General features: G+C 45.1%; 3 protein-coding genes and 1 non-coding gene across 4 annotated transcripts; 1 reads left to right on the top strand and 3 right to left on the bottom strand.

Moving 5' to 3' along the window:
* Positions 1-405: 405 nt before the first annotated feature.
* Positions 406-29,371, bottom strand: LOC138645111 (transmembrane protein 180-like). The gene is made up of 7 exons (XM_069734178.1): positions 29,251-29,371; positions 24,103-24,268; positions 18,612-19,340; positions 15,737-15,891; positions 12,050-12,133; positions 4,449-4,592; positions 406-3,870 (listed from the first exon to the last, which is right to left on the bottom strand). The coding sequence occupies exons 2-7, from the start codon at positions 24,253-24,255 to the stop codon at positions 3,741-3,743; spliced, it is 1,395 nt and encodes a 464-aa protein (XP_069590279.1). The 5' UTR covers positions 24,256-24,268; positions 29,251-29,371; the 3' UTR covers positions 406-3,740.
* Positions 29,372-29,605: 234 nt separating this feature from the next.
* Positions 29,606-50,796, top strand: CDR2 (cerebellar degeneration related protein 2). Its single transcript, XM_069734176.1, has 5 exons — positions 29,606-29,815; positions 38,502-38,614; positions 41,293-41,441; positions 44,599-44,751; positions 46,081-50,796. The coding sequence occupies exons 1-5, from the start codon at positions 29,737-29,739 to the stop codon at positions 46,913-46,915; spliced, it is 1,329 nt and encodes a 442-aa protein (XP_069590277.1). The 5' UTR covers positions 29,606-29,736; the 3' UTR covers positions 46,916-50,796.
* A 2,566-nt stretch (positions 50,797-53,362) lies between these two features.
* Positions 53,363-85,406, bottom strand: POLR3E (RNA polymerase III subunit E). The gene is made up of 21 exons (XM_069734175.1): positions 85,321-85,406; positions 75,482-75,570; positions 74,764-74,814; positions 73,788-73,865; positions 73,588-73,703; positions 72,873-72,955; positions 72,152-72,259; positions 72,011-72,063; positions 71,500-71,619; positions 71,310-71,395; positions 70,524-70,568; positions 69,686-69,777; positions 69,380-69,500; positions 68,990-69,071; positions 68,107-68,166; positions 66,574-66,731; positions 65,984-66,048; positions 63,362-63,840; positions 58,043-58,120; positions 57,297-57,422; positions 53,363-54,847 (listed from the first exon to the last, which is right to left on the bottom strand). Exons 2-21 carry the CDS (start codon positions 75,515-75,517, stop codon positions 54,791-54,793), a joined length of 2,094 nt encoding a protein of 697 aa, XP_069590276.1. The 5' UTR covers positions 75,518-75,570; positions 85,321-85,406; the 3' UTR covers positions 53,363-54,790.
* Positions 85,407-85,526: 120 nt separating this feature from the next.
* TRNAL-AAG (transfer RNA leucine (anticodon AAG)) lies at positions 85,527-85,608 on the bottom strand. Its single transcript has one exon. It is a non-coding gene; the product is annotated as a tRNA-Leu (tRNA).
* Between the last annotated feature and the right edge of the window lie 20,655 nt (positions 85,609-106,263).

The raw sequence follows: 106,263 nt of genomic DNA, 5'->3' as shown, positions 1-106,263 counted from the left end.
TGCCTTCAATGTGTCCCAGAATAAGTTGATATAAAACATTCTAGTTTGGGCCAATTAATTTAAATTTCCACAATGGTCTGCGAGTGATACAGCCATACTCAAGAGTTAGTCCTATTCACTTTAGCATGGCAGCACGGTGGCTCAGTGGTTAGCACTACAGCCTCGCAGCGCTGGACGACAAGGAAAACATCTGAAAATAATTTGTATGCGGTAGTGTTTGCGTGGGGGATTCTTCTCACACTCCATACATACTGGTGGGGAATCTAGATTGTAAGCTTCAATGGGGACAGCGAGGATGATGTCTGCAAAGTGATACAGAATATGTTGGCGCTAGATCAGTAAGTATAATAAATACTTCTTTGCCTGCTACAAACTGAAACCCCGAAAAACAAACGATGCACAAAGTTTGATTTAGAACAATGTTTTAATTTAAAAACCTTACTGGTAGACAGAACAATACAAAATATTTGATGTTTCCATACTTAAAAACATAAAAATACATAGTCACCCATCACAAAAAAAACTAAGTAAACAAAAGCTAAAAAAAATTATTTAAAGGGTTGGTCCCCACTACAAGACTAGCGGCCCCAGGATGCTGAAATAAAGCCTCAATACATCCCTCCCGAAGCAGCCATGTTCTGAGCCGTGTGTCCCCCGCTGGTTTCATGATAAAGCTGTGTCATACGACTGACGTACACAGTAGGTGGCCACTGATTGCCTGCAGCGCTCACAGCTTTGTCTGAGCAGAACAGACTTTTTAGCAGCCGATCAGCTCCCGCCTATTGACTTCAGCCGTCATTTGACATCACTTAGGTGATGAGACCGGCGGGGGACACAGGGCTAAGAACAGAGCTGGTCCAGGAGGTCAGTATAAAAGGCACCATAGGGCCACTGATAATACAACCACTTAATTCAGTAAGTAATATGGTTACAACCCCATGTGATAGTTTATAGGTGTGAATACTTTTCTGCCCAATGATGACAGAAGTATTCTAGGAGTGATACCTTTATTGGCTAACCAGAAAATAATATGTTTGCAAACTTTCAGACCACAGTGGCTCCTTCTTCAGGCAAGATTACCTTGCCTTCTTGCCTGAAGAAGGAGCCACTGTGCTTTGAAAGCTTGCAAACATATTATCACTCCTAGAATACTTCTGTCATCATTGGGCAGAAAAGTATTCACATCGATTTTTCTGGCTAACACGGTACCACAACACAATTTGTTATTGTACATCATAGTTTATAGGTAGAACACATCATTTACACCTCGACACTTGGATATCGTGATACGTGTCACTGAGGACACTGGCTTACTACTACTGTCACAATAATGCCTCAAAATCTTCCCTCCCGACGCTATAATTCTACACTTACCAGAAAACGTTTACATTCTTGTGTGCAAATATGATATATATATATATATATATATATATATATATATATATATATATATATACACACACACACATATATATATATATATATATATATATATATATATATATATATATATATATATAGTAGGTGTTGTATCTGTTACTGCAAATTTATAATGTTTCTGACATCGACATCGGAAGATTATGTAATGGAAACTGTAAAGGGCTCACAGTGAAAATGGCAAGTATCGGTAATTAAAATACTCGCTTAATATGGATTCAGCCTGATCCCCATATGATAAGATTATATATATTTTTTCCATTTTAAAGGCAATTGGCCTGCACCGTATGGTGTTTGTGCCCTTAGTGTCAGGGCTAGGACTCGCTAAAACTTGTGATCGTCTCTATTTTTGAGCATATTTTCTTAGGGCTCTGAATTGTGCGGTTCCACTTTTGTTCTTATAAATTTAATGGAGTTTCCCCTTTCAGAAACGTTTTTTCCTATCCGCTTCATTAGCAGAAAAAAAAAAGAACAAATTTTGCTTTAGTCACCCCCCCCCAGGTTCAACGCTGGATCTCCGTAGCTGCTCTTGGTGGTAATATGGCAGACATAGTTTCCATAATGTAGGCTATATTTCCCGTGATTATTTCTATATTTCCCGTGATGTCACGTACTTTGCAGAGGGGCAGGGTCTCACATCATTCTTGCTTCTAGGATATTGTAATCCTGGTGGGTGTGGACCACGGGCCGGGCATTGCCAGGAGGGGCAGAACTAAGTATTTTCCGGCTATTCACGAGAGCCTCTGGTGGTGAGGATAGGCTTTGCCACCGGTAGTCACCAGGTACCACTCCAGAACAGTCCCCGGTTCGGCAGCAGCTGACTGGAGGGTCAGAGGCACAGGTACAAGGGGCAAAACAGAAGTATAGTCAAAAGGTCTGAGGTCGGGGAAGGCAGCACAGGATCAGTTTAAGTAGTCGACGGCAGGATCAGTGAGGTTAGATAGGACATGTAAACAAGCCGGGTCGTTAACGGAAAACGGAATATGGACAAATGCATAGATGGGTGCTATCAGGATAGGAACTAACGTTTGAGCAAGAAGTGGTAGGAGGAGCTGTCTAAAAAAGGCCCTGCTAGCAAGGGATTGGCCGAGGAAGCTAATCTCTACAGGACCCAGCAGGGTTAAGTTCCTGCATAGACCGGCCATGCCCCTTAAGGCTATATGAAGGCCATATGTAGATGCTGCAGAAGCAGACTCAGCGGGACGACCTGAACGTGGGCAGAAACCAAACAGTGAGTAGAGGCGTGCTGAGGAGGGATGCAGGTTACCGCCGTGACAGATATCACTAGCTGTGTGGGCCGACATACAGAGGCACAGGGAGAGTGGCGCTAGAAGGTCAGGAGAGGGGTCCGAGAGATGCCAGGAAGGATTTGATTGGTGGCGATGTCATCCTGTAGTTCACAGGAAGTCAGAGACTGACATCCTGTCTCCACATGAGTGCATGTAGTGGGCTGGTAGTCACAGTACTAAGCGCTTCACATTTATTACAGGACATCCATGTACGACTAAGGCAGTAACCATTTATATTACTCATTATGTACAATACGAAGAAATGCCGAGACTCCACGGAGAACCATATTATACATACATATACATATAAATATATATATATATATATATATATATATATAAAAAGATTATATTTCTCTTTCCTTGGTGATCTGTCAGTTACTCACAGGACAAAAGTCGGGTATTATCTAGTCTGATAAACCCAGTAATGCAGATTTATACTGGGCATACTATGACTATTGTCTATAGTGCTTCTAATTTCAACATGGAGCCATACCAGAAAAAGCTGCCTGTGAATATTAGCAGATGGATAGGTCATTTACAGTATATGTCAGTCATCCATTCATGGCGGAGAATGATACAGCAAGTGAGCCGCCTCTTCATGGACAAGCCCTTGCATGGGAGCGCTGTCATTGTTCTCACCGAGGGTCTGGCACATGGATGGCCCCCGTCAGACTGATAGGGGTTCCCCAATGATGTCTATATGCTCTAGTAAGGCCTAAAGACAAAGACTGGCCTGATAGGGAAACCCCTTCAATGTCTAAGCTTCCTATTAGCACTATACAAAAGAGGCGAGAATTCTAGCTCTGATCTATGTACACAAGGAGCGACGTCATCCGCAGCTAAAGAGACTCAACTTGTCCCAAATTCACCATAAAACAGAAAAGTGAAAAGTTCTCCCAAGTCGGTAAAAAAAAAAAGTCCTTTCTGGGATTTTTCTTACCGTACAGATATTAAAACAAAATGTAAAAGGCACCGGTGAGATAATCAGAAAGTTATTGTATATTTAGCGGCTCAATGTGTATTGGTCACATGACTGTTCCGAATGGAGTATGGCGTCCAGATGGTGATCTGTATGGCGGCTATACAGAGAGGAATGATGCACGTCAGGTAGAACATGGCGTCATGGAGGCCTAGAAATAAACTGAATATTAAAGTTAATTTTATTAATGGCCAGAATAAATGATCCAAAATCATTTCACACCAGCAGCAGGGAATAATTTATATTATACACATAGGGTGGGTATGTATCTCTCTCTCTCTCTCTCTATATATATATATATATATAAAATTTCTGCTGGTGTGAAATATATGTACACACCAATATATGTACACTACACATTCATACATATGCACACATATAAAGTTATTTGCTGCTATAGAAAAAGCTAGGCCTTCTACCATCTCACCAGTGGATGGCGCCAAATGGCCTTTTTAGTGATGGATCTTCACAGCAGTCATAAAGCAAATATTACATATGCCCCAATGAAGCCTTTGATCATATATATTTATTTTCGGAGATGACCAGAATTAATGAATATAAATTAAATAAGGGAGCTATGACTGCAAGACAAAAAACCCCCAACGTATTCTTCTTCATTTCAGCATGCTGTTACTATGCGATCTAATAACTTCCCCGGGAATGCATGTGTGTAGGAGGGGCGTTACAGTGGCTAGCTAATATAGGGCAGCGTAGAGACATATCACCGGGGTGCGACTCACCTGGGATCTGGCTGATCCACTTTGTTGGTCAGGTTTTCATATCCATACTGATTGAGAATAGTAACGACCAACATAGGTGCCAGGGACTGGGCAGGTTTTGTGAAGAGGGCATTTGTCCCAAAAACCATTGATGACAGTGGAGACCTAACGAAAAAAGAATATTCATTTATCTTGATGCAAGAACATTTTGTTAAAGCTAGTGGCAAATGTTGCTTTTCAAGGTTTAAATGAAATTATAGCTGCTGTGCAGGATTAGAAAAACATGAGTGCTTCCTTTCAGAAACAGCGCCACCCCTGACCATGGGTTGTGTGTGGTATTGCAACTCCGCTCTATAGAAGTGAATGGAGCCACAAATAACCCATGACCGCCGGCACAGTTTCTATAAGAAGGCAGCCATGTTTATTATAATCCTTGACATCCACTAAGTGCCTGGAACAAAACCAATAAAACATAAGCAGAACATTTGTAAAAGGGCTTGGCTTAGGAAGATCACCAGCGATACACAGGATAGGTAATAAATGTACGATCGCTGGGGGTCCTGCAGCCGATACACCTACTGATCACAAGAAAAGCTTCCCCTTAGAGGAGGTCACACGTGCACTGACACTCCATTCATCCTACTGTATATGTCCCCCATCCTGGTATACATATCCCTTACCTGGTATACACGTCCCCCATCCTGGGAACATCCTGGTATATACAGTGCCTACAAGTAGTATTCAACCCCCTGCAGATTTAGCAGGTTTACACATTTGGAATTAGCTTGGCATTGTGACATTTGGATTGTAGATCAGCCTGGAAGTGTGAAATGCACTGCAGCAAAAAAGAATGTTATTTCTTTATTTTTTTTTTTAAATTGTGAAAAATCTTTTCAGAGGGTCATTTATTATTCAACCCACCAGAATTCTGTTTGGTTCCCCTAAAGTATTAAGAAGTAGTTCAGGCACAAAGAACAGTGAGCTTCACATGTTTGGATTAATTATCTCTTTTTCCAGCCTTTTCTGACTATTTAAGACCCTCCCCAAACTTGTGAACAGCACTCATACATGGTCAACATGGGAAAGACAAAGGAGCATTCCAAGGCCACCAGAGACAAGATCGTGGAGGGTCACAAGGCTGGCAAGGGGTACAAAACCCTTTCCAAGGAGTTGGGCCTACCTGTCTCCACTGTTGGGAGCATCATCCGGAAGTGGAAGGCTTATGGAACTACTGTTAGCCTTCCACGGCCTGGACAGCCTTTGAAAGTTTCCTCCCGTGCCGAGGCCAGGCTTGTCCGAAGAGTCAAGGCTAACCCAAGGACAACAAGGAAGGAGCTCCGGGAAGATCTCATGGCAGTGGAGACATTGGTTTCAGTCAATACCATAAGTAACGTACTCCACCGCAATGGTCTCCGTTCCAGACGAGCCCGTAAGGTACCTTTACTTTCAAAGCGTCATGTCAAGGCTCGTCTACAGTTTGCTCATGATCACTTGGAGGACTCTGAGACTGACTGGTTCAAGGTTCTCTGGTCTGATGAGACCAAGATCGAGATCTTTGGTGCCAACCACACACGTGACGTTTGGAGACTGGATGGCACTGCATACGACCCCAAGAATACCATCCCTACAGTCAAGCATGGTGGTGGCAGCATCATGCTGTGGGGCTGTTTCTCAGCCAAGGAGCCTGGCCATCTGGTCCGCATCCATGGGAAGATGGATAGCACGGCCTACCTGGAGATTTTGGCCAAGAACCTCCGCTCCTCCATCAAGGATCTTAAGATGGGTCGTCATTTCATCTTCCAACAAGACAACGACCCAAAGCACACAGCCAAGAAAACCAAGGCCTGGTTCAAGAGGCAAAAAATCAAGGTGTTGCAGTGGCCTAGTCAGTCTCCTGACCTTAACCCAATTGAAAACTTGTGGAAGGAGCTCAAGATTAAAGTCCACATGAGACACCCAAAGAACCTAGACAACTTGGAGAAGATCTGCATGGAGGAGTGGGCCAAGATAACTCCAGAGACCTGTGCTGGCCTGATCAGGTCTTATAAAAGATGATTATTAGCTGTAATTGCAAACAAAGGTTATTCCACAAAATATTAAACCTAGGGGTTGAATAAAAATTGACCCACACTTTTATGTTTAAAATTTATAAAAATTTAACTGAGCAACAAAACTTTTTGGTTTGTAAGATTTATGCATCTGTTACTAAATCCTGCTCTTGTTTGAAGTTTGAAGGCTCTAACTTATTTGCATCTTATTAAACCTGCTAAATCTGCAGGGGGTTGAATACTACTTGTAGGCATTGTATATTCCCCATTATGGTATATATGTCCCTTATCCTGGGTCTCATTCTGGTATTTATATCCCAATCCTGGCAACATGTCCCTTATCCTGGCAACATGTCCCTTATCCTGAGCCCCATCCTGGCAACATGTCCCTTATCCTTATGGGCAGCACGGTGGCGCAGTGGTTAGCACTGCAGACTTGCAGCGCTGGGGTCCTGGGTTCTAATCCCACCCAGGACAACATCTGCAAAGAGTTTGTATGTTCTCTCCGTGTTTGTGTGGGTTTCCTCCGGGCACTCCGGTTTCCTCCCACATTCCAAAGACATACTGATCGGGATTCTAGATTGTGAGCCCCATCGGGGACAGTGATGATAATGTGTGCAAAACTGTAAAGCGCTGCGGAATATGTTAGCGCTATATAAAAATAAAAGATTATCCTGGCAATATGTCCCTTATGCTGGGCCCCATCCTGGGCTCCATCCTGGTAAGTTGTTCCTTATTCTGGGCCCCATCCTGGTATATATATATCCCATCCTGGGATGTCCCTTATGCTGGGCCCCATCCTGGGCTCCATCCTGGTAAGTTGTTCCTTATTCTGGGCCCCATCCTGGGATATATATATCCCATCCTGGTACATATGTCCCTTATCCTGGGCCACCCCCTGGTATATATGTCCCCCATTCTGCGGCTGTTATTTAATGCACAGAAAAAAGAAATTATACTTCCTCCTCTGCCCTCTTCTGAAAACGTCAGCTGACTTCAGTGTGCAGTGACAGGAGACCATGATGTCACTGCCATGCGCCACCAGTCAAGTGCACGACAACGTCAAACTGCTGGCCTCTGATTGGCCAACAGTGTGTATTGCAGCGCACAGACCTGACAAGTCTCTGCGGCGTAATACACGAGTTCAATATGTGTCCGAGAACGCACATCCAGTTGAAGTTTGAGCTGGCGTCGACGGACCCCTCAACCGGACGGGCCTGGTCACAACCGTAATCGTTACTTCCTTGTCTGTCACTCTTATCTAGCTTCTTCTGAGCCAAGTCAATTTGATTCATTACAGTCACAGCTAAGAAACAAGGCTCAGTTTTTATTCACATTTGAACTATGAAAATTTGCAAATTTGGCCCCTTGACGCTCCACACGATTACATCGCAGATGAAGAATAACAAAACAGGTCTTGGAGGAAAGATGGGGAGTGCTGCTACTAGAATTCTCCACATACTTTATAGAATTCTTACAAGAAGGACGGAATTTAGGGAGCAGAGCAGAACATTGTAGAACACCCATCTCCGTGCGTCTTGTTGCCAAAAAAGCATTGTCTGCAAAATTTCCTATATGTCATGTGACTCCCCTTATACTAAATGCCCCTATTTTGCCAAAAGAGGTGGTTCCTGAGCAAGAGATCAGTACCTAGAGCAGGTGTTTGGCACCGGCCGAGATAACGGGGTCGGGTTCTCTTGTGGCAGCTCACATGCATGAAGGAGAAGATGCCCCAATACTGTCACATTCCGGTCTCCAAGGCCAACATTGAAGGGATGTGTAGTACGTTGGGCAAAACAATAGTGAAGTAAATGTTTCTTACATAATAAAGCTTATAGAATTTATTTAAAAAGGACATTAAAGGGGCGATTCAGTCAATAAAATAAGGCTTTGTTAACATGTCAGGTTTTCATCTGTAATTGATGAATTACGGTAACTAATTTTGACAGCATATTATAGATGTGTTCCCATTTTTTTTTTTTTTGTGCCGGTTGCCAGACTTATTGATAAACCATGTAAGTCTCATATAGCCTTTTTATAATGGTCTGGTCTAAAAACTTCAAGATAATATTAGATCAGACCTGGGCAAGATGCGGCCCGCGGGCCGCATCCGGCCCGCCTGACGGTTGTAAACGGCCCGCCGCCCCAGGCACCGCACGGCTCCCCTTCCCTTGCCGCCCGCCGCCCCAGGCACCGCTCGGCTCCCCTTCCCTTGCCGCCCGCCGCCCCAGGCACCGCTCGGCTCCCCTTCCCTTGCCGCCCGCCGCCCCAGGCACCGCTCGGCTCCCCTTCCCTTCAGCCACGCCTGCGCCTGTGCGCCCTGCATTCAAACTCCTGTCCGCTGAGAGGCGCTGACCGCCGCTGGCACTTCCGCATCAGGGAAGCGCCAGCAGCAGGTGACGTCCCTCAGCGTGACACATGCTGCTGCTCTGCTCCGTTGCGCCGGTGTTCTGTGTGGCACTGCAGCGCTGTACTGAGGTCACTTGTGGAGTCGGACGGTGCCGGTGGTCGGTGGTAAGGGCTCTGGGTTATCTGCTCCTCAGTACTTGCGCACTGGGTCATCTGCTCCGCTGTACTTGGGCTCTGGGTTATCTGCTCCTCAGTACTTGTGCTCTGGGTTATCTGCTCCTCTGTACTTGTGCTCTGGGTTATCTGCTCCTCTGTACTTGTGCTCTGGGTTATCTGCTCCTCTGTACTTGTGCTCTGGGTTATCTGCTCCTCTGTACTTGTGCTCTGGGTTATCTGCTCCTCTGTACTTGTGCTCTGGGTTATCTGCTCCTCTGTACTTGTGCTCTGGGTTATCTGCTCCTCTGTACTTGTGCTCTGAGTTATCTGCTCCTCTGTACTTGTGCTCTGGGTTATCTGCTCCTCTGTACTTGTGCTCTGGGTTATCTGCTCCTCTGTACTTGTGCTCTGGGTTATCTGCTCCTCTGTACTTGTGCTCTGGGTTATCTGCTCCTCTGTACTTGTGCTCTGAGTTATCTGCTCCTCTGTACTTGTGCTCTGAGTTATCTGCTCCTCTGTACTTGTGCTCTGGGTTATCTGCTCCTCTGTACTTGTGCTCTGAGTTATCTGCTCCTCTGTACTTGTGCTCTGGGTTATTATCTGCTCCTCTATACTTGTGCACTGGGTTATTACCTGCACTAATGAAATCTGGACATTATGGGGGCACTAATGAATGAAATCTGGACGTTATGGGGGCACTAATGAAATCTAGACATTATGGGGGCACTAATGAAATCTGGACATTATGGGGCCTGGATAATCTCTGCATTGTTTAACATACTGTTTGTTCATGAAAATATAGTATATGTATACTACAGTATTGGGTAAAAATTAGTTAATTATATTAGTCCGGCCCTCTAAAACCATCCAAATTTCTCATGCGGCCCCATGGCAAAATTAATTGCCCACCCCTGTATTAGATGGTGGACTCTCGTTTAGGACCCTTATCTATTGTCCAAGTTATGGCTTATACACATGTCCATGAAACTCAGCCCAAGCACAGACTGCAATGCACAGACTGTCCGCTTATCTTCAGACCCAAACTTGACGGCCTCATAGGCATGTTTTGAGCATCTACAAAAGAGTGTTTCTAGCTTTGGAGGACTTATGCTTTGACAGCCTGTTGATTTTAATGATGACCATGTAATACTTTATTTGTCCTGTGGTGGCGCTGTAAGAGAAATTACACTTCCTGATAGGTTTTCACACTGATTGCAGTAGATCGCTGGGAAATCCAGGTGAGGGACACCCCAATATCACTTTCTCATCAGTGGACCCTTCAAGCAAACAACTAAAAAGATACTGTGAGAGAGTATTTTTCGTGCCCTTTAAACTCTGCATGAAAATAGTAATAAATGTAAGGTTTGAAATAAGGGAGTCTGAACAATTTTTATAATTCCAAATTGCTGATAGAAGGGAGGCTCTCAGCTGTGCACTGTTAGTCACTCCCATCTCCTACATACTCTGGGTCCTGGCTAGCACTCATTGTCAGAGCTAGTTTTTGCTGCATGGCTGGAGGTTGTTGGTGGTTATTACTGGAGAAGGCGTTTGGTGGATTTATCTGTGACCGTTGCAAGGTTTTGAGTGTGTGACAATTCCCTTTGTTCTCCTACTTTGGTTTAACTCCATCTCTCCATTCCCCAGTGCATTCCTCTGTTGTCTCTGTGAGTATACTTGTATGTTTGGTATTTTTTCGTAACCCCTGTTTGTATTACCTTGTTTTTCAGGTTGGTGTACTACAGTACACTACTCCCCTCTTCCCTGGGCGGGGGAAGGGTACAGAGAGAGCGGATTCAGGAGCTAAGGCAAGGAATGTGGCCCCGGCGTCTTCACCATCAGAAGTAATCTGGGGAACAGGCCGAGCTAGGACGCCCCTAGCGTTAAGGACAGGGAAGGAGAACCTGGTCCCGGGACACCCAACAACAGAGTCGTGACACCGATCTGTCCATTGTTTAATTCCATCATAGAATGTTAGATTTGGAAGAGATCAAGGGTCATTGTGTCCATCCCTCTGCTCAATACAGCACCATGAGCTATGAGCACGTTTGAAAAAAAGTCATAAAAGTTTCCCAACTCAATGTGTTGTAGAACGACGTCCCTGTGACATCTCCTCTCCTCTGATAATAATCTAACTTATGGTCTATTATCGTAAACCAGGTTGGCATGAATTTGTATAACCAGCCTCCCTGCAGACCGAAATAATGGATCCCATTCATAGTGAGGAAAGGAATAATAGGTCAGATATTACAAGTAAGGTGTAGACAGGTTTTACAAGAAGTGCAAAGCATCAACAGCAAATCAGGTCAGGCATCATAAAACATGGTAAATTATTGGATAGACATCCTGTCACCGGGCTACCGCGACAGAGAGGTTCCAGAGAACTGCAGCGCTCTGGGCCTCATTCACACACAGTGAACAGAAGCTCTTCTGCTGTATTTTGACCTGGCTGCTTTGTGCCAGCAGTGCAGGAGTTAACCTTATTTGCTAAGTTGCTGTGAGCTGTGTCTCTGCTGAAGTGGATTTTTGTAATCTCCTCCTCTATATAGAGCCAGCCTTGACTACAGCTAGTGTCAGTGATCAGTTCTGCTGCCTGGCTTGGAGGTTGAAGGAGTGTGATATTTGGAGCTTGGAGGTTTATTACAGAGATTGGTGTCTGTTGTTTTGGTTGCTTGTTAAACCTGTTTTCCTTCCTAGTTTTCTCCTTCTCTTCCCTTCTCTGTGTTTCCTCTGTGGTTGTGTGAGCATTTGGTGAGTTTGAGACTTTTAGTTACCTTGTCTGTATACCCTGTTTATTGTTGTGTTTATACACTGGTGTAGTCCTCTTCCCTGGGGGGGGAGAGGGGGCCACTTATAGGGCCTGCACCCGAGACAGGGAGACGCTGGCGGCTCGGGCCCCTTACCATCATAGGTACCCCCGAGATAAGGGAAAGCCAGGGCCCCATTAGAGTGGTAGGGACAGGTGCGGGTCCCAGTACGCCCTCCTGCCCCTTTAACGCCGCTTACGGCGTGACACATCCTCTGTGCGTAAAGGGGTTGCACATAACACGTGAAGCCATGTGTGTTACTTACTTGCGTTTGTAGTTGGCAAAATCTGCATCTACAATATCGGCCAGAGGCAGATTAAATACGCTGAACGAGGCATGTACTAATACCCTGGAGAGAAAACATATAACACAAGTTACAAATAAATATAAACCTCTAGTTTGTCAGTAATTATACAGTAATCTCCAGTGCAATGTGAATCGGAATAAAATGGCTGTGACACAAAATACAGGTTATTGGTCATATGTCTATTAGGATAGACAGAAGTGAATAGAACATGTGTCACTATGGTAACAGACTACAATCCAACCCCGTGTAGTCAGGTCCTGCAGTCATAGCCTACGCCTCCTGCACACTGATGGTAAAGACAAGCTGTCGGCTTCATTTTACAGCGTTATCCAGAGGTAGAGCTCTGTATGTCAGGGGGACGCAATTCCAATGATGCCTCTTTGGTCTGGATCTGTTGTGCCAATCCTGTTTTTATTTAGCTTTATGCAAATTAGACTGCAATTGCACTATGGACGTATTGGGGCACTTGCAGTCCATGCCTCGTCTTCCTTTTTTCCCACCATCAGGTGCTTGATTGACAGTGGAGACAGACGCACCGATGTGAGGTCACCTGAGCCCCATGCTAAAAACGTTACATATACGTAGTATAGAGCACAATGAGAACAGAGTTATTTAACCACTCTTCTCACCCGAGTGCCACCGAGGCATGAACCAGGGAGCTTAGCATGAACAGTGTTAGCTCATATTGCTTAATAACAAAAAAATAACATTGACAGCAAAAATAGTCATTGCACCCAGTGCCAGAGGCAGCAAAACAACCAGAACACATCTTTGAACCTCCACCATATTTGACGGTAGGGTTGTTGTTTGAAATTATTTCCAATTTTCTTTTTTTTCAGTTTTTTTTTTGTGTTGTTCCAATACACACAAAGGAAATAAACATGTGTATAACAAAACATCTGTAATTGCGATACATAATTTTCTGGGAGAAATAATTCATTTTCTGGAACAAGTTCAAGGGTGGCAACACTTTCGCTAGGACTGTAATACATACTAATAAAGGGAATCTTTCAGCATGTTTCTGCTACTCCATCTGAGAGCAGGATGATGCAGGGGCAGAGACCCCGATTACAGTGATGTATCACTTACTGGGATGATTATCAAAACTGAAACAAAGTCCCTGTTTTATCTGCTGCAAATTTATCAGTTCTCTGAATGCGGAGCTCTGTATAACTCCGGCCATGCTACTGATTTACAGCTTTCTGTGTACACTATGCATAGGCAGAAAGCTGTCAATCGGTGGTGGCAGGTTAATATAGCTTAGGTCTATGTAATGCTGATCTATCACCATATTCATCAATACAATCTGCATACTGTAATAAGCAGAAACTGTCTCACCTGATGAGGGGGTGTACTTACTTTGAAACTCCCTGTCAGAATGGTTTTGTAATCCTCTTTGAAAATATCCCTACTGAATATTATAATGCTCTTTCATGTGAGGATTATACAGGCTTTCTGATGTGCCGATATCAGCCTGATCAGCTCGAAGAGATCCATTTATTAATACTTTCTACAAACTGTATTGTGAAATCAAATGACTGATCCGCTTTATTGATCCGTGACGGAAAGTATGAACAGCAACACAGATTTCCATTGAAAAATAATAAGAGGCAGTGTTTGGGCAGAAGGTTTTGGAACGGAATAGGTGCCAAAATTCACGTGGAATGCGGACGACTAGTCACAGAGGTATGTCCGCTCCGGCATCTCCCCCAACCAGCTCTGCATGATTGACAGGTTTTTTTCTACCTATTTGTGTATAGGGATGTTTCACGTAAAACCTACGTCTGCAATAACATATCCAGTCTCCGATTCATCCCGTCCATGCTTTGAGCAGCATGAATCATTTCCCAGGTTCCCACAAATGCTGGAATATCAGATTTTCTAGACCATCAGATGAACGACTCTCCCACTAAAGATGTCAAGGTTCCCTTGCTGTAATTTATCAGGAGGTCGAGCAGCAAATAACATAATATTCGGTAGAGCCAGAAAAGCAAGTAAGAGAAAATGACAGGGCGGATACATGACACAAGCCAACAAGAGCAACATGCCTTCTCTAAAACAGTCTAAGTACTGTACATATTTGGTGACCTTTCACCAAATTTTTCATTTTGACCTAATTTTTCCTCTCTGTTGCGGAGATATTAGCAACAAAAGTATATGACACCTAACAAGTTTATTTTTGTTAAGTCCAAGTGGACATTATCAGAGAGTTTTCACTGTGGGCGTGTACTTCTTCCCCCTATATGATGTTGCCCAATCATGAGCAGGAATCAACATAAAGGAGAAAAAGAACACGCCCCCAAAATAGCTTACAGCAGGTTTCTCAGTGTGTGAGACGTAATGACAGATGGCCTTAATCACCTACTCTCCTGGTCTAACCTCCTGCATGATTAGAAAGTGCTGGGAGTAAAGAATAGATCACTCACACCTTTCAGGTGAGGTACCTGTGCAGGGGAAGGACATCATCACAGTCAACTTTAGCTGTGTCATATTAAAAACCCTTCCATCAGCTCTCCTCCTCTCGTAACACTGTCACCTCTGTTGTACTGCCCCCACCACCCACTTTGCCTGTCCGGAGGCGAGTCACACAACATGTAATGAATCTGCAGTAAGATCAGATCACATCCAACACAGGAGAAGTCTGTTCTGAGCTATAGAGGGACATGCACTTCTTCTCCTCTGTGTTGCTACCTGCTTATGATTGGGCAGTGTCATACAGTGAGAAGAAGTACACGCCCCCAGTGAAAACTCTCCGATAAAGTCCACTTGGACTTAACAAAAATTAACTCATTAGGCGTGGAATACTTTGATTGCAAATATCTCTACAACAGAGAGGAGACACAAAAACCCCACGCATTGTATTCCACTCTGCAGCCACTATTATATCATGTGTCCAGTGCAACATGAAGCAATTTGGTGAGAAGTCCTCTTTAACACTTCACGTGTTCAGTCAGCAATACCAGAAATGCCTACATTCCCCATGCTTTAAAGACTATGAACACCTTTAACATGGAAAGAGTTAATTTTTCCATGTTAGGGATTACTTCATTAATTGTCAGACTCTTGATGTGCAGTTTGCAGACTAAGCTAAGTGTCAGATTTTTTTTTTCTGTCATGGGAGTGTCTCTCTCAGTAATATAGGTTGCATGTGAGCTCTTTCCAGGGTGCTGCTTTCTCCATTAGCTCATTTTTCTGTACAGCTTCTATCCTGCACTAACTTCCTCTTCATGAGCTTTCCTCTTTATGTTAGGCCAGGGTTCTACAAAGTTTCAGAACGATATCCCTGGCACTTTTATCCACAAAATGTCTGACATTTGGGCCTGCAGTCATTGAGACTGGCGTTTTGCATGATAGTCTTAATAATCAGTGTACTGGCGCACGATAAGACAAATTCAAGTAAAGTTGCTGTGCACCACCACCAAATATGTTCATCAATCAGCCCCTTGTCAAAAAATTAGCAGAACTGGTCGCTGCTGGTGTAAAAACACCAAAAGTCGCTAAATTTTTGTGCAAGGCTGATTGTATATGTAAAGATTGGCGCCATGTAGAAGCCTGCCAGACAAAATACAATTGAGGAAAAACAGAAGGAAATAAAAGACCGTGTTATACCGGACATGGACAGAAAGCAGGAGATGTTGTACTTACATGTTGGTGACTAGGAATGTCGCAAGGATATAGTAATGCTGCGGTCCTATGAACACCATCAACACCGCTGAAATGGCTTCTACATAGAATCCATACAAGATGACCTTATAATACCCGATACGTGATAATAACGAGTGACTGATCAGCACGAGAAACTGAAAATATAAGTGAAAAGTGATCAACTGTGACCAAATTCAGAATATGTGACTAATAATTACATGTTAAGCCAGGCTACGATAAGAAGGATTAAATATCACGTAATATAACTGTGGAACTGTCTCTCATACCATTGATATGGAAAAAATATATATATGTTCGTAGTTACATTTAGAAAATAAAATTGCAATAAGTATCAGTCTACAATCTTCATTCCTTCGTATCATTTTCAGACTGACCCAAGTTTCAAATTTTTCTCTTTTGGGAGTTTCTCTTTCAGTAATACATGCTGGATTTGAAGTCTGAAATTATCCAATCTTTATTAGCTGATATAACAGCACAGCTTCTATGCTGCACTTCTTTCATCTTCATGTACTTTCCTCCTTATTTGTAGTCTGTTTTCTTTCCCTTCCCCGAGACTATACATACTTTCTCACCTCTTCACATTAAGGAGATCTGTGTACAACTACCTCTCTACTACTGTCTCTAACACCAAAATAAAGGAGAGGGAGATACTGGGTCTAAGTGGTTCAGTTCCTACATCACTGCATGGGAATGCCCATCACAAATGACTCCAAGACGTCTACTATTGAGTGACCCTGGACAATACTAACTGACTGTAAATAGATTATTATTTGTGTACAAACTATGCCACTCGTTCCTGGTAATGATTTATTGGACATCAAAACTTTTGTACCCAGGTTGTTTCAGAAAAAAATATATAATTTATAAATCCAGTTGGGGACCATAGCCGAAATTAGTCTGGCTCCGCTCTTAATCTCTGACAGGTCTCTTTCTACGGAAGAGACCTGTCAATCACCCGTAGCAGTCCTGGGAAAAAAACGGACTTGTGTCGCATCTGGTAATGGTCCCCTGCCAGAACTTAAGGTAGAGCATCTCTGAAATGCCAGAGCATACCCGGCTGTAATACCCGGCTGTAATCGTGGACCAGGCTGCGATTCATGCTGCTCATGGTTCCGGCAGCACACATTAAGTGACAGGTTCACACTGAAAAAAAAAAATATATATATCTGACCCTATTGGTACAGATCAGACAAGTCCCTTTGAAAAGAGTGGCGCCACAGTTGTCAAATTTTCCATAAAAAGATAACAGAGGAGGAAATGGTACAATATTATTTTGTTTTGTTAAAAACAGACATGTCAGGAAATTTACCGGGTGTTTGTTTCACTCAAACTCCAAACATTTTATTTCTCAGAATGGGTGGGCGATTTGACGAAAATGGGACCAGATTCCAGGTGCAATGACATTCCATAATGTTGTCATCGGATGCGTATACAATGGGCCGGACATGTATTTCTGTATTTTGTCATAAGATTTTTTAGCGATTTCGCATATAAACAGTTAAAAGATAACAATGATACAACCCCGATCACATCCCAATTCACCGCCACCTCCTGTCATCACAAAATCCTTTCTGGGTATCAGAGTTAATACACCAAAGAAAGTAGGAGAGGGAGAGAGACAATTGTGAGATCCCAACATGACCACGACTCTGACTCCTCAATTTCCAAGACACCGAATCAGACTCCACCAAAATGGGCTCCGACTCCACAGCCCTGAAACCAGTGCTGTGGAGTCGGTAAGCCAAACCTCCGACTCCTCAATTTCCATGACACCGACTCCACCAAAATGGGCTCCGACTACGACTCCGCAGCCCGGTCACAAGCTGGCCATACACATTAGACTTATATTGGCCGAAACCGCCGTTATCGAAGGGTTCGACCGATGGTCTAATGTGTATGGGGGCGCCGGCCGATTGATGGTCTGGAGAAGTGTTGGTCGCATTGTTCTCCCCGAGCTAACCCACAAGACGATGCGTCAGTCGGCGGCATTCTTATAGAGAGGAGCACAGGATTGTTCGGGCTGAATGAGCGTTCCCGTTTACGGGAGAGGTGGCTGCGATGGCCGAGAGCCATCTAATGTGTATGGCTAGCTTTACGACCTCTAAATATTGTTATGTCCAAGACACAATCCAGCACCTCCTTCCAATACCCGTGAAGTTGTGAGCATCCACAAAGCATATGAATTAGGTCTACTGGTTCTATAGAGCACCAAGGACATTTGGCATCTGACCAACAGCCTGATTTTCAGAAAAATTCTGATGTCCTACGGCCAATCTATCAGGCTTTGTTCACACATCAGTATTTGTATGGCCACATCAGGAGTGTCTCCAAAACACAGAACAGGTGTGAATCTTTAAATTATAGTTTTTCTCTGTAAGTGCCACTCCTGGTTTTGGCATGCAAAAGACTGATGTGTGAATGAGACCTAAATTCTTGTGTATTGACTTGAGGAAGAACACTGTATCGTTTCGAAACACGTTGGTGGATTTTATAATAACTAATTATTATAATACCTTGCTACACACTAGCGATGCATTGATTCAACAAGGCGCCCATGTTCCCCATGTTTTCATGTGCCTGGAATCTGTAGTTGGGATTGATTTTATTTTTTATTGCCGGACAGATAGGGGAGAAGCAGCCTTGTACTTGGAGCCATCCCATATTATATAACTTCCAAGGAAGCAATTTTACCCTCTTCTTCCAATCTCCCTTACAGGAGAGCCGCTATTCTCAATTCCCTTTATAGCAAAACCCATTTTCGACAAAAGATTTTCAGTTGAGTATTTTTTATTTTTTTAATTTTATGATGGATCTTAAACCATATTACAGAAATGTAGCAGGTTTTACTACTTACTGGAGGAAAAATGAAGCCAGCTCCATACATGAGACTTCTGATGGCAGAGGGGAGGGCATCTTTAGGAATGAGGTTATCAGCAAATATTATCATGAAGTTGCTGCAAAACGTACCGTGAAAAACTTGGAAAAAGTTCATAGACACAAACAACAGAAAATTCTTTTGGCTAAGGATCTGTTTGGTGAGAGTCAGCACAGCGGCCCAGGATAGAGAGGTGTCTGTCTTGGCGCCGCTCTCCACCGATTTTTCCCGCTGTTCGTACTGGCTTATGCCAAACACCCCGGTGTAACACATGCACGCCGCGGCCAGGACGGCCACAAAGACTGTGAATGTCTGAAAGCGGGGGATGTTCTCCATGTTATCAGATGCAAGTCCGCAGAAGAGAATGCTCGATGATGCCAGAAGTGAAGCTACTTGGTTGTATTTAATGAGCTGAAGACGATTTTCGTGCTTGGATGAAATCTCGGCAAAGAGGGCGCATTGGGCAAGCAAGACAAAGGTAAGCATGCCATCAAAAATGCAGAGGGCTACCATGAGATGGATACCACTGAGCCATTCACCTTCTGCGTAATCCTTCCAAGGAAACCAAGGAACCAGAAAAGCGAGGGCATAAAATGGAGCACCGTATAATATGGAGCGGCGTCGTATAGAGCAGAAGCCGGTTTTGGAATTATCTTGGATATAACCAAATAGCGGGTCGTTTATGGCATTCCAGACCATAAAAATTACCTGTAAAAATCAAAATAGCATGTGAAAGAATATAAAGAACAACTACACCCAAGTGTACTAGCAGCTTAGTAGTATCAATAGTACAAATGCCCGTCCCCCATAACCTCCCTCTCCAACATCACTGACGGGGAGCTTAATTGTCTCCTCTCCAAATCACACCTCACCACTTGTGCACTAGACCCCATCCCATTCCACCTCCTCCCCAACCTCACCACCACACTTATCCCATCCCTAACCCACCTCTTCAACCTATCACTAACTTCTGGCACCTTCCCTTCTGCTTTCAAACATGCCACAATCACGCCTATCCTTAAAAAGCTAACCCTCGACCCAACCGCTGTGTCCAGCTATGGCCCAATATTGCTGCTCTCATTCGCTTCCAAACTCCTGGAGCATCACGTCCACTCTGAACTTTCCTCCCAACTCTCATCTAACTTGCTCTTTGACAATCTGCAATCTGGTTTCCATCCTCATCACTCCACTGAAACAGCCCTGACCAAAATTACTAACGACCTACTTACCGCCAAAGCTAACGGACAATACTCTGTACTCCTCCTCCTAGACCTGTCCTCTGCCTTCGACACAGTTGACCACTGCCTCCTACTACAGATCCTCTCTTTCTTTGGCATCAAAGACCTCGCCCTATCCTGGATCGCCTCGTACCTTTCCAACCGCACATTCAGCGTCTCCCACTCCCACACTACCTCCTCATCCCACCCTCTCTCTGTTGGAGTCCCCCAAGGCTCTGTTCTAGAACCCCTACTCTTCTTAATCTATACACTCGGCCTGGGACAACTCATAAAGTCCAATGTATTTCAGTACCACCTTTATGTTCATGACACTCAGATCTACTTTTCTGGCCCAGAGGTTACCTCCCTGCTGTCCAGGATCCCAGAGGGTCCATCAGCCATATCCTCCTTCTTCTCTTCTCGCTTCCTCAAACTCAATGTGGACAAATCTTAACTCATCATCTTTCCTCCATCCCATAGATCTTCCTTACTTGACCTATCTATCTTTATTAACGACATCACGCTTTCCCCTGTAACGGAAGTCCGCTGCCTCGGAGTAACCCTTGACTCTGCCCTGTCCTTCAAACCGCACATCCAAGCTCTTTTCACCTCCTGTCGCCTCCAGCTCAAAAATATCTCCAGAATCCGTCCTTTCCTCAATCGTTAATCTACTAAAATGCTTGTGCATGCCCTCATCATCTCCCGCCTTCACTACTGCAACATCCTTTTTCTGCGGCCTCCCTGCTAACACTCTCGCACCTCTCCAGTCCATCCTTAACTCTGCTGCCTGACTAATTCATCTCTCTCCTTGCTAATCTTCTGCTTCTCTCCACTGCAAATCTCTTCACTGGCTCCCATTCCCTCAGCTTATCCAGTTCAGATTACTAATACTGACCTACAAAGCCATCCATAACCTGTCTCCTCCATATATCTCTGAACTAATCTCTCGATATCTTCCCTCACGTGATCTCTGGTCCTCCCAAGACCTCCTTCTCTCCTCCACACTTATTCGCTCCTCATCCATCCGCCTCCAAGACTTCTCCCGAATATCCCCATCCTCTGGAATTCTTTGCCCCAACACGTCCAACTATCAACCACATTTGGATCCTTCAGACGAAACCTGAAAACCCATCTCTTCACGAAAGCCTACAGCACTGACCCCGCTGCCTCCTCATCATTACCGAAGCTACCGCCTCACCAACACCGGAGCTACCGCCTCACCAACACCGGAGCTACCGCCTCACCAACACCGGAGCTACCGCCTCACCAACACCGGAGCTCCTGTAACCGCCAACCTATTGTCTCCTTCCCCACCATCATGTAGAATGTAAGCCCGCAAGGGCAGGGTCCTCGCCCCTCTGTATCAGTCTGTCATTGTTAGTCTGTTTACTGTAAGTGATATATGCAACTTGTATGTAACCCCTTCTCATGTGCAGCACCATGGAATAAATGGTGCTATATAAATAATAATAATAGTAATCATGTAAGATTTTTCCCACATTATTGATCCACAAGCTGGAGGTCTGACTATTGGCTCCTTATCAATCACAAGATGGTCCCAACATCCCATGTTTAAATTCAGTGGTCGCAGCCATGGTCTACCAAAGCTACCTTCACACATGGAACTATGGGACCCTGTTCTTGGGATTGGATGGGGTCCCTGTGAACATTCATCACCTAATATATAAAAATTACAAGATTATCAATACAAATGAATAGAGAGGGACGTGCACTGGTTGGTGGTCTCAAGATGGGTGGTGGGATTCACATTTGTCATACCATTAAGGCATATTGTGTGAATAGGCCATGAATGTTTAAAATGGGACCAATCCTAAACCTTTACCTTATGTGTATCACTGCATCGAGGTGGAAATTTAGATCTTGCTAAAAAGCTACAAAATAACAAGTCGATATATATATACACACACAGTGGCATGTAAAAGTTTGGGCACCCTTTGAAGATATGAGCGATCAGATAACTTTGACCAAGGTTTCAGACCTTAATTAGCCTGTTAGGGTTATGGCTTGTTCACTCTCATTGTTAGGAAAGGCCAGGTGATGCAAATTTCCTAGCCATATAAAAACCCAGACTCTAACCTTGTGCCAAAAACAGCAGCCATCAGTTCTTCTAAGCAGCTGCCTAACACTCTGAAAATGGTAGAGGTCCATAAAGCAGGAGAAGGCTATAAGAAGATAGGAAAGTGTTTTCAAGTTGCCTTTTCCTCAGTTTGAAATGTAATTAAGAAATGGCAGTTACCAGGAACAGTGAAGGTCAATATAAGGTCTGGAAGACCAAGCAAAATTTCAGTGAGCGCTGCTCATAGGATTGCTATCGGTAAATCAGAACCCCCGCTTCACTGCAAAAGACCTTCAGAAAGATTTAGCAAACTCTGGAGTTGTCATACATTGATCTACTGTTCAGAGACACCTGAACAAATATGGCCTTCATGGAAGAGTCATCAGAAGAAAACTTCTCCTGCGTCCTCACCATAAAATTCAGCATCAGAAGTATGCAAAATAACATCTAAACAAGCCTGATGCATTTTGGAAACAAGTCCCGTGGACCAATGAGGTTAAAATAGATCTATTTGGCCACAATGATCAAGTTATGTGTGGAGAAAAAGGGGACGCAGAATTTCAGGAAAAGAACATCTCACCAGCCATTAAACATGGCTTGGGGTTGTATTGCAGCCATTGGCAGGGAGAACATTTCATGGGTAGAGAAAAAAAAAAAGGATTCAATGAAATTTCAACTAATTCTTGATGTAAACATAACACCATCTATAAAAAATCTGAAATTGGAAAGAGGATGGCTTCTACAAATGGATAATGATCCTAAACACACGTCAAAATCCACAACAGAAAACCTCAAAAGGTGCACGCTGAAGATTTTACAATGGCCCTCACAGTCCTATAATCTGAATATCATTGAAAATTTGTGACTAGACCTCAAAATAGCAGTGCATGCAAGACGCCCCAGGAATGTACAGAACTGGAAGAATTTGCCAACAAAGAATGGATGAAAATCCCTCAAACAAGAATTGAAATTGTTTTTTTTGTCTAAAATAGAAAGGAAATGTTTCATCTTTAACTTTAGGCCTTTTAGAGATTATTTCATCTTCAACTTGCTTAAAGGGAACCTGTCACCCCGTTTTTTGAGATTGAGCTATAAATACTGTTAAATAGGGCCTGCGCTGTGTGTTCCTATAGTGTATGTAGTGTACCCCGATTCCCTATGTATGCTGAGAAATAACTTACCAAAGTCGCCGTTTTCGCCTGTCAATCAGGCTGGTCAGGTCGGGAGGGCGTGGTGACATCGCTGGTTCTTCCTCAGCTTTACGTTGGTGGCGTAGTGGCGTAGTGGTGAACAAGCAGCGCGCGATCTGCGCTGTAATCCCTTGCATCGGTGGGGGCGGCCATCTTCCTGGGGCCGCGCGTGCGCAGATCGAGTGCTCTGCTGCACGGGGCTTCAGGAAAATGGCCGCGGGATGCCGCGCGTGCGCATTAGAGATCGCGGCGGCCATTTTCCCAAAGCCGAGTTTGCATCTCGGCTTTGGGAAAATGGCCGCCGCGATCTCTAATGCGCACGCGCGGCATCCCGCGGCCATTTTCCTGAAGCCCCGTGCAGCAGAGCACTCGATCTGCGCACGCGCGGCCCCAGGAAGATGGCCGCCCCCACCGATGCAAGGGATTACAGCGCAGATCGCGCGCTGCTTGTTCACCACTACGCCACCAACGTAAAGCTGAGGAAGAACCACCGATGTCACCACGCCCTCCCGACCTGACCAGCCTGATTGACAGGCGAAAACGGCGACTTTGGTAAGTTATTTCTCAGCATACATGGGGAATTGGGGTACACTACATACACTATAGGAACACACAGCGCAGGCCCTATTTAACAGTATTTATAGCTCAATCTCAAAAAACGGGGTGACAGGTTCCCTTTAAATGTTCACAATAACAGTAAGTTTGACCGGGGGTGCCCAAACTTTTACATGCCACTAAATATATACCCCTTCCAGTCTTTCCACTGCCTTAAAATGGCGACACCAGATTTCTGCTGGGGTTCTGACGTTTTTGACATACAGATGAACGGTGTAGACTGCACTATTCTCAGCATAAAAAACACCAGAACCACTGACGGAAAGCGTAGTGTGACCAGAGCAAATGGGAAATGCTTATTTAACAAAGAAGACGAAACATTGTGTTAATTTGATTTCCAAAAGGAGACTGATCCTGAATCTCCATGTTACCTGCGCTTGGTGAAAGGCTCCTTCTGATATTTTGTAATGGTTAAGAAACAGCTTCACGTAATAGAAATGGAATATGCTGTTCATCATTCCAGCCCCTAATGTGGTCATGGAGTAGGCCAGGGCCGGCCCGTGGATTCCTAAGGATAACTTCATGTTTACAGTTCACCTACGGAAACATACAGCGACAGAACTACATAAAAAGTCATAATAATAATACATAAAAAACCATAACACAAAGACATAAAAACCCATAACACAAATACATAAAAGTATAATAGTAATACATAAGTATAACACTTTTATGTATTTGTATTATACTTATGTATTACTATTATACTTTTATGAATTAATATTATACTTTTATTTATTTGTATTATGCTTTTGATGTATTTGTATTATACTTTTATATATTTGTATTATTTTTTTATGTATTTGTAGTATACTTTTATATATTTGTATTATGACTTTTTATGTATTTGTATTATACTTATGTATTACTATTATACTTTTATGAATTAATATTATACTTTTATTTATTTGTATTATGCTTTTGATGTATTTGTATTATACTTTTATATATTTGTATTATTTTTTTATGTATTTGTAGTATACTTTTATATATTTGTATTATGACTTTTTATGTATTTGTATTATACTTGTGTATTTGAATAACACAAATACATAAAAGTATAATACAAATACATAAAATGCCATAGTACAAATACATAAAGTATAATAGCAATACATAAAAGTATAATAGTAATACATAAGTATAATACAAATACATAAAGTATAATACAAATACATAAAGTATAATACAAATACATAAAATGCCACAGTACAAATACATAAAGTATAATAGCAATACATAAAAGTATAATACTAATACATAAAAAGTCATAACACAAAAGCATAAAATAAATGAAAATCACAGAAATAAATGAGGTGCGCCCTTCAACTGTGTTGGGTCCTGTTTGGCTGATCCTCTGAACAGCGGCAGAGTGATGTTCGGGCTCGTAGACTTTTTATTAGAGTTGAGCAGAATGGTTTGCAGGAGCCTCGTCCAGCAGTCACGTCAGTAGTCCATGGCCACCAGACCAGAGCCCTGTGACTTTCCTCCTACCTGCCAGCATCTCAGGACCACTTCTGATTAGTTGGCCCAACACCATGTCCTGAGTGCGTCAGACTGCAATGAGGACATCGTGCTGGTCCTGCTAATCAGAAGAGGTGACGAGTATGATGGCAAGTAGTAGTAGAAGTAGTAGTAGAGGGTTCACAGGGCTCTGATGTGGTGGCCGTGGACTAACAACATGGTTGCTGCCACCACAGTCCTGAAAATGTTTTTGCTCAACTCTACCATCTATAGATCAACACATCACTTAGCTTCTTTCTGAGGATCAGCTGAGCAGAACCAAGCACATAACTAAGGGTCTCCACCTCTTCATTACACTGATCGTGGGAGTGTCAGGACCAGGATCTGCATCTATTCAAACTTGTGCATGTTGCTATGACAAGTCAAAAACGATTCCGAAGCTCGGTTCCCCCTTCAGTCCTATTGCACACCTACCAAATGTATTGTTGTGGACAAGCACTTGAGCTTATGGAAGTATCTTGGTATTCTTAGCATCTCATGCCTGCATCTATAGTCTCTGAAGGGCCCTCAAACCCTTATAGACTGTACACGCAAAAGTTCTAGGCATGTGTGGGGAAAAATGCTAGCTTTTAAAACTAGAAGTGTGAATAATTTATTTTTATCAAGTTACAAAATGCTAAATTAATTATTTTGTGTGATTTGCCTTCAAAACACAATCAGTTCTTCTAGTTACATTTTCACTGTTTTTGAAAGAACTCGGTAGGGAGATTGTCCCAAACATCTTGGAGAACTGACCACAGATCTTCTGTGGATGTGGCTTCTGCAAATCATTCTTCATATCAGATTCAATGATGTTTGAAAATCATGGCTCTTTCATACCATCACTTCCAGGATTTTTTTTCTTGTCTTCTTTACACCAAAGATAGTTCTTAATGACTTTGGCTGTATGTTTGGGGTCATTGTCCTTCTGCAGAATACCGTATATACTTGAGTATAAGCCGAGATTTTCAGCCCACTTTTTTGGGCTGAAAGTCCCCCTCTCGACTTATACTCGAGTCATACCCAGGCGCCGGCAGGGGAGGGGGACTGTCTAATTATGCTCACCTGCTCCTGGCGCGGTCCCTGGTTCCCCAGCTTGTTCCTGTAGTGAGCGGTCACATGGTACCGCTCATTACAGTAATGAATATGGTCCTCCATGTTATTTTTTTTATTTTTATTGCAGCAACAGCAAATGGGACAAGTGTCTGTATGGAGCATCTTATGGGGTCATAACGTTTGTGCAGCATTATATGGGGCAAGTGTCTGTATGGGGCATCTATGGGGCCATAATGTTTGTGCAGCACTATATGGGGCAAGTGTCTGTATGGGGCATCTATGGGGCCATAATGTTTGTGCAGCACTATATGGGGCAAGTGTCTGTATGGAGCATCTTATGGGGCCATAATCAAGGTTTGTGCTGCACTATATTGGGCAAATGTGTCTATGGAGCATCTTATGGGGCCATTATTAACCTTTGTGCAGGATTATATGGGGCATATTTTAATATGGAGCATCTTATAGGGCCCATCATAAACTTTATGGATTATGCATTATATGGGGCTCCTAATTCAATACGGATATTCAAAAACACTTAACCTACTGATGTCTCAATTAATTTTACTTTTATTGGAACCTATTTTTATTTTTGACATTTACTGGTAGCTGCTGCATTTCCCACCCTAGGCTTATACTCGAGTCATTAAGTTTTCCCAGTTTTTTGTGGCAAAATTAGGGGGTCGGCTTATACTCGAGTATATACAGTAATTCAGACACCGCATGATGGTATTACATGATGGATAAGTGTCAGCCTCTATGTCTCAGCATTGAGGACACCATTAATCCTGACCAAATGCACAACTCCATTTGCTAAAATGCAGCCCCCAAACTTGCAGGAGCCTCCACCATGCTTCACCGTTACCTGCAGACCCTCATTATCGCACCTCTCTCCGGCCTTTCGGCAAACAAACTTCCTTCTACTGCCAAATATTTCCCATTCCTCACATCACTTGAGAGCATCATCACGTCTGTCTGGGATTATGTAAAGAGACAGAAAGATCTGCACAAGTGACATCCACAGATCTGTGGTCAGTTCTCCAAGATGTTTGGACCATCCTTCCCGTGTAATTTCTTCACAAACTGTGTGCAAGTATCTAGAATTGATGCCGTTTTGAAGTCAACGTGTGATCACACCAAACATTCATATGACTTAGATTTCTCTTTTGTTTATTCACTTCAAATTTTTTAATTATAATAAACTATTAAACACATTTATTAGAAAAAACATATACCAGGATCATATGCAATCACAAAACCACATGCCCCATTGAATTTGATAATTACCTATTGTGTTCCCTTTTTTAGAACCCCACATGATCTGTATTCACATTGGTAAGAATATTTATAACCATTTGTTTGAAAATGAATATTTTAATAAAAATATTTAATCAATATCTCATAAAGCTTCCACCAGTACCTAGACCAACACCATTGTGCCATCATGGTGTATTTGTTTTGATAAAATATTACCCATACTAACTAAATGGACTCAGCTTCTGGTTCTGAAACTCGGGCTGTACTAGAATATCCAACAGTTGGCGCATTTGAAAAAAAAAAAAAGACGCTAAAGAGACCTCTGTGCCCAATAGATGCCGGCATCCAGTGATCTGACCCCGACTGTATCTCTAACCTGTAAGGCCACAATGTCTATAGCTGGCACGCTATGAAACGCATGACTTATCAAACACAATTGCAGCTTTGTGCTAAAAGGTACAAGTTGGCGACATAAACCTGTGAATACCGGGCACGGGATCCTCACATTATTCACTCTCCGCGTCCTGATGATTTATCACTTTCCGTGTCCTGATGATTTATCACTTTCCGTGTCCTGATGATTTATCACTTTCTGCCTGTGTACTGAAAAGATCAAAACTCTAAGCAAATGCTACAGAATCCATAAGTCTCATCAGTGTCTCCCTGTTTTCCTTAAATCCGAACCAGGTTGGGGACCGGGTAAAGTTGGCACCATATGTATGTGATCTAGGTCATGTAGTACTACAAAGATCAGAAAGTAGTCAACTGTCAGTCCTGGGTTACACAATAAAAGTGGCGGTGCTCACTGCACAATGTCACCTTGAAAGTCGCCCACGGCAATTTAAAGGGGCCTGTCATGTTGGAAATGGCCTCAGATTTGCAGGCAGGAGCTGATCACAAAAAGTTGTTGACGTCCTCGATACTTGTATGCACAGGAGTCCAGTGGGCGGTCCTATTCAGTGACCCAGTCTTCCTTGTATGACTTTATAGCTGTCAATCACCGAATAGGACCGCCCACTGGACTCCTATACATACAAACCCCAGGGATTGTAATAAATAATATACAAGTTTTACTGAATCTCCCCCCCCAAAAAAAAAAATACAAAAAACTATATATCATTTTGCTCAGCTTCTGAATCTTTTCCTTCCCTAAAAAAATATCTATATATCATTCTGCTCAGCTTCTCCATGTCTATCCCGCGCTGTCCACAGCTCGGACTGGATCCCTTTAATATGGCATGGTGACAATTGAAGGGATATTCTGATTTCATGTAACCGTAGCCTAATCATATTTTAGTGACACTGCCACAAACTAATAGGGAGGTCCGGTGACGAAACCTGCAATGGGAAGTGGGAGATCAGGGGTCAAATAGATCAATCCGGTCACATCCACCGAATGTCCAGACGCTGCGCGGATTTATAAAGGGTTTTTAATGACTTTAGATGCGGGAGGATCTACCCCAGGGACAGCACAGCCTGTGATCGGGGTCACACCCTCAGCATTTGCCAGCTCTGCTTACAGCCAGTGAATGCAGACAGCATGAGTGTATCTGGGCCTGAGGAACATAGGTTTCATTCATTAACAGCAAGCAGAGATCTTGATAGTGGGGAGGAACTGAATATGTGGTAAAGCAGCACGAGAAATGCAGCTAGATACATCTATAGCTAGCACCGTCACCAAGCAAGCACCCATAGGGAACACATACCACCAGGCAGAGGACATGGATGCTAAGGACGCGTTCACACGGGGCGCCAGGACGCGCAGGGTATCCCACCGGCAACCCGCAAGCTTCTGAGCGTCTAGCAGCAAAACACGGAAGTGTCACACTCACAACAGAAATCTGGGCGTGTTCGTGTGCTTAACCAATCACAGCAGGGAAGTGTGCCTTTACTAAAAAGTGATTGGTCCAAATGTAACCGCCCTCCCTTTATCCCGAGAATTGATTGGTTAGTTTGTAAACAGTCCTTCCTAACTGGAAATTTGACGTCACACACTCCGGATGCCACGTTGCGGCGCTGTTCGGAGGAGTTCGGCTGTTTCCGGCAGTGGCTCGGGGGATGGAGGAGGCGGGAGGGGCAGGTCGGAGGAGAGAGCAGAAGAAGCTGCTGCCTGAGCCGTCAGCATCAGTGCCCGCCGCCGCCTGCCGCAGCCGGGAGTCCCGGGAGAGCGGAGCTCCGGCCGAGCCGCCGTCATGTTAACCGACAGCAATGTGGAGGAGTTTGACATCAAGGAGGACGAGCCGTGGTACGACCAGCAGGACCTGCAGCAAGGTGAGGACGTAGCCCGTGTGCAGCCTGCACCCTCCATGCTGGGATGGCAGGAAACGCCTCGTCTGAATACTGGCGGATACTATATACACACACCGGGCAATGGCTCCGAGGCGATCAGTAAGGATCCACTGGGATCCTTCACATAAAACCCCGGCAGCCGCCAGCGATCCGGTTACATGACGGTTTACGGCTCAGGTGCGACTTTTTCGTTAAAGGGCGCATCGTAATCAGTGCGTGCACCGTACATATGAGCGATCACAATGGAGGAGACACAAGTTCTTCCTCTGCAGTAAAATTATTCTAAAATATATATATATAATTTTTTTTTTGAGTATTTTTGCCCTCCCTGTTATATTGAGCTTGGGTGAGGTTTTAATGGCAGAGGATAGGACCAGTCCCGATGGGTAACACCTTGTCGCGTTCAGATGGCCTTTATAGTCTTTTTTATTAATTAATTAATTTTTACGAAGTAGCCTTTATTTATTTGCGTAATATTTACCTACTCCGGGATATTTGCACATTTTGTTTCTGTCTTAGGTTTTGTTAAATGGCCGCAGTGTGAACGTGCCTCTATATGTTGCACGAGGCCCATCTTGCGCTCCAGCTCGTTTCTTTGGCTTTCTCGTTGTTCCTGTGTCTGGCGCACTACAATCGCCCTGTTCTATCTGGTCGGCGGTTGCAGCCTGTGTGGTGCCCGTGCCTTGCAGTGTGGCGGATGTGGGGTGCTGGCCGCCATCCCGGACACTGTCCCTTTACCAGTCGTGTCCTTCAGCGCTGTAGAGTGAGTCACAGTAACAGATTCGTATCCCACACATCGCACTTATTAGATATTTTCGGAGAAAATCTGAAATCTGATCTAAAATCCTTCTGTAAACACATTTTTTTTTAGGATGATTTCAAGGAGTTTTTATAGCAGAAATTCTCAATCTGAAAACTCCTATTAAAAAATAACTGAGTGTATGCGCACACTGTGTTTTTTTTTTTTTTCCTGGCGGATTCCACTCGGAATATGCCTGGAAAAAGCGCAACAAAAAAGTGACATAATGCACAGGAATGTGAAAACAACATTGCTGTGCACGTGTTCAGTATTTTGTTACTTCTTCTTTTAAGTGCTTGACACATTAATTCTTGGGAAGCGCTGTATAATAAGAGCAGGAGCAAATTGCTGTAGAGACTCAGATGCCATCTGAGTGCAGTTTTTTTTTTTTGTGTGTGTTTTTCTTCCTTCCATGTGTTTAATGGCCGATTGCAATCCAAATAGCGGATCGAGCGTGGTCATGCAGCGTCTGACAGTATGAGACTGTCCGAGGGAAAATATCAGACACGTGCTCGCCCCCATTGGTCCGAGTTTGATCCGATGTTTTGTTGGAGCGAAATCTGCTCGTTTGCACCTTCTGTAATAGAAGATACAAAACGCATCAAAATGGGCCCGGTCCAGTGAAAAGGCTTCAAAAATGTCTTCTTAATCTTCACCAGCAAAGTTCAAGAAAAGAAAAACTTCGGCCAAAAACTCCGAAGACTCTGGGCGTATTTCTCAAGCAATCGCATTTTTTGTAGAGGAAACACTTTTACTGATCCCCTGGAGTTGGCACCTAATAAACAGTTCCCGATTTAAAAAAAAAATAAATTAAATAAATGTTTTTCTTAGGTTGACTGAAGGTTTAATACAGAGAACATATACGGTAATTTCAGTGCTGTTTTTGCTAATAAAATGGCAAGATTTTTTTAATTTATTTTTTTGCTACCTTAAGTCACCACTAGAGGGAGCACACTAGGTATGGGTTAAAGGGTTTGTCCATCATTATTATTTTTTTGTTTTGCACGGATTGATTAAAAATGTGAAATTGCGACAAACTCTCCTTCCACCACTCCCCCCCGTGTACACGGTGAAGGCTGCTGCGGAGGTTTGCTCCGGAGTGCTGCAGAGGTTTGTGCTAGATCCATGTAGCTTCTGTAGGGCAAGTATGTTTCCATTTCTTATATTCAATGAATCTGTGTGATTAAATGATTTTTTTACGGTCGGGACAACCCCTTTAATAGGCAGACACGAGCACTGTTTGGCCTGACTCTGATGGCCGTACCTCCTGTACAGTCAAGTTGTTGGGCACTAGGTAGCACAGTCCCTAAAATAGGAGTCTGGTAAACCCTCTGCAATGACGATATGTGCTGTGCCGTCATCTTTTGCCCAAGTATAAACTGCAGGAACCGCAGTGAATTTTGCTGAGATCAGTGATCAGCACCGGGGGCGATGGCTTATGCAATAGGAATGCTAATCTACGGCGTGGACTCTAGAGCGGACTGCGTCCACGCTGTGCACCTGGCGAGGGAAGGCTGTCGGGGTAATCGATTGATCATTAACTGTTAATGTCTTGTATTGCTCATCACAAGGCCTCCTGTCCCAGTGTCGTGCGGCGACCTGAAAGCATCGTTCCTAGAAGAGAATACTTCTGCCATCCTGTACTATATGGCGGCATATGGCGTCTGTACTGTGGAGCCCCAGGCGGACTGCGTGCTGCGCCGTGTACACAGGCCTCACACCTGTACGTTGTAGATCTGTTCCAGAACCAGGAATGTGTCCTTAAGCTACAGTCACGCTTTCTTGTCAGGTGTCGGTGTGCAGTCCTATGTAAGCCCTATTCTTATCCTCAAAATCAGGGTCTTAGGGGTCTCGCATGTGGGTCTGATTTCCACCGATGGGACTCTGTGAATTTGTGTGTTTGCTAAAAAAAAAAAAAAATCGAGCCGCGCATGTCCAACTCACATGATTGGTGCCGTTCTCCTGATCACAGCGCTGTTCGCGCACTAGTCACATGCCATTGGCTGCAGGGGGTCATGTGACAATTGGCGTCAGCTAATCAGCTGCAGCCTTTACTATTCCATCAGAGCGGACGTCTTCTCTGGCAGAATAGTAAAGGCTGCTGCCAATCGTTGGCTGCTGATTAGCTGACAGTCACGTGACCAGTTGAGGGGGCAGCAGTCCATAAAGCGTTTTGGATAACCCCTTTATATGTGGCCATGCTGCACTTAGTCTGAATCCTACACACCACTATAGTCTATAACTTAATGGATGCTGTTAGATGCAGTCAGTTTGTGCTGCCGAGAGCGTTGATCTTTTCTGCAGCACGAAAGATCCTTTCACCCGACGAATGTTTTGCTCGTTCGTCAGGTGACTGGCAGCCTGTCATACGGACTAGTGATCACACAAGGAGGTGGTGTAATCGCCATCGGTGACTCTGAAGTCTCCTTTGGGTTTATACTCCTCCTCCTTTTTGCCTCATTGCGGCAGGATGTTACATAATCTGCTGTGTAACGTCTCCTTGTGTTACGCTAGATACTAATTTTTATTTTTTTTATTTTTTCTGTTCTTTGCTTCTCTCCATTGTGTTTGTACATTCCTTTAGTTCAGCAGTTTCCTCAAATGCCTCCAAGAAATCCTGAGCATGTGAGCCGGAGATCCTGATTCCTGTCCATGAGCGATATTCCCTCCCGGACAAAGAGCAGAACTCTCATCATTTTATATTCATCCTGTTAATATTCCTCCAGCAAAACGGCCAACATATATCTCTGCGGGAAAAGGTGTATTCTGTCTGATGGGGATATCTGCTGCCCTTGTGCATATTGGATGGGTTACTAGCTACGCTTAAAGGGATCCTCTGGAATTAAAGACATTTTTATTTTTATTACCGAAACGACGCCATCCTTGTCCTGTCTGGCATTAAAGCTCAGCCCCATTTATGTTAAATGGGATACGTTAATGTCATAACTGCGCTTTTCTTAAAATGAGTGGAAAACGCTAAAAGAATTTACATGCTGCAGATGTAAGTGCTTCAAGTCTGCCACGATAAGATAAGCGTGTACGTGAGATTTCAGAAATCTCATCGGACTTGTGGCAAAAAACACACTGAAGGAAAAAAGTCATGTGTGCGCATACCCCAAGTCTGTGGTAAGCTAGTTTAGTAGCTTCTCGGACTTATTTAACGAGGATCTGGCTGAGCAAGCGGCCTACAAAGGGTTAAATAGGCCATAAACAATAGCGTCTATTCTTATTGACCTCCCATGGTTCAATATTCGGGCCTGTAAATAGGTCACAAGATGGCCGCTGCCCTCCCTGTTTTACTGAATCCTTTATTCGCACTACAACAATGTTGTCTTCCTTGATGCATCCAGTGTCTGACAAGAAAGAGGGTCAAAATTGTCTAAAAGAAACCATCTTTATTGTCCATCCCAGCCAATCACCGCGCAGCTTTCACTTTACCTGAGTGTTGTAAAAAATCAAAGCAGATCCCTGGTTGCTATTGACAACTGACTTTTTTTTTTCCCCTTCTCCTTTAATAAAGAGGCTTTTTTAAGTTTTCTTAACTAAGAAATGTATGTAATAAAGGGTCTGGCTGTGTCCACACATCACGTTTGTGTAGGTTTTGAATGATGTTTGTATATATCAGTGAGAAGTCATTTTCTGAGGCCTAATAATTTGCATAGCTCGTCTTCTCGTTGTCCTGTGTGTGAATGACCCCTCTGTGTCCCGTGCAGCTGTGCTCGCCTCCATCTATTTAGTCATGGATGTTGCTGTAATTCTCACTATGTGGAAGCCTAGCGCTGGTTACCAAATGATATCCTGGAGTGTGGGCTACGGGTTCATATTCTTTATTAAGGGGCACTTAGCAGTTTACACTAATCTATAGACATGGCTGCGGCGTGACCTTAGCAAGTGTATGCTGTTTTCTTAGTTACGGGCTCTGAATTATTTCCTCACGGTGATTTAACCTGCACCAGGCCTGAGTATATACGGTGATCACCAGATCTACTGTAGCATTGGTGTATAGGTAGAACAGGTGCGCAACATAGTTGGGGAAGTGTGAGGGCTGGCGGGTGCGCGACATAGTTGGGGAAGTGTAAGGACTGGCGAGTGCACGACTCTGTTGGGGAAGTGTGAGGACTGGCGCGTGTGCGACTGTTGGGGAAGTGTGAGGACTGGCGCGTGTGCGACTGTTGGGGAAGTGTGAGGACTGGCTGGTGCGTGACTCTGTTGGGGAAGTGTGAGGACTGGCTGGTGCGTGACTCTGTTGGGGAAGTGTGAGGACTGGCGCGTGTGCGACTCTGTTGGGGAAGTGTGAGGACTGGCGCGTGTGCGACTCTGTTGGGGAAGTGTGAGGACTGGCGCGTGTGCGACTGTTGGGGAAGTGTGAGGACTGGCGCGTGTGCGACTGTTGGGGAAGTGTGAGGACTGGCTGGTGCGTGACTCTGTTGGGGAAGTGTGAGGACTGGCTGGTGCGTGACTCTGTTGGGGAAGTGTGAGGACTGGCGCGTGTGCGACTCTGTTGGGGAAGTGTGAGGACTGGCGCGTGTGCGACTCTGTTGGGGAAGTGTGAGGAATGGCGGGTGCACTACATGCAGCACTACCTCTTCCCACGTACCAGAACATCAAAACAGGAGGAAAAAAACAATTGGTATCCATGGTTCCAGACAGACTACAGAACACTTTTGGACCTAATAGGGGCCGCTTAGCGTTTACTCAGCACCCCCTATTGCGTCTGGAATATTATTCCGTGGTCTACTCGGAAACCACTGACACTAGCATATGGCGTCCAGAAGAAGGATTTTTTTTTATTGACATATTTGAGATGTAGACGTATATGTTGAACGCCATAATGTGAGCGCCTCACAGTATATGTGTATTCATGTAATAGCAGTAAAACAGGGCAAAACTAGAGATAAAGGAATTGATTCCGGTTTTGCTTCCATATCGGACCATTACTGATAAGATAATGTCCCGTCTAATGATTAACGAGACTTCACTTTCTAGTGAACTGAATAGAACTAGACGAGTTACAGAATATGTAGAGACTTTGTAACCTACATACACTTCTTTTATCTTGCCTATTCCATGCTCCCTTTCTGCGTGGCAGCTGACATGCGGCCCAATAATGATCCTGGTATGGTTACTCGGCATCCGGTACAGAACAGGAAGTTTGATTCTAGTGTTAGGCCTACTAGTCTGTTATGAAAATTGGAAGACATTTTTTCTTTAATTTAATTTTTTTTCATATAGACCATAACCTAGAAAGTTTTAAAAAAATAAAAATAAAATATCAACAATAATAAAAAATAAATAAATAAAATTATGAACCATCTGAAATGTATGTGGTACTCCTCTGTACTAAACACTGTATGTTGGGATCCCATGAACAGATAACAATTGGCTCCAGTGTTTACATTTCATTCAAGTGGGGGAAAAAGCATCATAGTTTTTCGATTGAATCGTTCCAATTCATTTGGATCATCTCGTCTTGTGAATGATACACGTTACTTTTTTTTGACCAGTTTTGCCGTACAAACTAATGTAACAATAGCGTTGGCTGTCATTTGTCTTTTTTTTTTTTCTATAAATTGTGATCAGATAAAGCGCAGGAAGAACTAACCTGATGCCAAGAGTACCGTAAATGGAAAGCCAGACATGGTAGTTAGTGATAAGCAAACGTGCTGGTATAAGGTGTTATCTGAGCATGCTCTGGTGTTGTTTTTTTTATTTTTCTCTAAAATTGGGTTGCTTTTTTTTTTTTTTGTTTGTTTTCTGCCTTCCCAATAACTAGAAAATGGTTACACATAACTACAATGTGGGTTACAGAATATGGTGGCACCTGGAGATGTGATTCCATAGAATGTAAATGTATGGATGCTGACATTGCACACAACTCTCCGTAATCCTATTCCTTAGTCTATTTGCTGTTTCCAGTTTCGTAATTGTTGTTTGAACTGGTCCCAGCACCTCCCAGATTAAGGTAACAATACGTCTTCAGCTTTTACAGGGCATTTTCTTTTCTCATAATTGTGTGTTGGCTTTTGCAAGCAAACATCAAACCTATTATACAGATGCACCTAAAGAACGTGTTGCTAACCACCTAGTGCCTGAGCCCAATGGTCACTTTATATGGCAGTAACGCTGGAATGTTTGAACATTTCCCAGTGATTATGACCTTTATATAATTTTTTCCGGGGCACAATGTACTTTATTACGTGGGTGGAAATAAAGGTAAAGGAGCCGCTTCCACTTCACTGCAGCCAGCGGCTTCTGTCCCAGACATGTTATTGGTACAGGGGCCATCTTCTGTGTCGGTGCTAAACTCAGAGCGCCATGGTTTGCATTTAATTGTGAAAATATTACAAATTGGTTGCAAATTTGTAAAAATTAGCATTTTTTTTTATACTGTCTGTTTATACTTTTAAATCAAAAACAGGAAAAAAGTTACCGTAATTAATATTCCCCATAGTTCTCCTTTACATCAGTATCATTTTTCAAAAGTCCTTTATTTCTTTAATGGTTAAATTCTTAGGGGGGAAAAACATTTCAGTGACATTTACCGTACAGTACTTCTTTAATTGTTTTTTTTTTTTTTTTTTGTGGGGGGGGGGGGAGGGTGTTAGGGACTTTTTCCAATTTGGAAGTGACTTTTAGAGACATATATTGGCTTCCCCCCCCCCCCCCCCAAAAAAAAAAAAACAAAACAAAAAAACAAACAAAAACAAACTCACTCTAATAGCACAACCATTCAAGTTATTAAATGCAGTCAGGAATTTAGTTGCTTCACAGTAATTGGCATAAAGTGGAATAAAACCAGAATGAACGAACTTGCTGTGTTTTTTTTTTTTGTTTTTTTTGTGTGTTTTGTCTTTTTCCCACGACCGTCCATTAAAATGTTGCAAATCTAATGCCACCACACTGGCGTTTTTTGCCAGACGTCGCAATGCGTAGTTTATGGCAAAAAACGCATCCTGCAAAGCTGTTTGCAGGATGCATTTTTGCCCCATAGATTAACATTAGCGACGCATTGCGACGCTTTGCCACACGTCGCAACCGTCATGCCACGGTTGCGCTGTGTTGTGGCGGACCGCCGGGAGCAAAAAACGTTACATGTAACGTTTTTTTGCTAATGACGGACCGCTTTTTCCGACCGCGCATGCGCGGCCGGAACTCCGCCCCCACCTCCCCGCACCTTACAATGGGGCAGCGGATGCGCCGGAGAAATGCATCCGCTGCACCCGTTGTGCAGTGCGTCAAACGCTAGCGTCGGAATCTCTGCCCGACGCATTGCGACGGGGAGATTCCGACGCTAGTGTGAAAGTAGCCTTAGCTGGCAGACTGGGACCAGTTCTCTACATACATGATCGGCAGCAGCATCTAGGGGGTTAAACGGCCGGGCTAGGCGGTAACACTGATGGTGGCCAATGCAGCAGGCTGTCAAGTCTAGTAATACAACTGATCAGCATTCTGAGCTCTGCTAGATCTGCAGCACAGAAAAGCGTCACAACTGCAGCACCCAGTAAAGAAAGTGATACATCGCTGGAATCAGGGTCTCTGTCCCCACAACATGTTACTCTCAGATTACATAGAGAAACTTGCTGACAGATTCCCTTTAAACACTCCATATGCCCAGGCCTATAAGTGACAGACAGATCCATCCAAACACTGATGTAGAACTAAAGCCAAAGTTTCCCCTTTTGTATCAGCTTCCATCTATTTATTTATTTTCTTTAGTTTTGTTTTTCTCTCATCTGGATCCTTTACAAACCGGTCGCACAAATGTCATATAGATGCTGTTAATTATTTGGAAATATGATCTATTATCTTCATATTTTCTAGCCCGCACATCTCCCTCATTTATACCATCTATATTGTGATTATTTCCAGATCTGCAACTTGCTGCCGAGCTTGGCAAGACATTACTGGACCGCAACACGGAGCTTGAGGAGTCTCTGCAGCAGATGTACGCCACCAACCAGGAGCAGATCCAGGAAATTGAGGTACAAAGCTTTTCCTGCCGCTCACCATTATCTGCTCCTACTTCTGTGCAGAGATGGAGATCACCTGCTTTTGATGTCTTCAGGCTACATGTCATGGTCTAATTGTCTCCTATGTTATACCCAGAGCTGCACTCAAAATTCTGCTGCCTTTCTTCTGGCTCTCAGTAGCCCGCGTCCCGGGATTCCTGCCCATCCTATAGACAGGTGCTTGTCCGGAATGGGTCATATTGAAGCACTTCAGGTTAATCCATACTCTCCAACAAATCCGCATACATAAAGCAGCTCTAGAGTTCCAGAGACCTCTCTATGCAATGACATTCAGACATGAAGAGGTTAAGAAATGGTTTGTCTAATAATTGGGTCCAGATTATAAAGTTGGAAATGATAAAGCTGTAGGTTATAGGGAGTGGAGTACAGTAAAAGCTGTGAATGTTGACTTCTGCTCCTGTGGCCTAGTGCACATCCTGTGTTATATAATCTACTTACTTTGCCATATGGAGATTTTCTTCCTTAAATCGAATATCCTTTTGTAACTTTTTAGTTAAAGGGGTTGTTCACTGCTAGGACAACCCCTTCTGAATTACTATGTTTCCCCCCAGTAAAATAGTAGCACTTCCAGTGACTGTCCCGTTCCAGCGGTGTGATCACTGGCTGTCCCAGGGCTTGTGTGACGTTTGTGTTATGTGAGCCCTGCAGCCACCAGCACTGGAATCACTCTCCTCTCTTTCAGACAAATCCTGACATTTGGGAGGAGTGAGAACTGAGACTGCTCTGTTCCTCCAAATCTCAATTATGTCACTAGGAGAGTGAAGCCAGCTCTGATTGTCTGCAGGGATTGCGTGACATTGTGCCCCTGGAGAGTCAATGGCGCTCACTGCTGGAATTATTTTACAGGGAGGGGAAACGTGGGGATTAAAATGGGTTGTCCGAGTAGTGGACAATTCTCTTAGAGTGAGGGTGTTCAGGGTACAGTTGGGCACTATCCTATTTCGGAGGACATTAATTTATGTTGCGATGCTGATGATGGAATAGAGGAAAGAAGAGAACTTTTTTTTTTTTTTGTATTTTTTAACATTTGTATCCTCCCAAGTTGTCATGTTTTGTGTTTACTACATACATTAGTTTATCGTATGTATGCAAAAGTGAGTACCACCTCCGTGGTTTTTTTTTTTTTTTTTTTTTATACATATATATTTTATATCTTCTCATGGGAAAACACTGAACATATGACACAATGTAAAGTAGACGGTGTCCAGCTTGTAGAACAGTGTAAATTTGGTGTGCCCTCTATCTCTCACAGCCATTGAGGTCTACACCGCTGGCAACAAAATTGAGTACACCCCTAAAGTGAAAATAACCAAAGTGTGAATATTTTATGTTGCCGCTATGCTTTTCAAGCACTGCATTAACTCTCTTGGCCATGGTGTTCACTAGAGCTTCACAGGAGACCACTGGAATCCTCTTCCACTCCTCCATGACGAAATCATGGAGCTGGTGGATGTTGGAGACCTTGTGTTCCTCCACCTTCTGTGTGATGTCCCAGAGATGCTCAGTAGGGTTTACGTCTGGAGACATAGACATGCTCGGCCAGTCCAGCACCTTCACCCTCAGCTTCTTTAGCAAGGCAGTGGTCATCTTGTAGGTTTGTTTGCGGTCGTCATGTTGGAATACAGCCCTGCAGCCCAGTTTCTGTAGGGAGGGGATCATGCTGTGGTTCAGTGTGTCACAGTACATGTTAGCATTCATAGTTCCCTCAATGAACTGTAGCTCCCCACAGCTGGCAGCACTTGGGCAGCCCCAAACCATGACACTCCTACCACCATGCTTGACTGTATTATGTGCATAATAAAGTATGTGCTATAATGTAACTAACTGGGGTTTCCCACTGAACTAGGCTTGTAAATGAACAACTCCCGCCCAGGTTACTAGGACCTGCAATGGAAATGTAAAACTTCCTACAGCTTCTCCTGAGTATCGACTGATTGCTTGGCCGACTTAATTTTCATGATGGTTGAACACCCCCATTTTTTAAATGGCATTTGTCAGCACAACTCTGCACCCTCTCCAACCATCTTCCCAAAACTGTTATATAGTCATGAGACTTTCTGAAGGATGTGGTCCACACCTTTACTGATGCAATCTGCTCCTTGACTAAAAGCATTTCAGTATTAATTCATATCCAAATGAGGCTTTAGCGCTTCATCTACTTGACTGGCCGCGACCTGGCGACCGCTCGTGGCCGCGACCTGGCGACCGCCCGTGGCCGCGACCTGGCGACTGCTCGTGGCCGCGACCCGGCGACCGCTCGTGGCCGCGACCCGGCGACCGCTCGTGGCCGCGACCCGGCGACCGCTCGTGGCCGCGACCCGGCGACCGCTCGTGGCCGCGACCCGGCGACCGCTCGTGGCCGCGACCCGGCGACCGCTCGTGGCCGCGACCCGGCGACCGCTCGTGGCCGCGACCCGGCGACCGCTCGTGGCCGCGACCCGGCGACCGCTCGTGGCCGCGACCCGGCGACCGCTCGTGGCCGCGACCCGGCGACCGCTCGTGGCCGCGACCCGGTGGCCGCGACCCGGCGACCACTCGTTTCATGTTGCCGATCTGTCTGGTCTGTGTATAGATTCTCTGTCCATTAATGCTTGTTTTTTTTCACTCTCATGATGTTCTTTTCCTGCCAGTACCTCACAAAACAGGTGGATCTACTGAGGCGGATGAACGAGCAGCACGCCAAGGTGTACGAGCAGCTTGATGTCACAGCCAGAGAGTTAGAAGATGCCAATCAGAAGCTGGTCCTGGAGAGTCGCTCATCACAGCAGAAGATTACAAGGTGGGTGGCCCGGTGGAGGGGGAAACCTTGTTAACAATTTCTCGATTTTTGTCTGGGGGCTTTTTTGGCAGGAAAACTGCAAGAAAAAGCTGTTCCTGCTTGGGGCAAGATCTAAATATCCTAATTTTTTTTATGTTCGGTAACTATATTATGTGTGTACCGGTTTTCTGTAGCTAGTGAGTGGGAAGCTGGGGATTAGGGTACGATTCCTTCTAAAATGTAAAAATCTAAATAAAATGTCCCAAATAATTAGCTATAATTAGATCGGGTAGTTAAAGGGGCTGTCCACCTTCCGGGGACTATATATTTAATGTATTTATAGCTTAAAATCAGTTTTGTACATGCACCCTTTGCATTCTATACATTTTGTTACACTGCCTATTGCTGGCTGCAAAAAATGTGTTAAATTGAACCTGTGCCCCTTCCCAACATGGCCCTTGTTTGTTTTATGAAAGTGCCCATATTAAAGTAAAATTGACGTATACATAGCATCTCTGTCCGCTAATGACCCAGGACTAGTCTGGTGAGGCGTTTACTTGCTGACACTAGTCCGTGTTCAGTTTGCGATCTTCCTGGCATCTATCTTCCCCTATTATATCAATCATAGCATAAATAACATTTGTCAAGTGCAATAAACTTCCAAAAGTGCTCACTGCTTTGGCTATTGCCCCCTGAAAACCAAGTCGGAGCCCTTATACCTACATGGTTACCCATGGTTACGTCCTATAGATCTTTCATGACAGGTCGCACATGCTCAGTAGGGAGTAGTGCAGTAATTCTCCTCTACCTGGATCTGCTATAACATCATTGACTAATGTTATTTTTTTTTTCCACTATTCGTGTTATTTGGTTGCTCCTACTTTAGTTAATGGCCTATTTCTTATTATTGCATAGCCCGTTTGTATCTTGATCTGCATTTGTAGTATCTATGTTCTGTCCTTCTACCTAGTTCTGTATTTCATTTCTGATGCCGGGTTTTGTGTTTGGACATGTCAGCTTGATTTATTAATGAACGTCTATACCTTTTGTGATAAATTGGTTTTGGACTTGTGTGTTCTTGGTTCCCAGGGAATAAGTGTGGACTGCTATTTTGTGCTTTATTGTGGAGCGTCCCTGTTCTTGTAGGTTGTAATTGGCCTACAAGGAATACACTTTGTGCTTTATCGCCCCTCTTTTTTGTTTTACGCTGGAGTTTCTGTAATGATTCCCCCCCCCCATACATTTTAGTAGGAAAAAATATATATATTTCGCATGTACTGTAGTTTAGCTTTGTACTGTAGCTTTGCCCTCTCCTTGTGCTTCTTCACTTGCCCAGTTTCATCAGTTGCATGGCCGCATGCTTTAATGAGGGCAGTCTCGCTGACCCAGATGGATGAGTATGTGTTGCCTGGAAGTTTAATTTGTGATATTATTAGTAATACCTCAATTTGTGAATGAAATGACTGCTAAGCTGACAAGATAATGATGGCGTGCACATGGAATCATGAGATTATAGGGAGGATGTTTTCCATTTCTTAGACTTTGTCACTGATCCCACTGCAGTAATTCTCCTCTACCTGATCTGCTATATCATGATTGACTAATACCGGTATATTATACTTTTTTGGGGGGCCGGGGGGACTGTTCTAGCTGCAGGTACTTTCTAATGCAAGGGCACATGGGTTACATCATTACCAGAGCAAGAATACTTCCGATTAGGTCGTGTTTAGCATGGCCGATGACAAACATAACTTGTAGGCCAGATGTCACCCATTAAAATATGTGAAGGGTTTGGGCTGTCGGTGCCAAAAGGCGCCTTAACGTTGAGAGTGGATTTATCCTGGAAAGAACATATGGAACTTTAGTAAATGACATGTTGGTTACTTGTGTATCACAATCAGGACACCTATAAAGCTGGCCATGAGATTAAGACCCTCAGGGCGCCATACACCTTAGAGGGCACCTGTCACCCCGAAAATCGCGAGTGAGGTAAGCCCACCGGCATCAGGGGCTTGTCTACAGCATTCTGTAATGCTGTAGATAAGCCCCCGATGTTACCTGAAAAAGGAGAAAAAGAGGTTATATTATACTCACACAGGGGCGGTCCCGCTGCTGGTCCGGTCGGATGGGCGTCTCCGGTCCGCTGCGGCGCCTCCTATCTTCTTTCCATGACGTCCTCTTCTGATCTTCAGCCACGGCTCCGGCGCAGGCGTACTTTGCTCTGCCCTGTTGAGGGCAGACAAAGTACTGCAGTGCGCAGGCGCCGGGCCTCTGACCTTTCCGGCGCCTGCGCACTGCAGTACTATCCTCTGCCCTCAAGAGGGCAGAGCAAAGTACGCCTGCGTCGGAGCCGTGGCTGAAGATCAGAAGAGGACGTCATGGAAAGAAGATAGGAGGCGCCGCAGCGGACCGGAGACGCCCATCCGACCTGACCAGCAGCGGGACCGCCCCTGGGTGAGTATAATATAACGTCTTTTTCTCCTTTTTCAGGTAACATCGGGGGCTTATCTACAGCATTACAGAATGCTGCAGATAAGCCCCTGATGCCAGTGGGCTTACCTCCCCCGCAATTTTCGGGGTGACATGTTCCCTTTAGATAAAACCTGGCTGAACCACACTATTAATTGGTCATTTAATGCACCGGCGGACACAGACGGACCCTGTGCAAGAACAATACATGGGCCCTTTGCAGTCCAATAGCTCAATAACACACAATTCCCATATTTTGGAGGTGGAAGTGGCCCCCTTACCTATTGGAGCCTTGTGTGGTTCCACCCGATTTAATGTATATGGGGGTCTCCTGACTTTCCCCTGATTGTTGGAGGACAGAGGGTTGCAATTTGGTGGGGAGCTGGCGGTTCTAAAGAGCAGGAGGTCTGTTTTATATGGCGCCATTTTTTCGCCTCTTAACGACGCTTCTAGCAAATGGCAGAAGATGGAACCGATCTTCAGTATCGGCCAAGCTGTCTTCTAACGAGCGGTCTGCCCTAGGTAGGCGCTCTCCGCCAATGCAGAAATGGTCTCCATAAGAAGAGATGTATGGAATAAGCTACTAATATACAAACTTTGCTTCTTGTCGTGCGCTCTCTCAAACTCTTTTATGACTATTAATCCTTTGTGAATTGATTATGCAGCGGTTGGTTTCCTTGTAATAACCATTTTTGTTTTCTCTGTTTAGTTTGACAGAGACTATTGATGGTCTGCAGATTCACATTGACGATCTACAGAAAAAGATGGAAGAGCTGAAAAAGTGTCGTAGCCGCGAGACGTTTGAGCACTCGAGGTCAACCCACAGCTTCTCCTGTCTGAAGGAACTCTATGACCTGCGCAAGTAAGTTTCAGAAATTATAAGGTTGAAAGTATATCTTTTTCATGGTAAATTTTACATCCATTTCATTGTACTTTTTTTAAAAAAAAAATTTTTTAAGGGATAATCAGGATTACTGCCTAATGTAACAATAAAATTGATGCCGATTTTGTAGTAATCCGATGTGGCAATGCTGAGGAATCGAGCTTTAGACACATGTGAATTAACCTGTAAGTGCACTGTGGGTGTGTCTAATGTACTCTCCGTGCATCGACACCGCCTCAATGCACTTCCAGGTCAATTTGCATATTGACTCAAAGCTCGATTCCTTAGCGCTGGCTCATCAGATTACTACAAAATGTGTAGTGTTTTTTTTTTTTTGTTTGTTTGTTTTTTTTCTGGGACCTATTCAGCCATGCCACTAGTTTTGGTAATAAAATAGCCTTGGCAGGTTTCTTTCTTTTTAACATGTTTTTTTGAATATTTAAGCTATGAAGCCACATTAATGGGAGAGTCTAAAAACTGTCTCTTGCTTTGTTGTCATACCATGTGTGACTTCAAGACGCCAAATATATCCATATCTACGTTGGGCCGGGCTTAGATGCATGTCATGGCCAAACTTGCATGTAGCCCCCTAGACTTCCAGTCCTTCACGGAAGGACATGATGTCCCATTTGTACTCCAGACAGAAAACAGATGATTAGCTTCTATCTTCCTGAAGAACAAACAGATTATAGCTGAGAAAACAGTTCTTCGATCTCCCTAAAGCAAAACCCAGGGGGACAGGGCTCCCGATATGTCATGGTGGACTCCTCTCCTTCCTGACATCCAGGAGATCTGTCCATCCCCCTTTTACCCCGTTCTGCCTTCTCATGCTCTGCAACCTCATCCTTCGACTCTCGCTTCTGTATTTTTTTCGTGTAAGCCCTATCTTTTTACTAGCCCTATTGAATCAGCGGTAGGGGCGGACATATCATTTATGCAACCTGTGCAGCCACACAGGGGCCCCAAGAAGTAAGGGGAGCCCATGTCTACCTCCAAAGCAGGAGCAATTTTGCATTTTTAGGAGATCTTGGGCTACAAAGGGCCCATATATTCGTGTATAGACAGACTAATACCTGGGTGGATCTGCTGCAAAGCCAAAGCGAAGTGGCAACCTTTGAGGGAATCCAGTAATAATTGCCAGATATGTAAATTTAACATGTGTGAACATATCCAAAGCTTACAGACTTGTTAAGTGATAATTATATCTCTTCAGTTGGCAGTGAAGAGGAAAAAATGTAGTTTACCAGGCTTGATCTGAGAGGTTTTACTAGAAGTGGTGGTAGACTAAGTATTTTTCTTACTCCGCAGGTATTTTGTCTATGATCACGTCTTTGCCGAGAAGATCACGTCTCTAAACACACAACCTGGTCCCCTTGAAGAAGAAAATGATCATCTCAAGAAAACTCTGGCTGTTCTGGAGGCACAGCTCGGCCTAGAACGCAAGAAGAGGGAGACCTTGGAGGATGAATATAATCAGGTCTTGAAGGAAAACTCAGAGTTAGAAAATATTCTCAAAGATAGGGATTCATGTCATGCCCGGGCAGAAGAGTTGGAAGCTGAGGTGGCTGAAATGCGTCAAATATGTCGATCAGACAGTGTGTTCTCTAGCAGCGTTGAAAAGCTGATACCAGAATCCATCTTCATATCATTCAAAGAGACTTCAGATAAGGATTCGGAGCTCGATCCAATCTCCGAAATGGAAAAAAAGCCCTTAAAAAGGAGCAGTAGTGAGATGGTCTTGCCCACGGTCACAGCAGAAGCCATTCGTAACGGTCATGAGGAGACCTGTATCAGGAGGACCGAGGCTGTGAAACAAAGAGGAATTTCTCTGCTCAATGAGGTGGACTCTCAATACAGTGCCCTGAAAGCCAAATACGAGGAGCTTCTTCAGCGCTGTCAGATGGAGGATGACCTCTTCAGTCACAAATCCGTCCAGACCACAAAGCTGTCCACCATGTCATCTCCAGACAACTCTCCACCAAATACCTTAAATTCAGGCAAGCACACCCCCGACTCCCCTGTGTCCCAGCCGGAGTACAAAATTCTTTTTCAGGAAATATTTACTTGTATTAACAAGACCAAAGAAGAAATCAGTGAGAATCGAACAAAATACAAACTTATCTCCACCTCCCAGAGTAGTTAGGGCCAACAGCAGAACGTCTATGTTTTGTTTTTTCCTTCAAGCGTACCAACCACTTAGACCTAATATATTCATATGTCTATGTCCTTCTAAATTATTTTTTAATTCTTGATCATAAAGAAGTCTTATGGCTACCTCATTAACCCATACTATGGCCAACAAGCAAGGTGATCTACTATATAAAGGGGAATCCACTTTTAGGTGGTGACCTTGTTTCATCCCACAAGCTTTAACTTAGATCTTCTGGTCAGGACAGTAGTCAAGGAGGAGTGGTACAGGATTGGAAAAATGAGGTGGTCTTCTCCCAAAACCAGTGAAGCAGATAGGACCACACTACATGTTTTGAAGCTTTGATGCTTGTGGACCTGTGAAGTGTGGAACCGGACTACAAGAGCTATGAAGGACTGGATTCTTCAGGTTTCATCCTCCAAACCGGGGCCTTCTAAAGAGGTTGTGTAGCCTGGTTTCTCTTTAGTTTGACTTTTCTGTGGGATAACAGGACTTTCAGATAATATACCTTCAGGTTCATACCTGATGGGGAAGAAATCCTCTACATCTACTAACAAAGTTGTTTTCTCTAGTCACCCTCCACGACCGCACCATTACCCTTGCTGTCGTGGAGGGTTCCTAGAAATGGAATTACCGGTAAGTCTGATTCTATTATTTTTTGCTACACACAAGGTGTGCAATACTCCTGCTGTTGGTCACCAATATACCACTAGCCATGATGATATTAGCGGAAAGCCAGTCTCTGGTATTGCTGCTTGACTCTCCCAAAGTGAATGGGGTGAAGCTGCAGTACCACATGCAACCTGTGGACTAGTGTGGTGCCGTTCTGGAAGAAAACAGACACTTTTCTCTAAACCAGACAACATAAATCTCTGGCTAAGCCTGCTTTTCACACGTCCAACATTCACGGGCCTGAGAGATCTGGACTGCGTGCAGGTCTCCTGCCTGAAATTTGGGTCAGGAGACCCCAGTAGGTCCACACATCTGTCCATACCCAGACCCCTGAATGTCAGCCATGTGTAACCATCTCAAGCCTTCGCTTTAGGTACGACCAGCACTATTTTGCTGTGACTTGTTGTCTTTGTTAGTACGATATGCGTGGTCTTCTACGGTCTGGAGAAAAGCACAAATGGTCTATTTTATGCATGGCAACCGTGTAGGAGCTGAACTGTGCAGATTATAGGTCTGCATTTATATGTAGTTGTATGATACTTTTTACTATCATTTTATGTAGACGCTGGAGTTGTGGGGCTCTAGAACTGTACCTATAGGGAGATAACTTTTGATATAATACTGTGATGTCGTATTAGAGAACACTAATATATTGCACTTATTACGAGTTATATCTATTTTTTTTTTTTTTTTTTTAATTTTGTTTTGTTCCTAATTTTTTGATGTAAAATGACTCTTGCATAAACAGGGGAACATAACAGCAGCCATTGGTTTCCGTTCCCTACAAACTGGGGGCCCAAAATGTTGCCTACCTGCTACTGTTACCTCCGTGACACACATCCTACAATTGTGTGCCGAAATACACCCCTGATTGTTATTTCTTAGGTTTTCAAAGCCATATCATCCCACCCACCCACCCACCCAGATTTGTAAGGATTTAGAGATTAATGGCTGGAAATGATGCATTATCCAAGTCTTTATTCGTATGGCTTTGTGTCCTCTGATTAGTGGGATCAGATGCCATCAGGGCAACGTATTTAAAGGGCTCGTTCCCTTTCAGAAATCTTTGGACTATATAAGCTGCAGTAGTTATAAAAATACAAGCTTAGCATTGCCTTAGGCTACGTTCACATTTGCGTTGTGCGGTGCTGCGTCGGCGACGCAACGCACATGTAAACGCATGCACAATGCAGCGTTTTGTGATGCATGCGTTCACTTTTTCATGTTTTTTTGGCGCAGAAAAAACTGCATCATGCAGCGTCCTCTGCGCTGACGCATGCGCTGCAGTGATGCATGCGTCACAAAACGCAAGTGCAACGCATGTCCATGCGCCCCCCCCTCCCCCCATGTTAAATATAGAGGCGCATGACGCATGTGTCGCCACGGTTGTGCCCGACGCAATGCAAATGTGAACGTAGCCTTACCCGGGCCCAGCATCGGCTCTACACCGCTGCTCCTATTGTTTGGCTGCTGCAGTGTTGAAGCTTCAGGTGTGGGATTTTGAAATAGGTAGACCCCCCCCCCCCCCCCCTCCCCCCAATTTTTTATTTTTTTTAATTAATACATTCCTGACCCCATCTATTCCAGTTCCTCACTATCAATTACAAGACCATCAATCTGGTCGATCAATTAGCGTCGTCAATCTGATTTTTGGAGGGGAGAGGAGGTAAAAACATGCTAAAAATTAACTCTTGGCACAAGTAATACTAGTTTGTGCCTTGCACAACAGTTTGGGGGGGGGGGGGGGGGGGGGGGGAGGGGGTTAGTGCGTTTTCAGCTTTGGGAGACTCTGTTCCCCGTCCGTCACTGTACTGTGCTCCAGTTATGGCAGGAGAGTGCTTTTTTTTTTACGTCTTGGTGCTTCTTTAGTGAAATTCTGCAACAGAAAACAAGCAAATACTGCGTTTTTGTAGCCTTTTTATTTATTTTAACTTACTAAAATATGTGCTTAATTGACTAAAGCGGTAATTGTTGCTGACTTTCTATTGTGCTTAGAGCAAAGAACGCTAGGCAGAGTTTTGACCGCCAGAAGAGCCGGATCTTGTTTTTTTTTTAGTGAGTGCTTTGAGACTATAGCAGATGAGAATAATTAAAACTGATCTAACACCAGATCATATCGGGATACAGGCGGCAAACGTTAATAAACAGATCTTGGCCCTAATGAGGCTGGTGTACTTATATTGCTAAGCCTGGGTCAAAATGGCTGTACCATCAGGTCCTTTAAAAAATAACATTTTCTGAGTTCAGTCAAAAGTTGCCCCTCTGCAGACTTGTAAATCCTCGCATTGTGCACTGGTGGGATTCACAAGTCTGCAGTCTAAGTGACTGCAGACTTGTAGCTTTAGATTGGATAATTCCTTTACGTCCGGGGTTGGACGTCTGTATTGAAACTTGGATTGGTCAAGACAATACGATGTGGATGTGACTGCTCATCCACATTGCATACAGGTAACTGTGCTGCCTGTCATTGCACGCTTTATTCTGGTCTGTAAAAGGACCACAGAACCCGCTGCCTTTTCCATGCAGGCCATCGGTCCCTGGACACTGGCTACAATGGGTCTGTGGTGCACATGGACTAGTTAAATGCTTAGGGTTCCTTCAGACAAGCATACAAGTCTGGGCCAGCGCTTGCACCATGCTTTAAGCCGCGCTCAGTGTTACTGTATCGTTCATAGGCTGATACGGGCTCATTTATGTTAACACTGAAGAACTGATGGCTTTTGTGGATCATTTAGAAAGTCCATCCTTCATGTGGAATAATGCAAAAAAAAAAATAAAAAATCCACAAAATACATTAGTTCTATCCTGAACGTTTGTTTGGCTGTAGTATCTCCGGGGATAGGATGGAGATTATCCCATACTTAAGTGTTTCTAGGAATAATGCAGATTAACGTTGGTATGAATGCGGCTTATGTGGGGGTAGGGCGTTATTAAAGGGAAAGGTAAGTTAGAGTCAGATTTTATGATATGGTATCAATATGATTTGAGACTGGTTTATGCAACCAGAAGTACATGATTGTATGTAAAGGAATGTTATAGAAAACGGTATTAATGATGGCGGCGCTCTGCAGAAAGTCTGGACTACTGTTAGGAGGAACACTAAACGATGACTTATTTGTACGCCGTCCAGTATCTGCTGCTCCATTCAATGATCTGTCCTTTGCTCAGTCTGATCAGCACAATAAAGACGTTCCTTATGTGTTTACCTGTTGTCATCTTCTTCGGATCTCATTCAGCGCACACAAGACGGTCGAGAATAAAGAATGCGCCAATGTCACAATATATGCACTAAGTAGTTAAGCAAGAGTTTTCCCACCATTGATTACATTCATAGCCAAATAAAACTTACCAGTCGGTTCCGCTTCCAATTATCACACAAGATGACCCTGATACATCGGTGCTTTGCCAGAATTCTAGTATAAAATACGGTACTTTGATAAAATCGCTAAATGTTTGTACAACTCAAGGTTGTGCAAAAATTTAGCAATGTCTTTTTAACCCCTTCACCCCCGGAGCTTTTTCCGCTTTTTCATTTTTGTTTTTTGCTCCCCTCCTTCCCAGAGCCATAACTTTTTTGTTTTTCAGTCAATATGGCCATGTGAGGGCTTATTTTTTGCGGGACGAGATGTACTTTTGAACGATACCATTGATTTTACCATGCCATGTAACAGAAAACGGGAAAAAAATTCCAAGTGTGATGAAATTGCAAAAAAAGTGCAATCTCACACTTGTTTTTTGTTTGGCTTTTTTGCTAGGTTCACTAAATGCTAAAACTAACCTGCCATTATGATTCTCCAGGTCATTACGAGTTCATAGACACCAAACATGTCTAGGTTATTTTTTATCTAAGTGGTGAAAAAAAAATTCCAAATTTTGCTAAAAAAAAAAATAAAAATGCGCGATTTTCTGATACCCGTAGCGTCTCCAATTTTCGTGATCTGGGGTCAGGTGAGGGCTTATTTTTTGCGTGCCGAGCTGGCGTTTTTAATGATACCATTTTGGTGTAGATACGTTCTTTTGATCGCCCGTTATTGCATTTTAATGCAATGTCGCGGCGACCAAAAAAACGTAATTGTGGCGTTTTGATTTTTTTTCTCGCTACGTCATTTAGCGGTCAGGTTAATCCTTTGTTTTTATTGATAGATCGGGCGATTCTGAACGCGGCGATACCAAATATGTGTATGTTTGATTTTTTTTTAATTGTTTTATTTTGATTGGGGCGAAAGGGGGGTGATTTGAACTTTTATATATTTTTTATTTTTTTTATATTTTTAATCACTTTTTTTTTTTAATTTTGGCATGCTTCAATGGCCTCCATAGGAGGCTAGAAGCATGCATAACTCGATCGGCTCTGCTACATAGAGGTGAAGTACAGATCACCTCTATGTAGCAGAAATGCAGGGTTGCTTTGAACGCCGACCACAGGGTGGCGCTCAAAGCAATCGGCCATCAACAACCATAGAGGTCTCAAGGAGACCTCTGGTTGTTATGACGATGCACTGCTGACCCCCGATCATGTGACGGGGGTCCGCAGTGCGAGCACTTCCGGCCACGCGGCCGGGAGCGCTAGTTAAATGCCGCTGTCAGCGCTTGACGGCGGCATTTAACTAGTTAATGGGCGCGGGCGGATCGCGATTCCGCTCGCGCTCATTGCGCGCACATGTCAGCTGTACAAAACAGCTGACATGTCGCGGCTTTGAGGTGGGCTCACCGCCGGAGCCCACCTCAAAGCAGGGGATCTGTCAGCTGACGTACTATTCCGTCAGCTGGCAGAAAGGGGTTAATCCACACCTACCAAAAAAACTGTGGTGTCATGACTTGGCAGAGCTGGGGCCATGATATTTCTTTTGCCAGAAACTTTATTCCAGTCCCTGACTGGAGTAAGATTGGTGTGGAGGCGCACCCCACTTATCAGACTATTCTCGTTCATTAACAGATACCCGCCTCTTAATTAATCAGGTAGCACTAACACCGATAAAGAACCAGAGCCAAAATCTTCAGACATTTCTTCAGGTCTTAGGTAGTCATCCTCATCACAACACAGGATATTAGTTCGCTGGCTTTCCCTTCTTTATCAAAAGCATCTAAAAAGACGCAAAGCAGAAAATCCTGTACATTAAGATTTATTGTAACGTACATTTTGCAAAATCAATCTATGCTTTGTGCAGGTTCCCCTTTCAGTTCTGTTTTTACTTTTTTTTGTACAGTAGCATATAACTATAAAGATACCTTCGTGTAACTGTTTGATACTGCCTGTGTTACACCTGTGCAATCTAGTCTGATAGATTTTTTTTTTTTTAACCTATTTCCCATAGTAAAGGACATAATGGTAAATTGTAGGTTCATGTGATACAAGGTCAGCCTCCACAATCTACATTGGTAATTGATTGCTGTACTAAGCTTGGTGCGGTGTTCCTGTACTGATGGTGGGTCTGGTGCTGTAACTGTGTTTTGTTCTATATATTGCAATCAGACTATTGAGGGTTCAAGTCTCTGGAGGAGCCAAATAATAATAAATACTGTAATAGTAATATCAAAAGGGGTTATCAAGTTCTACATGGGATAGCTTTGGTGGTCCCACATCTGCAGGTGAATGGAACTGCCCCGTACAGCATTCAGCTATTTCCATCAGGCCCATGGAGCGGAGGCCATGCGCACACCTATTGCAGCCGAGTTCTTGCATCACTGGGGTTCTAGCATCATATCCTTGATGTTTTTGTTTTTTTTGGAGGGGGGAGACAAGGCATAAAATAACTGTAAATGTCCAGATGAGTTAATAAGACATACAATCCTGTCACCTTTATTTACATAAGGTAATAATTTACATTATTTTCATGTAAAACAAAATTACTCAAATTATTAGGCAAGTTTTTTTTTTTTTTTATAAGCCTCCACTTTGATATCCATGAAGGAGGATGTCAGCACATGTACATTAGCCACACTGGACACGTTAACCCTAAGCTTTTGTGCTGAAGCATCTAATGAGCATGTGCAAAGATCACTGTGAAGGGAGGGGGAGCTGACATCCCCTATTGTGATTGGTGGATCCTGTGTTATCAGCTGTGTATAGAGGATTACCTGTCATTGTAATCCTGCCTCTGATAAGGAGCCTGCTGAAAAGACAGTACGAGTCTAGGGAAAAAAAAAGCCGCAATGGCAAATGTAAAAATTCCAGTTTTTTTATAGTACAGATTGTGATATGAATAAAACCCAATTACAAATTAAAAAGAAATATATGTAAACACCTGATTTGAATAGATCCTTTTCTATTGATCGCTTCCCTTTAATGTGCATGATACGTGACCTACCACTCTGTAAACTGTTTATATGAAGCCGCAGGATGTCAGACCTCCACTGATCTGATATCGATGGCCTATCTTTAGAAAAAGTCATCAATATCAGAGGTGCCTACTGTTATAAAAAGCAAAAAAAAAAAGTATTAAAGGAGAATCCTAACACAACACTTCCAAAAATCCTGTCTCCCTGCTCCTGACGGTCCACACATCCTACATGGGGGACCAGGTTATCCATATGTCTAACAATTTAGTGTAAACTGGACACAGTGGGGCGGGGGGCGGCAAATGATGAAACCAGCAGTAGTTGATTAGGCCTCGTCACTTTTATTTCTATTATTGTGTGCTTGCCAATAATTACATCATTAGGAGCCAGTGACCTCACGCGGTACCTCATTCCCAGCGATGTCACCAGTTCCAGTTCTTATTGATTCTTCCGAGTTCAATGCCAGCACTTGACAACCCTATTGGCTGACCGCAGCAGAGCCGCGGGGCATCGTCCTTCCTTATGGAGGCGCATGCGCACATCTCCTTGTGTCAGTTCATCCTTATGAGCAAATCTGTTCAGGCCGTTATTGCAGTCAAAGTCGTGTCATTCAGATTTGGATGTTGGCACGTGTGTAAACCCAAAATTCACCCAATCTTTTTCCTCAACTGGGCGTGCATATTAACGTGAGGTTAGAGAACAAAGGGGATTTAAAAAAAAAAAAAGCAAATAAAGACCTCAAAAGAGCAGCTTTCTTCTTGGGAACAGTCTTCCTTCCACAGACCATACAGCGTGCTGCATCCTCTGCCTTTGGTAACGATTTTTTGATGGTGCAAGGGCCCAAGAGGGCGTCATCTAGAACAGATCCGATCTGGGCTCAGGCCACTGGATTATTCTACTGCCTGTTCCCTGGAACCATCAGGACTGTACTGTTCCTTTAAGATACCACATTCCTCCGTAACACACACAACAGTCCTAGGAAAAGAATCAGAAATTAATATACAGATCAGTCTCCTTTACTCTTACAATTATCAGACAAGTATTTTAGTCATTATTTTAACTTCTTGCAACTAGCCAAAGGTTTACGAAGAGACCAGGAAGCCATTATCCTCCAGTCCAGAACTGCAACCTCCCTGGAGCCAAGTAGTACAAGGTGTTCAGTGCTCAGAGACACGGCCAAGGTAAGGAAGGCAGAAACCCGACCACCACTGAGCAAGACACAGAAGTACAAGGTGTTCAGTGCTCAGAGACACGGCCGAGGTAAGGAAGGCAGAAACCCGACCATCACTGAGCAAGACACAGAAGTACAAGGTGTTCAGTGCTCAGAGACACGGCCAAGGTAAGGAAGGCAGAAACCCGACCATCACTGAGCAAGACACAGAAGTACAAGGTGTTCAGTGCTCAGAGACACGGCCAAGGTAAGGAAGGCAGAAACCTGACCACCACTGAGCAAGACACAGAAGTACAATGTGCTCAGAGACATGACTGAGGTAAGTAAGGCAGAAACCCAGCCACCAATGAGCAAGACACAAAAGTACAAGGTGTTCAGTGCTCACAGACATGGCCGAGGTAAGCAAGGCAGAAACCCAAACATCACTGAGCAAGACACGGAAGTACAAGGTGCTTAGAGAAACAGCCGAGGTAAGGAAGGCAGAAACCCGACCATCACTGAGCAAGTCACAGAGTACAAGGTGCTCAGAGACACGGCTGAGGTAAGGAAGGTAGAAATCGGACCACAACTAAACAAGACTTAGAAGTACAAGGTGTTCCTTACCTCGGCCGTGTCTCTGAGCACTGAAGGCAGAAACCCAATGACCACTGAGCAAGACACAGAAGTACAAGGTGTTCAGAGACACGGCTGAGGTAAGGGAGGGCAGAAACCCGACCACCACTGACCAAGACCCAGAAGTACAAGGTGCTCAGCGCTCACAGACACGGCTGAGGTAAGGGAGGGTGAAACGACCACCACTGACCAAGACCCAGAAGTACAAGGTGCTCAGCGCTCACAGACACGGCTGAGGTAAGGGAGGGCAGAAACCCGACCACCACTGACCAAGACCCAGAAGTACAAGGTTTTCAGTGCTCAGAGACACGGCCAAGGTAAGGAAGGCTGAAACCCGACCATCACTGAGCAAGAAACAGAAGAGAAACATCAAGACTTGAACAATATGTCTACAGATACTAATTGGCTAATGATTTTATGTACTGATGAGATGAGAGTGACTTGATGAACCAAATGGATGGACCCGTGGTTGGAGTAGTAACGGGCACACACCTCCACTTCCACTCAGACACCAGTAAGGTGGAGGTGGCCACTGTTATGGGCTGGCATTATTAAAAATTAGCTAGTTGGACTTTTTTTTTTTTTTTTTTTTGTTACAGATGAACTCAAAATTGAATTCCAAACCTACTGCCTGTTTTTAGAAGATGTTTTCCTCAAAAAACGTAACAGGAATATGTATGCATCTTTCAGAAAAAACATGTTTTTTCTACAGAACAATGCTCCTTTGCAGCATCTAAGTCTTCGCTGCTCGACCCCCAGTAAAGGCCTTAAAGATTAAAGAATAATTACATGGCCCCTTACTCACCTGACCTAAACAGTACTGAGACCCTGTGGGCCCTTCTTAAATGGCAAATTTATGGGGAAGGCAAAGTCATCTCTCTCATCAGTATGGCTACGTGCACACTAGCGTTGTGCGCCGCTGCGTCGGCGACGCAACGCACAACGCACGCAAAAACGCGGCAAAACGCACGCAAAAACGCTGCGTTTTGCGACGCATGCGTCGGTTTTTGCCGAAAATCGGACGCAGGAAAAATGCAACTTGTTGCGTTTTCTTGGTCCGACGCTTGTGGCAAAAAAGACGCATGCGTCGCACAACGCAACAAACAAAAACGCATGCGTCCCCCATGTTAAGTATAGGGGCGCATGACGCATGCGTCACCAACGCAAACCCGACGCACATTAGCTTAACGCTAATGTGAACGTAGCCTATCTGGGAGGTTGTGGTTGGTGCCCAAACAGATGATCGTCAACAGGCTCCAAAGATGGAGCTTATGACTGTTACTGAATAGAAGGGTGGCTATATTGGTGCTTGATATTTTTGGGGGAACGTCAAGTGCACTTTTGTGCATATTGAGTTGTTTGGTTACTATTCTCACTTTAGTTGCCTAATAATTCTGCACAAAGACATATTCCCCTAACAAAGACAAAACTTTTACTTTCTTAAATATTCAGGTTTATTAACCTTTTGGGCGGACCAACAGCTCTGTAGTTGCTCAATAATAAAGTTAATCAAAAATACATTGCAATATGCAAATGGGAAGATATGAACAATGTTTTGCAGACAATTATTAGATGCCATCATAAAATATGGGTTCTACATAGAAGCTTACAAAGAAGGCTCATTCCTGACACACGTCCTACCTTCAGCACCTTGTCCAGCTGCAGCTTACCGACACTTTCCCCAAACTCCTGGCTCATCCTGGTCTGGATGGCGTTCCTACGCAAGCGGTGGCCCTTGGAGAAGAGTTCCAGCAGGGTTTGTCGTTCCTATGGAACAAACATATAAAGGTTCATGTTAAGTGTGGAGACCAATGACCCTGTAACACTGAAGACCTAATGGTGGACAACCTCATCAGTGGAGAGAAGGATCTGGCATATCCGATTTCAGAGTGCCAATCCTTTTTCGTTCTTTGGAAGATAAGTCGCAGCTAGAGAAGTCTGGCAGGGGCTCAGAGAACACAAGTGATCGGCAAAACAAGGACAGTTTTTTTGTAGCAGCAGCGCACCTGCCCGACCTCTCTCTATACTCCATTCCCTCTGGAGCTGCTGAGCGCCGATCTGCTTTTTCCAGCAAACCCATAGAGAATGAATGGGGCAGCAGTCAGGCGTCCAACCGAATACTCCATGTTAATGGGGATAAAAGATACCCATCAATGAAAAAACACCCTCCTGCGGCTCCAGCAGTCAGACCCCCCATCTGGCAATCTATGGGTGTCCTATTTTTGGGAACCACAATAATCCTAACAGTTACCACTAGTTGATAGGCAATGCCTTGTTTAGGCTGGCGTACCCCATCATGTGTCGCTGTAGAGTAAAACCGTTTATTACAGGTTATTAAATGGAGCGGTGTCATCAGTGCACACAAGATACTTTGTGCTCCATCTTACCTTGTCATAGGGGTCCCCGCAGGTCCAGAGTGCAAACACTTTTTGTTCCTCAGGTGTAGCCGTGCTCTGAGGAGGGAACTAAAAACAGAAAAAAGCCTCAGACACCGAAGACAAATCTCAAGTCATTAGCAGTACTTTGTGGTTTTATTATTGTTAGTTACACTATCAGGATAAATCCCTTATAAAAGGGTCAAAGGGCTCCCCACTGCTTGTTAGAATGAACGCCGTGTAGTGAGAAATAAAAAATTATATATATATATATATATATATATATATATATATATATATAGACACACACTTGATCTCCTGACACTCCTCAGCGTCACTACCAGCGGCCCCGCCACTCAGCGTCACTACCAGCGGCCCCGCCACTCAGCGTCACTACCAGCGGCCCCGCCACTCCTCAGCGTCACTACCAGCGGCCCCGCCACTCCTCAGCGTCACCACCAGCGGCCCCGCCACTCCTCAGCGTCACTACCAGCGGCCCCGCCACTCCTCAGCGTCACTACCAGCGGCCCCGCCACTCCTCAGCGTCACTACCAGCGGCCCCCGCCACTCCTCAGCGTCACTACCAGGGGCTACCGCCACTCCTCAGCGTCACCACCAGCGGCCCCGCCACTCCTCAGCGTCACTACCAGCGGCCCCGCCACTCCTCAGCGTCACTACCAGCGGCCCCGCCACTCCTCAGCGTCACTACCAGCGGCCCCCGCCACTCCTCAGCGTCACTACCAGCGGCCCCCGCCACTCCTCAGCGTCACTACCAGGGGCTACCGCCACTCCTCAGCGTCACTACCAGCGGCCCCGCCACTCCTCAGCGTCACTACCAGCGGCCCCCGCCACTCCTCAGCGTCACTACCAGGGGTCCCCGCCACTCCTCAGCGTCACTACCAGAGGCCCCCGCCACTCCTCAGCGTCACTACCAGCGGCCCCCGCCACTCCTCAGCGTCACTACCAGCGGCCCCGCCACTCCTCAACGTCACTACCAGCGGTCCCCGCCACTCCTCAGCGTCACTACCAGCGGCCCCCGCCACTCCTCAGCGTCACTACCAGCGGCCCCCACCACTCCTCAGCGTCACTACCAGCGGCCCCGCCACTTTTCAGCGTCACTACCAGCGGCCCCGCCACTCCTCAGCGTCACTACCAGCGCCAACCGCCACTCCTCAGCGTCACTACCAGCACCAACCGCCATTCCTCAGCGTCACTACCAGCGGCCCCGCCACTCCTCAGCGTCACTACCAGCGGCTCCGCCACTCCTCAGCTTTACTACCAGCGGCTCCGCCACTCCTCAGCGTCACTACCAGCGGCTCCGCCACTCCTCAGCGTCACTACTAGTAGTTTCATGGTTTCCATTTCTGGGAAAAGAAATGACCAATCGGTTGGAGCTATGGTCAGTGATGGGCCCATACTGACCCAGGATAGAAATACAGAGATATTTTACTACTTTTTTTTTTAATTACATTTATAAAATGTATGGGGTCATTTTTAATTGGTTATTAATTAATATGGGCGCATTTTTGAAATTTTAAAAAATAAAAGTGCGGGAGCATCTTTTCTTAGAAGTCTAAGTTCCGGCTTTCCTCTACTATTCTTCCCGGAATTGTATGATGGACTTTGCTGTGAGCGACCGTTCCCCTCATCAGCGACACGTGCTCCTGTGCAGTCTGGGCCTTTCCCAAACAGTGTGTAGGGCCACAATAAATCCAAAAGGAGAATAGATGCCACAGAATTGTGATTTTCTGGGTGATGCATTTATTAAACTAGACAGAAAACCAAATTCTGATTGGCTGCAGAGGCACCTGCACCATTTTTGTTTTGTACTAGCCCCCTCCACGTAGCCAAGCAAGACGTCACATTCTGTATAAACCCCTACGTTTTTTTTTCCATGGGGGTAAATACAAAATTAGTTATGAGTGATGAGCGAACGTGCTGGGATAAGGTGTTATCTGAGCATGCTCGGGTGCTAACAGACTGACTTTGACATGCAGCCGCGGGGACTCGAACATAGTATTCAGTAACGGTGAAGTCACTCGGTTAGCACAGGAGCATGCTCAGATAACACCTTATCCCAGCACGTTCGCTCATATATCCCCCTCTATAACACACAGGACTCTAGGAGACTTGCAGCTCCGTGTTCCCGAGTTACAACCTATGAATAGGTGCACTGTTACCCAAATCTGCAGGAAAATAAAGGATTAACGGAGTCATTATTCCGTAATCAATGCCATGTAAAGATGAATGCAGGGAATTCTATTGTGTCGTTGACCTGATTAGTCGGATTATAAGAGAAGGTGCCTGGAACAATAAAAGCTTGTGAAAGAAAAACATTCCTGTGTTCCAGTGACCTGGGTACTGTTCCTCTCATTCTCTTAGGTAACCCCCTACATAAATACAACTGTGAACTGAATTAAAGGGAAATTGACAGTAGGTTTTGCTATGTATTCTGAGAGCAGCATGATGCAGGGGCTGAGTCCCTGATTCCAGCGATATATCACTTACTGGGCTGCTTGGTGTAGTTGTGATAAAAATCCGTTTTCTCTGCTGCAGATCTAGCAGAGCTCTGAATGTTGAGCCCAGTATAACCCCGCCCACACCTCTGATTGGCAAATTGCTGACAGTGCACACAGAAAGCTGCCAATCAGTGGTGGGGGCGGGGTTACACAGCAGGAGGACTACACAGCACAAGACAACTAGTCATATAGTGATATATAAAAAAAAAAATCAAAGTGCGCTGAAATTGCAAAAAGCAGTGCAATTTCACAATTTTTTTATATTTTTTATTTCCAATGTTCACTTTATGGTAAAACTGACCCAACAATATGGTCCCCGGGGTCAGTACGAGAGCGCAAATGCCAATTTACAAATTTCCAGATTTATTTTCACCACTTAAATTAAAAAAAAAAAAAAAAAAAAATTAAATACATTTGCATTTAATTTTTTTTTTTTTAATTTAAGTGGTGAAAATAAATACGGAAATTTGTAAATTTGCTTTTGTCTTTATTTTCGGAGACCTATAAGGTTTTCATTTTTCGGGATCTATGGCTTATTTTTTGCGCCCAGAGCGGACGTTCTTACTGATACCATTTTGGAGTACACGCGATGTTCTCCACTTACTGCATTTTATTGCAGCGGACCCTAAAAAATTCTGCCGTTTTGATTTTTTTTTGTTACGCCATTTAACGGATTGGATCAATTTCATATTGGATCAATTTCATATTCTGAAAATGCATTTTTACATTTTTGTTTTTATTTTTAATAGGAAAAAAAAGGGGCGATTTTAACTTTTTTTTTTTCATATTAACCCCTTCATGGCCCTGGGTATTTTCTTTTTTTTTCGCTCCCCTCCTTCCCAGAGCCATAACTTTTTTATTTTCCCGTCAATATGGCCATGTGAGGGCTTATTTTTTGCAGGGCGAGCTGTACTTTTGAACAACATCATTGGTTTTAGCATGTCATGTACTAGAAACCGGGGAAAAAATTCCAAGAGCGGTGAAATTGCAAAAAAAAGTGCAATCCCACACTAGTTTTTTGTTTGGCTTTTTTCTAGATTCACTAAATGCTAAAACTGACCTGACATTAAGATTCTCCAGGTCATTACGAGTTCATAGACACCAAACATGTCTAGGTTATTTTTTTATATAATTGGTGAAAAAATTGCCCCATTTTCCGATACTCGTAGTGTCTCCATTTTTCGTGATCTGGGGTCGGTTGAGGGCTTATTTATTGCGTGCCGAGCTGACATTTTTAATACCACTTTTGTGCAGATACGTTCTTTTGATCGCCTGTTATTGCATTTTAATGCAATGTCGCGGCGACCAAAAAAATGTAATTCGGGCGTTTCAAATTTTTTTCACGCTACGCCGTTTAGCGATCATGTTAATATTTTTTTTATTGATAGATCGGGCGATTCTGAACACGGCGATACCAAATATGTGTATGTTTGATTTTTTTATTGTTTTATTTTGATTGGGGTGAAAGGGGGGTGATTTAAACTTTTATATATATATATATTTTTTTTTTTTAAACATTTTTTTTTTTACTTTTGCCATGCTTCAATAGCCTCCATCGGAGCCTAGAAGCTGCCACAACTCGATCGGCTCTGCTACATAGGAGCGATGCATAGATCGCTCCTATGTAGTAGACTTACTGCATTGCTATGAGCGCCGACCACAGGGTGGCGCTCAAAGCAATGCGGCATCAACAACCATAGAGGTCTTCAATAGACCTCTGGTTGTCATGCCGACGCATTGCTGACCCCCGATCACGTGACGGGGGTCAGCGATGCCCGCATTTCCGGCCCGATGGCCGGAAGCAGTAGTTAAATGCCGCTGTCAGCGTTTGACAGCGGCATTTAACTAGTTAATAGCGGCGGGCGGACATGTCCCGGCTTTGATGCAGGCTCACAGCCGGAGCCCACATCAAAGCAGGGGGTTCTGACCTCGGACGTACTATCCCGTTCGAGGTCAGAAAGGGGTTAAAAACTTTTTACTGTATTTAGTAGTCCCCTTAGGGGACCAGAAGCTTGTGCCATACATAGCGGGGCCTCCTCAGCATTTATATTGCAAAAGCTACTGGAAACTGTAGAAAACAGCAGTAGGTGAGTATATTCATACATTAACACTACTTTACATGCATGCATACACAATGAATAACTTAGTGGAAGTGATTCTTTAACTCTTTGGGTAGTCTTTAGTGATGAGCGAACATGCTGGGATAAGGTGTTATCTGAGCATGCTTGAGTGCTAACCGAGTGTCTTCGACGTGCTCCAATAGTACGTTCCCTGCGGCTGCATGTCTCGCACATGCAGGGATTACGTTTGCATGTGTTGCAGCTGTCGAACAGACGTGAGACATGCAGCCGCGGGGATTCGAACGTACTATTCGAGCACACCGGGGACACTCTGTTAGCATCAGAGCATGCTCAGATAACACCTTATCCCAGCACCGTCGCTCATCACTAGTGGTCTTCTATTGAAGACTTTACCACTTCTTGGTGCATGATCCAGGGATGTAACCTGCGTCATGTATCACCCTCTTGTACAAGGCATAAGAGTTTTGCCAAGGAGAAAGGAAGAGGGGTGTTCTCTTAAAAGCATTTTCCACCATGCTACTAGAAGGCCGAGAGATGAACCTAGAGCTCTTCTTCAGCCAGCAGCCACCTCCATAGAATCGTTGTAGAGAAAGCCATCTCCTGTGACTCGCCGTAAACATTACTGTGCGGATAGGCAGAAAGATTAAATTGTTTTACGCTGGGGCAGAGATAAGTGTGACCAAGCCAAGAAAGTGCAGACAGACCAGTGTGAAATGCTGCACAGTACTTACAGGCACCATGATCTGTCTACAGCCAGAACTTAAAACCGTTTCCTGCAGCATTTTATCCGAGATGCCGCTAAACAGAATATGTCCGGGAGGAAGGCTGGCTAAGTGGAGATTAAATAATCGCTTAAGTTCATTCATGGTCAGAACATACTGCCTCCTAAATGTGGACTCCACAAACGCCACCAGTTCTTTAGCCACCAGATCCTTCTCTCCGTTCACGGACTCTTCGGAGTTCTCGTTTGTATGGACACCATTGACCAGCCCGTTATTGAAGCTTTCATACGTCGAGGTGTCCATGCTTTCGTCGTCGCTCATCGGCTCCTCTTTGATGTGGACGTCCGCCACAACGGTCACGCTGGAGGTCAGTTTGGTCTGTTCTTTCTTTTTCAGTAAATCCTTTTCCAACCGTTCCTGGTTCTCCCTGGCTTTGGCTCTGGCTAAGCTCAACACTTGGTCCCCGGTGATCACAGTGGATGAAGCTCCTGAATACAAAGCAAAAGTACCAAGAAATGAAGCCCAAGATCTGGTAACAATCTACTGTCATGTACACTAAGGACACCACTTAATATAGTAATGAATTCTAGAACCTCGGTACTTATGATGTGACCTTTAGATTCTAAAGTTGGCCAAGTAGTCTGACATTTTCTGAGGGACAGTTCTAGAACCCCGGTACTTTTGATGTAACCTTTAGATCAGGGGTGTCAAACTGCATTCCTCGAGGGCCTCAAACCATGCGTGTTTTCAAGATTTCCTTTGCATTACACAAGGTGCTGGAATCATTCTCTGCAGGTGATTAAATTATCACCTGTGCAATACAAGGAAATCCTGAAAACATGACCTGTTTGCGACCCTCGAGGAATGCAGTTTGACACCCCTGTGTTAGATTCTAAAGTTGGCCAAGTAGTCAGACATTTTCTGACGGACAGTTCTAGAACCCCGGTACTTTTGATGTAACCTTTAGATTCTAAAAGGTGGCCAAGTATTCGGACATTTTCTGCCGTCAGTTCTAGAACCCCGGTACTTTTGATGTAACCTTTAGATTCTTAAGTTGGCCAAGTAGTCAGACATTTTCTGAGGGACAGTTCTAGAACCCCGGTACTTTTGATGTAACCTTTAGATACTAAAGTTGGCCAAGTTGTCGGACATTTTCTGAGGGACAGTTCTAGAACCCCGGTACTTTTGATGTAACCTTTAGATACTAAAGTTGGCCAAGTATTCGGACATTTTCTGAGGGACAGTTCTAGAACCCCGGTACTTTTGATGTAACCTTTAGATTCTAAAAGGTGGCCAAGTATTTGGACATTTTCTGATGGACAGTTCTAGAACCCCGGTACTTTTGATGTAACCTTTAGATACTAAAGTTGGCCAAGTTGTCGGACATTTTCTGAGGGACAGTTCTAGAACCCCGGTACTTTTGATGTAACCTTTAGATACTAAAGTTGGCCAAGTTGTCGGACATTTTCTGAGGGACAGTTCTAGAACCCCGGTACTTTTGATGTATCCTTTAGATTCTAAAAGGTGGCCAAGTATTTGGACATTTTCTGACCGTCAGTTCTAGAACCCCGGTACTTTTGATATAACCTTTAGATTCTAAAAGGTGGCCAAGTATTCGGACATTTTCTGACGGACAGTTCTAGAACCCCGGTACTTTTGATGTAACTTTTAGATACTAAAGTTGGCCAAGTTGTCGGACATTTTCTGAGGGACAGTTCTAGAACCCCGGTACTTTTGATGTAACCTTTAGATTCTAAAAGGTGGCCAAGTATTCGGACATTTTCTGCCGTCAGTTCTAGAACCCCGGTACTTTTGATGTAACCTTTAGATACTAAAGTTGGCCAAGTTGTCGGACATTTTCTGAGGGACAGTTCTAGAACCCCGGTACTTTTGATGTAACCTTTAGATTCTAAAGTTGGCCAAGTAGTAGGATATTTTCTGACGGACTTGTCACTCACTGCTGATATGTAAAGGTTGTAATTTTGGATGGCAAGTTTAGAAATCACTCATTGATCACTGCTGTGATCTGCTGCCTGCTCTAGGATTCCATCTATGGAGACCACGGTAGCCGATTATCCATGATTGATTCATGCCAACCCAACTACAGAACCGAACAAAGATCGTAAAAATTCCAATACGATAGATCATCTTTTTTCTCCCCCCCAAAAAAGCTGCCTTCGGTTAGCACCCGTCAACGATCACAGAGAGTTGGCCTAGACGGCCACCCAAAATCTTTGTGTATGGCTAGCCAAGATAAGTCAGCCAGTGTTAAAGGACATAGATGTACGGAATGCGCAGGGTATACCTGGAGGTAATTATTAAAGAGCTTTTAGATTCTGGTCATAACCGCATTACGGTGTCCGTTCCCGATCCGCCAAACCACAGACACCAATGGTGCCCAGGGACTTATGATGGGTTAGTGGGTAAGTGTAAGACATGGCAGCACTGTCTTCAGATACAGATCCATAAACAGGAGCTCAGAGATAGTATTTTGAGACAGTTCTTACGTTTTGAGACAACCATCAGTTGTAATAAGGAATGAGTAATGTATGTATATCCCATCCATCCAACAGCCTATTTCGGAGCCACATAACCCATGCGAAAATCAAAGCTGGCATTTCGTAGCATTACCTGAAGACGTTTCTGTCTTTTTGGACATCAGATCTTCTTTAGACAAACTGAAAACTTTCTCTAACCTGGAAAAGGAGACAAGACATCATGTTGGACAAAATGTAGAAGAAAGCTCGTACTGCCGTGTATGACAACGAAGACCACTGGACTATAGCTGGCACACTGGGTAGGATCCTTTTGTGCGGGAGATCCTGAGCCCCACCGCCATTGCTTGCACAGCTAAGATCGCACATACACAACCCACATGATTTTGGCTGTAAAATAATGTAAAATCCCTTCTAATAATGAGCGGTTCATTTCATGTCACCCGGTGTCCCCCGAGCCCAGATGTAAAGAGACTGCTCATCTCTGGGGTCTTAGAAGAATACCTGTTATTCTTCTTCTAAAGTAACCCAGAGGACACGCTGATAGGACAAACCCTGCAGAGGATGAGTCCACAAGTTCAATTTCCCAGATTTCCAAAATGAGGGAACGGTGTCCACAGAACAGAGTTTCCCAACCAAGGTTTCTTAAGAGAACTCCCTCGAGTGACATTTTCTCCTCATCGGTGGTCCCGTATGTGCCATCAGATGTTGTGACGCTGTACTTACTTGGACTGTATACCTTTCCATAGCATAGACTGTCTCTGGACCACGTCTGGATGCTTCTTCATAAAATCTTCATCAAAGGGCAGCATAAACTCCCAGCCTTTGTTAATTCTGGGTATGGCTATCTGGTCCAGGAAATCCTTCACGTCTTCTTGGCAGAGCTAGGAAAAAAAACAAGAATGCAACCTACGTTCGTAGCATTAATACTTAGCAGTATACACTACGATTGCTGTAAGATATGGGCAAAGTGATTTACAGAATCCGGGACAGTGATCCATGGCCATCGGCCGACTTCCTACCGGCCGGAAGCTCTGGGGTCTCCTCTGCCCAATAGGCCGGGATAAGGTCATGCGTGTCACTAAAAGCCTAGAAATCAGAGGAGGTAACGAGGACTCCGGAAGGTTCACACGGGCTCCTGTACGATGGCCATGGATCACTGACATGGTCGCTGGACTAGGGTCCATCCTGCCCCCTCCACACCGGCTGTGTGAGATGGAAACTGACAAAGTGTTAGTTGTATTGCGGCACAGCTCCACAGCAGAGCAGACAGCACTATGAGAGGAGAGCTACAACGATGCGTCTGTACTGAGACACAGATCAGTTCTGCTGAGTGTGATTATAACAAGCGATGAGCAGACCTGGTGCTCAACGCCCAACACAAGAGACGGAGACACAGACAGAAGACGTCTGTACCATCTCAAGGCACCTGTAACCGTCTGACTAAAAATCCTTGGTACCATCATTGCCCCCATCATTCCGAACGGCAGCAAAGTCTGGGTCCAGTCTCATACCCAAACTGGTCACGTCGGGACATTGGGCCTACAGAAATATTCCACCTAGAGTCCTGCAAACACCTCCTCCAAGTCCATCAGGGCACATCCAACAGGTCCTACCGTCCGGTGCTGGGCAGATTCCCACTGCACCTTGCGGATCCAGAAGAAGGCGCCGTCATTCAAGGCTCATCTACAAAGTAGTAGTCCCAGATCCTACAATCACAAAGCGCCCCCAACACCGAAAACCAGCCTGACCAAGCCACCAACCTACATGGCCTGACAAAAGGTGAAATATGGAAGATGGCACACACAGGCAAAGAGGAACAGCTCAGCGTCTGGAGGAACGACATGAACAAATCACAGAAACTGACGCTATACCAGAACCTATAGAGATAACTCCTCCTTTTATGTAAAATAATCCCTAGAGGCGGATTCTCTTTGAGATCTATGTCCGGCCCATAGATCTTAATAGCTCATTTAGAATAAAAAAATTTGGATTTCTCTAGAAGAAGACATCAGATCGCAGGTATCAAGGTGTCATTTTATTCAGCTTCCTATGACATACATGTCCACATAGACGGCTTAGGAAGGTGGATCCTACTGACAGATTTAAGTGGTGTAATAACAATGAACGTAGCCAACACCAGTCGCTGCTGTTAGAGGTAGGTGCCGGCTACATAACACCGCCACATGTGCTACACAACGGTGAGGATACGTCCATCATACCCATTCCGCCTGGATGTTACTCTTATAGTGGTCTTACCTTTGTCACTGTGGCCACCTCCTTCCGCACCACCCAGCGATCTTGTGTGAACTTCCACATCTACAAAAGACAATCAGCAGTGACAATGCTTTGCTCTGCATCTTATTAAGTGATGGCTTCACTCTTGGATATGCCATGACTTCATGATCTCCGGGATCAATACTAAAAATAAGAGAGGCTCAGCACTGATTCCCCTTCACAAGTTTTTCCTACTCAGCAGCCCCCTCCCCAACACGTGGCTGTGAAGGGAATTGCAGTAGTCGCCATTCATCTGACTGGAGAGGTCTTGCAGCTGTGGTCATTATTACAGGAAAAAACTTAAGGGGCTGCAGTCTAAAAAACGTATGGGGGGTCCCAGAGGGGGAATCTAACTTCATGCCATCACTTAATGAGACAGGAATGCCCCTAAGTGATCTATGCAGCTACAGGACATGTACAGTGCAGTAGGGCCTAGGTAAAAAATGCATTAAAAAAATGAAGAGAAGCCTCTTCTAAAAGCCACATATACAAAATCCAGTGTCCAATATGAATGAATGATATTTAAAGAGCATTAATCCATTCAGGCAAACTGTATCAAAAAGCCTCATGTCTTTACTGCCTCATCCCAACACCAAATTAAAATAACTTTTGGGGCAGAAACAAGTCTACTATGTCCAGATTCTCATACTCTGTAACTTGCCATCCACTCTTTTTGAGTGTGTGGGTTCCTCTTAAATCAGCATTCTGCCGGCACTATAGGTGCTGGAACTCCCTCCCCTTTACTTCCTATAATGGAGGGCTCCTGCCCTCCGCTGCCTCTGTGTAGTTTAAAAAATTGGTAGCAGAGAGACAAATATCAGGCCCACGTGTATTGTGTCATATATATATATATATATATACTTACAACAAAATCTCTTCCACGGCACAAAACCTCAGCGGAGACCCCACTGTGAGGGCTGGACGACTCTTTTGGGTACACAACATCGCTGGAGTAAAAACAAAGAATAAAGATTTATTTATTTTTTTCCAGAACGGTTTAGAAAATAATAAAAAATAAAAGAACAGATTGGATTCTTTGGGCAACAAGGCAAATTTCTGGCACTACAATGAAGGATAATATTCCATTAATGTAGGGAAATTCTACAATTTCAAGTATAAGTCAAACATATTCTTGACTTTCAGGACAGAATTGTGCTTTAGTAGAAAAGAATCTGCAGAGATCACAAATATTAGTAAATTGATGCATATTAATAAGGGGGAGGAGACGCAGATCGCTGGACACTGCGCCGCTCACCTCTTCACCACCCAGTTTCCCTGCACCAACATCGCCACCTGCTGTATGCACCGCAGAACTGCAATAGATTCGGTTCCCGCTGCCATTAACCCCATCAGATTTGCAAACGGAATTACTTTAACTGCAGAGAAAAAATAAAAAAAGTTATACATTTCATAGAAAAAACAAACATAGGAAACAATTGTAAAAATTATTTAATCCAATAGATATTGGGAATTGTGACGTCGCCAGGTATCCAACCTGAACCAAGACCTCACGGCACATGACATTGTGGCTTTCCGCTCCTGCATTCTAGGGCAGACATACCATTTTTCATCAAGATCTTGATTTGATCGGCCAGTGGTAAAGTCCTCAGTTGAGCCATGGATAACACGTTGCTCGGAGCTACAGGCTTTTCCCTGTATGGGGGGGAAATACACAATTACTCAGAAATCAAATACATTTTTTCTATCCTGGCTGACGTGAATTACCGACATTTCTTCTTAAAGGCATTTACATATAGTAAAAATAAACTGAACTTAAAGGGGTTGGATGATGAGAATAATTCTCTCCTGTCCGCAGGATAGGTGATAACGTGTTGCTACATGGAAAGCGGACCCTTCAATCCTGCAATGATCGGCAAAGCACATATGCTTGACCGCCGATCCGCTGAGCGCTGCACATGGTTATCATTTCCGGCAGTCCCATACAAAATGAATGGAGCGGAGACTGGATGTCCAACCTGCCGCCATGTTTTGTAAACAACGAACCAAACACAGAGCAATCGTAGCCAATGCACAATATGCAGTAGTCTGACCCGGCTAGGGACCACCATAATGCATGACACAGATGGAAGCCCCTGCAGTCAGCTGTGGACATGACTGGCCCCCCAACCGCTCCTAACCATGTAGAGACCCCGCGTTTCCCCCATTGTCGATTGATACTCCACCTCCCCATTCATAAATGTGACAGTCAGTAAGCGGACGGTCTAGTAAAAATCGCTATAATATCCATAAAGGACATTATGTGGAACCCGATGGGTGCCTGGCATCCAGGGCCGATCAGTTTTCTGATCCCATACATTTCCCAGGTGGGAGCCAGCAGTCAGACACCGGGTCATCAAACATTCATGGCATACGAAACCGAGGAACGACAAACTACTTACGTTTCTTCCTGAACGCTGGGAGGCATCAGCATCTGGAGATACTCACTGAAATACAAGACAGAGCGAACAGACTGCATAAACTGAATGTACAGAAAAACTAGATTGCTCCTGTAAGAATATATTTTTTTTTATTATATATGCTATTTTATCACAGCACCTGTAGTGACTAAAAAGGGATAGAACTTCACATATTGTGCGTTTCCTGCTTTAGAACCCACAGATGATCAGCGCGGGTAGGGCAGATGTCGCACATGATCAGCGCGGGCAGGGAAGATGTCGCACATGATCAGCGCGGGCAAGGAAGACGTCGCACACGATCAGCGCGGGCAGGGCAGACGGCGCACATGATCAGCGCAGGCAGGGCAGACGCCGCACATGATCAGCGCGGGCACGGCAGACGGCGCACATGATCAGCGCAGGCAGGGCAGATGCCGCACATGATCAGCGCGGGCACGGCAGACGGCGCACATGATCAGCGCGGGCACGGCAGACGCCGCACATGATCAGCGCGGGCACGGCAGACGCCGAACATGATCAGCGCGGGCAGGGCAGACGCCGCATATGATCAGCGCGGGCACGGCAGACGGCGCACATGATCAGCGGGGGCAGGACAGACGCCGCACATGATCAGCGGGGGCAGAGCAGACGCCGCACATGATCAGCGGGGCACGGCAGATGCCGCACATGATCAGCGCAGGCAGGGCAGACGTCGCACATGATCAGCGCGGGCACGGCAGACGCCACACATGATCATGATCAGCGTGGGCAGAAGCCACAAATGCTTACCTGGAAGATTTCATTAATTCTTGGCTTTCGGTCATCGTTTGATTTTGGCAAAGCAGATATTGTTTCTCATGTTCTGATCGACTGTCCTAAAAGAATAATGTGTAAATAAAAATTTTAATTGCTTCTTCTCAACAAGTTTATTTGCATCTTTTATGTTACGCTGGGAAATGCTCCACCGTCTACCCCTTACCTTGATCCCACAGTAATGCAGATGCACCCAGGACTCCTCCGCTTGCTTCTTCTGCAGAAATTCATAGGATTGCGCCCTCCTCTGTTTCGCCTGCTCAGTTTCAGGGCGGGAAAAACGTACCTGCAAGGGGATAAAGCGACATTTACAAAGAAAAACTGATCGGAGTGACTAATGAGAAGAAATACAGCGTAACTCATGTCTGCATCGCCTCTATACCTTGATCGCTAAATATCCCAAACATTTCATGAAGAGATTTCACATATCAGACCATGCAGACAGAATAACCTGCTGGAAATGGAAAAAGCAGACATCTACAAATTGTGTCCAAGACCGTAAACAACGGACAACTCGGCGGAACCAACCGACCCCGATATAAGTCAGTGCCCTCCACCGAGCGCCATTTGTGTGTCCTGTCTGATAGACGTCACGACACAGAACAGGTATAAATCAATGGAAACCCAAGACAAAGATGTGTAACACTAAGAATATGAAGAGTCGCCATAAGACTTACAGTTACTTGCTTGACGTCATCCTCACCTTCATCCTGGGAGGAATCACCAGCAGCTGATAAGACAAAGCAATAAGTAATTGTTATAACGCTGGAAGCGAGTGGTCAGATCTCTGCCGTGAATGCGCCATCACTATGGCCTACCATCATTTGCGGCCTCTCGCTCTCGATATTTGCTATCCGCTTTATCTAAATATGTGAAACTGGGCCGTAACTGTAAAATCCCGTGCAGAGGGGTCACGTGAATTTCACCTGCATCGGAGAGAAAACAAAAAGTTATTGCACAAAAGAACGAGGACATTTAAAAAGGAGTGGACAACCCCTTTAAGGACTATACGGATGAATATTGATAAATTGGGATCTCCAGCACTTCGTAAAGGGAAGGAAAATAATTCCCAGGGATCCAGCAGCACTAATATCAAATGGTACTGGATGCACTGCCGGCAGGACAAGATGCAGCAGTCCTGTCCTATTGTAACCACATGCATGCTGCAGCCAATCACCGTCCTTAGGGGGTCACCTGTTATCCAAGCTGCCATCACCACTGAACATGGTCAGTACGTCATTACTGCAGGATAATGATTGCCTAACAGGAAATGCCAGCATGTGTTCAGTCTGTCAAATAGCTGCGAGACCCGAACATATAATTCGAGCACAGCGGAGACATTTGGTCAGCACCCGAGCATGCTCAGATAACACCTCATCCCAGCACAGTCGCTCATCACTAGAGTTTGATTATATTAATTCATGGATTTCTCTGCTTTGAGGCCATTTAATAAAAGGTGCAGACAGCCGATTGTGGGGGTACCAGATGTCAGACGCCACTGAGCCGACCTGAAAAAGAAAGATTATTCAACAATTGTACCTTTTCGATAAAATCCAACCGCATAGCGAGACGTGCCGCCTGCAGCTTGTATGGAGGAGAAAGTCTGTTTGTCCATAAGTTTTCTAGAACAAAATTGGTGAGAAAAAAAAAAAAAGACATTCAATATAATAAAATTACCCCAAATTACTTGCAAAACCGTTACATTGGGCGTGCAATCATTACCCCCAATAATGCTTGGAGGATATACCGTATTTTTCAGACTATAACACGCACTTTTTTGCAGCAGAGGTGTGCCGATGCTGCGACGGTGGGTGGTGTGGAGTGCACCTGAGCAGGGTCCTTTCTTCAGGATTCCGGCGCAGGGAAACCAGTGATGCACTCTGCTCACAGTGGACACCGGGCCGTGGCACAGCCACATTTCTGCCACTGGCATCCTGAAGAAGGGACCCTGCTCCGTGATCCGCATCATCGCACCCCGGGACTGCAGCATTGCCCCACTTCTGCCACCACCGGCTTTCTGAGGAAGGAACCCTGCCTTCAAGACTCCACTGTACCACCGCCGGCTCTCAGGTAAGTTACTCTAAATTCGGACAATAAGAAGGACCCCCATCTTATAAAAAAAAATAAAAAATTCTGCTATTTTCAACCACAAAATTTGGGGTGCGTCTTATGGTCTGGTGCGTCTTATAGTCTGAAAAATATGGTATATGTTACACACAGAAATGTATATGGTGAGAATAACCTCTGTACTTACGAGGAGTAGGTGCTGGTCTCATCATTGCAGGTTCCATCTACATTTAGTGCAATCTGTTCCCCTTTACTACGGCAGTAATTAGGGCTGATTGTATTAATGGCCATGTCAATTTCCACCTGAAAGCACGCAGAAGGCAATGTAAGTGCGGTCACATTCTGTAAGAGTCACTAAAGATGACAGATTTAGTTTGTATCTCGCACCTTTTGTTGCTTTGGTTTAATCCTCGCTGACAGATGTGGGACGCCATCATAGCTCATCAGTGACGGTCGGATCGGATACTGGGAATAGGAAAGAAACAAATGTTCCACCGAGCTCCGTTCACACATTCAGACGTCTGCCGCTTGTCACAAATACAGTATAAAAAAACAATTCTACCATGTCTTTTGTTTGATTTTTTTACTTTGTGCTTACTGCATTTACTGTCCTATAAAAATTTACAGCTTTAATGTTACTACCTTGAAAAAAAATCTGATGTTTCATTATTTTATGTATCACCATTTTTTACAGACCCATAACTTTTTCTTTTCTTTTCCTTCAATGCAGCTTCAAAGGGCTTGTTCTTTTGTGTATGGAATACATATGACTTTTTGATTGTTTATTTCATTATTTTATATTTTTTTCGAGAAAAGGGCAATAACATTTTTTTTTTAATTTTAATATTTTCAGAATGGGAAAAGGAAGGAGTTTAGGATTTTTATATACCGTATTTTTTATTTATTTATTATTTTACACACAGCTGCCACATTTCCACCCGATAGCAAGAAAGCACTAGAAATAAAAACAGTGAGCATTGGCAAGTTTTTAGCACATTTTCAGGGGCGCGCAGCCCCTTTTAAGGACGTGCATACGCAGTTGTGTCTTGTACTTCCATTTTTTTTTTCCCTTTTTAACAACTTTAATATGTCAACTCTTATACCAGAGATTGCTCCTAATGAGCGGGGAGGCACGTCCCCTCCACCAGGGCTGTGGAGTCGGAGTCAATTTTGGTGGAGTCTGTGTCATGGAAATTGAGGAGTCGGAGGTTTGGCTTACTGACTCCACAGCCCTGCCCTCCACATACACGGCCGCTATAGGTTTCCACTATATGAAATAACTAGACGACAACAACAGAAAAAGTGGCCACAAATACAAATGACACAACTGGTTAGTAATATGTAATCAAGCCTAGGAGCATACCTGGAATAAGTACAGCTTCTCCGCCAGGCTTTTGGCCAGATACACATCAAGCTGCAAAATAATAAGGGTCAGTAAGGCTACAATATGGCTAATACGTAAGGCTACAATATGGCTAATACGTAAGGCTACAATATGGCTAATACGTATGGCTACAATAAGGCAGTAATGTATCTTCTGACATGCGAGGCCACATCTGTGGCCATCTGTCCTGCCTAGTTCATCCTGCGGATATTATGCCCACGGTGGCGTGATTGATGTCCCAGCAAAGCCCTCGCCGCCTCCTCCCTGCACCGCAAATTCTGCACATTCGCCCAACTCTGCAAGAGCAGTGCAGTCACGGAGCTGAGGAGGAGGACAGCGCTTTCCTGGGACATCCCTCGCTCCTTTGTGGTGTGACATTGGCAGGAGAAGCTGGGCTGATCCTCACTGACTGCCTTGGACTAGTCAGGTCATTACTGTATAACTTGTAAGGCCCGGAAATTTGCTGAAAAAGCGGGGAACTTTGGCTAAACAGTAGGAGTGATGAGACTGGGGGTAAGAAAGATGCAGCGCTCACATCATGGAATCCTGCTGACATTGGATCTACAGACTTGTTAAGTGATCCGCCATAAAAACCATCAACTGTCATCAGATCGGGGATCCCGTGGCCCCAGCTGCCCAAACTTCCGCACATATATGGGATTATTAATAATGGCGATATACTGATGGCTCCACTTACCTCTTGTATAATTGGGTCGTCATCTTCATTTTCCATACTACTGTGAGACAAACCAACGCCCTGCTCCACACCGGACAGAACGATGGTACCTAAACACATCACGGCACACATTGAGGTTACTACCATGTGAAGCAGTTTTCTCACTTACATTACATGCACATGTCGTCTTTTTCAGGCAGGTTCTGCCTGAAAAAAAAAATGTAAAAAAAAAAAACAAGAACACCAAAAATAATGAATATATGGAAAGCAAACCTGATACTGAAAGGGAATGTGGATTGTGATGATGATGTTGTACAGCGCTGTGGAATGATGGCGCTATATAAGCGACTAAATTACAATGGTGTCCAAAAGTCCTGCGGCGTGAAGAAAACTATATGTTTCATACTTCTGCATCTCTACAGTGAAACTGGTGGAACAGATATGTTTTTGTAATCCCTCATTGTATGCCATACTCATTTTTGAATGTCCCAAGTGTATAAATTGTTATGGCATGCGCGTTTTTGATAATTTTTTTACAGCATAACCATACCTACACTAGTACAGAATGGTGAACAGGTTTCTAAGTTCATTAACTTCCAATGCAAGTTCACACAGACTTAAATTTTACTTTTTTAAGATCTATTATTTTTTATTTAATTCAGAGTGTTGAGCAGAAGGCAGCCTTTTCTTATGTTATGTTAAGTTATGTTTGGTCACAAGAACCTCATCTGTGATTGGCTCATTTTGGATCTGAAGCTGTACAATATTTAGTTCTGCTTTCAATCCCCATATTATTGCAATAATTTCAGGCAAAACTGCTTCAAAAGCTAAAAATATTACAGGGAGAGAATGCAAAATTGTATTCTGAACAAAACCATATATAATATGTCATATTAGCATCGAAGATATTCAACAGAAAACGTTTAAAACTTGAAAAATCAAATCAATTTATCCTATGCAGGACTTTTGAACACCACTGTAAATACAAAGAAAAAAAAAAGAATTGGCAAATCTTATCTTATAAACACACTCTGCACATTGCAGCAATTAGGCTATGTATCCAAATCTGCAGCAAAATCCGATGCCGACCTTCAGGTTTCTGCTGCGGATTTGTTGCACAACTCTACACTGCAAAGGGTGAAATCTGTAATGAAAATCCTCAGCATAAAGGGGATAGGTGTCGTTGTCAAATCTCCCATACAGTCAATTTAGGAAGATTTTCTTGGCAGCGCGTGGATACGATTTTTGACCCCAACAATGGTGTCATAATAATGCTGACTCACTGATGCTCCAGGAGATTATTTACCTCAGGGTTCGGCCGGCTACTGAGATTATTTACCTCAGGGCTCGGCCGGCTACTAAGATTATTTACCTCAGGGCTCGGCCGGCTACTAAGATTATTTACCTCAGGGCTCGGCCGGCTACTAAGATTATTTACCTCAGGGCTCGGCCGGCTACTAAGATTATTTACCTCAGGGCTCGGCCGGCTACTAAGATTATTTACCTCAGGGCTCGGCCGGCTACTAAGATTATTTACCTCAGGGCTCGGCCGGCTACTAAGATTATTTACCTCAGGGCTCGGCCGGCTACTGAGATTATTTACCTCAGGGCTCGGCCGGCTACTGAGATTATTTACCTCAAGGCTCGGCTGGCTACTAAGATTATTTACCTCAGGGCTCGGACGGCTACTGAGATTATTTACCTCAGGGCTCGGCCGGCTACTAAAGGTACCGTCACACTGAACGATATCGCTAGCGATCCGTGACGTTGCAGCGTCCTGGCTAGCGATATCGTTGTGTTTGACACGCAGTAGCGATCAGGATCCTGCTGTGCCATCGTTGGTCAGAGCAGAAAGTCCAGAACTTTATTTCGTCGCTGGACTCCCGCAGACATCGCTGAATCGGCGTGTGTGACACCGATTCAGCGATGTCTTCGCTGGTAACCAGGGTAAACATCGGGTTACTAAGTGCAGGGCTGCGCTTAGTAACCCAATGTTTACCCTGGTTACCAGCGTAAACGTAAAAAAAAAAAAACACTACATACTTACATTCCGGTGTCTGTCCCCCGGCGCTGTGCTTCTCTGGACTGTGTAAGCGCCGGCCGGAAAGCAGAGCACAGCGGTGACATCACCGCTCTGCTTTCCAGCTGGCGCTCACAGTCAGTGCAGGAAAGCACAGCGCCGGGGGACAGACACCGGAATGTAAGTATGTAGTGTTTGTTTTCTTTTATGTTTACGCTGGTAACCAGGGTAAACATCGGGTTACTAAGCGCGGCCCTGCGCTTAGTAACCCGATGTTTATCCTGGTTACCAGGGGACTTCGCATAGTTGGTCGCTGGAGAGCTGTCTGTGTGACAGCTCTCCAGCGACACTGCAGCGATCGGGATCGTTGTCTAGATCGCTGCAGCATCGCTAAATGTGACGGTACCTTAAGATTATTTACCTCTGGGCTCGGCCGGCTACTAAGATTATTCACCTCAAGGCTCGGCCGGCTACTGAGATTATTTACCTCAGGGCTCGGCCGGCTACTAAGATTATTTACCTCAAGGCTCGGCCGGCTACTGAGATTATTTACCTCAGGACTCGGCCGGCTACTGAGATTATTTACCTCAGGACTCGGCCGGCTACTGAGATTATTTACCTCAGGGTTCGGCCGGCTATGATGTCCACGGGAGATCCAGCGACGAAACAAAGTTCTGGACTTTATTCAGCGACCAACGATCTCCCAGCAGGGGCCTGATCGTTGGTCGCTGTCACACATAACGATTTTATTAACGATATCGTTGCTACGTCACAAAAAGCAACGATATCGTTAACAATATCGTTATGTGTGAAGGTACCTTAAGATTATTTACCTCAGGGCTCAGCCGGCTACTAAGATTATTTACCTCAGGGTTCGGCCGGCTACTGAGATTATTTACCTCAGGGCTCAGCCGGCTACTAAGATTATTTACCTCAGGGTTCGGCCGGCTACTGAGATTATTTACCTCAGGGCTCGGCCAGCTACTGAGATTATTGCACAGGAACAATGGCTATAATGGGTCCATAGCTGACATAGTGTACACAAATAATCTCACATATAGCGTGACCAAAAATGAATGATCCCCACTATGGTACTATGTAAAACCAATATTTTATTAAACAAAACAATCCAAAAACAGTATATACAATAAAATAACTGCATGTAACTATAAAGTGCAAATTCTGCAGACGAGGGACTATAATGCCATAGGTAATCTCTCAAAAAATGCAGGCCAATATATGCATAGGTATACAATAATCTGACAATATATAACCAAACCCCAATAAGAATAACAGTGATCTCTCAGCAGTATAAGCAAGGGGGAACAGTGCCAGTACTACAGCAGGTAAATAAACCTATCTGTATATCCTATTCCCTAGCACAGCCTAGACTAATGATATTTGTAAGGTATATGAGGTGTACGGCTAAGATGGCAATAGTGAGTTACCTGGTAATTGGCCCGTGAAGACACCTCGTCGTCCCTCTGCCCCGACGCGCGTTTCGCAATGCTTCTTCGGGATATACTGTATATACTGTTTTTGGATTGTTTTGTTTAACCCCTTAATGACCGCCAATACGTCTTTTAACTGACCTGAGATATAGGAGAATAGTATCCCCATACAGATGACCATCCAGCATCTGTCAGCTGTACACTATAGTTGACAACTTGCTGCACCAACCACGATCAGTATTTGCACCATCTAAATCTGTTTAACCCCTTAGATGCTGCTGTCAATAGTGACTACATCATTATAAATGGTTAACAGAGTGTGGGGGCTTCTTCTTTGTCCCAATTGGTGCACTCAGATCATGATTTTGTGGTCCTGATGTTTGCCATAGCAATTCATGGCCAAATAGCGGCCTTAAGGTACCTTCACACATAACGATATTGTTAACGATATCGTTGCTATTTGTGACGTAGCAACGATATCGTTAATGAAATCGTTATGTGTGACAGCGACCAACGATCAGGCCCCTGCTGGGAGATCGTTGGTCGCTGAATAAAGTCCAGAACTTTATTTCGTCGCTGGATCTCCCGTGGACATCGCTGGATCGGCGTGTGTGACACCGATCCAGCGATGTCTTCACTGGTAACCAGGGTAAACATCGGGTAACTAAGCGCAGGGCCGCGCTTAGTAACCCGATGTTTACCCTGGTTACCATGCTAAAAGTAAAAAAAAACAAACACTAGATACTTACCTACAGCTGTCTGTCCTCCAGCGCTGTGCTCTGCTCTCCTCCTGTACTGTCTGTGCGCCGGAAAGCAGAGCGGTGACGTCACCGCTCTGCTTTCCGGCTCACAGACAGTACAGGAGGAGAGCAGAGAAGCAGAGCACAGCGCTGGAGGACAGACAGCTGTAGGTAAGTATCTAGTGTTTGTTTTTTTTTACTTTTAGCATGGTAACCAGGGTAAACATCGGGTTACTAAGCGCGGCCCTGCGCTTAGTTACCCGATGTTTACCCTGGTTACCGGCATCGTTGGTCGCTGGAGAGCGGTCTGTGTGACAGCTCTCCAGCGACCAAACAGCGACGCTGCAGCGATCCGGATCGTTGTCGGTATCGCTGCAGCGTCGCTTAATGTGAAGGGGCCTTTAGAGTCTGACGGCTGTAGTAATCTGTTTAGTAGCTAGAGACATTTAGGTGGTAAAAATACACATTTTCATTCCTGTCATACCACTTTGCATTAATTCCTGTAAAGCACCTGAAGCGTTAATAAACTACCTGACAGCAGTTTTCAATATGTTTAGGGGTGCTGTTTTTAAAATGGTATCACGTTTGTGGGTTTCCCAATATATGGGACCCCTAAAGTCACTTCAAACATGGATAAGTCCCTAAAAAAATAAATTTTGTAAATTTCTTTGAAAAAATGAAAAATTGCTGCTACATTTTTAAACCTCCTAAAATGCTAACAAAATAAAATAACATTTTACAAATGGTCCTGGTGTAAAGCAGACATGTGGGAAATGCTAGTTATTAATGGTTTGCTGTTGTATGACTATCTGGATTAAAGGGATAATCATTCAAATTTAGAAAATTGCTAATTTTTTTTACATTTTTCTCAAATTTTTGATATTTTTTTATAAATAAACACAAAAAATGTTGAACTAAATTTACCGTTATCATAAAGTATGTGTCACGAAAAAACAATCTCAAACTCACTGGGATTTGTTGAAGCGTTGCAGAGTTATTACCACATAAAGTGACACTGGTCAGATTTCAAAAATTTGGCTCGGTCACTAAGGGGTTAATAAAATATTGGTTTTACATAGTACCATAGTGGGGATGATTCATTTTTGGTCACGCTATATGTGAGATTATCGTATGGAATGGTACAATACCCACCATATGGTAGGGGTTAGTAATTATTGAGCAATTGGTTGTGAATACATAGTGTACACAAGTCTGTTATACTTTCATACGCGCCCTAATGGGAAGGAGAAGCTGGAACATTTTTTTTCTCATTTTACACAGAAGAAAAATGGACACAAAAATGAATAAAAATCAGATCCAGCCCACTGGAAGGAAAAAAGTCTGGGAGGTTTTGGACATCAATGTTTCATTCGTAGGGCTTAAACCTTTGTGATCCTCGCCAATCCACACAATGCCGGACATGCGCCTCAGCTTCTGTTTCTACAGATTGCTGTACAAATATTGTGCCTAGGACAGGTACTAAAGGTCAGTCCCATTCAAGTGATTAGGGACAGCCACCCATACAGACTATCCAAGGTGGGGGGCGAGTGTGACAGCCCCATACATTCTGCTTATTATTGGCGAGGGTCACAGGGGTCAATATTTAGCTCTGATAAAGCACTTAAAAGGGTCAACATTTCACTAGATGCCCACCAACCCTGTGTGAATGGAGCCATAAAACGTGTGTGTGACTTAAAGGGAACCTGTCACCCCCCCAGGCGTTTGTAACTAAAAAGAGCCACCTTGTGCAGCACTAATGCTGCATTCTGACAAGTTGGCTCTTTTAGTTCGGGTCCCTGGCACTGCTGCAATAATCGTTTTTGAAATTTGTCCCTCATACCGTGAAATCGCCAGGGAGGCTGGTCTTTCCCCCGTAATCCAGACGCCTTGTATCCGTCACTCAGGGCCTCTGCGCGCCGCCTCTTCCTTCATTATCGTCCCGGGTGCCTGCGCTGTAAGTTCGAAGGGCAGTGCAATTGTGCATGCCCCCCCAAAAAATAACAGCGCAGGCGCCGAGGACGATAAAGCAGCAAGAGGAGGCGGCGCCCAGCGCGCAGAGGCCATAATTGACGGCTGTGGTGCGTCTGGATAAGGGGGGGAAAGACATGCCCCCGTGGCGATTTCACGGTACGAGGGACAAATTTCAAAAGCGATTATTGCAGCAGTGCCAGGGACCCGAACTAAAAGAGCCATCTTTTTCGAATGCAGCATTAGTGCTGCACAAGATGGCTCTTTTAGTTACAAACGCCTGAGGGGGGGGGGGGGTGACAGGTTCCCTTTAAGGCTTCTTAGGGGTGGCACTGAATACGGGCGACCTCTATTTACTTCAATGGGAGCAGTATCCTGCCCGATTCCATCTCCCACAGGCAGTGAGCGGAGCGGTGGACACACATGCACATGAACAGTCCACTGTTTTCATGATCATTTGTGGATCCCCTTTTATACAAAGTGTAAACAGCAATGAATTAAAGGGACTCTGTCTCCTGAATTTGGCGGGCTATGTAAATGCCCTGTTTTCGGGCATGTTTCTTCCTTTTTCCTCCACTCCATCTTTCCAAAGCCAAAAAACATTACTGTGCATACGCCGGTGCACTATGTCCCGGAACACAGAGAAATTCTTTAGGAACATAGTGCGCCGGCGCATGCGCAGTAATGCATTTCGGCTTTGCCCGCAGTTGGGCAAAGCATACTGCGCGTGCGCGAGACAAGATTGCATTGCGCACGCGTGAACTATGGAGGACACCTACTCCAATTCAGGAAAATATTGCAGACGGCAGGAAAGGATGGTGTGGAGGAAAAAAGAAGAAACACCGTCCATCGGACCGAAAACAGGGCATTTACATAGCCCGCCAAATTCAGGTGACAGAGTCCCTTTAATGGAACATGTCCTCAGAAAATTACTGTACCTATTTTTAAGTCTGGTTATAACTGGTAATTTATTTTTTTTAAATTTCACGATCTTTATTAAAAAAAAAATAAAAATGGTAATCTTGTATTTTTACACTGGGACTTTATTTAGACTCACGTTTCCTGTCCTTTCAAGACCAGCTTTCAGCAGTCTCATTATCATCCCAGGCAGGTTCACAATGACAGATAACGCCTCTATACAGAGCTGAAAACACAGGATCCACCAATCGCAATAGGTGATGTGACAGGCGACCCTGCTTCGCCTCCATTCACGCCAATGACCTTTGCACATGCTCATTAGACACCTTAATTCACAAGGTAGGGTCTAATGTAAATGTCAATTTTCAGGATTAATGGCGTCCTGAAAGCTGAGAAAAACAGGCAATTTCAGGCATCATGTAAGACGACGCTCTGCTGCGCTGAATGCACTTGGGCTCAGAAATCAAGATCCACCGCTGGCAGCTGCCTGTGTAATTGCCGACCAGTGATGTCACAGATGTGCCCGATGGGAGACAAGTCTGGAGACGCTGCAGGCCACTCGCAGTAGCACCAGCAATATGCGACCTGGCGGTGTTGTGTTGAAAAAAATGTCCCCTCTTCATGGCGTCGACCCCGTGGTGTCCAGAGCAATCCGGCAATGACTGCATTCAGGAGAAGACTGGGAATCATCGCTTAAGGGGATTTGCCTCCATTACCCTCTTTCTGTGCACCGTAACGGCCTTTTAGATTGGTGGTGTGAGGTCACAGTTTCTGGACGCCTGGGTTGTAACCTAGTGTGCAAAAGAAGCTGCCAGCAGCGGATACTGACGATACTGGAAAAAGTCTGAACGTTTTGAACATTTTTTCCTCAGTAACGTGTATCCAACCCGTGATTTGCTAAATTTACGGTAGTTATTTTTGCTGTATTGTTGAGCAGCGTGTACATATATATATATATATATATATATATATTTTATATAGATTAGATAGAGATGTACGAATGTCATGGTGGGAGATGTAGCACAAGAAGCCGGGTGGATTTACACTGCAGGAGTCTGTAGGGGCACTGCTCAGAGAGACCGACAGCAGCAAAGGGCAGCAATAGGCAGGGGCAAGCAGGAGCAGGGAATAGCAGGGGGCAGCAATAATTAGTGGCAGAGGGCAGCAATATGCAGGAGCAGCAGCACACAGTGGCAGGGTGCAGCGGTATACAGGGGGCAGTGGTAAGCAGACACTGAATAGCAGCAAGCAGTGGCAAGGGGCAGCGGTAAGCAGAGGCAGGGAATAGCAGGGGGCAGCGGTAAGCAGAGGCAGGGAATAGCAGGGGGCAGCGGTAAGCAGAGGCAGGGAATAGCAGGGGGCAGCGGTAAGCAGAGGCAGGGAATAGCAGGGGGCAGCGGTAAGCAGAGGCAGGGAATAGCAGGGGGCAGCGGTAAGCAGAGGCAGGGAATAGCAGGGGGCAGCGGTAAACAGAGGCAGGGAATAGCAGGGGGCAGCGGTAAGCAGAGGCAGGGAATAGCAGGGGGCAGCGGTAAACAGAGGCAGGGAATAGCAGGGGGCAGCGGTAAGCAGAGGCAGGGAATAGCAGGGGGCAGCGGTAAGCAGAGGCAGGGAATAGCAGGGGGCAGCGGTAAGCAGAGGCAGGGAATAGCAGGGGGCAGCGGTAAGCAGAGGCAGGGAATAGCAGGGGGCAGCGGTGAGCAGAGGCAGGGAATAGCAAGGGCCAGCGGTAAGCAGAGGCAGGGAATAGCAAGGGGCAGCGGTAAGCAGAGGCAGGGAATAGCAGGGGGCAGCGGTAAGCAGAGGCAGGGAATAGCAGGGGGCAGCGGTAAGCAGAGGCAGGGAATAGCAGGGGGCAGCGGTAAGCAGAGGCAGGGAATAGCAGGAGGCAGCGGTGAGCAGAGGCAGGGAATAGCAGGGGCAGCGGTAAGCAGAGGCAGGGAATAGCAGGGGCAGCGGTAAGCAGAGGCAGGGAATAGCAGGAGGCAGCGGTAAGCAGAGGCAGGGAATAGCAGGGGCAGCGGTAAGCAGAGGCAGGGAATAGCAGGAGGCAGCGGTGAGCAGAGGCAGGGAATAGCAGGGGGCAGCGGTAAGCAGAGGCAGGGAATAGCAGGGGGCAGCGGTGAGCAGAGGCAGGGAATAGCAGGGGCAGCGGTGAGCAGAGGCAGGGAATAGCAGGGGGCAGCGGTGAGCAGAGGCAGGGAATAGCAGGGGGCAGCGGTAAGCAGAGGCAGGGAATAGCAGGGGGCAGCGGTAAGCAGAGGCAGGGAATAGCAGGGGGCAGCGGTGAGCAGAGGCAGGGAATAGCAGGGGCAGCGGTGAGCAGAGGCAGGGAATAGCAGGGGGCAGCGGTAAGCAGAGGCAGGGAATAGCAGGGGGCAGCGGTGAGCAGAGGCAGGGAATAGCAGGGGGCAGCGGTAAGCAGAGGCAGGGAATAGCAGGGGCAGCGGTAAGCAGAGGCAGGGAATAGCAGGGGCAGCGGTGAGCAGAGGCAGGGAATAGCAGGGGCAGCGGTGAGCAGAGGCAGGGAATAGCAGGGGGCAGCGGTGAGCAGAGGCAGGGAATAGCAGGGGGCAGCGGTATACAGGGGTAGTGACAGATGGATGATGTAATCACACGGTTGTTATTAGTGACAAGTTCCCGGCAGCTGGAAGATGATGGTCCCGGACATGGCTGTGGGCACGGAATAAAACACAGCCGGGGAGAAGCGTGTGCCCGCGGCCTGTATATCCCCCCGGCCCGGATATCCCCCCTCCGGCCTACCTGCCGCACGCGACTCCCAGACGTTCACTCCCGGCCGAGAGCTCAGGCGGCGGCCATACTGCCTGTAACGCAGACACGTGGGGAGCGGCTCATCCTACCCACAATGCACTGAGCTGTGTGTCTAGCGACATCATCAGTAGGTGGCGCTGTTACCGCATTCAAAAAGTATAAACTCCTAGTGTAGAGGAATAAGCATAAAAACTATCTGGCAGCGGTGGGATTCGAACCCACGCCCCCGAAGAGACTGGAGCCTTAATCCAGCGCCTTAGACCGCTCGGCCACGCTACCTGCTGGTGACTATGTGCTGTGTTTCTGCACAGGTAGTTGTGTCAATCCCACGTGCATCTGAAACATTTTTGTTTTAGATTTTCTTAGAAGAAAATTAATCACTTAGATTTATTGTTTGCTTTAGTAAAAAACTGAAAAAAAAAAAAAACTCCATCCCATATATCTGTCGCGCCACTCTCCCTCCTGTAGATCCGTCGCGCCACTCTCCCTCCTGTAGGTCCGTCGCGCCACTCTCCCTTCTGTAGGTCCGTCGCGCCACTCTCCCTCCTGTAGGTCCGTAGCGCCACTCTCCCTCCTGTAGGTCCGTCGCGCCACTCTCCCTCCTGTAGATCCATCGCGCCACTCTCCCTCCTATAGGTCCGTCGCGCCACTCTCCCTCCTGTAGGTCCGTCGCGCCACTCTCCCTCCTGTAGATCCGTCGCGCCACTCTCCCTCCTGTAGGTCCGTCGCGCCACTCTCCCTCCTGTAGATCCGTCGCGCCACTCTCCCTCCTGTAGATCCGTCGCGCCACTCTTCCTCCTGTAGATCCGTCGCACCACTCTCCCTCCTGTAGATCCGTCGCGCCACTCTCCCTCCTGTAGATCCGTCGCGCCACTCTCCCTCCTGTAGATCTGTCGCGCCACTCTCCCTCCTGTAGATCCGTCGCACCACTCTCCCTCCTGTAGATCCGTCGCGCCACTCTCCCTCCTGTAGATCCGTCGCGCCACTCTCCCTCCTGTAGATCCGTCGCGCCACTCTCCCTCCTGTAGGTCCGTCGCGCCACTCTCCCTCCTGTAGATCCGTCGCACCACTCTCCCTCCTGTAGATCCGTCGCGCCACTCTTCCTCCTGTAGATCCGTCGCGCCACTCTCCCTCCTGTAGATCCGTCGCACCACTCTCCCTCCTGTAGATCCGTCGCGCCACTCTCCCTCCTGTAGGTCCGTCGCGCCACTCTCCCTCCTGTAGATCCGTCGCGCCACTCTCCCTCCTGTAGATCCGTCGCGCCACTCTCCCTCCTGTAGATCCGTCGCGCCACTCTCCCTCCTGTAGATCCGTCGCGCCACTCTCCCTCCTGTAGGTCTGTCGCACCACTCTCCCTCCTGTAGATCTCTCGCATCACTCTCCCTCCTGTAGATCCGTCGCGCCACTCTCCCTCCTGTAGATCCGTCGCGCCACTCTTCCTCCTGTAGATCCGTCGCACCACTCTCCCTCCTGTAGATCCGTCGCGCCACTCTCCCTCCTGTAGATCCGTCGCGCCACTCTCCCTCCTGTAGATCCGTCGCGCCACTCTCCCTCCTGTAGGTCTGTCGCACCACTCTCCCTCCTGTAGATCTCTCGCATCACTCTCCCTCCTGTAGATCCGTCGCACCACTCTCCCTCCTGTAGATCCGTCGCGCCACTCTCCCTCCTGTAGATCCGTCGCACCACTCTCCCTCCTGTAGATCCGTCGCACCACTCTCCCTCCTGTAGATCTCTCGCATCACTCTCCCTCCTGTAGATCCGTCGCACCACTCTCCCTCCTGTAGGTCCGTCGCGCCACTCTCCCTCCTGTAGATCCGTCGCACCACTCTCCCTCCTGTAGATCTGTCGCACCACTCTCCCTCCTGTAGATCTCTCGCATCACTCTCCCTCCTGTAGGTCCGTCGCGCCACTCTCCTTCCTGTAGATCCGTCGCGCCACTCTCCCTCCTGTAGATCCGTCGCGCCACTCTCCCTCCTGTAGATCCGTCGCACCACTCTCCCTCCTGTAGATCTCTCGCATCACTCTCCCTCCTGTAGATCCGTCGCGCCACTCTCCCTCCTGTAGATCCGTGGTACCACTCTCCCTCCTGTAGATCCGTCGCGCCACTCTCCCTTCTGTAGATCCGTCGTGCCACTCTCCCTCCTGTAGATCCGTCGCGCCACTCTCCCTCCTGTAGATCCGTCGCGCCACTCTCCCTCCTGTAGATCCATCGCGCCACTCTCCCTCCTGTAGATCCGTCGCGCCACTCTCCCTCCTGTAGAGCCGTCGCGCCACTCTCCCTCCTGTAGATCCGTCGCACCACTATCCCTCCTGTAGATCTGTCGCATCACTCTCCCTCCTGTAGGTATGTTGCGCCACTCTCCAAACTCCGTTTCTTTGATTAAGTGAATATAAACTTTATTTTTTTGTGGAGAATGGCACTTTATTATCCCTTTTGGAAATGGCACTCAGAAAACATCATTACTTTTAAATGGAGCGCAAAGGGACATTAATACATTCAAAAGAGGGCAGTAAGGGTGCATTATTTTTTTTAAGGGGGCATTACAGGGGGATTATGTCAGGTGCTAGCAACCCACGCAACAATACTGAAAAACATATAGTTTTTCTTTCACATTGAATTCCTATGGTGACAGATGCCACATTATGGCATCCATCAGAGGGATCTGTGTATCGCATACATCCTGGCACATATGCTAAACAGATGTCTAACAGTACACATAGGCTTAGATGGATGCGCAGTTACAAAGCTCATTATCTCATGTGAAGCACCTAAAGTTCGTATCTACTGGAAAAAAGGAAAAAGTACCGTATACTGGTAGGGACAACATTTTTAAAGTGGATTTGTCACCAGATTTCACAATTATTATTATTATCAATATTATTATTTATATAGCACTATTGATTCCATTGAATTCAATCAGTATTCATTATTAAATAGATCACTTAGACCTTACAAGTCTGGTGTACTTACTTTGAAAATCCATTTTCAGAATGGCTGCATAATCCTGATATTAAATTTTGCCTTTTAGGAGTCCAGCTAATATGTTTGAGAGCTCATGAGTCCAAGTGTATTCAGTGCCTGCCAACCCAGCCTGAATAAAGGCACAGATGATTGGCCTCGGGGAGACCAAAACATCCAACACCGCGGAGACACTATCACGTGTTTCTCAACGCAGTGATTCCAGAACACTGCCCCCATCCCTTATGGGAAATATGCAGATGCATGTAAAGAAGCTGCGGAGACACCATCACGTGTTTCTCGACGCAAGCAGTGAATAGCCAGGCCTTTCCCCGGGAAGGAACAACCACGGGAAGGGCAGCATCCTATGAAGGAAAGCCACCTATGCCAAGCATGGTATCCATCCACAGACAGCTGTTTCGGGGTTTTTGCCCCTCATCAGTGTGGAGTAGGAATCTGGCTATTAGGAGCAGTGCCTAGTAAAAAGGCAATAAAGGCACAGATGATTGGCCTCGGGGAGACCAAAACATCCAACACCGCGGAGACACCATCACGTGTTTCTCAACGCAGTGATTCCAGAACACTGCCCCCATCCCTTATGGGAAATATGCAGATGCATGTAAAGAAGCTGCGGAGACACCATCACGTGTTTCTCGACGCAAGCAGTGAATAGCCAGGCCTTTCCCCGGGAAGGAACAACCACGGGAAGGGCAGCATCCTATGAAGGAAAGCCACCTATGCCAAGCATGGTATCCATCCACAGACAGCTGTTTCGGGGTTTTTGCCCCTCATCAGTGTGGAGTAGGAATCTGGCTATTAGGAGCAGTGCCTAGTAAAAAGGCAATAAAGGCACAGATGATTGGCCTCGGGGAGACCAAAACATCCAACACCGCGGAGACACCATCACGTGTTTCTCAACGCAGTGATTCCAGAACACTGCCCCCATCCCTTATGGGAAATATGCAGATGCATGTAAAGAAGCTGCGGAGACACCATCACGTGTTTCTCGACGCAAGCAGTGAATAGCCAGGCCTTTCCCCGGGAAGGAACAACCACGGGAAGAGCAGCATCCTATGAAGGAAAGCCACCTATGCCAAGCATGGTATCCATCCACAGACAGCTGTTTCGGGGTTTTTGCCCCTCATCAGTGTGGAGTAGGAATCTGGCTATTAGGAGCAGTGCCTAGTAAAAAGGCAATAAAGGCACAGATGATTGGCCTCGGGGAGACCAAAACATCCAACACCGCGGAGACACCATCACGTGTTTCTCAACGCAGTGATTCCAGAACACTGCCCCCATCCCTTATGGGAAATATGCAGATGCATGTAAAGAAGCTGCGGAGACACCATCACGTGTTTCTCGACGCAAGCAGTGAATAGCCAGGCCTTTCCCCGGGAAGGAACAACCACGGGAAGGGCAGCATCCTATGAAGGAAAGCCTAGTAAAAAGGCAATAAAGGCACAGATGATTGGCCTCGGGGAGACCAAAACATCCAACACCGCGGAGACACCATCACGTGTTTCTCAACGCAGTGATTCCAGAACACTGCCCCCATCCCTTATGGGAAATATGCAGATGCATGTAAAGAAGCTGCGGAGACACCATCACGTGTTTCTCGACGCAAGCAGTGAATAGCCAGGCCTTTCCCCGGGAAGGAACAACCACGGGAAGGGCAGCATCCTATGAAGGAAAGCCTTCCTTCATAGGATGCTGCCCTTCCCGTGGTTGTTCCTTCCCGGGGAAAGGCCTGGCTATTCACTGCTTGCGTCGAGAAACACGTGATGGTGTCTCCGCAGCTTCTTTACATGCATCTGCATATTTCCCATAAGGGATGGGGGCAGTGTTCTGGAATCACTGCGTTGAGAAACACGTGATGGTGTCTCCGCGGTGTTGGATGTTTTGGTCTCCCCGAGGCCAATCATCTGTGCCTTTATTGCCTTTTTACTAGGCACTGCTCCTAATAGCCAGATTCCTACTCCACACTGATGAGGGGCAAAAACCCCGAAACAGCTGTCTGTGGATGGATACCATGCTTGGCATAGGTGGCTTTCCTTCATAGGATGCTGCCCTTCCCGTGGTTGTTCCTTCCCGGGGAAAGGCCTGGCTATTCACTGCTTGCGTCGAGAAACACGTGATGGTGTCTCCGCAGCTTCTTTACATGCATCTGCATATTTCCCATAAGGGATGGGGGCAGTGTTCTGGAATCACTGCGTTGAGAAACACGTGATGGTGTCTCCGCGGTGTTGGATGTTTTGGTCTCCCCGAGGCCAATCATCTGTGCCTTTATTGCCTTTTTACTAGGCACTGCTTCTAATAGCCAGATTCCTACTCCACACTGATGAGGGGCAAAAACCCCGAAACAGCTGTCTGTGGATGGATACCATGCTTGGCATAGGTGGCTTTCCTTCATAGGATGCTGCCCTTCCCATGGTTGTTCCTTCCCGGGGAAAGGCCTGGCTATTCACTGCTTGCGTCGAGAAACACGTGATGGTGTCTCCGCAGCTTCTTTACATGCATCTGCATATTTCCCATAAGGGATGGGGGCAGTGTTCTGGAATCACTGCGTTGAGAAACACGTGATGGTGTCTCCGCGGTGTTGGATGTTTTGGTCTCCCCAAGGCCAATCATCTGTGCCTTTATTGCCTTTTTACTAGGCACTGCTCCTAATAGCCAGATTCCTACTCCACACTGATGAGGGGCAAAAACCCCGAAACAGCTGTCTGTGGATGGATACCATGCTTGGCATAGGTGGCTTTCCTTCATAGGATGCTGCCCTTCCCGTGGTTGTTCCTTCCCGGGGAAAGGCCTGGCTATTCACTGCTTGCGTCGAGAAACACGTGATGGTGTCTCCGCAGCTTCTTTACATGCATCTGCATATTTCCCATAAGGGATGGGGGCAGTGTTCTGGAATCACTGCGTTGAGATGTCTCCGCGGTGTTGGATGTTTTGGTCTCCCCGAGGCCAATCATCTGTGCCTTTATTGCCTTTTTACTAGGCACTGCTCCTAATAGCCAGATTCCTACTCCACACTGATGAGGGGCAAAAACCCCGAAACAGCTGTCTGTGGATGGATACCATGCTTGGCATAGGTGGCTTTCCTTCATAGGATGCTGCCCTTCCCGTGGTTGTTCCTTCCCGGGGAAAGGCCTGGCTATTCACTGCTTGCGTCGAGAAACACGTGATGGTGTCTCCGCAGCTTCTTTACATGCATCTGCATATTTCCCATAAGGGATGGGGGCAGTGTTCTGGAATCACTGCGTTGAGATGTCTCCGCGGTGTTGGATGTTTTGGTCTCCCCGAGGCCAATCATCTGTGCCTTTATTGCCTTTTTACTAGGCACTGCTCCTAATAGCCAGATTCCTACTCTACACTGATGAGGGGCAAAAACCCCGAAACAGCTGTCTGTGGATGGATACCATGCTTGGCATAGGTGGCTTTCCTTCATAGGATGCTGCCCTTCCCGTGGTTGTTCCTTCCCGGGGAAAGGCCTGGCTATTCACTGCTTGCGTCGAGAAACACGTGATGGTGTCTCCGCAGCTTCTTTACATGCATCTGCATATTTCCCATAAGGGATGGGGGCAGTGTTCTGGAATCACTGCGTTGAGAAACACGTGATGGTGTCTCCGCGGTGTTGGATGTTTTGGTCTCCCCGAGGCCAATCATCTGTGCCTTTATTGCCTTTTTACTAGGCACTGCTCCTAATAGCCAGATTCCTACTCCACACTGATGAGGGGCAAAAACCCCGAAACAGCTGTCTGTGGATGGATACCATGCTTGGCATAGGTGGCTTTCCTTCATAGGATGCTGCCCTTCCCGTGGTTGTTCCTTCCCGGGGAAAGGCCTGGCTATTCACTGCTTGCGTCAAGAAACACGTGATGGTGTCTCCGCAGCTTCTTTACAAGCATCTGCATAAAACCCAGCCTGAATGACAGCTGCAGCATGTACTGAGGAATGTGAGATTGCAGCAAGGAAGTGGGTCACTGAGGAGCGGTCAGTCATTCCGTGTGGGGCAGAGATTAAGATTAAATGTTCCAAAAAATTGTAATATAATTCTGACAGATTTTTAAAAGTAAGCACACCAGCCTCATCTGGATAATAGATCTATTTAATTATATGTGCGGTTGGCATTGTGAAGTCTGGTGACAGGTCTACTTTAAGAAGTATTCAAAAGCTTTAATAACATTATACTGGAGATCTGTATACCGTACTGTAACAACATTCACCCAACTTGATGTAACCGCAATACCCCTTAAAGGGAATATGACAGCAGCACGGTGTTGGGACAGAGACCGTGATTCCAGTGATATGTCACTCACTTTACTGGGTGCAGCAGTTGTGATAGAATGACAGTTCTCTCTGCTGCAGCTCTAATATATGCTGATCATTGTTTGGACCAGGAGGCACCAGGCAGCTAGTCCTGTAGTGATAATCTCCTGCCGAAAACCACTGATATAATTGACACAGCAAAACACAACCCAGCAAGTGACACAGTCCTGGAATCAGGGTCTATGCCCCTACATCCTGCTGCTCTCGGATTTCATAACAAACTCTGCTGACGGATTTGATTTAAAGGATCAAAAACATCCTTCTTTTCTAGATTCCTGAAGTCCTGCAGTGAGAAGAAAGTGGAAAAAAAGAGTAATTTAAATAGAGCAGCATTGCATTATTCTACACGGCCTGCAGGGAAAATGTGCAGGAAAAATCAGTGACGTACTCGCCATTGTAAGAGGAGAACGGTACTTACCTTTTAGTCTCAGGATTGGTGGGGGTAATCGTGAAAAAAAGTGGAATGTGGTATTGCTATAGTGCGAAAAAAACTAATGGCACATCATAGAGAGAGCGCTTTATAAAACGGGAAAAAACCAATGATCTAAACAATAACCGCACAAACACATATGTGGATTACTTAAAGGGAATTTTAGTAAATCGGAAGCAAATGGTTGTCAGCTATAAAGATGAAAATTGTGTTCAACCTTTTTTTTTTTTATCCCTTTATGTATTAGTTTTCAAAATTTGCCGGGACGAATGTTTTGCATATGTTGTCACATATAGTCGAATTTTACCTAAAAAACTAAAAAAAAAATTTGTTTGTGAGTTTTTTGGCTAACACATTGCAAAGACAAAGCCAAATGTATGACCAGATGTCAGTGTAAGGAGACCTCACGGCTGTGTACAATGTGATGTGTAATCTGAATAATGTCCTGTGTACATCTTGTGTCATGTGAAGGGTAAGATGTTTGCCTATGTAATGTGATCATGTAAGGAATTACGGTATTAATCCTAGTGATGTGATGCATGAAAGATTAGGACTTAGGACATGAGGTAGTGTTTGCACAGAATGTCGGTGAAAGGGTACTTCTTAGGCTTCTTTTACACTTGCCGTTGTTTTGCGGCCCCAATAGATTTATATGGGGCCGCAAAAACGGGCCGAAATTATTTCACGGTGCGCCGTATGGCCGTGAGGGCCGTATTTACGGCCGTGAAAAAAGATCGAGCCTGCTCGATCTTTTTCACAGCTTACGGACACGGCCCCCATTGAAAATCAGTGGGGCCGCAAAAACAACGGAAGTTTGTTGTTGCGGTGCACCGTGACTTCCGGTTTTGCGGAACGCCGCTTTTTTCAAATACTATTGGAAACCAGAAAAACGACGATCCGCAAGTTTTTTGCGGTCCGTTATTGCGGCAGACCATGAAAATTGCGGCGATACGGCTCGTAAAAAAAAGGCCCGCAATAACAGGCCGCAAAAAAACACTTCAAGTGTAAAAGTAGCCTTACCCAGCAACAGACTGCAGGGTCAGGGAGAGAGAGTTAATGTTGGGACCAGCCCACAGTGGAAAAGGCTTAGTGCTAGGACATGTGACCTGCTTCCTGAAGTTAGTCAGTGAGAGGAGTTAGGGTCTGAAGAAGTGACAAGTGTGCCGTGCTGCCGTTTGGGTGATTTACGGCAAAGGAGAGAACGGGACAACGAGGAACCGACGGGACAATGAGGAACCGACAGAAGAGTGGCCGTCTACCTTAAAGGGGTCATTGGAAAGGATGAGGTATCATGAGAAACCTAAAGCTTGATAAACGCTGAAGAAGGTACAGACTGAGACTAACAATGCTCCCAAGTGGTAGATCCAGGGTGCCCGTTGCAATAGGACATGGAGCCGCTGAGCGGGTGTAGAGAAACTCGCTGAACTGTACTGAGGCGACAAGTTACTCTGTGAAGTATGGCAAACCAGTGCGCTATACCGGCCCTGGAGCAGACTACAGTTATTTATATATATGGAATGTTACTGTGGACATGGGGAGGCTATGGGGGTCTTATTGTGGACATGGGGAGGCTGTGGGTCTTACTGTGGACATGGGGAGGCTATGGGGGTCTTATTGTGGACATGGGGAGGCTATGGGGGTCTTATTGTGGACATGGGGAGGCTATGGGGGTCTTATTGTGGAAATGGGGAGGCTATGGGGGTCTTATTGTGGACATGGGGAGGCTATGGGGGTCTTATTGTGGACATGGGGAGGCTATGGGGGTCTTATTGTGGAAATGGGGAGGCTATGGGGGTCTTATTGTGGACATGGGGAGGCTATGGGGGTCTTACTGTGGACATGGAGTGGCTATGGGGGTCTTATTGTGGACATGGGGAGGCTATGGGTCTTACTGTGGACATGGGTAGGCTATGGGGGTCTTACTGTGGACATGAGGCTATGGGAGCCTTAGGCTAGGTTCACACTGCGTTAGTGCAGTCCGTTCAACACATACGTTAAACAGACTGCGCTAACGCAAGTGCCGACGTTGGCACAGCGCTAGCGCAGATGGAGCATCTGCTAGCTCCATCTGCGCTAGCAGTGACGGACCCGGAAACGCTGCAGCCCGCGTCTCGGGTCCGTCACTCAATGACGGCACATCGCTAGCGCACGCCCATTGTGGGCGTGCGCTAGCGATGCGTCCACCATAGGAAGTAATGGCGGTGTTAACGGACTACGTTACACCGCGTTATGCCGTGGTGTAATGTAGTCCGTTTAACGGTTCACACTAGCGCAGTGTGAACCCAGCCTTACTGTGGACATGGGGAGGCTGTGTGGGCCTCATGTACTGGACATGGGGAGGCTGTGTGGGCCTCATATGCAGGACATGGGGAGGCTATGGGAGTCCTCATGTACTGGACATGGGGAGGCTATGTGGGCTTCATATGCTGGATATGGGGAGGCTGTGTGGGTCCTCATGTACTGGATATGGGGAGGCTGTGTGGGTCCTCATATGCTGGACATGGGGAGGCTGTGTGTTGCCTCATATGCTGGACATGGGGAGGCTGTGTGGGCCTCATATGCTGGATATGGGGAGGCTGTGTGGGCCTCATATGCTGAATATGGGGAGGCTGTGTGGGTCCTCATGTACTGAACATGGGGAGGCTGTATGGGCCTCATATGCTGGATATGGAGAGGCTGTGTGGGCCTCATATGCTGAATATGGGGAGGCTGTGTGGGCCTCATATGCTGAATATGGGGAGGCTGTGTGGGCCTCATATGCTGGATATGGGGAGGCTGTGTGTTGCCTCATATGCTGGACATGGGGAGGCTGTGTGGGCCTCATATGCTGGACATGGGGAGGCTGTGTGGGTCCTCATGTACTGAACATGGGGAGGCTGTGTGGGCCTCATATGCTGGATATGGAGAGGCTGTGTGGGCCTCATATGCTGGATATGGGGAGGCTGTGTGGGCCTCATATGCTGAATATGGGGAGGCTGTGTGGGCCTCATATGCTGGATATGGGGAGGCTGTGTGGGCCTCATATGCTGGACATGGGGAGGCTGTGTGGGCCTCATATGCTGGATATGGGGAGGCTGTGTGGGCCTCATATGCTGGATATGTGGAGGCTGTGTGGGCCTCATGCTGAATATGGGGAGGCTGTGTGGGCCTCATGTACTGGACATGGGGAGGCTGTGTGGGCCTCATGCTGGACACGGGGAGGCTGTGTGGGCCTCATATGCTGGACACGGGGAGGCTGTGTGGGCCTCATATGCTGGACATGGGGAGGCTGTGTGGGCCTCATATGCTGGATATGGGGAGGCTGTGTGGGCCTCATATGCTGGATATGTGGAGGCTGTGTGGGCCTCATGCTGAATATGGGGAGGCTGTGTGGGCCTCATGTACTGGACATGGGGAGGCTGTGTGGGCCTCATGCTGGACACGGGGAGGCTGTGTGGGCCTCATATGCTGGACACGGGGAGGCTGTGTGGGCCTCATATGCTGGACACGGGGAGGCTGTGTGGGCCTCATATGCTGGATATCGGGAGGCTGGGTGGGCCTCATATGCTGGACATGGGGAGGCTATGTGGGCCTCATACACTATATAGAAGAGGCTGTATTCGGGTTCAAACGGTATATAGGGTAATGTCGGCATACTTAATTCTGAGTGATATTAATATTCATTAATATGTTTATTAACCCCTTTACCCCCAAGGGTGGTTTGCACGTTATGGACCGGGCCAATTTTTACAATTCTGACCACTGTCCCTTTATGAGGTTATAACTCTGGAACGCTTCAACGGATCCCGGTGATTCTGACAATGTTTTCTCGTGACATATTGTACTTCATGATAGTGGTAAAATTTCTTTGATATTACCTGCGTTTATTTGTGAAAAAAATGAAAATTTGGCAAAAATTTTGAAAATTTCGCAATTTTCCAACTTTGAATTTTTATGCAATTAAATCACAGAGATATGTCACACAAAATACTTAATAAGTAACATTTCCCACATGTCTACTTTACATCAGCACAATTTTGGAACCAAAATTTTTTTTTCTTAGGGAGTTATAAGGGTTAAAAGTTGACTAGCAATTTCTCATTTTTACAACACCATTTTATTTTAGGGACCACATCTCATTTGAAGTCATTTTGAGGGGTCTATATGATAGAAAATACCCAAGTGTGACACCATTCTAAAAACTGCACCCCTCAAGGTTCTCAAAACCACATTCAAGAAGTTTATTAACCCTTCAGGTGCTTCACAGGAATTTTTGGAATGTTTAAATAAAAATTAACATTTAACTTTTTTTCACAAAAAATTTACTTCAGCTCCAATTTGTTTTATTTTACCAAGGGTTACAGGAGAAAATGGACCCCAAACGTTGTTGTACAATTTGTCCTGAGTACGCTGATACCCCATATGTGGGGGTTAACCACAGTTTGGGCGCATGGCAGAGCTCGGAAGGGAAGGAGCGCCATTTGACTTTTCAATGCAAAATTGACTGGAATTGAGATGGGACGCCATGTTGCGTTTGGAGAGCCACTGATGTGCCTAAACATTGAAACCCCCCACAAGTGACACCATTTTGGAAAGTAGACCCCCTAAGGAACTTATCTAGAGGTGTGGTGAGCACTTTGACCCACCAAGTGCTTCACAGAAGTTTATAATGCAGAACCGTAAAAATAAAAAATCATTTTTTTTCACAAAAATTATCTTTTCGCCCCCAATTTTTTATTTTCCCAATGGTAAGAGAAGAAATTGGACCACAAAAGTTGTGGCACAATTTGTCCTGAGTACTCTGATACCCCATATGTGGGGGTAAACCATTGTTTGGGCGCATGGGAGAGCTCGGAAGGGAAGGAGCGCCATTTGACCTTTCAATGCAAAATTGACAGGAATTGAGATGGGACGCCATGTTGCGTTTGGAGAGCCACTGATGTGGCTAAACATTGAAACCCCCCACAAGTGACACCATTTTGAAAAGTAGACCCCCTAAGGAACTTATCTAGATGTGTGGTGAGCACTTTGACCCAATAAGAGCTTCACAGAAGTTTATAATGCAGAGCCGTAAAAATAAAACAAATTTTTTTTCCCACAAAAATAATTTTTTAGCCCCCAGTTTTGTATTTTCCCGAGGGTAACAGGAGAAATTGGACTGCAAAAGTTGTTGTGCAATTTGTCCTGAGTACGCTGATACCCCATATGTGGGGGAGAACCAGCGTTTGGGCGCATGGGAGGGCTCGGAAGGGAAGGAGCGCCATTTGGAATACAGACTTAGATGGAATGGTCTGCAGGCGTCACATTGTGTTTGCAGAGCCCCTAATGTACCTAAACAGTAGAAACCCCCCACAAGTGACCCCATATTGGAAACTAGACCCCCCAAGGAACTTATCTAGATGTGTTGTGAGAACTTTGAGCCCCCAAGTATTTCACTACAGTTTATAACGCAGAGCCGTGAAAATAAAAAAAAAATTTCCCCTCAAAATTATTTTTTAGCCCCCAGTTTTGTATTTTCTCGAGGGTAAAAGGAGAAATTGGACCCCAAAAGTTGTTGTCCAATTTGTCCTGAGTACGCTGATACCCGATATGTTGGGGTAAACTCCTGTTTGGGCACACGGGAGAGCTCGGAAGGGAAGGAGCATGGTTTTACTTTTTCAATGCAGAATTGGATGGAATTGAGATCGGTCGCCATGTCGCGTTTGGAGAGCCCCTGATGTGTCTAAACAGTGGAAACCCCCCAATTATAACTGAAACCCTAATCCAAACACACCCCTAACCCTAATTCCAACGGTAACCCTAACCACACCTCTAACCCAGACACACCCCTAATCCTAATCCCAACCGCAAATGTAATCCAAACCCTAACTTTAGCCCCAACCCTAACCCTAGCCCCAACCCTAATGGGAAAATGGAAATAAATATATTTTTTAAATTTTTCCCTAACTAAGGGGGTGATGAAGGGGGGTTTGATTTACTTTTATAGCGGGTTTTTTAGCGGATTTTTATGACTGGCAGCCGTCACACACTGAAAGACGCTTTTTATTGCAAAAAATATTTTTTGCGTTACCACATTTTGAGAGCTATAATTTTTCCATATTTGAGTCCACAGAGTCATGTGAGGTCTTGTTTTTTGCGGGACGAGTTGACGTTTTTATTGGTAACATTTTCGGGCACGTGACATTTTTTGATCGCTTTTTATTCCGATTTTTGTGAGGCAGAATGACCAAAAACCAGCTATTCATGAATTTCTTTTGGGGGAGGCGTTTATACCGCTCCGCGTTTGGTAAAATGGATAAAGCAGTTTTATTCTTCGGGTCAGTACGATTACAGCGATACCTCATTTATATATTTTTTTGTGTTTTGGCGCTTTTATACGATAAAAACTATTTTATAGAAAAAAATAATTATTTTTGCATCACTTTATTCTGAGGACTATAACTTTATTTTTTTGCTAATGTTCCTGTATGGCGGCTCGTTTTTTGCGGGACAAGTTGACGCTTTCAGCGGTACCATGGTTATTTATATCCGTCTTTTTGATCGCGTGTTATTCCACTTTTTGTTCGGCGGTACGATAATAAAGCGTTGTTTTTTGCCTCGTTTTTTTTTTTTCTTACGGTGTTTACTGAAGGGGTTAACTAGTGGGACAGCTTTATAGGTCGGGTTGTTACGGACGCGACGATACTAAATATGTGCACTTTTATTGTTTTTTTTTTTATTTAGATAAAGAAATGTATTTATGGGAATAATATTTTTTTTTTTCATTATTTAGGATTTTTTTTTTTTTTTTTTTTTTTTACACACTTGTAAATTTTTTTTTTTACTTTTTTACCTTGTCCCAGGGGGGGACATCACAGATCGGTGATCTGCCAGTTTGCACAGCACTCTGACAGATCACCGATCTGTCAAACAGCGCTGCAGCGTTACCAAGTGCCTGCTCTGAGCAGGCACTTGGTAAGCCACCTCCCTCCCTGCAGGACCCGGATCCACGGCCATCTTGGATCCGGGACTTGCTGCAGGGAGGAGGTAAGAGACCCCCGGAGCAACGCGATCACATCGCGTTGCTGCGGGGGTCTCAGGGAAGCACGCAGGGAGCCCCCTCCCTGCGCGATGCTTCCCTGCACCGCCGGCACATCGCGATCATCTTTGATCGCGGTGTGCCGGGGATTAATGTGCCGGGGGCGGTCCGTGACCGCTCCTGGCACATAGTGCTGGATGTCAGCTGCAATAAGCAGCTGACACCCGGCCGCAATCGGCCGCGCTCCCCCCGTGAGCGCGGCCGATCGCGCTGGACGTAATATTCCGTCCTTGGGAATTAAGGCCCACCCCACATGGATGGAATATTACGTCCAATGGCAGAAAGGGGTTAATATTGAGCTTAATTCTTTTCAGCCTATTGGTTACGCCTCCACAACAGTCCCGTTATCTCATGTGGCCCCTCAGGAAAATGAATTGCCCACCCTGCTCTAGTGGCTTCAATGCCCGGTCGGTGCGGTGCAGTAATTAAAGAAAGGATTTGCTACAAAATACTAAGTTATGGCATTGTAACAACAAATTATGTTGTGATCAATAAAAAGTATATGTATTACTTTTGGCAGTTTTCTTTAATTAAATGACCATACCTATATTCTAAAGCGTTTTGGTTAAAATTAAGGTCTTGTGTGATGGCAACTTCATGCACTTTCAAGTCATCACCAAGAAAATGACATCAGAACAACCAGACAGAAGTAATCTCACATAAAAAACACTGTATGGAGGATGAGGGGGTATTATTACTATATATGTGAGCCCCGATCAGGGGCATTATTACTATTCATGAGCAAATTGCAAGATTAATATATACAGCTCTGGCAAAAATTAAGAGACCGCCACACCAAAACCCTGTCATGGGCCGCCCAATCTCCAGACCTGAACCCCATTGAAAACCTCTGGAATGTAATGAAGAGGATGATGGACAGTCACAAGCCATCACACAAAGAAGAACTGCAGTGTGAAAGACTGGTGGAAAGCATGCCAAGACGCACGAAAGCTGTGATTAAAAATCATGGTTATTCCACAAAATATTGATTTCTGAACTCTTCCTGAGTTAAATCATTAGTTGTTTCTAAATGATTATGAACTTGTTTTCTTTGCATTATTTGAGGTAAGAAAGCACTGTTGTTGTTTTTTTCAATTTTGACCATTTCTCCTTTTCAGAAAAAACAAAACACAATTTATTGCTTGGAAATTCGGAGACATGTTGTCAGAAGTTTATAGAATAAAAAAGCAATTTACATTTTACTCAAATATAGCTATAAAGAGAAAAATCAGACAAACTGAACATTTTGCAGTGGTCTCTTAATTTTTGCCAGAGCGGTGTATGGAGGATCACAGTATATTGTTACTATATATGGGGGTGATCAGGGGACATTATTACTATATATGTGGGCCCAGATAAGGGTACATTAATACTATATATGGTGGTGATCAGGGGGCATTATTACTATATATGGGGGCCCAGAAAAGGGTACATTAATACTATATATGGGGGTGATCAGGGGGCATTATTACTATATATGTGGGCCCAGATAAGGGTACATTAATACTATATATGGGGTGATCAGGGGGCATTACTACTGTATATGTGGGCCCAGATAAGGGTACATTAATACTATATATGGGGGGTGATCAGGGGGCATTATTACTATATATGTGGGCCCAGATAAGGGTACATTAATACTATATATGGGGTGATCAGGGGGCATTACTACTGTATATGTGGGCCCAGATAAGGGTACATTAATACTATATATGGGGGGTGATCAGGGGGCATTATTACTATATATGTGGGCCCAGATAAGGGTACATTAATACTATATATGGGGTGATCAGGGGGCATTACTACTGTATATGTGGGCCCAGATAAGGGTACATTAATACTATATATGGGGGTGATCAGGGGGCATTATTACTGTATATGTGGGCCCAGATAAGGGTACATTAATACTATATATGGGGGTGATCAGGGGGCATTATTACTATATATGTGGGCCCAGATAAGGGTACATTAATGCTATATATGGGGGTGATCAGGGGGCATTATTACTATATATGTGGGCCCAGATAAGGGTACATTAATTACATATATGGGGGTGATCAGGGGGCATTACTACTGTATATGTGGGCCCAGATAAGGGTACATTAATACTATATATGGGGGTGATCAGGGGGCATTATTACTATATATGTGGGCCCAGATAAGGGTACATTAATACTATATATGGAGGTAATCAGGGGGCATTATTACTGTATATGTGGGCCCAGATAAGGGTACATTAATACTATATATGGGGGTGATCAGGGGGCATTATTACTATATATGTGGGCCCAGATAAGGGTACATTAATACTATATATGGAGGTAATCAGGGGGCATTATTACTGTATATGTGGGCCCAGATAAGGGTACATTAATACTATATATGGGGGTAATCAGGGGGCATTATTACTATATATGTGGGCCCAGATAAAGGTACATTAATACTATATATGGGGGTGATCAGGGGGCATTATTACTATATATGTGGGCCCAGATAAGGGTACATTAATACTGTATATGGGGGTGATCAGGGGGCATTATTACTATATATGGGACAAATAGGGCAACAACAGGCTCCGCATTGGGGTAACAGCCTGATGAAGGGTTTGTGCTGATTGGGAAGGTGGGGACGTGGCTGGAAATAATAAAAGTCAAGTGTGCCTGTTGTAAATTCTGCAGACCAGTCATGGCTGGAAGAAGTGGTTATATCAGTCTGGTATCGACACAAAAACTGTGCCATGGGTTTTCCATGGCCGGGCAGCTGCATACAAATCTTACCTCGCCAAGCGTTGGACGGCGTGGTGTAAAGCCACCAGCACTGGAACCTGGAGTGATGGATCACCCTTCTGTATCTGGTAGTGTTACGGGTAAGCCTGGGTGTGGCGAATACCAGGAGGACATTACTTACCAGACTGCAATATGCCAGCTGTAAAGTTTGGTGGTGGAGGAATAACGCTATGGGGTTATTATAATGGGCGGCCCAAGTCCCTTTGTCACAATTTCGACAACCGTAGCTTCGCACTTTGAAGGAGTCTCCTTTCTGTTGCAGCATGGCTGTGCCCATCGAACAAAGCGATGTCCATGAAGGCAGGTTGGGGGAATTTGGTGGGGAATGACATGACCGACTGTACCACAGCCCCAGAGAAAGCTTTTGGAGTAAACTAGAGCGGAGATTATGAGCCAGGCCTTTTAGGAAAGGATAACGGGGCACAAAGTTATCATAGAACAGACCTTTGTTACATTAATAAATATGAACCCTCCCATCCCCCCCTGGGCCAAAGAAACACTAGACTCGTAAAAAATGATCACATCCATATATGAAACAGGATTACTGTTTATTTGATAAAATAAAACATTGAAACAATGAATTAAACCCCCATACTACATGCGTTTTGCACATAAAAGGTATTTGCACATTCGCTCAGCCAAGCTCCAATCATTTCAGACAACAGTGTAGACTTTATCTTTTGCTTCTGCTTTAATCAAATATTGTACTGAGTGTATATCTTCCCTAGGAGGCAACTAGCACAACCCCTATAGCAGGTCACATTGCATAATTTTTTTGTAAACATTTACATCACATTTTTAACGTTTTAAGTACAGTCTTTTAAAACTTTTTTCCCCCCTTCTTTTAAAGCTGCATTTGCCAAGAATAAGAGCTTGTCATTAGCAAGTAGAAATCCTCCATATCAAGACATGAATTTCTAAGCAAAGTGTTTAGTAAGGATTTAAACCCCCTAGCATGCACACCCATGTGTAGAAAAAAGGTAAGAAATCGGCGACCAGTCACAAAAAGTTCCAGTACGAGATGTTCTCGTATGTTCTATACAGACCATGTTGCAGCCGCCTGAACCCGAGAAAGTCGAAGAAAACTCTCAAGAGTTGTTTTTTAGGGTTTCATATTAGTTTTGTGGGATGAAGATGATGAAAAAAAAAAATAAGTCTCTAAAACCCCAAAAAGAATGGTTGGTAAAGTCCTCCGCTTCAATACTATTGGGGATCGTAGGTGCTAAAAAAAAAATTCGGCATTGTTGAAATTCGAACATGTGAAACCGGCCTAAATTTGGTGTGTATTTTTTTTTTTATACATGTCATCAGATACCAAATATCTAAAAATACTGAAAAGATTTTTCTGTATTTTCATGACTATGAAAATTGTACATTCACACTGAAGGCATCAAAACTATGAATTAACACATGTGGAATTATATACTTAACAAAAAAGTGTGAAACAACTGAAAATATGTCTTATATTCTAGGTTCTTCAAAGTAGCCACCTTTTGCTTTGATGACTGCTTTGCACACTCTTGGCATTCTCTTGATGAACTTCAAGAGGTAGTCACCAGAAATGGTCTTCCAACAATCTTGCAGAAGTTCCCAGAGATGCTTAGCACTTGTTGGCCCTTTTACCTTCACTCTGTGGTCCAGCTCACTCCAAACCATCTAGATTGGGTTGAGGTCTGGTGACTGTGGAGGCCAGGTCATCTGGCGTAACACCCCAATCACTCTCCTTCTTGGTCAAATAGCCCTTACACAGCCTGGAGGTGTGTTTGGGGTCATTGTCCTGTTGAAAAATAAATGATGGTCCAACTAAACGCAAACCGGATTGAATAGCATGCTGCTGCAAGATGCTGTTGTAGCCATGCTGGTTCATTATGCCTTCAACAGTGTCACAAGCAGAGCACCCCCACACCATCACACCTCCTCCTCCATGCTTCACGGTGGGAACCAGGCATGTAGAGTCCATCCGTTCACCTTTTCTGCGTCACACAAAGACACGGTGGTTGCAACCAAAGATCTCAAATTTGGACTCATCAGACCAAAGCACAGATTTCCACTGCTCTAATGTCCATTCCTTGTGTTCTTTAGCCCAAACAAGTCTTCTGCTTGTTGCCTGTCCTTAGCAGTGGTTTCCTAGCAGCTATTTTACCATGAAGGCCTGCTGCACAAAGTCTCCTCTTAACAGTTGTTGTAGAGATGTGTCTGCTGCTAGAACTCTGTGTGGCATTGACCTGGTCTCTAATCTGAGCTGCTGTTAACCTGCGATTTCAGAGGCTGGTGACTCGGATAAACTTATCCTCAGAAGCAGAGGTGACTCTTGGTCTTCCTTTCCTGGGGCGGTCCTCATGTGAGCCAGGTTCTTTGTAGCGCTTGATGGTTTTTGCAACTGCACTTGGGGACACTTTCAAAGTTTTCCCAATTTTTTGGACTGACTAAGCTTCATTTCTTAATGACGGCCACTCGTTTTTCTTTACTTAGCTGTTTTTTTTCTTGCCATAATACAAATTCTAACAGTCTATTTAGTAGGACTATCAGCTGTGTATCCACCAGACTTCTGCTCAACACAACTGATGGCCCCAACCCCATTTATAAGGCAAGAAATCCCATTTATTAAACCTGACAGGGCACACCTGTGAAGTGAAAACCATTCCCGGTGACTACCTCTTGAAGCTCATCAAGAGAATGCCAAGAGTGTGCAAAGCAGTCATCAAAGAAAAAGGTGACTTCTTTGAAGAACCTAGAATATAAGACATATTTTCAGTCATTTCACACGTTTTATGTTAAGTATATAATTCCACATGTGATAATTCATAGTTTTGATGCCTTCAGTGTGAATGTACAATTTTCACAGTCATGAAAATACGGAAACATCTTTAAATGAGAAGGTGTGTCCAAACTTTTGGTCTGCACTATATATATATATATATATATATATATATATATATATATATATATATATATATATATATATATATATATATATATATATATATATATATATATATATCTTAAAAGTTTACAAAAAGAATTAAGCCATAGATTTTTTTTTTCTATCATAGTTAATCCCATTCCAATCTAACATGTCTCAGACCGTAAATTTTCAGATATCACACACCGATCACGTCTACGATTACTTGATATTGACTGCATAAACTGAATTACTACTATTCTGTCCATGAACACCTAAGATAAAGCAAAAACCGTGCTCATCTTACCCCATTATTAAAAAAATGGCAGATACCAACTAGAAATTTATTAAGCAAAATGGACCAGAATCAATGTATAATTTGCTGCAATAGTGTAATATAAAACTCTTATTTCATTCAAAAACTTAAATGACTAAAAAAGGTGCAAAAAATGCTAAATAAAAGCCTATTTTGCA

This window comes from Ranitomeya imitator, chromosome 7, assembly GCF_032444005.1.
Source record: "Ranitomeya imitator isolate aRanImi1 chromosome 7, aRanImi1.pri, whole genome shotgun sequence".
NCBI lineage: Eukaryota > Metazoa > Chordata > Amphibia > Anura > Dendrobatidae > Ranitomeya > Ranitomeya imitator.
This window is presented reverse-complemented; position numbering and strand designations above follow the sequence as displayed.

What these genes read in the sequence shown, in the direction of transcription:
- POLR3E (XM_069734175.1), bottom strand. Translation starts at nt 75,517, where the DNA reads ATGGAAAATGAAGATGACGACCCAATTATACAAGAG. An exon ending in TTAAACCAAAGCAACAAAAG is followed by an intron (nt 73,704 to 73,787) that starts GTGCGAGATACA and finishes GCGTGCTTTCAG; the next exon opens with GTGGAAATTGACATGGCCAT. An exon ending in GTAGACAGATCATGGTGCCT is followed by an intron (nt 58,121 to 63,361) that starts GTAAGTACTGTG and finishes TTCTGTTTTTAG; the next exon opens with TTCCCTCCTCAGAGCACGGC.
- LOC138645111 (XM_069734178.1), bottom strand. Translation starts at nt 24,255, where the DNA reads ATGAAGTTATCCTTAGGAATCCACGGGCCGGCCCTGGCCTACTCCATG. An exon ending in CTGGCTTCATTTTTCCTCCA is followed by an intron (nt 15,892 to 18,611) that starts GTAAGTAGTAAA and finishes TTATATTTTCAG; the next exon opens with TTTCTCGTGCTGATCAGTCA. An exon ending in TTTGCCAACTACAAACGCAA is followed by an intron (nt 4,593 to 12,049) that starts GTAAGTAACACA and finishes TTTTTTCGTTAG; the next exon opens with GTCTCCACTGTCATCAATGG.
- CDR2 (XM_069734176.1), top strand. Translation starts at nt 29,737, where the DNA reads ATGTTAACCGACAGCAATGTGGAGGAGTTTGACATCAAGGAGGACGAG. An exon ending in CCAGCAGGACCTGCAGCAAG is followed by an intron (nt 29,816 to 38,501) that starts GTGAGGACGTAG and finishes GATTATTTCCAG; the next exon opens with ATCTGCAACTTGCTGCCGAG. An exon ending in TCACAGCAGAAGATTACAAG is followed by an intron (nt 41,442 to 44,598) that starts GTGGGTGGCCCG and finishes TTCTCTGTTTAG; the next exon opens with TTTGACAGAGACTATTGATG.